Below are 144,179 nucleotides of genomic sequence, written 5' to 3'. Positions count from 1 at the left end.
TCTTTGCCTGTTGCTGTTGTGAGGTAAATATAGAATGAGTAACACTCTTGTATGTAGAATTGTTTTCTCAAGACACCTTAGGAAGGAAAAATATAAAAGTAAAGGAGAAATTAGTTATAAATATGCAAATATTATCATATAAGTGGAAATTAAAGCACACTTCTTTAATAAAATATAATGGCATATAATAATATAATGAAGCAAAAGCTGGGGGTTTCTAACCAAACTGATACCAGGCAACGGGGAGGATGCAGATTTGAGGAGCACGAGCTGCCTGTGTGGTCAGATGGCAGTTGATTTCAAGAGCTTCATTATCCTAAAAGGAATACAAGGTATCCACAGAGAGAGGGAGGAACCTGTAAACATTAAATGCCAGTAGTGTGAAATGTTAAATGCGAGTAGAGTGCTACAGGCAGAGGATCCTTAGGGAAACAAGAACAAACAAAGCAATTTTAAACATTGATATGGACAGCATTGTATCATGGAAAGACCGAGACCAATAGTCAGCATAGCCTGGGGTGTATCTTAGACACTATATGCATTGAAGCCTTACTTCTATGGTCAGAAGGGACTGTCTTGGTGATCTAATCTATTCTCCTTGCCATAAAATGAAGCTCAATATTTGCTGTGGTATACCTATTCCCTCTGATTGAACTACACTGTAATTTTAATTAGAGTTGTTAACTTTGAAAGTATAAATTGATAGTCAATTTGAGAAAAAAAGAAGAAAAATATGATAAAAAAACAATTATTGATTCTAGGCTCCACATCCCTCCCCCCAGAGGTAATCCAATTTTAATATCACAATGACTTATTCGGCATTCTGCACAAATGAGGAACGAAAATCTTTACTGGGAAGGATATGGAAGAAAGGAGAAAAAAAGGAACCTCCAGAAGTGGATCTACCTTGTGGAGAAAGTTCCTATTTTCTACTTTGGGAGTAACTTTCTTTTACTTTGACGTTCGTTATGATTCAATCAATTAAATTGAATGCCAGATCAGATATTTCTGTGGCAACACTGAACTGAGAGTTCAGTGAACGCAGGGGAGGAAAAGAAGAGAGGATTTCTTCAAGCGATAATAAAACTGAATATGTCTAGACCAATTACAATAACTGGTAAGCCATCTTTTATTTTTCAAAGAGAGACGTCTCATCTTGAATTTATTGTCTCATTAAACTTGATAAGCTTCAGTGGTCAATCCCTTTCTGTTGAAAACAAACATCTTGCAATATGAACTTTCCTACTGTCAGCTACCTGCCCTTACCTGGTGTATAAAAGAGTTCTCTAGAGCTCAGTTGTGTCTCTTTCTTTCTTTCTTTTTATCTTCTTTCTTTCTTTTTCTTTTGTTTTTTTTTAAGAAAGAGAGCTTTTATATGATAGCGAGAATGAAAATAACAAACCTGTATCTATTCTATAAATTAATAAATTGTTGTTCGAATACTATTGATAGAGTTCAAGGAAATAAAAGCTTGACAGGAAGAATTAAGTACTGTCCAGAGAGCAAATATTTCTGGGAAAGGATGAAGGAATTTTGACTGAGGTGCACTTGCAGTAGGCAAAAGACTTGCATTTTATTTACAAAATTTTTACTGTATTCTAAATAATCTGGTCATTCTTGCCCTTTGTTATATGCAAAAACCTCACATTTCTGCATTATAAAAAATAAGGCTCTCAAAACCCCAAAATACACAACAATAAATAATGTCAAAACCCAATATGATTTAAAGAAATTAACTCAGTCATTTGATAACTCTAGATGGCTATCATAAAATTGTAAATATAAGTTTGAAGCAATTTAAGCGACTTCAAGATTGTTTGTCCGTTATAAAGGGGGGAATAATGACAAAAATAAAACAAATGCAAAAGTTCTAAAGCAAAACAATCCTTAAATTTTTGCAACTAAATCACAAAGGGTGAAATACAGAATGATAGGATTCCAAAAGCAAGATTTATATACATACACTGAATAGAAAAGAATTTTTATTTTAACGGCATTCATTGTACCTTCCTTATACAGCGTATGCAAGAAAGCAGACAAATGTATATGCAGTTTTTGTGATTGTTTCAAATTTTATTTGTTTAACTGGTATTTCTGTCATAATCACCAGGTAACTATGGTTTTTATATCATGAAAGTGACCCCACCGCCCAACTGAAGTAAATGGAAAGCTTTCCAGATTTGTAAACTTATTTTTCTCATGTGCTCTATGCAAACTTACCTATTCATTACTGTGTGTGCACATACATTTTTACATGGTGCATTCTATATATATAAGATCATGCTCTTTTATAGCTCCTCTTGTGGGGGAAGGGGAATATTCACTGTAGTTTGTGACTTGAACTGCAATGAGTAGGATTTTTCTTCTCTGTTCATTTTGACATTTCTGACTGCGTAAAAAAATTGTGCATTTCAAGACTACCTTGCCGTATGATGGTAATATCAGCTGGGTAACAGCATTAGAGCTTGAGGGAATGAAGGCCAGGCATCACTCTAGTATCTAATGACAGCTGTAAATATGTAAAATTTAATATTGTTTCTTTTTTTGCTTAAAGTGTAAGAGGGTTCATTATAGCCAGCCACCTTTCTAATGCTTACCCTCTTTTTATCTATCACCATCTTCTGATCACCATCAGAGCGTGTGTCCTGAAAAAAAAGAAAAGAAAGAAAGAAAGAAAAAGAAGGAAGGGAGAGAGAGAAAAAGAGAGAGAAAAATTGTCTTCCTGTATTATAGCTTTTCCCAAAGCATTTTTTCTGCTCTCCTATGGAACATTTCTTACCATTTTCCTGATTTTGCCAAAATTAAATCTCATAATTTCTTTGTAATTTAAAGTAGGCCTGATTAAGGAGCATAATGGAAAATTATAAAAATCTTTGATAAAAATTGAGGCAGTTGCTCTTTGATTTTTATTGGGTCTATTTTAGTGTTAAAACTGCCAAAGGCTGAAGTTTAATAGGAAGTGTAAAGGTTTTCCTGTTCTCCATTTGTACATTTCTTTGTTGATTTTGCATCATCTCAAGAGGATATCTGTAGCTTAGAGGAGATACCCAAGGTGTCATGCAAAATGCATGGAGAGAGGTAAGCAGCACAAAAAGGCTTATAACTGAATCTGCATGACTGCTGCTTAGAGCTAATAAATAGGAAATGCTAAATACAGAGATGTAACTACATAAATAGGATTTTCCCCATTCTTCTTAGCTCCTGGCAGCTGCTTCCATCCACTCAACATCCAACATCTTGAATGCTCTCTTTAAAGAAACAAGACTTATTCTTCTATTTTAAATATGACCTGAAAAAAAAAGTAATCTCCCCAAACCAATGAACAATCAAGAAAAAATCCAAACTCCCAAGGTGGTAATCTTATAAAACAACCTAAGGTTTATGGCACTTGTCCTGAAAGCGAGGGCATCAGATTCATAGCAGTGGCTGCTGCATCCTAGGAGAAAGCTCTAAACACTGCTTACAAACCTTACTTCTGTACAAGTTGCTCCAGTGTGTGCATGATGATGAATTATTTGTGGACCAATAGGTAAATAACACAAAAAAAAAAAAAAAAAAAAAAAAAAAAAAAAAAAAAGAAAAAAAAAACAGGGATAGTTCCATTTTCCAGTGAACTGTTATAATTATTTCTGATGCATTTTTCCTTAGAAAAAAACTTTTTTAAAAGTGAAAGTAGATATTTTCAAATAATCCAATGACTCCAGAAGCCAGAATTTTAAGAAAAAAACATCCATCATCAATAGCCATCAAGAAAAAAAATAGAAGCAAGTTGGCAGTACTCACCAGTAATGTTTTTCATCCAAGGACTTAAAAGGATTTGACAAAACTGAATTAAGACTCTCAATACGTATGGGGATCAGATAGTCTATTCTTACCAAATGGAGAACTGAGATTCAGGAAGGTTAAATGTTTCTGCACAGTTACAAAACAAATCAGGTTCAAAGCTGAGAAAAGAAGTCACTAGTTCTCATAGCAGTCTATTTCTCCATGCACAGTGTACGTTCCCGCACTTCTGGTATTTATGTATAACATAAACACAAATAACCTTCGTATGATTTAAACTTCTGAATGTGCTTCTATCTTTATGGCACATTCTCCCACTGGTCTCCTTTTATCTTAGAAATTCAGCACATTCAAATAGTTTCCTGTAAATAAGATTTGTAATTGCATATATCAACCTTCCTTTCTTGTCACAAAGTATATATATATGCAGATCTGGTAAAATATTTCTGTCTAATATTTATTTACTGTTTTCAAAACTAGTCAATAGCAAGAATTGTGTTTATTGGACTTCTCTAAGATACTTTCTTGCACTTAAGCTCTTTTTTTTCAGCTTCAAGATGGTGTTTGCTCCTGAAGAAATCCCTGACAGTCACATGCATTGTGCTGGGCAGTTTGCCTCTGAAGGTGGAATGAATCACCATAATACATCCTACCCTTCTGTATTGAGGTTTGTATCTCTATATATCTTTATATGTTATAACCATCTGTTATAACATATATAACATATATACATATAACAGGAACTGTTATAACCATCAGCAGTCCTTATATTTGTGCTTAGCTTCTCAGTGAGCTATCAAAAATCTTGGGAAATTACTTGAGTTATTTCTCGTCTTATGCTTTTTGTTCTTTCATACCTAAAACATGTTTGGAAATAACTCATTTGTACCCAGGCTTTTGTCAGCAGCTCAGTTAATCCTCCTTTCTAGCCATACTGCAGCCATAAAGATACTATATAAGTCTCTCTTCCTCTCCTGGGATCTTTTCTAGACCTGATCTTCTTGTGAGAGAGAATAACTTTACATTCACAGTAATGTCAAATATCACTAATTTACAACATTTTTATTGACTCTGAGTCTATAACTGTGTTTTGTTCCTGATATTCAAGAAGACATTTCATGGTGTCAGAGAGATGTTTTTAGTTAGTTTATCTTCCTTTAAAAGATTTTAGAACTCTTTTTAGAAGAAGAGGAAGTCAGTAAACAGGAATGAATTTATGCTCTCCAATCCCTGAATTCTTTATGCTACATATTTTCTCAAGAAATGAAAACTTGTCTTCGATTTCTGATTTTAACAAAAGATTTGCAACTAAATTACACACCAATCATTTGAGATAGGCCAGCTAGGAGGTCCAAATAAATATCATCAAACATATGCTATAACATCTATATGTCGTTGTCACCAAGAGAAACACACAGATGGAGAAATTTTGTTCTGGTGCAGCTGGGTAAATTTGCAGCTGTTTGTACTAAGGTTTACCTTGCTAGAGTCTCTTTTACATGGGATTTTAAAATATATATTCAAACTGTTGTAAAGAATATTGCTTGGCATAATAAAATCTAATAGTCTGTGCAGGTTAGATCCCATTCCCAAGGATCATGCAGCCAACCCTTCAGTCTGAGGTGAGATTTATTTTAGCTAACTTAAGATGCCCTAGAGCAGAGACCTAACTGAATCTTGTCACAGATGTTTGCAAATGACAGTCTATCATAAAGGTAAAGAAATAAATAGGAGGAATCATGAACTGTAAGTGTCATCACTCACTCTTTTAGGTTTTGAAAGCTTCCCCCCCCCCTTTTTTCCAATTCAAATTAAATTGATTATTTTCATTTACTTTAACTTTCATTCTTTGGCTGAAGTCTTTCTCCATTTTTCTCAATAGTATTTCCTGTTTTCCTATTATCTGAATTCTTTCTTGAAGAGGAATTCATTTTCCAACTTTTCAATGGTATAAAATAAGTATTATTCACAGTGAGATTATCCTTTTGATGATTTTTACAGTAATGATACTGTTCACAGTATCTATACTTGGTCCTTTGTTCCTCTTGCTGATTTCAATGATAAATACTAAATAATCTAAAGAGCCTTTAAAACCAGATTTTTCTATTATTTCTTTTTTTTGTTTGTTGGTTTAAATCTTTTTCCTTTTATAGTATAATGTATTTCTAAGATTATGTGACAGGTAGTTTTAGTTTTAGGTGCTCAAAAAGGAAATAAGTGCATGATAACATCTTCTAGTTAAGAGTTCTGTTTTCAAAGGATGTTCCACAACTATGACCAAACCAAGAAGTTCATTTGTGAAACTTGGATCCAGCAAAGCATCAAAATTCCTCCCATCCCTCATGTGGCATACAAAGTACATGCCAAGTTTGGGTTCTCCTATTTGTCTCTCCTTTTAGAAGGGAGAAGAGAGTATTGGAAAATCATGAATTTGAAAAGTAGAGATTCAAGGGAGAAGTGATAAACTAGCAACTGGAGGGAGTAACACAGGGGCCTGATGGCCAACAGAGTCATATGGTTGGGAGCCTGGAAAGGAAGGAACCATAATGTGAGAATGATATGTCCAACACAGAAGTCAGAGATGTGGTGCTGAAACAACTGAAGAGCTGCATGAATATCTAGCGGGGCAGGAATTGGTGGTGCCCATGCTCCTGAGGGCAGGAGAAATCTCTGGAAACCAGTGGAAAAGTGCTGGATGAGGCTCTCCTTCATAGCAGCTTACTCCTCCTCCTTCACTTAGTCCTATTGCATAAGGACTTCTGCTTTTTTAAGTAACAAGCACACTAGGCAATGTGAGAAGAGCAAGGGCATTCGCATAACCACTTCCTTAAAATCACAAGAAGGAAATGACCTCTGGCAAGTTTCCATTAAGTTCCCTTCTGTCTCACGGGTATTAATGAGTGAGAGAAGCTGCACAACCCGTACAAAATCTATGTGCTGAGGGAAATGCACTGAAAGCCTGACAGAAGTATCAAGCAGGAAATATCGAGAAAGGGGGCAGAAGTGCACCAGAAAAAGGTAAGAGACCTAATAGTCTGACACACATTAACCTAAGCACATTATTCCAGAAGCATGAGGCAGTTCATGGCAACTACTCAGAGATGTCTAACTCTCCTCTACTAATCACTTAGAATTTCTTAGTACTACTTTTCAAAAGTCCACATAGGAAGAAGGTGAATTAACTGCTAGAGGGGCAAAGAGCAAGTATCACAGAATCACCGAACTGGCAAGGTTGGAAGGGACCTCTGGAGATCATCTAGTCAAAACTCCCTGATCAGCAGGGTCACCTAAAGCATGTTAGACAGGGTTGCATCCAGGCAAGCCTTGAAGATCTCCACAGAAGGAGACTCCACAACCTCTCTAGGCAACCCGTTCCAGTGCTCCGTCACTCTCACAGTGAAGAAATTCCTCCTCATTTTCAGGTGGAACTTCCTCTGGTTCAGTTTTTGCCCATTTCCTCTTGTCCTTTTGCATGGGACAGCTGAAAAGACTTTGTCCCCTTGACACCCTCCCTTCAGGTACTTATAGACATTGATAAGATCCCTCCTCAGTGTTTTCTTCTCAAAGGTGCCTACAGCAGATTCTGAGGCCCGAGTTGCTGGGACAAAGAGGGAGTGTGCTTTATTGCTTCCTGTTTGCAGCACAAGGCATCCTGCTTCTTTCTGCAACAATTTAGATGACTTTTCAGATTTTCCATATCCCTTTCTTAGATACTCAGAATGGTCATGCTCATTAAAGGGAGCTTAAGCTGTACCAAGTTTCTTCAAAGCTAGAAATTACATTAGGAAGTAGGATTTCTAAGTGCATTGTGTTGCTATTTTCATTGTAGAAAACTAAATCCCTTTAAATCTCTGTACGTCTTAGCCTAAAACAGACATGATGATAACATGTGTTTTTGCTGATAGAAGCAAGGTGCAAAATGCATTGGAAATTGAAATTTGCTAGAATCCTTTTTTAGTTATGCAGACAGCTTGGTGCTGTCCAGGTGAATTGAACAATTGATTCTTTGTGGGTGTAGCCAAGAAATTAGCTATATTTTATCATGTACTTGTGGTTTCCATTCTAAAGGTTTCATACAAACTCTCCTTATTTATTGGGACTTTAGTTAGTGAACAATCAAATTTAGGTATATTTGAACACTGTTATGTAGATTTTGAGAAGAGTGTTGCTATATATTCTTTCATATCAAATCATAGTTATAATGCATATACTTTATAAGCATGAAGCTTAAAAATGTAATAAGTAAGTAAGTAAATAATAAAATGAAAGTGTTAGCTGTGCAATGCTGAGATTTAGTTTAGATAATTGGTATTTTTTCTTTTACAAGAATTGCCTAGTCAAGGCATTTGGAGCAGACTATAACCTTCTTCTCTCTATTCTAAGGCTTAAAGGACCCCAGAGCAGACAAAATGCTATTTTAATTAGTGTAGGTGATAGGATCAAAACACCAGTGGGGAACACTAGTGATACCCCATACTTACTACTCCATAAACGCTGCCTGTGCACTGTACCGTCTCTTAAAACAGCTAACGTATCCATGACACAAAGCAGCTTCATTGCCTCTCCCATCCTGAAGAAGTATTCAGATGCTTAGTCAGAATAACTTAACAGTTCCTCTGAGGAACCTGAGTTATTCAAAGAAATGCTATCAGGGGTGAGGATCTCATCTAATATTTTTCCGTCTCTTCATAGATTTTTTTTCCTTCAAGCCAGGCTCATATTCTACCTGATGTGTTGAAGTTCCTTGCTGCAAATCCAATTTCCCTTCAAATATTTGGCATTGCTTCAAGGAAAATGATCAAATGATCAAGTTCACCTTGATCCCTTAATTTTGAAATTGCTTGGCTTGCTCTTTTTCCCATAGTGTTGGGTTGAGATTTTCCTCCCAGGGTGAGTTTCAGTTCTTATTCTCTATTTTCATCAGCTGAGTTGCAGATTTGTAGTATGTCTGTCAATTTGGAATTTCTTTCATATTTCAGGCTGCTTGTCCTTGAATGTTCACTAGTATTAAGAAAAAAGGAAAATATCTAACCTAAAGGCAGCACTAAAGGAAGAAGAGAATTCTACGTGTGTCATAAAAAGATGAATTCAAGAGTAAATGTCCTTTTTTACAGTTTATGGGCTCAACCTTAATCCATAAACTACTTGAATCCACAGCTGTGAAAAATGGCACCTTCAGGAGAAGCCCTTCTGTCACTGACATCTTACCTAGCAGGAATCCAAGGAAAACAGAATGACCTGATGGTTTTCTTTTCCTTGCTCTCATTGTGTGAAATAGCATATGGGGCTTGTAGTGCTAATTAGGAATATAGAAATGTATATAGAAACTGTATCCTCAGCACCATTCTCCACTGTGTACTTTATCCTGAAGTACTGAATGGAAAACTGCACATTTGAGTCTCCTCAATTTGAACCAAAGGGCCAGGATCTGTCAGTAGACAACTTACAATTTATGCTGATCAAGCCTGAAAGAAGATTAAAATTTGGCCAATGGCTATATGTTTATATTAGTAGAGCTAGTGAACTTTACAAGGATAGTCATTTCTCTGTAATACATGTTTTCTCTTTTTTTTTCTTTGTTTTCTGCTGCCATGATGCATTGTGCAAAATCGGTCAGTATTATTTATTCGTAGGAAGACCATCCCTCAGTCACCAATCTCTCCTCTCTTATCATTCCTGATTAACAATCATGCTGTAAACCATCAGCTCAGTAGGACAATATTTCTCCGTAAAATTATTTTCTTTCAGTTAGAGGTGGTCTTTTTCACTAGCTTACAGTAGCTCTAAATTGCTTTCTGGAGGATGTTTGCTTTGTCCATTGAATATAGAGAAATAAATTAAAAAGGAGTCTAGAGAGAATAACTTTGTATTACAGCAGCCTGAATTTAGACAATATGAATATCGTCCAATAATGTTTCTTATATTGTAACAATAATAATTTATTTTTCTTCACTCTTGATCACTACCACACAGAAAATTTTAACAGAGCCTTTTCTTGTCATAGGGAGAGAAAGCAGATCAAATCCACTTGCAGAGGGATTTGCAATAAATGGAACAAGGAACCACCTGATTCCCACTGGAGAGTGTGGACAAGATTGGAGAAGAACAGTGGGCAATTTTGCCCAGCTTGTCTTAGATTCCTCAGGAAGGATGAAGCACTGAGTTGAAAGAATTCAGTTTTAAGATAAGGAAGTTTCATCCAAGATATAACTTCAGCCATCTCTATTTCATGGTAAGACTGAGACCTCTCTAAATGTATTCAGTGTCATGATTCTGCATTTGTTAGCTGACACATCAGAATATAAGCTTGTCTTCATATATAAGCTGATGTGGATCGATAGGATTTGTTTTGTGTTATTTTGTTTTGGTTCTGTTTTGGACTTACTAGAATGGATATTTCCTGCACATAATTTTTGCAATAAATGTGCACTGCTACAGTATGGCTTACAGGAGAGTTCATTTAATCTACTGTGAAAACAATATCAACCATATAAGTGATTTCATCTTTTAAAATATTGAGTACTCATTTTTTATTAGACATTACCTTTTCAAGAAAATAGTGATTTGAAAAATTTGGGATCAAAGCACACGCTAAACTAGAATTAAAATTCATCCCATGCAGTTGCTCTCATAATACTTAAAAAATAATATTATGTTGTGCCTTATTTTTCCTTATTGGCAACTCAGAATTTTTTGCTGATGGTCGGTGCTGCCAGATGAGATACTTCCAAAAGCACTTTGCTGACAGATAATTGACCATTTGACCACTGATCCACGTAGCTGTGAGCTGTAAGTATGACTTTTAGCTTGCTTTTTTTACTATTATTATTCTGCTTACAATTTCTTAGTATTCTGGAATGTCCTTTCCCAGCAGAATGCTTGAGAAAGAACACAGTAATAGGGGTCATCTGTGAACGTAATGAAAAGTCTCATAGGAATCACTCTGGCATACAATGTCAGTAGAGGTGTGAGCTTTGCTATGATTTTATTCCAAGCTTGTACAGCTCTAATGCATAGTATATGACTCTTTTTTATATTCCCAGTTCAAGTCATGTCAATTGTTTTGCCTGAAACTCCCTTACTTCCTTACTCTCTTTGTACCTCCACAGATAACTACCACATTTTAATTCTAAATTGGGAGGGCAAAGCTACGAAGGTCAGTCTACAGTCTCTGGACATTATCGAGTAAAACATTTTTCAGTTAAAAGAGAATGCTGAGGATTTTTTTATATATATATTTGATATAATCTGGTACTTATTGACATAAAATGTTACTTTTTTTTCTCAGAATACTTTTTTACTTTTTAAGAACATTTAAATAGGTTTTGTAGATCAAAATGTCTCTTGATAATGCTGTAATAAAACATTTTGATACTTTCAACATGAACAAAAGACAACTATCCGATATACTAGAGAGGGAATCGGATATTTCCAATATATTAGAGAAATGATATAAAAGTAGCACATTTTGCTAGCCTTATTTGTTTAGATTACAGTCTCTTTGGAGTAGGGACTATTTACCAAAACCCCCAACCATAGCGTAGCTAAACATTCATGGCTGTTATGTCTTTGAAGCATGAAATTACAGTAATAATATTTGCGTCTTTTTTTTTTCATTCATTCAATAGATTTGTCTCAGACCAAATTTCAATTATTCAGAAAGTAACTGTCCTTTTCTTCTGTAGAATGCCTTCATTGAGATACTCTGACATGTTGTATAATGCGTTTTGCTGTCATTATGTAGGAAATTATTTTGTTATGACAAAAATAATAATTTGAGAAAGGAATATTCAATAATTTATTTCTGAGTTTTTCTGATTATTATTAGTGTTGTGAGTTTTTCTGAATTGTAGCTATCAGGAAGCCTTTTCATTTAAACAAGAAATCACATTAAAAGATCCTATGAACACTAACTTCTTTGGACTCCAGTTGTCACATTTATGGTATATTTTCCTCATGGGAGCTCCTTGCTATATTATATCAATTTGCCACTGAGTCATTTTTTTTCAAGTCATTTGAACTTACGATTTTTACTTGGGGATGTATCCACTATCCAGTTAAGATCATTTTATTTTAAATATCTTGGTAAATTTTGTAATGAATAATGATGAGACTGGAGCAACCAAGCAAGTTTGCTGAACTAAGGTTATTCCAAATAGCCACTTGCAAATCTAGGCACAAACAGTGCAATCCACAGACACAGGCTCATATCCTAGACTCTGAATAATCCAGCCTTCCTGAAAGATAAACCTTGTCAATGCAAAGCTATGTTTTGCTTATGCACAGGTTTGATGAGGGCTTAAGCTGGTGAAATACTATGTCTTGCAGCATTCATAGTATTCAAGAAAAATAATGTAATTTTTCCTTTTTGCTTTAGTACCTTACTCTCAGTTTACCAAGTGGGCACATATTCATATTTATATATCAAACAGGTTGATACAATTGCAATTTCTGCTGCAATCAATGTATCAGCACTGATGATCAAAAGTGAAAAGCTTGGGGGAGGAAAATTCTTTTGTATTTCTAAACTCAATTTAAATATTAATTGATATCTATTTCTCTTCTTAAAATATTTTAAATCCCCCACACACACTGTTAACTTTGGCTACATCTTTCTGTTCATGTCTAATATATTATTATTTGAGCTGTCCTGTTAAAATCTATAAGATGTCTCTCTGAGATTTAAACAGACATTAAATATTTATTTATAGGGCTTTTACTTATTTCAGGTATTCATCTCAGTGCACCCGTACAAGAGCGTAGGGACTCCAGGTTCCAAAATTTTTATGTTATTATACTACTTATGTTTTTATTAAGATGTAGATAACTACATCTGTTGTTACAGCACACAATGTAGATTTTATATTGCAAGTTTATGGGAAAACAGATCCTGATAATACAAATGAAAGCTCACAGAAGAAAAGACTTTCCAGATTGATTCTGAAAATTCACGCTGATGAACAGAAGTATGTCTTGTTTCTTCCAGATGTTTGGATTACTTAGGAATTTAACTACATGCTCAATTACTTGTGGCAGAGATTGTGGTATTGCTGCTCCATTGCTTTTCAGCTTCTCCAGTCAGCCTCTATAGAAAGTAAAGGTCAAAGCATCCTTATGAATAAGACTAATGTAAGTCTATTTAATCAAAGCAATTTTGCTTTATATATATTTTTTTGTACGTACATGATTAACAGCAGAAGGCATTAAACTTTGGTGAATTAGATCCTATATCTCTAGCAGTTGTAAAAGCCCATGTGCTCCATGACAAATGTTAATGAAACATGTAACTGTAGCTGTCAATCTTCCAACCCAACCTGCGGCACATTTTCAGAATCCAATCATGGGGTAAGAACGATGTGGAAGTACCCTAAAGCAGGCTTGCAAAGGCAGAAAGGGCAGTTAGGCATGGCGTTAGTGAGATGGAGCAATGCTCCTGGTAGTCCAGAACGGCTGCGTTAATGTCGCCGTGCAGTTCCGAGCGTGTCCAGCAAGACTTGCCTGTTTCAGCGGCCTGCTCAAAGTTGAGCCATTATGCAGTTAATGAAAAGGTCTCATAACTGCTTGACTCTCAGGTTCCTTAAACATAGTATTTCAAATCCACTGCTTCTGTAAATGAGCAGTGCTACACAGAGTCCTCAAAACTTCAGTCTGTTTCTCCAGGCAAATATCTCTGTTCCTCCAGGCATTTTCAGCTTACGGATGATTTTGACCTTAGGTGAAATATTTGCAGGTTTTGTAGTCTAGCTAATAAGTGTTGGGGGGATTTTTTTTTTTTTTTTTTTTTTTTACTTTCTCAAGAGCTGAATGCCATAGCTATGAAATGCATATTGCCATTAACAATGACAGAAGGTCTATTGGACCAAATCTATATACCGACCATAAAAGTTGTCTACTCTGACTTGCTACCCTATATGAGTAGAAAAATTATGGTGCCTTTTTGGTAATAATTGGATCAAAATACAGAGCCTTTTCTTAATGAATGAAGCGTAATTAAATGAGCATGCTGTAGCATGTTCACATGCTGTAGCATGCTCACTTCATTTCAATAAGGTCACTGTTTTTCTTTAGTACTCTCCAGTTTAGCACTCTAAGGACTATGAGTTATCTAAAAAGAAATTTATTCTCAATGAGTTTCATAGCCCCATGTTTTATTATAAGAAGGATGAAATAGAAAATGCTTGTCTGTGGAAGTGATAAAGATCCCCTGACACTGTACTGAGTGAGAACTCCTACCTATTTTGATCTTTCTGATGATTTTCTTCACAAGTTTTCATTTGCTAACTCACCAGTGTCCTTACTTCTCAAGGTCCCCTTCACACAGCATATTTTTCTGCCTTTTCAGTGAGCAACAGCAATCACTATTATTGGAATTTAGTGTTACATGCTGAGTTTTAGAGTAGGAAGTCAGATAGGTTCTGAAACTTTCTCTGTTGGCCCAATTGACAAAAGTTTTATTGCTGAAGCTGACACTAAAGTCAATAATTAGATTTCTACACTACAGCAGTGCAGTTATAAGCTTTGTTCCATTTCATTTTCTTTTTTTCTTTTTTCTTTCAATGTATAAAAATTAATCTCACCCTCGACATGTCTAGTTGGCATAAGAGATCTTGACAACCTTTTTTTCCCTTTTTTTTAATTGCCTAAGTTTAGATAGTCTTATAAACAAACAAACAAACAATAGCAACTGTAACAACGTTTTATAGGCTAACACATTTCTAGCAATTCAGTTTGACATTGCAAAAAACTCCTTCAAAAATAAAATAGCAAGATAGCAAGATAGAGTCATTTTAGAAAATTTTTAGGGGAAAAAGTAATAATGTCTTTTCTTAAGGCTTTTTAACATAGGATTATCACACATAAAGAATACAGTATTTATATTAAAAATATGTACACTGAGGTATCATCTGATCCAAAAGTTCCTCATGGATGCAGTTTATAAAAAGGTCCTTTAATAAATACTCATATTCCAGCTACATTTTTTTACAGTTGTATTCAAGTCAGTTCCCACCCTAGTGCTATGTTTAATTCAATTATATGGGATTTTATTTGCTTGACAGACGTAATAGTCAATTAATGCTAACACATGCTAAACTCTCTAGCATCTCTCTACTCTGATATTCAACCAAAAATACCTTCGATAATGTCAGCAGTTCACATTCTAAATTTAGACAAAATAATTATCTGAAGAATGATAGGTTTTTTATGCATATCAGCACCCATTCATAGAGCAGGATCTGCTATGGTCCATTGTGTTTGTAATCCACGGATTACATCCTAAGTAGGCATTGACATGAACCACAGTAACAGCTCCATTTCGACCTACCGTACCAACTAACCATGAATTTCAAAAACATTTCCCGTGTTATTGTGAGCTTCTAGTGCACGTTCCTTTTTTTTTCAGAAATTTGTAAATGAAAATACAAGTGGAATACAGAAAAAAAGACATTAAAAGGTGCTAAATAAAAGTTTTATAACTAATAAAAGCATTTTAACAAGTAATAAAAGTTTTACAGATGTTTTTAGAGCACAAAATGAAGATGTGAATCCCTGTTCTTAATATACTGTTTAATGTTCCAGTGCTGAAACATCTGCCACTTCATCCTAGTTTGAGGCCAATCAAATGATTTAAAAAAAATAAAATAAATCGATGCTTCAGGAGGCTGAGTACTCGTTTTAGCAAAAAAAAGATAGCAAAAAGTGAATCTTTTTATTAAGGATTCAAATTTTTTATGTATAGGAGTCAGATCATTTTTGTTACTGTAATATACAAAAGCTAGGTTCAGTTACTTAAAACTACGAAGATCTATCTAATCTTACTAGTAGTAAGTTGTAGTTTTCTGTGGTGCAGAACATCTGTTTATTGAAACACCCCCTGATGCTAATGACTGAAAAGATGATTATTAGTCACTAATTATCCTATTGATAGATCTTGTAGTACAGTTATTAATAATAGTGACTTCTTCTTTTCTTTTTCCCCCTTAGGACAAGATGATACCTGATAACTACCAGCAAACAGCTTGAGCAATGACTTTGCCAGGGGCATTGGATTCTGCAATAAGAAATGATGGCAAACCTCACTTTTTTTTAGCTTCTGATCTGATCTATCAATGCAAAACAAGCACAGGATGCCAACAAGTAATAAAACCTGATACCATCTCCAAATCATCTGACCACCGTATTAACCACAAGAAGGACCTGAGAAAAGAGAATTCTCTTTCTGAAAAAAATTAATGTAATATTTTGTTTAGGTACATTTTCCTGACATTCAAGTACATTTTTAGTCAAAAAAATGATTCAGAAAACCACTGACACTCCACATTGTTTATTATGTAAAGACAGTTGATAAAGGGGGTGTGCAAAGATATTCCACCATCGTCTCCTTTTTCTAATGTTCTGGGATTTTACTGCTCTCAATTAAATATCTGTGTTGTGCCTAATCATCAAAATCGTATAGTACTATTGCTGCTTGCTCTTTAGATGATCGCCAAATTTAAGCTGTCAAAATGATTACCTAAATGCTTTCGCATAGTTGAATTTGCATGAATATTGATAATACTTTTTTTTCTTTCAGAAATAAATGTTTTCTGTAATGAATGTATAAAATTGTAATGAACTTAACTGTATATATGTTCAAAGACAGTGTCATCTTTGTTAAAAGAAATAGAACCTTTATTTACCCTTCTGACAGCCTTTTACAATAATCAAAGCAGCTGTGTACTCAGTGCTTATTATTTCATACATTCCATTATTGATGGCTCTGTTTCCATTTATTTTGAATAGATTTGAGATACATACTTTTTTAAAATCAGTCTTACTTTTTTCTAAAATGGAAAAGATTACTATAGAGACCATACCTATGTAGCAATCAAGGTTCATTTTAAATAATCCAAATATTAGAGATTAGTTATAGTCACAGTTCATTTAAGTTGGGGAGGAAAGCATTAGACTATTTGAAATATTAGCCTGGAAGAACTGTTTAGCTGTGTGCTTTTCTCTAGTTATATAGCTTAATTGTATTTGTAATCACTACATTTGGGATGTGTTTCTGGATATGCTAAATTATCTTCCACATTGGAACAAATAGGTGAGCTCCGAAATTCTGAAGCTTTCTCTCTAAAATTCAGAGATTACAGATTTCAAAGCATTCATGTTGTATGCAGTTAGTTTGGAATTGAAAAGCTTTAGTGTTTCATTATATTATTTCTCCTCCTAAAGCTTTTCAGATATAACAGATTCCCCCTATGAATCAGCCTGTGTTTAAAGCTTTTGTCTTTAAATCCTTCAGCAATACCTGTGAACAGCGAGGTACCATTAGCATCCCTTCTGAGTTTTCCTTAATAGCATGCTGTCTTGGAGAATTAGCCTAGAAAACCTGTTCCAGTGCTGATCTTAACTCAGTAATTTACTATGACTTACCCAGCTACGGAATCTAGTAGCACCGAATGTACCAAAGATACTGCCACATAATAATTGATTGCCACATTGAAGACCTTGAGAAAAACTTCCAAATATTTCATGTTATTTGTTCTAAAGTAAAAGTAAGCCTGTAAATCATTCAGAAACTGAAGAGGCATACTCAGAGAGGAGAGAGACATATATTTCTACTACCAGGTTTCAAACAACATTTGCCTTTACCAGTTGCGAATTAACTTTTACCTCTAAATTTTATGCTACATTAGCACTTTAGGGTAGAAATGCTTTTACTACAGTTGCATTCCCTTGTTTGAAAATTTTGTGGAAAATTTTCATCTTTCCATTTAGATGGTCACTGAAAAATATAATTTTTATTTGTAATAAAGATATCCCTTTAACAGGTTTTAGCTGTAACTGCTACGGGGAATTCTTATGGATAGAATAAACTTGTATTCCTTACTAAGGTACCCAATGTGCAATAGAAACCAGCCTCTAGTGTTTCTAAGTGAAATAAAATAAAATTTATCTCTTCACAAAATATAGAAGGGTGAGCAGTAATATAGAGTGTATAACATACACAAGAATAAAATTTTTTATCAAACTACATTCATCATTATACATACATTATTTTAAAATAAATTATTATATTCTGTCAATATTTATTAAAACTATAATCAAATTATATCTTAATTCTGTTTATTGATCTGGAAACTTGAACAGCTGTCTCAAAGTATTTATGTTAGATAAAATGCCTTGACTGATGTATCTGTATCTCTGTCTGCGAAAGACAAACAACATTTACTGCTTTTCTCAGAACTGTAAATTTAAGAATACAGCTTTCAGGGGTAAAGTGTGGGGCTATGCATGTGGCTCTAGACTCTTTCTCGTTTTAGGATTTCAGTTTTGCATTACCAGTTAAAACCTGGAAAGATTAAGATTATCTCTGGTTATGTACAAAGTTTATCTGTGTATTTTTCCAGCATTCATGAACTGTCTTGTGTATGAATATAAATAAAATATTATAGATATACATTATTATATATATTTAAAAACTCCACTCAGTACATATAAATATATGTTTTAGGAACCAAAGAACCAAGGTCAGTCTGAAAGGCAGCAGCCTGTGATTTTGGCTCTTTTCATGCTCTGCTCCTGGAGATAACAATTGTATCTCTTGCAAGCAAATCATGAGGGAAATGTTAGAAAAATATGAGTCCCTGACAAACATGACAAACATGATAAAAGTTTTAAAATCAAATGAAGTAAAGAATAAATAAATACCCCAATGCTGCGTTTGCATAGTTGATAACAAAACAGATTAAAAACACCTCTCAAGACAAGTTCGTTTTAATTAATTCACCTTATATCTCCAAGAAATTGGGCAGATTTTGTTAAGTTAATTTTAAAATGAAACCAATATATCAGTATCCATATAAATACATACAAACTGATGCAGGAACTTTTCAGCTGTTGAAAAAGTTTACTCTTTTTACTCTGCAGAACTGAGAGTCTACATTAGCTTAAAATAACAAATTTGAAATGATTTGCTTGTATGACAATGCAAAAAAAGTCTATGCCTGGCATGTAATTGTGGAATTATCTGTGGTTATGATTGTTAGTGCACTGCAACAGAGAGTAGATTTGAGAGAACAAAACAATTGATACTGGAGACCAAAAGTCAAATTTCATATATGTCAGAGGTTTTCTTTTGTCCTTGTCGTAGCTTGATTTCATGGACTCAATTCCTGTTAACAGTTGCAGAATGTTAGGCACACTCTCCTGGAGTGCATCATCACTCAGTTTCACTTTTTCTGAAATAAATTTATTTCATGTTCTCCAAAAACATTCCATGATGCAAATCAATGAGCATCAAGTGGAAATGATAAGGTGATTTGCTTCAAAAGCACGTTCCTTGTTAGAAATGAAACACTAATGTTGACTCAGGCTGTAGAGAGCTGTTGGCTGGGTAGCATCTTATGACTTTGTTTGGATGCTGAACTCAGCATCTGGTATGAACCAGATACCGACATGGGACCATTTTTTTGTCAGAATCAAATGGAGGCTCTGACCCTGCTGTTCATTCAATTGAGGAACTGTGGATAAACCGTATAATAAATATGAGATTCAATATAGGTACTGTTGGTGTGTGTATGCAGGAGATCATGAATTAGCAAGCCTGAGTAGTTTAGATTTTGCTTCAGCAGGACTTTTTATAAATCTTTCAGGTAATTTGCTCACTTATCATGACATTATCTTTGATATTTAATAATTCAGACTATTCTAGGTCATACCCACCCCATATAACTGTGGAGAATTGACTGAAGAGGTTAAGGGGACAGAAGCTTCCCATACCTACTTTCTATCACCAGAATTTTGGGCAAGATTGCACAATACAGTGCAATCACCGAGGACTCTGAAGGCTGACTACTCAGCTCAGTGTGTGGAGACTAGGTAAAAATATTGGTAGCATAACACATTGGCTCTAAGGACCTTACTGTCTCAGGTCCCTTTCCTGCAAGCAGCTCCACATACAGTGGCCACATCTGGAAGCAGCTGCCCTTGTAGCATCCCTCAACAGTTTTCAGCAAAAAAGCTGGATACTTCTTCTGTTTGTTACTAAGGAGTATCATGAGCAACAGCAATCTAGTGATCATTTTAGCCTGTGTATCAGTTAGTGCAAGGCCTATTGTCCTTTGCCTTTTGAAATATTTCTTTGATTTCCTTCTCTCATTTCCTGTTAAAAGAAGGTAATATGATTCTTCCCTAGTTCTCCAAGAAACATTCAAAATTGTTAGTAATATAGTAATTGTTACTTGATCTTCCTGTATATGTTCCCATAATAAATAAAAGGCATTGATTATAACTGGGCAAATAGACTGCCTTCAGTTTGAAATATTGTGGAATTTCATTTTCTACCTCTGTACCACACAGCTTTTCAAGAATAAAACAGTACAAAATAGGAAACAGGAATACATTTATTGAAGTAGGCAGTCTTTGAATGTACACTGGAAACATGAAACAGAAGACTATCGTTTTTCCAGTTACTTTTCGAAAGAGAATATTTAGACATATTAAGAACAAAATATTTTTTGTAATAGAACACGTATAAACAATACAATTTGTTGCATGAACTAATTAAATGAACTTTAATGATACTGAAATCATTAATAAACAAACAAATAAATAAATATGCTATTTACAAAGTAGAAAATGCAGATATGGCCAAGAATCTGTCTTGTGCTTGAAAAAAAAAAGCACAATGTTATGATCATTCTCACATGAAGATTATCAAATACTTTCAGGAACCCTAAAAATTAAGGAGGATATTAGAAAAAGGAGTAAAATTAGCAAAAATACATACCTATACTTCAGCTAAAAATGTTTTTATGTTAGTCAGATCAGTGAGTTTGTGTCTATTAAATCTGAAGTGATCTGTTCCTTTTTGTGTCAGGTGTGATAGATTGACACAGATAAAACTTTCCCCTGTTATTTCTTCAGTGACTACAAGAGCTGATTTAGGAAGGAATCATTGTGTTTGTATTGGAAAGTAATTCATTTTCTATGCTGCAATCCCAGTATGGGTTCTGAACTGCTTGAATGATGTACGATGGCTCTGTAATATGGACTACTGAGGGGAAAACACAAATCAGAAACTATCAAACACTTTTCCAAAAGCTATGCATCAGTCTTCAGCTAAGAAGCTCATGTAGAGCTTAGTCTAGCACATCAAACTAGTGGAGACATAGGATGTTGGAAACAGAAGACTTTGGCAGAAATCAGTGCCAAATATAAGCTTTTGTTTTGATGTTTAAATTTAAGATGTGCTAAACATCTTGAAAACAATTATTGGTGATTAGTTCAATCTGCTGGTTCCTGAAAGATGCAGATGGTACAGCGTTAATGACAGTAATTACAGTTCAGATACTTAAAATCCACTTGCAATGTACGCACTTTAAAAACTTTTATGAATAAGCAAGATTAAAAGTGTCTGTACAAAAATAAAACCCCTCTGCCCTACATCCTGCTTAACAGAGAACTTAGATGAATATCTTTAGAAATTAGACACATTAAATAAGAAGTAATCTGTTAGAGAGTCATGTTTAGATGTGCACCTATAAAGAGAATGGGCTCTTCAATACAGTTTTATTTTTACATGTTTGTAATGACTATAAATACCACATTTGTGCAAGGGACCAAACACTTCTTATTGTGATTTATATCAACATAAAAATGCCTTCATCTGCTATTCTGGGTGCTGTTCTTGGAAGTAACAATTAAAACAACATGAGCAGCATGAATGTGAGGTGAGTAAGCCTTCTGCAAACCCATCACATTAAAGAGGAATGAATTCTATCCCTCCTTTGGGAAGCTTTCATTCTTAAATAGTCCTCATTCGAACATGAAAAAAAGGAAACACCTGATAATGCCTGAATATCTAGGTTAAAACATTTTAGTGGTAAATTCAAATTTCTGTCCATTGAGACATAGACATATCTTGCTGCAAATACTAACAGAACCCATAACAACCAAGTCAGAAAGAGAAAATACTTACTAAGAACCCTCCCGGAAGAAATATATGCCTATGACTTTGTGCTCATTTACAGGAATGCGTTATAGCATATTTTACATGTTATCATGTGTTTAATATATTATCAGGAATAAAATAGTAATTACACTTAAACAATCCAAATATGATTTAATGTCACTTAATATTTCAAAGGTATTTTCATAAAGCTATGCGTATTTTATGCTTAATGTCCTAATTAAATCAATCTCAAAATGCTCCCTCAAAGTAAGCCATTAAGCCATTTATAAATTATTCTTTAAATGGCAAACTACTGTTCTGTGCTCTATAAGAATTTCTCATGAAGTGCTGTCCCTTATAAATTCTACTGGAAGGTTTTGGATGCCTACAAAAATATAAATAGCAGTTCAGTATGAGCGGAAGAAGCTGTTTCACCTTGAACCTTCTGTTAGTCTCTTCCCAGCTGGGTGCCTCATGGCTGGTTTACCTTAGTAGTAATTTACCCTCAACAGAGATGGCCTATTTTTGCCTGCTACACTTCAAGCTACACCTTATCTCTGACCTCAGACTGACTGGGTAGTTACATTTTTTTCCCCACAACAGGTGGCTTCTAAATTGCTGATCATATACAACCTTAGCCTTCACATACATTTTGTGATAAAGCATAAATGCTTCCGACACTCACAAATATAACATGCTATGTTCACAGCTGTGAAAATACATGCGTAATTTCAAACACAGACAGTGATTCACATTCAGTATTTGTCCATGTGTGCAAGTTATCAAGATTTCTTTGTCCAAATACGTGGTGTACTTTTCACTGATGGAATGAGTTTTCTATCCAATTTACAGATAGATTCACTGAGGTAGGGAGAACATCAGTAATTTGCCTGACGTAATGTAATGATACAAAATTCATTGCTGAAAGTACATCTGCAGGTTGCCATTAATTTTCTAATTAATGATCACTTTTAATAGTCAGAATCTGTCCAAGTTTTTTTCAGAATTTTTAACTATGTACACAATGGTGCGTATGTATATATGTGAATGTTTCTGTGTTTTAAATTTGTATCTTTTTTTCCTATATACAGTTCAGGAATGTTTCGCATTCCAGTTAAATAAAAACTATAGAAATAATGTGATTTGACTTTTAAGAGTTAGGATCATTCTTTCTGTAAGTCAAAAAATAAGCAAACAAAAAAAGCCAATTTCTGCTAAAAGAAACTACTACCACAATAATTCGATTAAGAATGGTAAATAAGGTCTATCTCAAAGTATTTTGTACAGAAAATACTTTAGCATCCCATGTAACCTCATATAAAGTTGGCATTGATAGTTTTTTTTTGTTTTGTTTTCTCTACATAACAGACAGTAACAATATCATATGTGCAAAGTACACAGTTCAAAGAACATAGAACAGAGGCTTTCTGACAAACTATGTGAGCTGGGCTGAAATGGTGGATCAGTGACTCAGTGACAAGGCTACTCTAGTGCTGCATTGACTGGCAAGGGTATCAAAGGAACTGCTTTTTATGTGAACATTGCCAGAATCTAATATACTTTATTAGTCATCTATAGCTACCAAACCTTTTGGCCATAAAATTTAGGTACTTCTTCTGCGTCTAGAGAACAAGGAACAGGCAGCATTGAAATAACAGCTGAAAGAGGACAAAACATAAAAAAGGAATCTAATCCAGATTAAATTCCTAATTCAAATCTGAGATTAATTATGAAAACTGGATAATGTGGGCATACAAATATACATATATGCATATCTATATATGAAGCATACTTTTATATTTCAGAAATAAAATCGATTTTTTTTTTCATTTTATGTAAACTGAAAACTATTTTAATCAGCCAGGATTGGCTTAAGTATTCTTTAGAACTGAAAAAAACTAAAAATTTTAGAAATAAGCTCTTACTGCATTTAACTTTCATTTAAGTCTTGAGATATACGCAACCCAGCAAAAAAATATGCACAATATCTTAAGCTTATCCAAATCACTTGCTGACATGAGAAAGAAGTAGGACATTCACACATTTTTGTTTCACTTTAGAGCACACAGGTGGTAAGCAAGAAGTACAAATACCATATCTGCCATATGACTCCAGTATTCCTATGCATTAGAAATGTGTGAGCACAAGGGAGAAATGAAAAGAAGGGTAGTAAATGAGTTTTTCAGTGTAGACTCATGTTTTCAAAGTCCTTGTTTTCAGAAGAATAAAGGAGATTTAGCAGTAGTGGGCAATAACATTGCTGTTTTCTATACAGAAGTGGAAAAGTAGATTCAGAATCTCTCCTAATACGCTAAATTTAAAAAATAAAATTTGAATACTTCATTTCAATTTTCTCTTGAATATAAATCAAGTATCTCTGTGGGAAAATTGAAGTAAAAGTTCTGTCTACAAGCATATGACTTTTAAAATGGCAAATCTTGTTTTACAAGTATTTACAAAATACTTTGAAGAATAAGAACGTCAAAAAGTTCAGAAAGGTTAGCGATATCAAAATAAACAAGCAACCAAACACATGATCATCAGACTGTTACCGAACCTTTACTGAACTAAATTAAAAGTCAACATGGCAAGTAAGGCTATTTGTATAATAAATAATTTAATTATGATATTTTAGCTTTTATTAAACATAGAGAAAAAGGAAGCCATGTAAATCTTTATTGTTTAATACTTTTCTTCTCCCTTTCCTTATTGTTTTTCCTTTCTCTTCTTCTGCCTATTTACCCATAGTTTCATTTAAGCTTTAAAATATTAACTTTTAAGAAGTCTATTGGGTTTAAAATAGCCTTGAAACTATAAGGTATTCTCTATCTTTTGCATTGCAATTGACTCACATATTTGGACACAGAGCTAGATAGCAGCTTTTTAACATTAAGTTAGAACGTTCTTTTTTTTTTTTTCCCCTCCCTCCCAAACAGTACATTGCCTTGTATACATCTCATTTTGCAGCCTTTCTTATTATTCCATAATATTCTTCCCATTTTCTTTCTCCTGTTCCATCAGCACAATAAAGCCCAACCTCTGGCCTGCTTTGCAGACACCAGAACCACATAAAAAGCACATGTAGAATGAGCTCTTAACACAATACTTTGAATGCTGCCAGTCAGTTCAGAGGCTCGATCGGTTTGAACATCCAAGTGCAGAATAAATTTCCCTCTGGCTTGGTGCAATTGTCAGAAAGCTTTAGGTTCAGGCCTCGCTGTGGGCAGAAGGGAATGCATTCAGGTTTGCAGCAAAGAATCTCATAACGGTATCTAAAACATAAAAGTTATCAGTGTTTCTAACAATGGTGAAAAGGTTCACTGCAGCTCTAATTAAAAAAGCCTTAGGAGGATTTGTTTTGTTTTGTAAGACTGGTGTGACCTTTGTTAGGTATCTGCTCCCTGGTGTAATGTTTTATTTGGCTTTATTTTAGTGTTTCTGCTCCATCTTTCATTATAAATATACAGTTCATGTCTCTAAGGAGAAGAGCTTTATAGAGGATGCTAAAAATAGGCATGAGGTAATTGAGTGGCTTTTTGTCACCCCCCAAATCATGCATTTTTGGTCAGCTCATTCATCATAATTTTGAATACCTTTTCCTCCAATATTCCATTTGCATGAAATTTTAAGTTAGTGAAAAGTAATCAGTGATGACTAAAAAATGCAATCACTTTCACTTCAATTGCTTTTCTCGAGGAACTTGAGAAATATCCAAAAGATGATATGTCTCACTGCCAAGAAGATTTTCATGGTACTAAGCTTAAATTTTCCTTTCAAAACTTCATCTTGCTGTGTCACTTATGGCACTGTTGCATCGCATTATAGTACATACGCAAACTTAAAGCAATAAATACTACTATCTTTCAAATATTTGTATGTAGTTACGCATCCAGTTTAGGTATTTATTCTGAAAACATTTGTGCATGTATGTAACTTTGCCTTTAGTAGTAAAGAACAAGAACCAGACAAAAAAAAATTAGACAGCCTGGGACTGCCCATATGAGTTGTATGTATGGTACAAAACCAGGAATCTCTATCTGCTGCTGACTCGTTATGTGAACTTAAGCAACTTTTTCAACTCTCTGCACCTCCAATTAATTTTTAGCTCAGTAATTCTTTTGTTTAATCCATTTCTAGTGATCTGATTGTCACTTTGTGCATGTGTGTTGAATTTCCAAGACAAATTCTGGCATTATCAGAGGCTTCTATAACTTAGATAACTTCTATAACAACCAATAACTTGAGATTAAGGTATGACAATATAGTTTTTTTTATTCTTTTAACTAGTCTTACTTATGCAAGAGGAATTGTTTAGGCTGCTTAAAAAGCAAATGCCATGAATATGCAGTAAAAAGTGGTAATAACAGGGAGAACAAGGTTCTGCTATTTCTTGAGAAATATTGACATATTATAATATGCTTATATAATTATAAATATTATATATTAATATTAAAATTAATATAATAGTGTATAATTATATTGATATATATTCTAGTTAAAATGCTTTTAAATCATCTACAGCATTTGCCCCTTTCAGTATTTTCTTTTTTTTCAAAAGAGCACTCATTTTGACTTAGTAATTTTATTCATTTTGACTAGCCTTCATGTCCCTTTCTCTTCTTCTTTTTAAATGAGAACATACAAGCACTGCTTCTTTTCCTACTTTTAATAAGAATTAATTTAATTGCTGTTAATTACTTTGATATTTTTAGATGGAATTTACACCGTATAACTACTATTTTAATGCTTCCAGACATCTATTATGACTATTGCCCTCTTGTTTTTCTTTTGTGCCTGGATAAAAGTGCTATAAGTCTGTCCTAAAATGCATTTAAGGCTTCACTGAAAAGACAGAGAGAAAAAGTGTGTATATACTTATTTTGGTTAATCTTTTCTTATTAACATTGCCCCATATCTCAGGTATTAGGGAGCAGAATCCTTACCAGTTTGATGCTATGGGAAGAAGCTTACCAAATAGAGATGCTAGGTTCTCTATAACGTATATACTTTCCTAATAGAAATTATACACTTCACTGTGTATTTCCCCAGTACTTGTAAAGCAGGACTGCTTTGAAGCAGATCGTATGCAACAAATACAACTTTATTCCACTGAATTCAACAGTAAAATTAAATTGTGCCAGGTTTTTCCTCATAAAGTAGTATGCTGTGTCTATATTTCTCCTGTGCACTAGGAGTTCAAGAGGACTTTCTCTATGACTGGATAGATGTGCTGCATTTCCTAGAGCTCTGCAATTCTATACTATGCCTTGGGACGAGCTGTAGGAAACAGGAGCTCTTCTAGTCTACTGCTGGTCTCTGGATTACCTCTGCTTTTTTGACACCTTTCAATGGCTCATGTATTGAGGAATGAATTCTGGAAATTCCTACTAGTTAGAATAGCTTCAGTCAAGCATCATGGGGAAAGAGCTCTTTGGTCTTTGTATCAAGACACCTTTTGTCATTACATAGCTATTATTTTAATATATGCTAAATAATGCAGGAATCTTGGATAAATCTCTGCACGTCCAGCTCAGCTGCATGGATTAACTCTAAGCAACTTTGAATACAATATCTAAATGCCAACAGGAAAAACAAGCCAATGCTATGTAATTTACAGATAGATTTTAAGGTTTAAAGTTTATGGCTGAGCTTCTAACTTTTTTTTAATATCAAAACTACATATCCCATTTCTAATGTGCCTCTGCACCTGTTCTTTTTCCTTGATTTGCATTTTTACTCAGTCAGAATCTTTTATATGAGGTACTCCAATAAGTGTTAATTCCTTTAAATCCTCCATTTAACCCACCCACACACTTAGGGCCCAATTTGCTCTGGTTTCATGCATCAGTTATTCTTAAAATCTGTGGAAGTTATAGAAAAAATGCTTCATGCAGCAAAATCTGTAAAGTATAGAGGAGCCTTACTCATTATAGTACATTCACTCTATACAATAGCTTTATTTTTAATTAAGCACTATCAAATAGGCAAGCTTTCTTTATCCTCCAAAGAAAAGAGATATTTTTATAGCTTAATTAAATAAATAAATATGTCCTAATTAGAAAGCAATCTAATATTTTGGAATAGGAAGATTCCTCTCAGAATTAAAGAAAATATATTCCCCTGAAAATATTTTGAAAAATTTTCACAATTAATCTTTTTAGATGTCTCTGAGTGAAACCCCAGCCCTAGTCCAGCTGACTTAGAGAGCACATATTAAATGCATAGTATCTGATACAGTGTCTCTGAAGGTTGCAAAAATAATAATAATAAAAAAGATTTAGAACTTTAACCAAACAGTAACAGAATTTTCACCAGTGAAACTGATAATACTGAAAGACCTAAGGACTGAAACTCATTAGGGGACCCAGAATTTTTCCTCACTATCATATGTAGCTGTATGAAAAAAGGAAATAAAATTTCTCATTGTAATACATCAGTCTGAATATTGAATTTGGCCATGAGACTTTAACATAGCTCCAGTGGTAGGCCACATTAATTAATATGAATATTTATAAATTAAAGTATAAGGTTTACTTAATATTTAGGTAAATATATTTACTTTTTCAGAAAGAAATTACAGTAGCCGAAAATAGGTGATTTAAACAGCTATTTCAATTTAAGAACCTTCAAGTGTTCTTAAATGTCCATCATTTTGTAGAGAAAAGTGGATCACAGACTGATGAGAGATATGATGAAATACTTACATCTTCCTTTTTCCACCTTTGTACAATTATATTCTGTGGCACTTCCTCACTCTCCTACTCACTCTTCCTCATATTTCAGCCAGGTGCATGCCTTCAGAAAGAACAGAAAAATTTGAATGATTGCATCTCTGAATTTCCTATTACAAAGGCAAAAATTTAATTAAAATTAAAAAAAGGGCTTTCCATCACTAACACCTAATTGAAATGATTCTATGGAGATTTCTTTTAAAGACAATATAGGTCAAGCCTGCATTTGCCAATGTAGTTCATATTTTCTGCTTTATACCATACCAATGCTGAAATTCATATTCTGTGCTCCAACTTCCCATTATTTGAATAAACTGGCCCTTTTTATTTGTACAGTTTAATTTAATGATAGTATGTCCATTACTTATTATCATAGGCTATCTGTCATATTTTAGCAGGACATAATAACAGACTTTTAAGTGGAGGTTATGATAGGCATTCAGACAGTTTCATAGATAGTATAATGATTTTATTTTTCCTTTATGGATATGCTTAGTTTTATGACCTGAAAATGCATTTTAATTCTGTTTTATTTTCTAGGATAGGATAGTAAAGCTGGAGGTGGAGCTGTAGGCAAAGTTATATATATATGTATGTATAAAGTTAAACAGAAGCTTTGGCTTTATACTAGTTTTAATGAGAGAATAGAGAAAAATAATTTCATTTGATGCACTTTGGGGAGTTCTGCCTTAAGTTAAAAGCATTTTTCAGCAGTTAGAATTGATTTTTTTAGGTGCGGAAAGCAAAATGTGTACATTACAGTGGAAGAGGAACTGAAGGTGAAGGGGTAAACCGTTCGATGCAGAACATCTCAAGCTGAAAGTCATCTCTACTATCTGTGGCACAGAAGAGGGAATGGAGAGCAAAGGCAGAGACTGGATTTAGAAGGACACTTCGTGATACTGGCTGCCTAAAACATCATCTAACATTTTTCTTTTATCTGGTACTATTCTCTATGACTGGAAAACACTTAAACTTTAGTTTCTTCATTTAAATGTTCTCTCCCATGCTAGGACACTCAGTGTACACAAATTTTCTTGCTTTTGGATATAAAGGACATAAATCTGACTGGGCTGACAGATCTGCTGCAGAAGGTGTGCTGTTGTTGATGAGTTGTGAGTTGAGGGTGTTCCCAGAGACTATACAGCTCCAGGAGTCCCAACCCCCACAGTTGCTGGAGTTGCTGGAGGGCTCTGTGCCATGTGAAACCTAAACCATAACACTGTAGAAGACTAGAAACCGGTCACTTCTCATAGGAGGAGAAAGGTGCTTACTCCTCCTGAAGACTTGCAATTGAGGAATGGGCTTAGAGTCCTCCAGGCTGAGGAGGAGCTGGACATGGCTTCAAGGGAAGCAATTGTGCTGACAGACCCTGTACCTCACAGGAACATCCCGAAAAAGCAGCAAGAGATTGTTGTGGGTGACTCCCTGCTGCAGGGGACAGTTACCTATCTGCCAACCTGATCTCTTGTTTGGAGAGGTTTCCTGTCTGCCAGGGGCTCGAATTTGAGATGTCATTGAAAGACTGCCAAGGCTTATTCATGCGTTGGATTATTACTCTCTCTTTGCTGCTCTTCCGTGTGGGCACTAATGACATCAAGGACAAATTGGAAACTGTCAAACAGATTTTCTGAGCTCTGGGAAGAGTGGTCAAGGATCTGGTAGCCCAGGTTATTTTCTCCTCAATCCTGCAAGTGAGGGGGAATGCTGGGAGGAGAAGTAGACAGATTTTACAATTAACAACTGGCTGCACCGATGGTGTTGGCAACAGAGTTTTGGTTCCTACAACCATGAGACCATGTCTGAAGACTGACACCTGACAGGGAGAGATGGAATCGATCTCACTGAGTGGGGCACACATGTCTTTGCCAATACTTTGGCCAGCCTGCTAAGGAGGGCTTCAAACTAAGAAAGATGAGGGAAGGGGAGAGTTATAGAGACAGGATAGTCAACAAAATGTGGCTCAAGTCAAGATGTCTCCAGCAGGTGCAGCTGGGAAAGTGCATGTGAGTCATAGTTATGGAGGATCCTCTTGTATCCCTCCTGGGAAACCTGCATGCTCAGTTACCTCTCCAAAATGCCTGTGAATGCACACAGCATGGGGGATAAACAGGAGGAATTAAAGATCTGTGTGCAGTCGCAGGGCCATGATCTCATTGCAACTACAGAGACATGGTGGGATGGCTCACATGACTGGAACGCTGTCATGGATATCTACTTGCTTTTTAGGAAAGACAGGCCAGGAAGGTGAGGTGGGGAAGTTGATCTTTACATGAGAGAGTAACTGGAACATACAGAGCTCTGCCTAGGGGTGGATGAGGAGCAAATCAAGAGCTCACGAGTAAGGACTGAAGGGCAGGCTAACATGGGTGACACTGTGGTGGGTATTTACTACAGGCCACCTGATCAGGAAGAGGAAGTTGATGAGGCCTTCTACAGACAGCTGGGAATAACCTCATGATCACAGGCCCGAATTCTCATGGGAGACTTCAATCACCCTGAAATCTGCTGGAAAGAAGACTGAGTTAGGCAGAAACAGTCCAGGAGGTTCCTGAAGAGCACTGATGATAACTTTTTGACACAAAGTGGTGGAGGAGTCAATGAGGAGAGGTATGCTGCTGGACCTTGTACTAACAAACAAGGATGGGCTGGTTAGAGATGTGAACGTTAGGGGCAGTCTTGGCTGCAGTGATCATGAGATGGTGGAGTTCAGGATCCTGTGTGGAGGAAGAAGGGCAATAAGAACCACAACCCTACACTTCAGGAAAGCAAACTTTGACCTCTTCAGAGACCTACTCAGAGGGATCCCTTGAGTTAGGGCCTTAGAAGAAAGAGGAGGTAAAGAGGAGGTCCAAGAGAGCTGGTTAATATTCAAGGATCACTTCCTCCAAGCTCAAGACTGGTGTATCTCTATGAGTAAGAAGTCCAGGAAAGGGGGCAGGAAACCTGCATGGATGAGCAAGGAGCTCTTGGTAAAACTCAAGCAGAAGAAAGAAGTATACAGAATGTGGAAGATGGGACAGGCCATTTGAGAGGAATATAGTGGTGTTGTTTGAGTATGCAGGGATGTGACAAGGAAGGCTAAGGCCCATTTGGAATTAAAACTGGCAAGGGATGTCAAGGACAACAGGAAGGGCTTCTTCAAATATATCAGTAGGAAAAGGAAGACTGGGGAAAATGTGGGCCCACTGCTGAATGGGGTGAGTGCCCTGGTGATGAAGGATACAGAGAAGGCAGTTACTAAATGCTGTCTTTGCTTCAGTCTTTACTGCTAAGGGCAGCCCTCAGAAATGCCACAGCCTGGAGACAAGAGAGAAAGGCTGGAGGAAGGAAGACTTTTGACTTTGGTCGAGGAGGTTCAGGTTAGATATCACTTAAGCAAGCCTGAAATCCACAAGTCCATGTGCCCTGATGGGATGTAGCCATAGGTACTGAGGGAGCTGGTGGATGTTGTTTCTAGGCCACTTCCCATCATCTTTGAAAGGTTTTGGAGAACTGGAGAGGTGCCTAAGGACTGGAAGAAAGCTGGTGTCACTTCTGTCTTCAAAAAGGGCAAGAAGGAGGACCCAGGAAACTACAGACTAGTGAGCCTCAGTTCCATCCCTGGAAAGGTGATGGAACATCTCATTTTGGACATCATCTCCAGACATATGGAGGAAAAGAAGGTGAATGGGGTAGTCAGCATGGATTCACCAATGGGAAATCATACTTAACCAATCTGATAGCATTCTCTGATGGAATGACTGATTGGGTAGATGAGGTGAGAGCAAACAGATGTTGTCTACCCTGACTTCAGTTAGGCTTTCAACACTGTCTCCCATAATATCCTCAAGTATCTCTCATAGTATCCTGAGGTAAGCTCGGGAAGTGAGGTGGATTGAGAACTAGCTGAAAGGCAGAGCTCAGAGGGATGTGCTTGGTGGTGTGATCACTCTGTTCAGTGATACCCAGCAACAGGATAACAGGCAATGGGCACAAACTGAAACACAGGAAGTTCCACTTGAATATGAGGGGGAATTTCTTCACTGTGAGAGTGACAGAGCACTGGAACAGGTTGCCCAAAGAGGCTGTGGAGTCTCCTTCTCTGGAGCTATTCAAAACCCACCTGGACACGATCCTGTGCAACATGCTCTAGGTGAATCTGCTTGAGCAGAGGTATTGAACTAGATGATCTCCAGAGGTCCCTTCCAACCTCAACCGTTCTGTGACTCTATAATGCTTTCTCAATGGCAAGTGAGAAGCCCTTACAGACATAGTGGATTGCACACAGTAAGTCTTCAAAAGTACGCTTTCTTTGCATAGCAGAGGGACAATAAGAATTATTGTCTGTACTACTGCTTCATCTTGAAGAAATACACTAACATACCTGTGACAAAGGCAGACTGAGTTTTCTGCTTCTAAAACAAGCATACAACAGCAATATTTTTAACAATTTTATTTAAACCATTGTTATATTTTTTCTATTTTGGAGAAAAAAAATTGGAGTATTTACAGGTGAAATATATGAATATCATAGTTGAATGCCACTTAGATGAATGATAATTTCTTTTTGCAGAAGAGAAAAATCATCCAAAGTATTTGTTCTATCTTCCTAAAATTATCTTTAGTATTAGCTTCAAAACTGAATTTACGGAAGGGATCAGGAGCACACAGAGCTTCTTTAAAGATTTTAGTAGGCCAGACACTCATTATAAGCATGATCAAGTACAACTTCATGTTTAACACAGGTCATAGATTTTATCTAGAAATTTCTGAGTCATTTTTTGACTTTTGATATCATACTGAATATAAAACTTTCAAGATAATGAGGTCCAATTTAACCTCCCAAATATACCCATATAAGCTTCAGGTTAAGCTGTAACCTGTGGAAGGAGTATCTCCTCCTCACTACTTGTTGTGATATACGTCTTTGAATGAAATAAATTACTCTGTTGAGAAGGCTATTTATCCCTCATTCGTTAAAGAGCCTACACTGCTTACTTGGACTAGATGTATAATTAGATGCCCAAGTGACATAGAATTCATCATATTTTCAGATCGATTATTCCACTGTTTCTACTGCTATATGTTCATTACATTCTCATTAAAAATGGTTTTCTTCTGACTTTCGAAGTGCGTTTTCAAGCTCCTTGTTACTACTGTGCCTTTGTTGTGAGATTTAAAAACTGTCAAATACACATATAAAAAAAATTATGAAACCATGCTTCATCCCCATAACATCTGTCTAAACAAACAAAATATACTGAACTTCATTAATCTCTCATTATAATGCAATTTTTTTCATTTTCCAAATCATTCTCAGAGGTCTTTGTCTACCCTTTTCGGTTTGTTGCAAACATTTTAAAATATGACTACAAGAAAAAAGCATACCATTCCATTAACAGCCTTCCTCTGTCAACCTGGAAAATTGATATGGACCAACAAAGACAAGTAACATTTCACTTTCCCCTCTGTATTCTCCTCCTGCCTCTCCACCATGTTGCTTGCCCTTTGGACAGCCTTAGAAGGTTGCTTCTTAGCAACCTGACACTGACGACTTGGCAGCAGACCAGTCCTCTTGGTTATTATTGCATGTGCTCCTGAAAACATACCTTGGGCATACTAGAATACTAGAATCAGCACCTACTACAAGATTGTCCTTAGAAGGCAGTGTAGACATGCACACTTATGTTATACTCAGCTGTGCTCCTGAAAATGGTTTTCTGCTATATAGAGACTTTTTTTTTTTTCTTCCTCTCTGTTATGGTCATTCTGATTTCCCCACCCATCTTTAAAATTTCTCTTTGATAAAGAGCATAATAGTGCCCCAAAACCGTGGATATAGCTTGTCTTTAATAGGCTGAAATTATTTTAAGTCTGGGTATTAGTGATTCATTTCCTGCAACCAGCTGTACTATTGATTACCCAAGATTGATATCAATACACCAAAAATCAATGCATCCTGAGCCACTACCAAATAAGTCCCCTCTGAGGCATGAGCTTGAGATACACATCTCATTTTTATATTAGTCCTACAAACAACATGATTGCAATATTATTCCTGTATATATCTGTATAAATTGAATGAGCAATAGAGAAAATAGCAGACAAGACTGTCAGACAATCATATTTTCAATCTACTCTGTATCAGCAACCTTAAGCAACTGTACATTCCTTGTAAGACACATGAGATTTCTTTATGTTACTTTTTTCTTTTCTCTAATGCAGTGAAAACTCTTACAGAATCACAGAACAGTTGAGGCTGGAAGAGACCTCTAGAGATCATCTAGTCCAATCCTCCTACTCAGACTAGGGTCATCTAGAATAGGTTGCCCAGGGCTGCAGGGTCCAGGTGGGTTTGGAATATCTCCAAGGATGGAGATTTTACTTCTCTGGTGTAGCAGTTAGCCTAGCTGACAATAATGTTAGCATATGGGACATCTGTCTCTACACTGTCTTTGGGCCCCAAACCACAACATCTGGGCAACTTGTCTAGTGTCTGACCATCCTCACAGTAAAAAAGTTTTTTTCTTATGTTAAAGTAGAATTTTCTGGGTTTCAGTTTGTTCCCACTGCCTCTCGTTCTGTCACTGACCGCTGCTGAGAGGAGTTTAACTCTGTTCCTTGCTCAATCCCATCAGGTAAGTTTTACATGTATGATAAGAACTATCATTATTTTTCAAAATTGTTTCATTATCTAAATATTAATTTTGCTGTAAAATATGAAATATAAAACAACAGAGAGGCTTCTAAACCCCATGAAAATCCCACTGAAAACAATCCGACCCATTTACGGTTTCAAAGAACGAAATATGAAATATGGATAACAGAGAAGTATGAACTACTGTCATATCCTTCTATAGCTCACCATAGCTTCTAGTATGAACTTGTGACAAAGAGTTTTATGAAAGGCTTTTTAAAAGTAAAATAAATTAAGTGATTTAATTGAGCAATCAGTCCCTCTTTCTGCCACATATATACACATCCTGGTTAAATTATAACAATTTAACATTTGCTCCATTCAGCATCCTGACCTTGACTCTACTTTTCTTCATTACTCAAATAAGAAAGAAACATCATATAGACTTAACTTTTTTCCATCTAGATTAACTCTTTGCACTGAAAGGGCCTTGTGTTTCACAGTAACCTCCAGTATCATGTTGCAACTGCAGATCAACTCCTGCCCCCGGAACTGCCACCGTTACTAGTCCTGCTGCTGACACATACATCACTCCCCAGATGCTGCAGGCCTTCAAGTCCCGACAAACTGCAGCTGCACCTGATACCATTTTGTGCTGCATAACTCATCCATCATGTGAAAAAATGTCTTCTACTGTCCCCGCACTTTTCATTGCTTGAAGCACCTTCCTTAAGGAAGGCCTGTGGGGAGTGGAGAAGGTAATCTTTACAGTCCCCCTTCAAGAGGAATCGATCTCCCTTGCAGTTTTGGAAATCTTGGAAGTACAGTTATTGCTAACCTCAATCTTGTCCTTCCACACTAGTGCTGTCCTCTTCCTCCTCCATTTCTCCATCTTTAAGAGGCAGACACCTATCAGTCTTCTCACACTGGTATGTAAGGACTGCTTCTTGCCATGCGCAATCACTGTTAGCAATTCATTGTCCACATTTTAGCTAGATGATGTGCTTTGGTGGGACTGGAAGGGTTCTTTATTTCCAGCACCAGTCTCTTTATTGATTGCAGTATTACGCTGCAAAGACATGTTACTTTCTCCACCAAACTCAGAGGTATATCTGGAGGGATTACTAGTTGGCCTGTCAGGGACAGTTTCTGCCTCAGTTCAAGAAATGAAGGAGGCCACATTGTAACTGACAAGATGTTACAACCAAATATCTCTTCTTCCATTGATGTGTCACTAACAAGCCCACTCACATATCAGGATAAGTTTCTCTGCTGCACCTAGCTGAGAGGCAGATCTACCAGAGCAACTCCAGAGTGGAAACTGGAGCAGATTTCAGATAACGAAGATCACTTACAACAAAATACTACTTCTGCTTATCTTTCCCTGTCTTTTTTCTCCATAAGCTCATTCTTGCTGGAGGCAGCTCTAAAGAAGGTCAAACCCTAACACTGGGAGACAAACACAGGAAATATACAGACCTAGAACCTCCCTATCTCCCTTACGGGGGGGTAAGACTTTCTCCAATGATTCTGAAGATGCTCCTGAGGATCCTGTTGCTGCATTTTCGAAGAATCCAACTGTCCAGCTTGGCCAGAGTGCAAGCTCTAGAGAGGGCTGTTTCTGCTATTGCTCCCAAGACTGAGCTTGCCACAGTTCCTGAGATTTTTCCCCCCCCCCCCCCTTTTTTCTCAGCTTAGGGACAAGAATCTCTACCTCATCCTTAATTCTCCAGCCCTGATCCTGTAACAGCTATTCTGCACTACAGTGGAACAGCCACTGAGGTCCTCGCTCTCAAGCCAAAGTGCTCACTACCACTATGGTAATCACTCTCCATTTCCCAAGGAGTCACCCTGAGAAGAAGGTGTTTGCATCCCCACCTTATTAATTACCCCTAAAGTATTATACCATTCCCTCTTTCACTTAGTCCTTGCCATGACATGAACCATGTATCTTTTCCTGAACCACTGATATTTCCTTACTTGGAGAGATGCAGAAGTGCCCTAGGTTGAAGACTGTGAAGGTACACAGAGGAAAGTAGAAGATGACATTTTTATTGACCTGCTTAAGTCCACAGACTTTTCAACACTGATGGTGCCCAGGAATAAATAGTGTTGTTCACGGGAGAAAATTCATCACCCTAGAAGGCTGCAGCAGGCCATGCAGATATCATGACTTCTTCCTCTGGTTCACTGAAGCCTTTTTCCAAGAATCTTAAGGTCTGGAACAAATCTTTGTATCAGAAAGACTAGATCTTCTTGTATCTTTCTCATCAGCTTGAAAATGTATGATTTTGCTTTTCAGTATTGCTGGAATGAGTGACAGCACTGCCCCAACAGCATCCACTATGATCCCAAGCATCCCAGTGGAACATCTGATAGTAGCATTGTTGTTTACCAGGAACTTTGGGATGAATCTCTGAGACAACCAGCTCCCCTGGGCAGTAGGAGAACACTTCCCCATGCTCCTGAAAGGAACTTGCACAGACCTGGTGGAACAGTAGTCCTGGTCTACCTGAAAAAATAATGCTTCACTGCTTATCTACAGATCTCATCAGGCCAATACCATCCCCAGTCAAATTCTGCACACCACCTCAGCTAGCTTTACAATATCTTGCTGGTCCATCTCCATTTCTGAAATATGTCTGGAAATACACCCATGTTAAATTTGTTTTTGCTGGAATGCACAACAGTGGGACCTGCTGCAGTCAGAAGAAGACAAGGAAGACCCATAGGCCAGCTCATACTCGGAGCTATCAACCAGCTAAAGACAAACTGGACATTTATTCATGATCTGATGGGAATGGATTTGTTCACACAACATTCATGAACTAAAATGAGAAACTTTTGTGGGGAAGAAGGTTTCTATTTCCAACCCATCTGCTATGAGGAAAAGGCCAAGTGTAGGTGCCTACAGAGCAGTATGACAGCAAGACAAGCTTGCTTTGTACACCTTCCACCCTCCAGTGATCTGTGATTCAAAAACTCCCTAGCCTTTGTGATGAATAGTCCCTAATGGAATTGACAGTGGAAGCTGCAGCTGTGTATTTACTGCATTTTCCCTTAGATTCTACTCCTTTACCAGAATATAGTTCTTACAGTGTACATTTTCAAACTGACTTCTGGTAATCCGCCTGACATGTCACACATATGGTCCAGTATGATGGAGAGAGCATTATCAAAATGTGTAAGGGTATATCAAAATGTCACATTAAAGTATAGCAAGGAAAATGAGAGTTGTTTTGGAGGTGCTTTGCCCTCCTTCAATGATGTTTTGTTCACTATGACAATTTCTATCTTTTGCTTTTTGTGCTTTCTATATTCTATATTTCTATATTCTGCTCTGAAGAGATTTTGTTGCTAAACATAAACTGTAAATGAGTATCTGAAAAAAAGATCCTCAGCATAATTAAAAATTATGTTAAATACTTTTCCTCCCATTCCTATACAATTTAGCTAATTGTTAAATCTGTTCATGAAAGATTTCAAAGAGACAGGATAAAATTAATATTGTTATAATAAAATGATCATTCTCAAGTATATATTAAAAAAATTGAAAATAATAGAGACAAAATAATGTTTGTTCATACCTATCCTGATTATAAATGAACTATGAAATAAGCTTCTATAAAGTGCTTTTTATTTTCCCTCAGTGGTAGTTTTAAATGTTTTAGCATTATAGGTAAGTGACATGTCAAATAATGGAGACAAAATAATGTTTAATCATACCTATGCTGATTTTAATTGAATTGTGAAATAAGCTTCTGTAAAGATATCTTTTTTTCTTGCTAGTTTTAAATATGATTTAGCATTATAGGTAAGTGACAAGTCAATGGGGTTTCCATGGTATCCGAGCATACAGACTACCACCTCAGCTCTTTCTGAACTTTAAATGCATTTTAACCTGTATTCATCCATCCTCTTTAGTATGTTGACAATCTTATTTATATCTCCTCTCTTTTTTTAAGTTCATGTTGTAGCCAGTAACATAAACTATTAGGAAAAAAAATAAAGTATGCCGTATTCTATATTATTTTGTCACACAAAGAATTCAGAATTGTTTGTTTGAATGCTGTTTCTTTCCTACCACTGGCAGAAGGAACATGACTGACAGACAAAAAGTTTGGGAAGCAGAGCCATGATATCTAGGGATTGTGGTTACTGGAGTATCTAGAATAACTGAACTAGCTTTTAATGACTAATTACTGGAATTTGTGCTATAGAATGTAAATCATCTTAAAAAGTGGAAAAAGTAGTGAGGAAAGTAGTGATAAAGTTTGTTGATGTCGATAAGCTTTTCAAGGTAGTATCTTGTGAAGACTTGTGAAGAAAGTCTTAAAAACTGAGTGCGTGGGAAGTAAAAAGCCAGATTAAATTCAGTTCTGATAAATGTAAAGTGATGCACTTTCACATAAGGGGAAAGAAAAAGAATCATAATTTCACATGCAAAATGGTGGGCAGATTATTAATATTTGCCCCAAAGCTTTGAGGAAAGTTCTTTGAAGACATTAGCTTAACACTCACTAGTGGTCAAACATTAAGAACTACTATGAGTTCTAACTAAAGAGAGGACAAGAGCAATCACAGGATTATTCCACTGCATAAATCTGTGGTTCATCTATATCATGGCAACTGTATGCAGTTCTGATTCCCTCATGTCAAAATAAACCCCTCTGGATAGAATTCAGAGAAGGGCATTAGAAATATCAAAAGTATGGAACAACTTCTGTTAGAGGAACAATTAATTAAGCTAGAACTCTTCAGTATACAGAAGAGACAATGAAGAAATGATGTAACAGAAATCCACAAATAAGTGAACGATGGAAAGGTTCAGCAATTTATTGTTCACTGTCTTTTATATCACAAGATCTAGAGAAAATCTAATAGAAATGCAGGACCCAGATTCAAAACAACCACAGGAAGAATGCTCCTCATGCAGTGGTAGCAGAGCCACAGAACTCCTTGCCAAAAGATGTGAGTTTCACTGAATTCAAGAGTTTATGCTCATGCAAGAGAAATCGACAAAAGGCTGCTGAAAACATGAAATTACACTCAGTTTAGGAAATCCCAGTACTCAAAACAGCAGGCTGGTATAATATATCATATATGCTTGCCTTGGTGTTAGATTTCACCTGGCTTTTCTTTAGGGTCACCATTAACCCTATTCATATGGGTTCCTATATGAACCCTGCTCATATATTCCCATATTATCTCTGAAGATATCCATGACTGAAACAAGCCTTTAAATATCAGGAGCAGATGCTGTTGCAAATAGGACTCAAAACTTCATCGAGAAGCAATGCAAGCATGATGTTAAGTGGCCTGGAAGGCTAATATAAAGTCACACTTGAAAGGACTTTTGCTGAGAACTAAACTCTTAATAATATCTCTATGAATGTTCTTTCATCAGGCACTGTTAGGGCCCTGTTGGCCTAAATTAAGATTTGGCCCAACTTCTGATTGCTGTTGAAAGGTAACTTATTTCTATTCCTAAGGAAATGGCATCTTATTGAAGAGCTACTGTAGGATCTGGTCTGATCAAGAGGACTAATTCAATCTAAAACTATTTTTGAATTCATTTTAAGAAATTACGACAATATTCTATTCTTCTAACCTCCTTTTACAGATTTTATATGTTTGCATTTTCCTACAACAAAAACTCTGATCAAAACCAGGAGAACAGTAAATCTTCTTTAATAATCCAGTATCTACTTTTAAAGAAATGAAGAGTGCTATGATTTCTGGTAAATTGAATTAAATATTCTTTACCTGTTGCAGAAGGCTGGTGCATCTTTCCCCGCAATCAAATTATCCATAGCTATATAGCCAGTAGAAGAAAAAAATAATACATCTGAGGTCTTGTAGAAGTTTCTAACTACTCTATGCTACCCAAGATGTAGATAATAAGGTTCACTAAATTATGAGTAATGAGGTAGCACTGGAAAGAGAGATGTTCTTTGTTTATCTCAGTAATCACCTTTTCCTTTGTTTCCTTTTTTTCTCATTAGAAAAAAACATCCATCCAGCACTTGACATTCATTTGGGTAACTGATGGATAAATTTTGTCTAATGTCTAGTACTTGGGCCATATCTTCAGCATTTCACTCTTGCCTCTGTATAAGTCCATCACAGCAAAACTTCAAAGGACTTTCTAGTTAACTCAGAGGAACAACTGGCAGTTCTCAAAAACATTACTTAGTCATACTTTGCCATTTGCAAGAGGTGAATGTACGAGACTTCTACCAAATCATAATGTATAAGGTAAAACTGACCTTGATAGAGTTAACTATGCTCTTCAGCCTCCTTATAAGTGTACCTAGTAGGCAGAAAGATGTATGACTACAGGAAGTTTTATATTTTTCAGCTAAATTAGAGTTCTGAATATAACACTGAGTGTAGAAATGTTGGGGTTTAATGTGACAAGCTTTAGAAAAGACTACTCCATTAGTATAGGTTTTTCACTTAAAATGATATGTAAGTGACACTATTGTTTAACAGATACTCATTTATATGCCATCACACATTTATGCCGGAAAACAGAAAGTTAAAGAACTTCAGCTGGCTCTGGGAGAGAAGACTGGGGTGTTTATGGCAGTATTTAGTTCCCATGAGAACAGATTGTGGCCACAATCTGAGATGAGTGTTTGGGAAAAGTCTGTCTTCTGCAAAATGAAGTTTAAGTGTATTAAACATTAGGTTACATCTCCAGAGAGTACATATGAGCAGAAAATGGTATTTGTTGCCTGAAACTACTGAATAAATTCATCAAGAAAACCTTTTGAAGGAAAATACTTTTTTAATGCAAACCAAAATATTCATCATAAAAAATATGACAAAAAATACTTTTATCATTAATTTGAATTGTATTAGTAATATCACAGTAACTATTCTTCTTCTTATTTTCTTGTTAATCATATCAGATATTTGAAAGCTGATTTCTTTCTGATTAAAACTTGGAAGATTTTTAAGTCAAGACAAATAATTAAAGTATTTATCTACCATTACACAGATTTAAAAAAATACTTTCTTCATTCTGGATTGTTTATTCTTATTTTCTTTAAGAGATTATGTTAGCGTTACTTTCTAGGAAGAAAAAATCTGTCAGGGGCAGGAAATGGAAACAACTCATTTAGAGTCTGTGCAACAGCTATGACATTTCTTGATTATTGGCATTTGGCCTTGGTGCCCACAAGGAGTTTTACTGAGGGATGTTAAATGGAGAATTTATGAAGCTGGAGAGCATTGTGTGTTTTCTTGCTGCTGACTGCTACCTCCTCCTCCCGTGCTGCTGCACACTGATCCTTCCATCCCCAGCTTGGCCTTGAAACTTCAGCCTGACCCCGCATCCTGTCCTCTTTCTTGTGTGGGAGAGCTGCATACGTGCTGAAATGGGATCCTTTCACGCTATGAATATGGAGGGAGATTTGCTTCTTAATTCTGATCATAGTTACTAAAATAGTCCATAAGGCCATGCTCTCTGTTACTCTTGCAAAGACATTCATAGGACACCTGTTCTGGATTAGACTGTCAGACTGAGACACAGTAGTTGCAAAAATGCTTACAGACCATATATAGGCATTTGCAAAGGTTAAATACAGACCATGTCTGGCAAAAATATCGATCCAAAACCTCTGTCCACAGCAAGATCTAAACACAGAGCCCTGTGGGTGAAACAAAGTCTTTTTTTCCCTAGCCATAGGCTGGGCTCAAAGGAGCAGTTCATCTGCTGATACCACGCAAAAAGGCTCAGAAAGGCAGCTTTGGTTTATCAACATATAGTCATATCCCAGTTGCTTTGCCCGTGGTAAAGAGGAGCTTTGCTGGAACATTTTCTTCCTTTCTGACTAGCTGTTGCTCCCTCTTCCTCCCTCTGTGTTTGCAGTGAACCTGGAGTAACTTCTAGATGAAATGTAAATCATAGCAGCAGGGCTAAACATGCCTTTGTGTTGGGACTGTTTTGTGTGGTGACACGCAGCAGCTAGTGATTCCCTGTTTGCCTTTGGCCATTTCCAGTTTCAGGGGCTCACATGAGCACTATGTTTTGTGAAATCTCTTTCATAGCCATGACTGATCAAAAGTTTAAGGAAATTGTAAAGCTGTAAATTCACCTGCATGCTGTGAATAAGGCAGGCAGTTCTAGGAAGGAGAAAACACTTTCATTGAGATATGATCTAGCTTTTCAATTTATACTAAGTAAAACAATATAAAAACATTTCATTTTAATTTGCTCCATGTGCCACTCATGAACAAAATATAGTAGGTTTTCCTACATGAGTTTATAAAAACATCCAGAGGCTCAGATGCTTCATAATATCCAGCTTTTTGAAAATTTATTATAGGTTAGTGGGATTAATTCAAACACTTATCACAGAAACTGACAATAATCTGAATTAACACTGGAGGTAACAAAAACATTCATTTTATAAATCATAAACAATCTACCTAATATTCTCTCTGTCATAAATTCAGGCTAAAATATTTTGGTTTATACCATATGTTACAAAATAATCCAAATCATAGAGGTTTTATATAATACAGTCTCTTACCATTTGTATCACTTTATCACAATCCTAAATCTCCCATTTACCTGTGTTGCTCTTTTTGCGGATTTTTAAAAGTAGGACTTTAACTGTGAAAATGCAAGTTGTAGCAAACAACAGAATATTTTATGTTACTGAACGAGCTGCATTGAAGAAATGATCTGTAGAGCAGCTGGTCTATAATAACACAAACATTAATAATTTTAATGGATAGGTAGACTATTTTATTGTGTGCTGTTTTATTTTAAATCAAGGACAATAAAGCATGTAAGAGGTCAGAGAATTACCCAGCTACTAATCTAAATCTGGAAATGGTTAATAGTTACACAAATTTGATCTCTTTTACTGTAGGATTCTATACTTGTGCCAATCTGTATTATCTTTGAGCATTTTCCATGCAAAACTTGGAGTAGGTGCAGAAAACTAACATGAACACAGAGAGTTTCTGGCACTTTCCCTTCATTGCAATGAAATTGCTTTTTATATATACATATGAATACACTTGTTTAAATGTTACTATTATATCCTTTGATTTTAAGTATTTTACTCTTACTTGACAGAGCAGGTAGAAAGAAGCATTTATAGGGAACAAAGACATTTTTAAAGGGAAAGGAGATTTTTATAAAGATATTCAGACTTTTAATTTATCTGATTTACTTATTACAAAGCCTAAGTGACTGGAAACACAAATATTTGGACACAAAAGAATTCAACAGATGAAGCAGTTGAGTAATGCAAATGTTTATCTTTAAAAATGTCATTGTAGACTCCTACTGTTGTCTCTATTACTCCAGATAAAATGCAGTGGATTACAGCTCCAAGTGACAGTATGCTTATCTAAATTTCTTTAAGTCTGGTGCATTCTCACCAAGAAAGACAAATTTCTGTAGATCAGGTTGTAGCTTTTGTGGTATCTAGGTAATTTCAGTGAGTTATGTTAATGCAGGACAGGATGTGGCAATGTAATTAGAAATTAACAGCTTTTTTGACAACAATGTACAAACAAGATGATGTTCCCTTTTCATACTTGTCTTGATCTTGTGAGGCACAAATGAGAGAGAGAGAAAAAAAAATCCATGCAAATTAATAGAGATCAATTGAAGCAAACAGCTCTATATAACCAGACCTGTCAAATCCAAGTAGAAATGTTGTTCCTAATCAATTATCAGAGTAGGTTTATTTCTAGAGATATGTTTCAACTTGAACTATACATATGCCCATGGAAAAAAACACAGAGCTGCAACATCAGCATCAGCAGCACAGCTTTATCTGGGCTTCTTGAGTACCCTGTATACGCCTACATGAATTAGCAGAAGAGGGGAGGGTGCAAGTGGGTAGGAAGAGTGAACAGAGTGGAAATTTCCAATCCTACTGCTCATTGGCCAGATTCAAGAAAGGTTGTCATCTTTTTTTTGACATATACCAGTAGCTGAGTATTTCCTCTGAGAATGCAAAAGAATCAGAGGAATGTTAACTTAGAGATGTGCCTTTGAGTCAAAGGGTGCATAAACACTGTTTTGGATAATGATATTCAGGTCATAAAATGCAGATTATAATATTTCTAGCACAGTGTCATTAGTATAAGATTTCTTATCTCACAGCTTTTTCATATCCCTCACACATTGCTAGATATTCGCCTGTTTTAGATTGGAAAATATCATCAAGTAAGTAGAGAAATCATAGCATAGGCTTAATAGATGCTAAAGAATATGACTACTTTTTCCCAACACTTATGTCAGATAAATTTGCAAATAAAAAGTAAGAATAACATTAGCAAAAAAATCTATTAAATAAACATTCTGTTACACTTAAAGATTATTGAATATAAAATATTTTTAAATATCATTTGCATTTTTGTCTTTTGTTTTATTAGTGGAATGTATGTTTCTATACACTTTACCCATCTTGGAAAAAGATCTCATCTATATTCCTTTTTATTTAACGATGAAATTAAGACTCCACATTGTGTATTTGGACACAGAATTCTATCATTATTTAGGTTCACAATCAGAGATTTATCCTGGAAATAGAATGAAAAAAAAAAACACATGCAGATACACTCAGGATTACTATTACTGTTGTTGTTGTTGTTTCTGCTTTCAAAAATGTGATTAATATTTTGCCATAAAATGTAATGACTCAGAGTGGTTACAAGGCCTGCGATGATGTCCCTGAGAAAATGAGATTTTAGCACTTTTGAGTGTTTGGGTGCTTCTCTGGTATTTAGAAATTCACATTTGGATCGAAAGATAAGATGCTTTTTTCAGATTTATTTGTTGTTTTTTGCTGTTTTTTTTTTTTTTTTTTTTTTTTTTTTTTTTTCCAGGATTCACATTCTTTCATTATGAGCATCTTTAGATGCAAGTGGACCTTATTAGGCTCAGAAGTAAAAAATTCCAAGTTCAGGCTGGATTTTCCTTGTGACTGCAGCTGGAGATGATGAAGAAAAGACAGCCCTTGAAGTATGAAGCGCCAGACAAGTAACAGCAGCAGCGGTACCTGCTACAACAGTGTTTTCCATGAATGCACTTTGCTCATCTATCATACTGCTTTGACTGCAGAAGATTCATTATTATACTAAATGAAACTAGTGATTTTCTACAGAAAGATGAGTATTTCTCCATTAACGTATCCTTTGATGCATTATATTTTATCCCCCATTATCCACCTTTATTATATATATCACCTCAAAAATCATAAGTTTTCATAAGAAGAAATTGATAATTCACATTAAGTGTTTACAAATATTTCTACTTGACTAAATCATTTCTTTGTAAATGCAGCTGTTAATAGCTAATTAGATTTTCTAATAGCACTAGTTACCATCATGGGGATTATGTATGAGAACTGTTCCATCAGCAAAATTAAAGGATAAATCACTTAATGCGTTTTTTTCAATGTTTTGTGCTTTACTGATTAATTTTTTCTCTTACCTTTAAGAATACAGACACAGTGACTATCTGCCACTGTCTTTAAAGGTGGTATATTGACCCTTTTCACACTGCAAATAAAGCAGGGCAAGTGTCAGCCTGGATGCTTTTACCCATAGTTGAACAAATTTGAATTTGCTGAAAGATCTGAAAGCTGCCTTGTAAGCCTGTGAAAGAATCATATTAATGAAAGGCTTCAGCATAATTGTTAAAATACACTATCACTGATGATGAAGTCTATACGATGGTTCATCATCTTCAGGGAAATGTGATCTCCTTGGTTTGCATGGTGTCATTTTCTACATACTTTAAAAACTCTTTCCCGCTTGGTACTTCAGTTTTTGCGATTGTTAAATACTATTAAACAGGAAGGAGAAAAAGGGAGCAGTAACTTCTCTTCTGACTCACAGTGAAACATGAATCTGGCTTGTACCAAGAATCCATTTATATGAACTGTGTGACATGTATGTGAGGGAGATGTATTTGTCAATAAAAAGTTCCCTTTCCCTTAGTACTTTGAAGTTCCTTCTTCAGGTGCTTTGTTCGTGGAGCAAAATGGGAGACTTCTGCTTATCATACAGAAAAGAGATGTTAAAAATATTCTTTAAAGCAAATGTTAAGATATTGATCTTTAAGTTCGATGGCTATCGTTCTTATCTTATTGGTGGCTATACTTCTAACTAAAAAAAAAAAAAAGCAAGCAAACAAAAAAAGAGACCCAGATAAATTGTTGTGTTCCCAAACTGAATCTAAGAGCTTAAGATTGAGATTTCTTGAAATTTTTATATTGTGCTTTTTTTTTTCCCCATTATTTACTTTAGACTCTTTTCTGGAGTTTGTTTTTGCTAGTTTGTTAAAGTATTTTTAATGTCAAGCATAATTATGCATCAAAAGGTCATTATTCTACATTGCATGGCAGGGGCAGCTTTTATACATTTTATATTTTACTTGATCCTTCTGCTTGTCAGTTCTATGAGCATTTTTGTCAGTATACCTATTTGCTAAAATAACTATTAAGCATAAACACAAATGTCCTGCTCATGAATGAATTTCTGGTTCTATCAGTTACTACAGATGCATTATAAGTATTATAAAGCCATTTGATGTTCACTAAGTTTCCAAAAATACCAGCTCTTAGAATCATCTATTTTAAAATCTCATAGTTATTTTTTTAGGGATACATGTTTCTAAAGCTTAAGAGTGAAAAGAATTACCTAAAAATATAAACTGAGATCATCCTTCAAGTTTAAAAGAACAAGAGATTAAGAAATCATAAGAAGAGAGGGTTTTTTAAGTTTTTTATTTTTTTTTTTTTATGAAAAAATCATGATTTTAGGGGTCTGGCTCATAATTGAATTTGATCCTTTGTAATGTGAAGAACAGATGCTAGGGAAACTTTTTTCGTCTTCACTTCCTCCTCCAATAATTTTTCCTTCTTACCACAATTATCTCACATATTTATTTCCTGTATGAGGCAGATCTACAACACAGTGCAACTCACCACCCACAGTTAAGGATAAGTATATTGCCACATGAAAATAAAGAAATGTATCCTGTATCAACTGCTTTCCTTTGAATTAAAGAAGAAATATGTTTCAAATATTCCAGCTTGACAAGTTATGTATAAACCACAGAGCACATCCCTATTTATTTATTTTTTTCTTTGTCAGCCACTAGGATGATTATGTTTGTATATACAAATTATATAATGAAAAGCAGGAAAAATGGAGAGAAAGGATGGATGTAATTACTTCAATACTCTTTGTAATTGTCTCCAGATAGAATATCATCATCTCATGCCACTTAGACAAAATATAGTGCTTTAGATGTGGAGATATGCTTATTATTTGCCTTTTCTATGATGCACCATGAAACTATGTGTAAACTTTAAGATATATTCTGAGTTCTTTTTGATGATATTTTGCCCCACATTTGCATGAACAATAGGAAAATCAGTCTTCATTTCCTAATTTGTTTTGAATCTCTGAGGTAATAAATTAGCTGAATATAACGGTGGCCATACTGGGTCAGTCCAAAGGTTAGTCTTGTCATATATTTTGCCAGCAGATATGACCAGGAGTGTGCAATAAAGAAAAAAACATAATAAACAAGGGTGTGTAGAACTATTCTCTAACTTTTCTTTGCCCAGAACTCTTTCTTAGTTTCTGGTAATTAGTAACCATGGGACTTTATCGGTCAGTATTTTCAGCTAGTATGTAATAAAGCTTTTCTACAGACTACTTAGGCTTTTCAGTGCACCTGAAAGTCAAAATAAGCCACAGTTAGTTTATGTGTCCCAGTTTCCTTTGCGCAGAAATCAGAGAAAGAAGGTGCAGTGTTAGACTGCATGTAAACATGGAGCCAGGGTGATCCACATCAAAATCCAGACTGGGAAATGTTTCCAGCCCCTACAATATAAACATACTTTATAATGCTTTATTTGTTGTTGAGAGCTTATTTGTTGTGTATTTCTCAATATCTGTACATCTGGCAGATGGAGGGGAGAAAAATGTTAACTGAGATGAGCAAAATAAGCACATCTAAGGGCTAATTCATCTCACATATTGTAGGTACCTGTCTTACGACGAAGTGAATCGCCCACCACAGGGGTGTATTTCTTTCTATGGTCTCTAAAAGGATGTTTGAGTGACTGGCTTAGATGCAACTTTAGATATAACTAGCCAACTTGTAGATACCTATGATATGTTGGGTGAATTCCACTTATTTATGCATTCAGAAAGAATGTCATATAGTCTTATTATAATCTTACTTTTCTTCAGAAGATATAACAATGAAAGAAAAAATAGTAACATATTTTAAGTTGCAATAATAACATATTTAGAAATGCTGAATCTTATTTGGATAACCTTTACTATGAATGTACCTGGTGTTTTAATATAGACATTATACAATAAGTGTACAGGTTATACTGACACACAAACAAAAACAGAGGTGATCCCTTTTGGAAAGTCTACCCAGAAGAACAGTGAGCTGATGTCGTGGTACCAGAAATAGTAGAAACTCAAACTGGTATAGTCTCATACAGCTGGGCCAAACAACATTGTCAGATTTGGTAAAATAATATATCTGCATATCTGTGGATCTAAGCCTTAGCCTGTAATTCAGGGGGATTATTGAGCTGGGCACTGGGCAAACTGTCCTGTTTCTCTGTTTGGATGCCTGCTGCTGAGTAACACCTACTTGCCCCTGCAGCCCCTCCACTGGCCTCGGAGAAGTCTTTCTGGCTTCTCTGAACTTGCAGGGTAAATATGATTATAGGATATGTTATTGATGGCTTACTGAAATCATCATGTGGAATTTTTTAAACTCTTCTATCACTTCCTGAAATGTTTTATTTTATTTTGCAAAGGAATATATCTCCCTGCTTATTTTCATAACTGAATTTAAATAGCTTTTTAAATGAAAGTAACTTGTAAATGAAATCACATTTTGTTTGAAAATACAAAAAAACCCCAAAGCTTTAGCATCTGTCTTTCCTGTTGATGGAAAAAAAACAGATCTGGCAAACATTCCCATAATTTTGATCAGTCTGAAACTATTTTCCAAAATAAACTGTCTGAAAAAATATCATTTGGTCCAGCTAACACCAAATATATTTTATATATTTTCTTGTACTATAATTTTTAGAATCTTTCCTGAGAACACAAGGTTGAAGAGATTCTTGCCCTAATATTGTAACCCTTTCCATTTACTTTATTTGTTCTTTCATTTGATAAAAATATTGTTCATTCTAGAAAATTTATACTTGAAGACCAGACTGTAAATATTTATTTGTGCTCAGTAATGACTTCATCTTTAGACACTATCAATGCAGTCAGTAGGAATACGCAGAGAATAAAAGCAGCAGAACATGAGTTTGAAGTTATTACTACCAAAAAATGTCCTACATTAAATGCTTTTACATTTTTCTGGTTTCTGGAAAACAGTACGAATGATGCCTTTTTGCCATAGCTCTTCAAATTGATTTTTGCCAGCAGTTTACAATTCTCCAGTTTAGAGTTTCCTGATATCATCTAAATCTCCTGTTACGAATGTTTTCTGTCACTTGAACTTGTCAGTGCGAAGTTTATATACATTCTTCTCTGAAAAGATATTTTTATTCAATGTAAAGAGGGAAAGTCTTTAGATAGTTGCACTCTTCTCCCTTAAATTTGCTGTTTTCTTCGTGCCAGGGTCATCTTATGTTCCATAATAGTTCCTAAATAGGTCTATTTTGCAGATCACAGAATCACATAATCAGAGAATAATTCAGACTGCACGGGACCTCTAGAGATCATATAGTCCAACCCGCTTCTCAAAGTAGATCTAATCAGACCAGGTTGTTCAAGGCTGTGTCCACTTGAGTCTTGAACCTCTCCAAGAATGGAAATCCCACAACATCTCTGAGCAGACTATTCCTGTGTTTGATGACCTCCCATGATAAAAAAAAAAAAAAAAAAAGTTTTTTTTCCTTGTATTTAATCAGATTTCCTACATTCCAGCTCGACCTGCTGCCTCTGGTCCTGTTGCTGCACACCTTCAGGGAGAGCCTTCAGGGAGAGCCTGGCTCTATCTGGCAGTTGTGAAGAGTAACTGCATTTCCCCTCAGCCTTCTCTTCTTAAGGCTGAATAAATTCAGCCTTCTCAGTCCCTTCTCTTACACCTTTTTGCACCAGTTCCCTGACTAACCTGATGGCCTATCACTGGACTTGTCCCGGCATGTTGATATCTTTCTTTTTGCTGGTAGCCTAGAACTGAATACAGTAGTCCAGATGAAATTTCCCAAGTACCAAGTAGGATCACTTCCCTAAACGAGTGAATTAGTAGCTAAAACAGTTACTAAGATAGCATGAAATACTGTTGGCCTTCATCAATCTCTCAGGAACCAGGAGGGTGTAAAAGAGTTCAACAGAGTGGTATATTTGGTAGTAAGAAGTTTAGAATCAAATTCTGTCATAACTGTTCTCTGAGCAATCCTAACTGACTTCTGTAATACCATCTACAGATAAAGTCGTTAGTGAGCATAAATAAAAGTGCCTGAAAATACCTGAGAATGTCATATACTACAAAAATAACTTAGAATGAAGTTAACACAACAGTTTGAGAACACAAATAGTGCTACATAATGCAAAGAGTGATCAAAATTCCTGCATCTCATTCTGCACTGCTCCTGATTAAATGCTCTTAATGGTACCCCCTAAAATACAACTGTAAAGCTTAATCATGTATGAGGTGAAAATAAGCTTGGGAGAAGACAAACAGAACATTCAGGAGTGCTGCTGAAAAATGGTAATTTGTACCCCACTCATTATTCATTAATGTCAGAACTGGCAAACTTACAAAAGATGTAACCCTCTAGTGACTCATTTCAACACTACCATAGTGTCCCAAATTCTGCAAAAGATGAACAAATGAGAGAAGTTCAAACCAGGAGCAAAGGAAAAGAGAAAAGTGAGAAAATATCTCTAGCAAATGATTGAGCTTTGATTCTTTATACTTGAAAGTGTGTGCTATCAAAATGGCACAAAACCTTTGAATTGTAGCCTCATTACATCTAAAACAGATATCATTCTGTGAGTGAGTTATATCTACTGCCTCTATTACAGAAAAAGAAGCTGTGATCGTATTTTCAAGGACAACCAAAGAGACAGGGTGGCCATATGTCCTGCTTTCTTTGGACATGCCTGTAATTTCCTTCAGGCTTCGAAAGAGGGGTTCAGTCTTTCCCCCCAACCCAAATTTCCAGATGAATGACTTCTGTGCACGCAGGGTTTACCTGCACATGTGCTACACAGCTCCCTTGGACGTGTTGAGCAGAAGTAATGTGTTCCAGATGCATTAGTTTCACGCTGCATGTACTGCATGGTGTATGCTCCCGTATTTCATTTGGAAATTGTGGGCATGGAAATGCAGGAGCTCTAGGCCTTGTACAAAATTCTGTGCAAAATTATGATGCCTTTATACTTTATGATATTCCTAGAGTTTTTCTCACAGTGCCTCCCTGTATGAATCACAGTTTCTTCAGATGACAGATCGATCATTTTGATCGTTCATCTATCCTAGTTAATATTACCAAGATATCTTGCCACTTAAGTTTGCCTTTCAGATGCAGGCAGGTGACATGGCAGCAGAATGATTCAGAATAAAATGTATATCTCCTTATCTTTATCCTGTTATTAAAGATAATTATTTTCTAAAAAAGCTAAATAACAATACTTAAAATTCCTGTGGGACTTTTATTTAACAAAACATTATGAAAACAGTCTCTGATCTTCTTAAAACATCCAAGAACTAGGTTAAAATAGGGTTATTTCTACAGTTCTATTTGACTGATCTGTTTTGTAAAGTTATAATTTTGTTTTACATAAGCATGAAAAAACTTCTAATTCATCTCATTGAGAGCTCAGGCCTACTGCCTTTTACATGTGAGGTGAAGTACCAAACACCATCTTTGTTAAACCCCACAGCCTCAGCCTCCGAGAGATTTGAGAGCTAATCTCTTAGTAGATTTCCTTTCAGAGCACACCTATTTTGAACAGCAACCAAACAGCATAACATAATCAATAAGTGCTTTACTATGTTCCACCTTAATGGAACTGGGTCTTGGTAGGTCTCTGTCCTCACTCATTTTCAGATATCATGTCTTTTTGCTTCCAGTGGCGTTGTATCATGCTCTTAATTTTATTTTAGTTTTCTTTCTTTTTCTTTTCTTTTTTTTTATTTACTGTATGCATACATGTTTTCCAGGAATAAAATGGAAAGTACATGCAAGTTTTCTGGACAACTGGAGAAATCTCAAAAAGAAAATTGTGAGTGACCCAAAGGACTTCTCTGCAGCAGATGACTCCTAATTCACAAAAGATTATTCTAAGGGAAACCCAGCACACACTGTTTTGGAAATACGGATAACAAGGAGCAGACCCATCTTGCGTTGCCATGGGAATATTTTTGTAATATGTCTGGACAGTGTAAAAGTATTCATGAGTCATTTCTAACCACATTATGAAAAACAGGAAAGAATAGGACTAATATGCATGCTTTCTGAAGAAAATTATTCAACTTCAATACATAGATAATTTTAGAACACCTGACAGAAATTACTCTTGGTTTACCACAAAATAGACAAACACTAAGAAAGTTTTGAATAATTGATGTTTCAAAGCAGGACAGTACCACAAAAGAAAAATTGCCTCCCACGTACTCTACCAAGGTCATTTCTGTAGCGGAGGGTGAAACTCACAACACTGCTACTTCATCAGCTTTCCATTACTGTTGATGTCTGATAGGCCCTGATTTACCTCATTCTATACTCATTTCAATGGGTCACAGGGCTGGCTTGTGTGAAGATGGAAACACTTAAAAGGTATTAACAAAAGCGCTGTCAATAGTAAAGGAGAAAGGGTCTAACCACTCTGCAGGGACACTATAGAAAAAAACACTGAAAAGAATCCTTACTTTAGCACCCAGTGGGAGCTACTAGTCTTCCCTCCAAACATTTAATTTAGTGCTCTATTTTCTTTCATTATTACTCAATATAGAATTGCATATTGCTGTAGTTACTGTTCATTATTAATACCATTTCTTTCTTTCTGCTTTTGTTTGGTTTTAGATTTTTTAGACATTTAAAGTTTTGAGTTCTGCAGTAAGCTTAGATAGCAGACTGTCTCAGCAGCCCCTCCCGTTTTATTTTTTTCTGAAGCTGCTATAAGCACATTCTCTTAAAGAATTTAACACTCATAGTATTTTTGATTTTTTAAATTTGAAATTCTAAATTATCACTAATGCTTAGTTCTAATTTGTATCTTCATTCTATAGTGGCATGTATCATTTTCTTTGTTTTGAGGTTTTTCTATTTTTTTGTGTTTGTAGTACAAAAAGCTTATTGGGTCTTCTATCTACTTCTTATATCTATTAGCTCACCAGAAAGTGCAACATTTGGTGTTTTTCATTCCAGTGGAGCAATATTCTTACTTTCACAGTGCAAGTGCTGCCTCATTTCTGATTTTAGCTCTCAGAATTTGCTTTAAACATGAATGACACATTATTTTTAAAAAGCTTGGGAAGAATAGATTTTTTACCCAACTACAAAGTTTCCATGATTTTCTTGCCAAATAATTCAGCTCAAGCACACTTTTCATTTTCATAAACGTAAGTTCCTAATCATTATCAAACCTCTCAATGAGTCTAGGCAGAATCTTAATTTATGTAATTCATATCTGCTATAAGTCTTGGAATTCCAGATCCCCATAAATCATTGTAATTTTTACAGCTCATTTAAATGTCAATAGATTTTCATTTTTGCTTCATAATACCTGCAAAATTCTTCTAACTGCTATTGGAATTTTTCAGGAAATATATTTCAAAGGTATATACCCATACAAAAAAAGCCCCGTGATTTATCCTGATTTAATGAAGCACTGTCCTCTGACTGCACTGGATTTGACTTTAATGATGCTATACAAAGGCCAAATTTAATTTTCAAGGAAAGAAGAGATCAGTCCTAAAACTTCTGTGTTTCTCCTGAAATGTGAAGACCGTGTCTTCCCCTTCGGTGCTCAGCACAGTTCTTAATAGGATGATGTTTTACCTTAATTATGTAAGACTAGGAATAAATTTGCATTCTTATGTTTACATCTACTTTCAAGTCATCACCAATGTATCTAAGTCAATCTGCTACAAAAATATAGAAGACAAAGTATGTAGACTATCAACAGTATCATTTTTTAAGATGACTGTAGCATACACAAGAATATTGGAGAGACAGAAGGACACAGAAAAGAGCAAGTATTTTCAACTTTAAAGATTGCACATGACATTCATCAATTATCAATATAAATGCTGAGACTGTATAAGCTGATGACAGAAAAATAAACAGCAAAAATTATCGATTGATGATACAACAGCTACTGTATTCATGAAAACAAGTCTGGGGTAGTACTATTTGACCATCCATAGATTCATCCGAGTAATGCAAACTTTTTTCATGTATGAATGTTTGATGAAAGATTCAAAATTACTATTATTCAATATCATTATTCTCAGAACTGATTCAAGCAGTTCTAAATGGAACATAAAGACTGAGATCAATCTTTCAGATCCCAGACAATTTGAGGGAAATATAAACTGATAGCAAGAATATAAGACTTAAAATATTCTCTTTAAGACCTCCATTCTGAACTATTTTGGCATTTGTCCCTCTTCCTAACCTGCTCAACCTTCAAGGTCAAACAAGATCATGACTTAAACATTATTAGGATGGTGAGAAAGAAATGTTGTGGGACTTTGATGGAAGGATTATAGGAGACCAAATTAAGACAAGAAAAATGAAAATATAATTTAGTCCATATTCCTTGTTTATGTATTTGGCACATTTTAACATTCTCTGAGAAATTATAACAGATATGGTATGAGTTGAAAAGGTAAGCCAAGAATTGTCTTAATTATATTAAAGGAAGAGGAAAAATGTGGTCATAGAGAAAAAGTAAAAGTAAATCAAGACAACATCATTCAAAATGAAAAAAAAGTGGATATAGCCTATTTTATGAGAATCTATAACTGTAGTTAGAGCTGCAGATCCAAATAGCATGGCAAAAAGTTACAAGTAGCTGTGACAATATACACAATGCACATCGCTTTGACAGAGAAATCAGCCTTAAAAGAGTGTCTGAGAGAGAGAAGCCTTGAAGTACCTTCTATCTGAACTGTTCTGCCAGATGGTTAATTACTGCTTTTCCTTCCTTACACTTGAAATATTTGGTAATATCCTTTGTTACAACTTGAAATCTTGAGGAACCCTTGACGTTTTTTATTGAGCCTGATTCTTTCCTGCTCACATCCTGATAGTTCCCACTTCCATGGTGTTTATGGTTCTTTCTGAGGTAAACTTAGGGTGAATTTATGCACTTGGGGAAGGGAAGGGTGAAGAGGTACTACAGTTTCAGGTGGCATCCTCCATCTTTCTGATCCTCCCTAGAGGAGCACCATGTACCCCCTCATGTTAACTTTTCCTTTAAACATGGTACCTCAGCCTAAGGGTAGATCTCTGTCTTAAAGCATACTTAACCTCTCTCCTAGAGAAAAGAAGCGCTACCTTGCCTGTTTCATGACTGTCACACTAGATGAAACGTATTTGGAAATAGGAATGGCATCCTGACTTCATTACAGAGTCTTCTGGAACTGTACTTGGTAGTATCACAACTACTGTGGTATCCCTGGGACTGGGAAGATGCCATGGGCTTTCCCTAGTTGCTTGTATCTCTAAGGCTCACATAGTTCATCCAAATGAGTATTTAATTTGGAATAAGATTACAGGACACAAGATGGACTGCTCAAGTCCAGAAAAGCTGCTAATTGATTTTCCTCTCTTTGCAGACTGCCTCTAAAAATCCTGAGAGATTTTTCACTCAGAATAAAATCACTGTAGAATTATATCATTCCCTATGTATAAATTCAACGTAGTTAAGAAACAGCAAAACAAACTTGCCAGAACCTTGTAGCTGGGTGATGCGGGTAGTAATGTCACATGAGTCTAACCCTGCACACCAGTTAAAGGCAGCAGCCTGTCTCCCCACAGTATCGATGGTATCAGGGAGCAAACTCATCAATAAGACAGAATTACATTCCCATAAAACTGATGCTAGAAAGGGGAAAATTAGAGACACTGAGTTGCTTCTGACCACAGTCAATTGCTTGACTTCCTTGATTTATCCCAGAAGGTTAGTTGTAAGTCAATTTACAGCCAAACCACAGTATCTTACATCAGTAGAGTAGCAGTTCTAAATGTTAGTCAAATACAGATAATTTCTGTCTCCTTGACAGACTCTCCAGTTGCTTAGGTGTTCTTGGTAAATTAGTGACTGAAGCAAATAAATGCCTGCAAGGCTTGGCATTTTTGATTCACGTTCACATTACTATCTTTATGGTTATTAATAATAATATTGTCAGAAAGAGTGGAAACAGAGAAAAGTCATCAAGGATAGGAGCCTTATTAGTTAATTAATTTTGATGTCTGTGGCAGAGAAGATTGTTTACCTTCTAACAGCATTGTTTAACAGATAAACAGCATTTTGCTTCCACAGATCACAATGAAATGGCTGTATTCAAGGTCAAAAGATCAAAAAATACATGCTATAATGAGTGGCATTTTCAAAATGAGCAAACAAGATTTACATATGATCCTCAAATGTAACAATTATATTTCAGTGATGCTTACATCCATCTAAGAGTGAGAAAAAAGAAATTACTGTAAGGATGGCTGATATAAATAATCAAAAAGTCATATATAGAACCAAAAGAAAACAAATTATGCTTTGTAAGTAATTCAGTATGATGAATTCTTTTGGCATTCTGGAAGGTTTTTGCTAGTTTTCTTTATTCATTTTTTCATACTGTCAGGAAAAATATCAAAGAATGTTATATCCCAAATATTAAAAAAATCAACCTTTAAAAAATCATAAAGTTGACTTAGAAATAATGAGAGTAAAAAAAAAAAACTTATTATACACATTCTTTTTTCATCCTTTAATTTCTTTACAGGAGATTCCCACTGAATGTCAAATTTTATGCTGTGATCATAGAAATAAGAACTTTATTTTATTTTGTCAGAAAGCCATAAGGCACATAATCACTTCACTCAAGGAGCAGCGGATACAAGAAAAAACATTTAATCTTGTGAGCAAGACCTGTGTGCAAAAATAGGAATGGACACTGTTACACATGTCTTCCTTTATATCTAAATTCAAACTTTAGCCCTATAGGTTTAGACCTAAATATTTGAGGGTCTTATGGTGTCTTGATACTTCCTCTGAAGTGGCCATCATTATGTGAAACTGCTAAAAACATCTCTTAATTATTCTGTTCCTTAGATGAGGTTCTTAATCTACAAGAGGAGAGCCAGATGGCACTGGAAGAATTCTTAAAATATGGTGCATAAAACAAATTTCTGCTCTCGGTTTCTAATTGTTGGTATGCTTAGCTTATGCTTTGCTATAACTTATAGTCTATTAACAACAGCAAAGAAAGCTTTACTAGAGGAGAACATAATGCTTGGCTTTATAAATCACTGGCAGCAACAGTAACATTGAAGGCCTTCAGTTCTGATTAAAGAGTGGAATTATAATTCCCACCAGGACCAGAAATGGGCTCTGTAAGGATAGCGGAAACCACAGAGTTGCAGACAGACTCCTAACAGAAGTCCCCTGTAGTCTTCTAATAATGCTTCAAAAGGAAAAGATGATTTCTTTTTTTTTTAAATATTGACTTTGTGAGATGTTGTGCAAGCTCAGATGATGACAAAAAATGTAATGACAAAAAAGGAGGACTGAAGGAAAAAAAAAAAAAAAAAAAAAAGCCTTGCTCAAATACAGGGATGTAACAGGGTGGAACCTATGTAAAGGAATTTATGTCTTATGAGGTTTATATTTCCATAGAAAAAAATAAAATATAAATGCAAATGAATTTCAGTTTGTCAGTAAAGTATTTTTCAGAGATAATTATTACTCATACTTGATGAATTCATATATTGACCTATTTCAAAACATATTCTGTTTAAAATTATATTTTAACTCACTTGAGATAATTATTAATTAACAGATTCATATAGTAATATTTATTTTACTTTCTTAGTTGCTCCTGATTTGCAAGGCTGAAAGTCAAACCTTATGGAAGGCAGCTTTGGGGATAGGGAGAGCTTTACACATCATTTTCTGCTTGCAGTAGTTCACAGAAAAAGTCTGCCTCACAGAATAAAATACGATGCACTAAACAATAGTATATTCTGAGGCAGATCTCAAGGGTTATTATCATCTGACATATTACTCTTTTTTCAGGACAATCGTTGACTATTTGTTATCATTGTTAAGCTAAGGGTACTGTTCATAATGCCAATATGAATCTCAAGTAACTTTCATTTTAGTTTAAATTAAACAATACACTGGTTTCATGAAAATTTATTCCTCTTACAAGAAAAAGAAAAAAGATATTTGTGAAGTTTCTTCTCTGTTTTAGTTTTAGAAATTTTTGGTTTAGCTTCCAGTCTCTTAGACCAAGTATTACCAAATATTTGTTTATTAAAAAAATCATAGAATTTAACAAGACTATCACAAGCATCAGAGTAAAAGTATCTTAACAAAATTTGGATAAATTTCTTGCAAAAACCCTGTAATTGCAATATTACGATAGTACATAAGCTAAGAAATTTGCCAATGTAGTATTTTATAAATGTTAAAAAATCAGTTGTCATTTTTCAAATTTCAGAGGCCAAATGTCAGAAAATGCTGAACAATCACTCTCTGTAAACTTAGCTTTGCTGTAAATTCTCAAATTAAGCTAATCATTTGTTGAAAACTTAGCTTAAGAATTCTAATTGCATTTTCTGTTGACCTGTGTCTGTGTTAGTCATCTAATTTCTTGTATTTCATTTGGTAGTGGTGCTCCAGTACATCTTCAGCATTATTTGTTTTACCATAAATTCTGAAGAAGTTTTGAAATAACAGAAAAAGTTATTGAAGGGTGATCTTTCAAATGACTGTCTGTATAAACAGGCAGTTTGTATAAAAGCTGTAGGGTGAAAGATAGTCTTCAGGAATAAATTTAGTATCTTAATGCAGGATGTATGATCAATGATTCTCTATCCCTTTTTTCTAGACTAGGAATCTCTTCATTCTCGTAAGGCCTAAGTTTAAGTCATGATCTCTTTATTATTGTAATATATGGAGAAATTCCTGCAAATTTGAATGCATAGTCTAGGCAATTTTAGAAGATTTAAGTCTGAAAATTAGCCACATAACGCATTTTTGGAATAAATGTGTGAGAACTGATCAAGTGATTGTAAATAACAAGTTCTCTTTCATATTTTTCCAACTATTTTACTTCAATACAGAATCTTATGATTTGTAGTTTGAACTTTTTTGTAAAGAATTTATTAGTCATGACTAAGCAAACTATAGAAAATATGTAGCACTCATTACTTATGAGATTTCTAAAGTGTTTCTCATGTTTTGTTCTTTTTATTTTTGTTTTTTTAATATTTTTTGAAATTAGAGTCTCACAAATTATAACTAAAATAAAAGGTTGAAACATTCTGAGCTACAAATGCTAAATAAACACTGGAGAAGCTAGACTTTTTCCACCACTTTAGCTGCTAATTGTGCAGGTCAATAAGCCTGACTTATCATTAGCCATATTTTGAAGAACATGAAGCCTGTTTCCCATGGGATCATTTATCAGTATTAGAGCACTTCAGCTCAGTGCAAAGCCCATACACTGTTCTGACTTGTGCAAGGGAGGATATTCTTTTATCAAACAACGATTAGTATTAAGATCTGAAACCACAGCAGCTGCCTACTATAACCTTAAATTCCCTAAGGAACAGAATGGCATGGTCTGTTCCTAATACTAGCACTGCTATACCCATCTGCAGGCTTTGCTTTATAGCAAATATGCAAGTATATTTTGGCCTTCACTGTAGCAATGCCATTACATGTACATTGGTTTATTATTCTTCTAGTGGGTAGCGTAGGATATTATCCAATCTCGGTTAAAAACAACAAAAACAAAGCAAAACAAAAAAAAAGTCCCTAAAAATTTGAGTCTGGCAGATGATCTTTCTTTCTTGTCCTATTCTGTCCTAGAAAAACATGTAGGATAGAGAATGGGAGCAAGTATTAAAGTCACCTCCTCAAAAAACACAGGGAAGAAAAGGGGGTATATCACTATATTTCTTTTTAATTAGTGGATTATAATAGACATATGGGAGTGGAAAACCGAGCATGAATTAGAAGGCTAGGTCAGGATATGGCCAATGTGCTGTCATTTGGAGTCTGTTGAAAAAGTAGACACAGAAGTCTGGAAGCAAGGGAAAAGGAGGAAACATCTTCCGAGATATTTTTACTCTTTCAACATGAAATAAATAAATATCCTTTCCTTCTAATCTTTCCAAAATTATATATGCATCAACTACAACTAATGCAACACTTCTGTATGCTGACCTGAAAGACCAAACCTTAGGAAGGCAGGTTCACATCTAGTTTTGCAGTTAAGCTATATGAATGTTTATCCTGATCTTGGTCAACTGAAGACATGTGTGCTAGTATTCAAACCTTAGTTCTTCTCTGAAGTTAAATGTAAGTTTACTTTCCTGGCCTTGCCTTACAACTTTTTGTAATTTTATCTCTAATCTTATGACATGCATTATTTCATATTTCACTTTTTATATAGTTTATACAGTACTGTACCTCCTGGAGGCAAATAGTTATATTAAGCATATCTCTTATTCTAGGACGAGTTAGTCTCTATCACTCCTGGATATGGAGAAGGAATAAAAGTATATATAACTTATACCTATTTTGAAGATGTATCAAAAGCCAAATAGTAAAATACCACTACTTGTTTTAATTTTTTTTTCAAGACAATCTCTGTACTTTAGAGAGCTCTAACTAATGACTTACTTTTAAAGATAACACTGATAGTCCTACATTTTGTTACCATAAGAGTTTGTAGTGCACTTATTTTATTCTTTTCACATCCAGATCCTTTTCCAGTTCCTTCCTTCAATAAATTATAATCACCTACTTTAATCCGCTTCTGGGATTAGTAAAGAACCTGTGCCACAGTGACTTTCTCAGTTCTCCTTCCTCAGAGCTGTAAATATATGTATATGTATACATATTTATATTTATATTTAGATTTGTATTTTAACTCATAGTACTAAGCAAAGCAAAGCAAAGAGGTCTGTTGCCGCTTTTCATGGGGTGAGTCTATACAGGCCCTGCAGTGAGGTATCACACATAAGAGTGGTTCCAACAAAATTAAACCATGATTAATGCCAAATAGCTGTTTTCCTAGGCAAAATTTATTCAGACCACAAAGCTAATACACCTATATACTGTAGGCAGGTTTTACTTCCGAGTAGCATCATATGCAACATATTTATGTGCAAGTGTGTGTGTGTGTGTGTGTGTGTGTGTGTGTGTGTGTGTGTAGGCATCAGAAGTATTTATAGTATAAAAATTCTCTAAGTAAAACAACATAATGAGAACATTTGTTTAATAATTTGGCACTCTGAGCACTGAGGCAGACCATACTGGGTTAAAGTAATAAACATGATAAACTTAAATAATGTAGTTGACTCCATATTCTAGATAAATTTATACATTCTCATGCTCCATAAATCAGTTCTATCCATTCTTTTTCAACTTCTAAATCTATTCCTAATTTTAAGTGGCATTTTCTACATTTCCTATTTCATAACCTTTTCCCATAATTTCTTCTTTTTTGTGTGTGTCCATCTCCTGTATTACTTCCCTTTACAATTTTCTTAAATTGGTTTTCTGGTTGAATTGCTATTCACCAAATAATCTCACAAACGTCTTATTTTTACAACATTTAGGAAGAAGTCATCGAGAATAATCAATATCTGAAATTTGAATCTTATCTCTGATTGAATACATGAGGCATGTAGTATATTTTGTTCCAGAACTAAATCTGGACCAATTTATATTTTGGTCCAAATAATTGTGTTTACAAAAGTCTATGAATATACTTCCTTTAAATGAACTCTCTGAGTGAACAATATGCTAGTAGGCCATTTTATGTAACTATTCAGAGACAGAAATACAGAAAGTTATAACTGAAGAGGAATACTTTATTTATAATTTTGAGCAAGGATTCATTACTGTTTCTTTTATCATTTGCTCTACTCAAGTTTCAGCTATCAGAAAGAGAGATGCTTGTGCTATGGAAGTTTTGCTGAAATCGTAGAAACTGCCAAGTATGACAGTTCATTAGGAATATAGCAATTTTTCTGTTGTCACTTGTCAAATCATCTTTCAGGTATCATAATAATAAATATTATTTCCAAATAGTAAATGAAATAATCACCAATATAAAGCTGTATTCCAACCTATTCAAACAGACTCTAAAACCTAAAATATGTAACTATCACATCCTGAGGCAATTCTATATTTAGCATAATAAATGTTAAAAGAATCCAAGGTTATTAGAACGAGTCATTTAAATAACATTAATCCTCAGCTTAAAAGTCATCTCAGATATTTTGAATCTAACTTATTCTCAGCTAGCTTTCAAGTTCTAGTATATTATATTCTGACCTGAGTTGCAGGAAAGAAATGCAGATAGCAGCATAAGTACAGCAATAAGAATATCTGAAAATGCCAGTGAAGCAGAACAAGTCTTCTGCTCTCTGTTGGCACAGAGAAGCTGCTGGAAAGTTTACAGATGTATAAATCTGAAGAACCATGATCTGCAGGAAATTAAGTTAGACAACTTGCATTGACCAAGTGCCTGATCCTAGCAAGTGCAGTACCGGGTCGCTGGGGTAAATGAGAATTATTCACAGTGATCTATTGCTCATTAAATAAAGTTCTTAATGAATAACTTTCTCTTGCCATCATCTGTCACTGAAATGAACACGAAGCTTTGATATAAGTGGCGCTTTAGTGGCCTTGGTCATTTTCAGAATCATGCAGTCAGGGTGTATGAGCACAGCTGATGTGTTTTTTTAAAGGATATGTAACATCACTCTTAATGATTTCTGACTTTGCAGCTACTATGTCATGAGAATCCTTGTCAGAGAAAGAACAAAACAAAACAAAACAAAACAAAACAAAAAAAAAGCCAGTCTCATTTCTTTCTTTCTAAAACCAGTTCAACTGTTCTGTATCGAAAAAGCAGTTGAAGGCAGTTGAAAGCCCAGCTATAAGCATGTAGGCAATACCTTCGCCTGGAGAAGTCACTGATTGTTCAAGGCATCACTTTTCAAGAAAGCTATGGCCAAACTGCAGGAAGTATAGAGTAAGGAACAAGTGAGATCCAAAGTTTCACTTGAGACATCACAGCTATGAGGATGGACTGAGAGAAGTATGGTTGTTTACTCTGAAGAAGAGTATACGGACAGAGTATATGACAACAGTCTTCAAATGTGCAAAATAGTGCTGCAAAGACAAAAAAAGAATGGAAAAATCATTTCTAGATCTCAGTTCATAATAAGGCTAGAAATAAATGAAATAAATTGTAGCTGAAGTTATTTAGTTTAAACATTGTAAAAATGTTTCTAAAATAAGCCCTATAACGGATTGCCTGGGAAAATTATGGAATATCTATTACTAAAAAGTTTCTAAGAAGTTTGGCAAACATCAATCAGGAATAATGAGTGTAGCTGATTCTGCTCTGGGAGTGGACAACTTGCTCTAGTGGGGAATCTGTCCCAGTAACAGAGTTATTTTGGGTCATCTACTGAAGACGGTCTCTCTACTCTTTCTCTCTCTCTCTCTCTCTCCCCACCCTCTGTATCAATTACTCACTTTGCTTTAGATATACAGTGGTTTTAACAAAGTGGTGATGTAAACTTACGCCTGCCTGAACAAATTGAGACCAAAGGGATGTAACTGTTCATTATCATTTAAAAGCAAGTGGTGCTTATTAGAACTTGCACATGCACATTTTTGTGTAGGACTAAAATGGATAGAACCAAACAGAGCATGTAACTGAGGCTGGAACCATCATTTTCCTCAATCTCATTATAATAATCATAGAATCATAGAATCAGTAAGGTTGGAAGGGACCTCTGGAGATCATCTAGTCCAACCTCCCTGCTCAGCAGGGTCACTAGAGCATGTTAGACACGGTTGCATCCAGGCGGGCCTTGAAGATCTCCAGAGAAGGAGACTCCACAACCTCTCTGGGCAACCTGTGCCAGGGCTCCGTCACTCTCACAGGGAAGAAATTCCCCCTCACGGTCAGGCAGAACTTCCTGTGCGTCCATGTCTGCCCATTGCCTCTTGTCCTGTCACATGGGACAACTGAAAAGAGTTTGTCCCCGTCCCCTTGACACCCTCCCTTCAGATACTTGTACACATTGATAAGATCCCCCCTCAGGCTTCTCTTCCCCAGGCTGAAGAGGCCCAGCTCTCGCAGCTGTTCCTCGTAGGGCAGATGCTCCAGCCCTCTGATCATCTTTGCAGCCCTACGCTGGACTCTCTCCAGTAGCTCCATGTCTCTCTTGTCCTGGGGAGCCCAGAACTGGACACGAGATGAGGCTTCCCCAGGGCTGAGTAGAGGGGCAGGATCACCTCCCTTGACCTACTGGCAACACTCTTCCTAATGCACCCCAGGACCCCATTGGCCTCCTTGGCCACAAGGGCACATTGCTGGCTCATGGTCAGCTGGCTCATGCTGTCATCCACCAGCACTCCCAGGTCTTTCTCTGCAGAGCTGCTCTCCAGCAGGCCAGCCCCCAGCCTGTACTGGTGCATGGGGTTATTTTTCCCTAGGTGCAGGACTCTGCACTTGGTATCATCAGCAAACTTGCTGAGGAGGCACTCTGTTCCCTCATCCAGGTCATTGATGAAGAAGTTGAACAGGATGGGACCCAGTACTGAGCCCTGGGAGATGCCACTAGCCACAGGCCTCCAGCTAGACTCCACACCACCGATGACAACCCTCTGAGCTCTGCCTTTCAGCCAGTTCTCAATCCACCTCACTGTTCACTCATCCAACCCGCACTTTCTGAGCTTCTCTAGGAGGATGTTAATGGAGACAGTGTCAAAAGCCTTGCTGAAGTCAATAATAATTTGACTGGTAATTCCTGTCGCCAGTGGTCCAGGACTATATGGACCCCATTTTCTTCAGTTTGGTGCTTGTAAGATGCTGTGGTCTACCTCACAGTTACACTATGGGGCTGAGAACTGAAGAAGAAGTGAGGGTCACTTTCCCATCATCAGTCCTTCCATACCACTTTTCAGGTGAGTTTCTCCATAACTGATATCTATATATTATATGAATAAGCCTGACTAATAATAATTTATAGTTTGTGTTGTGCTGGCAGTTTACTCACTCATGAATCAGGGATTCTATGAGGCCAGACACTGTACAAACTGCAAAGATGGTTCATAAACTGAATCACTTTTTTTCTTCTTTTTAACTATATTCACTGCACAGCACAACTGCGACGAGGCAAATAAAAAGGTGTAGTCAAAAGCTATCATTTTCTATACCTCTTCATTGAGTGGGGTTGCATATAGAGATAGAATTACGCTCTGTATTCTGTCAGAAATAATTTCCAGCATTTCAATGGAAACCTGTGCAATGATGCAGGCATTTCAGGGACTTAAACTTTTATGTCTACTCATAGGCAGTAAAGACTGCCTGGGTAGTTTTTAGACCTCATGTAATTTTAGTGTATGTTGTGTAACCCCACAGTAATCAATTTAAGTTCCTTTCAAATCCATTGGACAGAAATAGTCACTTACAGAAGGTGATCCATCCTGTCCTAAGGAAACTGTCTAAAGTGTCTCAAATAGGTTAAGTCACTGGGCCTTCGGAGGTGAATGCCTCTTTCTTTGACTTCTGGGAATTCCAGGATATCTCTCTTGAATTCAAACAAAAAACTCTTAAGATGGTCTAAGCTGGCTGCTGTCCTCCTCTGCCCCTCTTAACTCTCTCCTCATCTACTCCTCACCCATAAGACTTTCTAGAATCAAGAACATTCCTTACATGGTGAAATGAAAAAAATGTCACAGTTCTTAAAGAAAAAAATGACAGCTAGATTTTTAATCCTTTTTTTTTTTTTTTTTTTTTGGGGGGGGGGAGGGGGTTTTTGCAACAAAGTAATATTTTGGCATTCACAGCATAAATGTCATTGTGGAGGTGTTTGCATGATCCAAATGCCTGGACAACCCCAGATGTTAAGATCACCATGCTCAGTGGGTGCTTTGGGCTTCTGTGAGGTAGTTACGGAGGGGCACTGGGAAATGTCTAGCTGTTTATTGACACTCTGTACGTGTCTAGTAGTATGATTTATTTGTTATATTACCAATATTGATCCTGAATATATAGTTCACTGTGGGTTAATTAAATGTCATTAATAAATTAATAAACTGCTTTGATCCTGATTTTGGTTTAAATTATATGAACTGACTAGTTTTTCCCTATGACTGCCTTTCCCAGGTATGTATGCTTAGCAATCAGTTACAATTAGTGGTGAATTCTCTGTACAGAGCACAAATAATAAACATAAGCATTGTTGATACTTGACATAAATGGTGAGAACTTTTAAATGTTTTAACGTTTATGCTGAAAATGCAATAACTAGAACATTCACAAAGTAGTGTGAAAGGCTTGAGATGCAGAGGATTTTACCTCCACGTTTCTCTCATCTATATTCACAAGACTATTAGACATAATAATTTTTAATTAATATACACCATTAATCCTGACACTAGCATGAAGACATAATATTCACAGAAATAGTATAACTGTAGCTCTGTGTTATTCACTGTATTCTGGTGAAGTTTCTTTTTTATTTCTAGTATTTTTTTCCTTTCCATGTTTTAAGATAATTTATCTGAACAGCTGAATTTTATTTGGTCCTGTATTCATATTATTCATCCAGAGTTAGGACTCTTAAAAAAATATATATATTTTTTGCTTTCTAGAATGAAAACCAGACCTATTCAAAGATTTGACTAGTAGTTTAAGAAGAAACATGCTTTACCACACTCCAGAAAGAGGAATACAATGCTTAATTTGTTGCAAAAATAATTACTTTCATTCAAACAAAAAAAGGAAAAAAAGCAGAACAATTGATGTTTTGCCAAACACTGCCTTCCACAGAATTTTTAAATGATTAAGGAAAGAATTAAGTCTCCCAGTTTATTCAATTTTAGCTGTGATAATATCAGCCACAGGCACATAGGCATAGTGTATGTATATGCATATACTTGCATATACATGCCCATGCATATATACATGCCCTGGAGATGAGGGGAGGAAAGTAGCTAAATTTATAGAAAGGAGGTTTTGTGAAATAAAATATTTTTCCTTAATATTTGCAGAAACAAAAACAGAAAACTATTGTATGTGCAACACTCCCTCTTGTCTCATATTTTTCCAGGACCAGCAAGAGGTGTTAGTTAAGTGGGTGCTGTAGATCATGAAAAGTGAACCTTTAGGAAAACCATAATGAAGTCATATTCTAGACACCTGCTGTACACTAATGCATTCTTTATTCAGTTGGGCATTGTAATGTATCTAGATAATTAGACTATACAGCAGTGCAGTGAAAAAGATTAAAGCAAAACAAACAAGTATAAAACAAAAAAAAATTGAACATGATCTCTAGTATTGCCAGCAATATGCATTCCACACTTGAATCAGGACCCTGAATTATGAGAGGGGCTTAAAGATGATGCATTTTAATAATATAATAAGATGAGTTTTTATTGACCTCTTACCTTCTGAAGCTATAACATTAATACTTATTTATTTAATAGTGTTGTTCAATTATTTAATTGATTATTGATTATTTGATTATTATATCACAAATTTACATTAGCCTTGCTAGAGTAATGCCAGAATGTATTTTCAGGCTTTTGCGTCCGATAATGCAATAAAAAAAAAAAAAAAACAAAAAATAAAAAAAAAAACATGAAAGCTAGAAGCCCATTTTGATCTTGGAACTACACTAAAAGAGGGGACCTGATTTTTGTGGTAAGTAAATAAGTTATACTTTTTATTCTTCAGAAATACACAGACACTCTTCAGAAGAAAACGACAAATCCACAAACCATCTTACTGTGTTTTTGTATGGTCCTAAGCCTAGCAAGATATAGCCCTCCTATGACCATCCAGTTCTTGATCAATACGAATTCAACGATCTTATCAGAGTTCACAGCATATAAGATATACTTGTGAATATCTTCACGTGAATATGTCTGTATTGATTAGATACCACAGAGAAGATGATAACTGTGTCAAATATACACATATATCAGGCATTTACATATGTGTATCTATAAGGAACAGACAACACTTGCATACATGCTGCCATATGACATGATATAAATCACAGCTTCTTAACGGGTAGAGATTTCAAAAGACTGCACTATTATAGTTTTTTTTAGTGTTGTTATTATTGCAAACTTAATAGAAGTTTTCTGAAAGAGGCTTTCTTACACTGTCCTGCTGTTATTCTCAAAAAGCATGTGCTCAGCCTGTGAAAGAGGGAAAGATCCAAATATATATCCAATATAGGTTGTATCTAAGTCCACAAACTACGGCCAGATCCAGAATCTTTTACAAAATCTGGAAAATTAGTCCATAAAACTTCTGAATAGATATTGATATATCCTCTTAGTCTTTGAATCAGGCCTTATTAAAATAGTTCATTTCTCTTAAATTTGTCTTCATCAAAATATCTTGGCTATTAAGAAATTCAAAAATATGTAAAAGGAGTATAATAATAGTCTTACTGGGTCAGAAAATATATAGATTTAATAATATCATGTAAATAAAGCTTGTGTCCCTACAACATTCTTTGACAGTGAATTATGTGGATAATAACATACCATTTAAATTAATACTCCCTTTTCTTTGTTCTGGATCCATCAAATGATATCTTTCATGAAGATCCAGCTACAACCTGAGACAGACTATTTAAACAGATTTAGAACAAGGTTATTACTTCCACCATAATAAACATCATCCAATAAATGCAATTAATTTAATATCATGGGCCTGAAGAAATAATTTATAATAGTTATAAAATAGCTGCTGTTTCTCCCATTATTATTAATGTTTTGTTGCTTACAATAACTGTTTTTCTTTCTAAATATAGATTTTTTTTAATAAATAGAATATTTATTTTTCCCTCCTAGATATGGTGTCCTTCAATGCTTCTTTCTCTGAATGCCTCAATTCATCAGCAGGCTTCCTTATTCTGTAAAATATCTTAGATAACTCAGAGCAGACTTTACATTAAAGGTGACTTTATCAACATATTCCAGCTTTCACTTATTTAGTTATAATCAAAAGCTGTTCTGACACATGAAAGATGTTCTTATTATGCAAAAAATATCTGGACTGGCATAATAATTTGAAAGACATCCAACAACTTTACCTCCCAGCCAACACTGAAATGCTTTCTCTTACTACCTTACTGCCTGCTTCTGTATAACCTGAGATTCAATGCAAATACCCACAATGGATTTTTTTCCTTCTCTGCTTTTGTTACACAGCTGCTATTCATAATTCACCTTATTGATATACATCCTCCTATTGATAAATCTGTAGCAGAGAAGACAACAGATAGTGTGGTGTATTCCCTTTTCTTCTAAAAAGAAAAGGCACATAGTCACACACAAAGGTAAAGAAGTAAAAAGTTATTGTTTTTGAGAATATTAATTTAGACATTTAATTTAACCTATGGGCCCACAACCACTTTCTGAGTAGGCCAAATGAGATTTTTTAAGTGAGATTTTAATACATTATTTTCACCTGTCTAAATAAATATTCTTTTCCAGAGGTCATGTGGTTAAACTCTTGTGAGAGATATAGTTTTCTTTTCATTCCCCCAAACTGACACAGATAACTATTGGTTAAATACTCAAAGGCATTTAGACACCAAATTCCTACAGAATACCCAAGCCAAAATACATATTTTGAGTAGTTTGGTGGCGTTACACTGTTTTCAACAAGACAAAGACCGTATTGGTTATGATTACAGGTCAGGATTTTTTAAGTGTTAGAGTTGTCCCCTTCTGTCTAGGGCTGGCATCAAACATTGCAAACTTTCACCTAGAAATTATTTCTTATTTCACATTATCTCCATAATAATAATAGGTATTTTACTAGATAATATAAAGGAAAAAAAAATCCCATCGAGGACATGGTGACAGTAAATAGTGGCAAGAATTTTTACACTTGGAAGTGCTGCCCTGGAACCTTTCAGTGACTTTAGGAGACTACTCAGCAAGACCAGGATGTAGGAAAGATCAGAAATAGTATCCCTCTCCGTGAGGTTTGTTTGATGTTGTAGAACATAAAGAGATTGTTAGAGTAAGATTTACAGCATTAGCTGAAATAGTTATGTCTCTTTCATCCTTATGTTTCAGCCCTCTTGACTGAGAATTTTCTATGACAGTTTCCTAATTCAGTGAGCTGGGAAGATTAAACCTCACGGAGATATGTCTCCTGAAATTTCATAATATCTGGGGGTCTTATAATCTGTGGAGTGATACTAAAATTAATAGGCTTTCTTGTATGCCAGTATAATTAATTCAAGAATAGTCTAAGTTTGTGCTACCGGGAAAGCAACAAAAAATAAAATTAATTAACCAAAAAAAAGTCAGAATTGACACTGTCTTGTTTTGCATCACTCATTCGAAATTTTTGCAACTTACGCCACTGTGTTGGATATACAATTTTTCAACAGTATACGAGGAATGTAGGATATATGTTACTTCATATACTCAGTTTAAAGAAGCCCAACTTTTTCCATGTTTTCCTTTGAAACGTCTGTTTCTATTGTTATGTTTTTGATTTCCCTATTCTATTCCTCACATATAAACAAACTAATCTGGAGTTCTGGAGTTTTTAACAGGTTAGAATCAATTCTTTGATTTCCAGTGAAGGCATACAAAAAGTCATAAAATGAAAGCTATCAATTTACTATAAACTCCATTACAGCTGATCTCACATTCCTTAGCGCTTTATGTAAAACCTTTTCAGTGATAGGAAGAAACTTCAGGTATATTGCAGATGGATTTCACAATGGTCTTGTAAGCTGTTCTCCTTTTGTACATATGGATTTGCATATTCTCTATAAACATAACATTGATGAAACAAGAAAAGAAAAAAGTCAAGCTTTCACACCAACGAGCTGATATCTTTTGTAGTAAATTATATTTGTCAACCCGAAGTAAGAATTTAGAAGAAATAGGAGTCTCCATAGTATCTGTTTTCACCTATTTGTATAACAGATTACCAGGTTATTCTTTTGCAGTTTGTTGTTGTTGTTGTTTGCTATTAATAAAGTGATTTAAGTATGGCTTTATGTGCACATACATACAACTGCAATTTATAGCCAGAAGGTGTAAAGACTCTTCAACTTGGCGATGATGTTGAAAGTGTAGTTTATCCAGCACTAAAAATTATTCTGGAGTGACACAGAACAGTTTTGTTTATAAGACACATGGTTCCCTACAACAAGTCCCTTAGGAAGTCATTTACCAGAAGATCAGAGCAGGACAATGGAATAAATTAAAAAAAAATAAAAATAAAGAAAAAAAATTAAAAAAAGAAAAAAAATATTTTCTGGAGACTTAAATTGGGCCTTATAGGAATTAAATATATGGGCTGTTGCTTATATCACAACAGCTAGAATCAAAGGGATTAGAATAATTTTGAGCTCAGACCTCTTTACTGGGACATTTGTTATGACAGATCAGCTCCAGTTCCACAAAAAGGGTTTACAGACCATGGAATGCATAACAGAATATTCAATAGAACTGAAGAAATTAAACTTTCTCTGCAGTTTTGTAAATGATGGTGTTATTCAGAACTTTAATTTGATGTGGGGCCTAAAAATGTGAAGCTATATAGAAGCTGTTTGATTATGAGTCTTGGTCATGTATGTACCTTAGTCTCAGACTTAACTGTGTTAATGAAAGCAACTGATAGGCTGTCCAGAAAACAGTATTTAAATTCTGTAAAAAAAAAAATGCATTTTGATATTTTATTTCACTGTACTATGGAATGATTTTTCATTAAAAAGGGCATACAAAACAAGAACTATGAAGGCTCCAGGATATCAAATAAATCAGTAGTCAGAGCACTCACTTGACATAGGACCGATCCATTAGTTTCATTTGAAATTTTCAGTGTAGAGTGTTAGATGTTTCCTATCAGAATTGAAATATTTCCACAAACCACTTCAGTTTCAGTAAAATGGATTTCTTGAGAAGGGGAAAACAGGTTTTGTCTTTTAATTAGCAGCTGCAATTGTACCAAAATACTTAAAAGTAATGGCCGTAGGCAGAATTTCTGTGCACAGTATTATTTTCAGATTCACTCTGTGTTGAAATGAGTAACCTAATTTAAACTTTTCCTTTAAATATACTTACTACTCTGTCACGTTTGTCATTTCAAGGGGGAAGTTGTGCATGAAGTGCTACAAAATAGGCAAGAGTCCTTTCCTAGCACTAACTCTATTTGAATTTTACTGAACTTCCCAGAGCCAAATATACTTTTACAATTGATGCTTTATTTGAATAGTCAGAATTATTTTGTAAGCAAGCCATAATACCTTAACATATCTTTGATGTATTGTTATCAATAATTACTATCCTAGAGCACATTGTCAGCTATAGCAACTTATAGCTTATTTTTAAGGAATTTCAGGAATTTGTGGTGTAGGGTAGAATCACAGATCTATCCACAAGACCTATATATCTATCATTCTGTGGCTTGGCTGAATGGTTTGCTCAAAAACTAAGAAAAGGTTTATGGTCTATGCAGACATAAGGGGGCACTCAGGAAAAAAAGGCCAGCTTCTTTTTGACATGTAGAAACATTAAGCATGTAAGCACTGTCAGCCTCCATTTGTTTTGGGTTTTGGGGGGATGAAATCACTGTTCTTAATGTGTATAAAAGAAGAAAGTAAAAATACTGTCAAAAGACAGCGTAAACTATATAGTTTCAACCAGAAATCTTCTCAGAAATTATTTATTTTGGCAGAAACACTGATGAATCAAAAAAAATAAAAGATTTTTTATTATGATAAAAATGTCTTTGGTAAGAGTTTTTCAGCTCTGAGTTACATGGCACAATCTCATTTTCCTCTTCCGTCTGGTTCAGGTCAGGCAGTTGAACATGGGTCCTTGCCTTCCCCCTGAAAGCTAACCACTAGGCTATGCTGTTGCTCTTCAAATATGTAGTTAGATATTCATTAAATATAAAAGAGTGAGAATGACACTAACATAGTAACGAAGGCTCTCAGCGATGATTCAAATGATCCAGACTCGATGTGCAGTTCCAATGAGCTTATAATATGTTATTGTACAAAGTAGAGCAATTCCAATAGAATAAGCTAGTGCTAAGAGAAAAAGTATCCAATAGCCTGATCAACAGAGCAGATAGCCATTGACATATAGACCAACATGCTCATTTGATGGACATCCACTGAGATTAAAACACACAGTCTAAAACAGATCTTGATACTGTTCAGCTGGAGTCAAGTCCTGTCTGAGATGTGGCAAAGAAATAATTCATTTTGTGTTCATAGCCTGAAAGTAGTTTAAAGATGGACATGATTCATTCCCTGATCTTAAAAAGTGCTGAAAATTCTGGGCTAGCTCAATAAAGCATGTTAAATGAATGTATAATTTTAAAGTAGATCTCCCATATATTTTCCAGGAAAAAAAAAAAAAAAAAAAAAAAAAAAAGAAGATTTTTTTCTAGTTTTCATTTATTGTAAAATAAATTGGATGAAAGTGACATATTGGAAGTAATACACCATTGGCCTTGTATTCTTGAAAAGAAAAATAAAAAAGAATTTTTATTTAGCATACCTAGCTGTCAAGTTCCTGGAAAATTAAATTGCTTCTATCTCAGCATTTGACTGACTAGAGAAAAGCAGATTTCTGAGAAAAAGCTAGAGTTTTCATCTTAAATTTAACTTACTTTATATTTTTGGCACATTTTGGAATGACTTTTTGTGGAAGTCTTTCATGTATAGTAAAATCAATTCTTCTAGTTGACTGCACTTTGAATATGTGACTGTTCTCCAGATTTTTATTAGAAAACACTAGTACTTTTCTGTTTTCCTGGTTTGGGCCAAATATCTCAGCTCTTTGGAGTCTGGATCCCAGATACCCTAATATAAGCGTAGTAAGACTACAAATGATAGGAAAGGATTCAAGCATAAGATAAGAATTTTTTCAACACTCCAGTGTAATTTACTTAAATACTAAGTTGAGTAGGCATTGTATGGCTCGAGACCAGTATATATATTTTTGTCTTGGAGTATATGTATCAGATGAAAGGCATTAGTGAATACCCTCAGAATGCTTCTTTTGTAGGGAGTCACAGAATTGGTAAGACCAATAGTCTTTTGAATTGTCTTTCAGTAAAATGGAAAAAGAAAACAAATGGCTCTTTAAAGAACAAGATAACTGAAGAAAATACCAGATGTAATCCAGGTGTTTTGTGAGGTTTCTCTAGATTTGTTTGTAAATGCAAGGAATTCTTTTGCATGCTATATAGTTATATCTGTAGGGAAAATTTTGGCATGCTATTCATGCCTTAAAGAAAAAAAAAAGGAAAAAGAAAAAAGAAACAGACAGGTGATAAAGCCAGCAGACAGTTAAAAAAAAACAGTTTTGACCTAGTCAGGAGTGGAAGGACAGAGCTTAGTGCAGAACAGAACCATGGGAATATCAAGTTTGACAACTGTAAGCAAGGAAAATGCCTGCTTTTGTTTCTTCATGCTATGTTAAAGTGAAAAAGTTTTTTATAACAAAGAAGCGCCTATCTCATATAATGAATAGACACCAACAACCTAATGAACACCAAGCTCACAAACTAGTTAATGGTTTGAACTAAAGGGCAGGAACATATTCTAACATGCACTCACATTACTGAAGAGACTGATAACACCATCTTTTACTACTTATCCAGCACTTCATAGTATAATATGTGTAATATCTTGTTTTCAATAACCTGCAGCTTCATTGCAGTGTAATTGTTCACAATGAACAAGGACTAGATCTGTAATCTAGAGAGGCAGGAAGGGTAGAAATTAGCTCCTAAATTTAACAGTAAAACTTGGCAGTCTCAATGTCATGCAGAATTGCCTTAGACACCCTTGGTGAATGCCCAGATGAGGTTGTCAGACCAGCCATAAGTTCTATATGAAAAACTAGTAGCTTTCTAGATTGGCAGAAAATCCTAGGAGTCATTACCCCCAAATCTCAAGATGTCTACAAAGACCATCCACCTTTCAGATTGGTGTCTGAACTTCTGCTCTAGTCAATGGAGAAATAGTCAGTAAGGTCAATGGAGAACCAAGAGAAATCCTGTTCATCCCTAGCTTCATCCTGGGGCTCGGTTCAGTTGGCTGCACAGAGATACTTAGATCTTGTCAGTTAGAATCTCTAATAATAATAATGTGTTATATCTGTGGGTCTTCATTGCAGTAAGGTGTCTCAAATAGGACTCTGACTGTGTATAATGAGACAGTTGAAGACCTCCTGGCTGATGAATCCCACCCTACCTGACTAGGCAGAAAGCCTGAGACTGGAAACAGTGGAAAGAAATCAGGGATGAACAGACAGGTTGTGCAAAGAAATAGGGATACTTGTAGTAAGTCTGGCTTACCACCAAGCAGGTGCTTTCACATTGGTAATGGATAAAGGATAAACGGAAAATGAGTTAAGAGCTGAAATGGATGAACAGTTTGACTGTGAGTGAAGAATGGCAACTCGCTAAGGGGGAAAAAAAGTAGGAACAAGGCTTAAAATGAGAAAGGCTGAATAAGAGAGCTGAGGGTGGCACTATAGGTAGGAAATGTAAGTTGCGGCAAGAAGAGCAAAAGTAAAACATAAACAACAATAAACTCCAAAAGTTGTTGCCTGGAAATTTGTAGAAGAGATGAATACTACTTAATCTGGAGCTAGTATGAAGAAGAAATGGAACTGGGACATTGGCAGACTGGTAAAGTGGGAATAGAAAGTGTTAATCTTCCAAAGACATGGCAAGATAATACATTCTCACAGAAGTGCATGCTCATCAAGAGTCTGGAATAATGCCCTCAGCTGAAAATCTTAGCATTGCCCTGTTTTGAGCAAACATCTATGAAATCCATTTGGCAAAGTGTCCCAGACTCCTGCAGTGCTGGCATCCGCATAGGGGACTATTCCCACCTGCTGCTATCACTTACTCCATTTGATGGAGTGTCAGAGGTCCACGCAGTTCCCCCAATGACTGCAGCCAAGTTGTCAGATAATGTTGTGCGACAGGCTTTCTACTTTTCCAGTTTGTCTTTCTGGTGAACGGAAATTGTACAAATAAGTCCTCCTCTTCTCCCAGCCCTTTAAAACACTGTGAAGCTCCCAAACCAACCCAGAGTATATGCACTCTGACTTTGCTACATTATTTTCTCATAGATATAAGCAATTTGTTTAAGCTAAACTTTTCACAGATGGTTACCATTTATCTGGTCCTTATCTCATGCGGATGATTTTTATAAGCACATGTGAACTGCATTTTGAACACTGAAGAACTGTATAATGCCTTGAAATACTCATAATATTCTGGAAAAGGGAAAAGCCATAGGTATCTCATCTGATTTACTAAATTATTGGACACACTATTCCTCTTCTTCTCTTTGCCTCAATTCATGAAGCCTAAAAATAGAGATAATAAAATTACTTTCTCTAGAAGAATATTATAAATATGTATGCATATATTTCTTTGTGATACACGAAGCAGTTCCAAAGTTTGTCACAGGGCAGGAGATGCTTCTGGCACCCAGGAGCATGAGATAGGTACTCCTCGTGTCAGATCATTGGCAGTGGTATTTGGTGAGTATATTATCTACCAGGTTTCTCTAAACTAAGCACAAGACTCTAGAAAGACCCTACCCAACCAACACGCCATGCAGTGACATGACACCTCTGTTACTCTGTCATCCTCCAGGGCTGACTGGCAAAACAGAAATCAGGAATTTGAGGAGAGGAAGGGGGAGAAAAACCAGAATATTGCTTTATGAATACTGGGGGGATGTCAGTGTAAGCTGCAGGGGTTGAAAGATAAGAACAACTGGATGAGTCTGACAGTGTAGGGGACTGGATAGGGCTGCATTCCTTAATGCTTATGGATATTGCAGTGAGGACTGCCATAGGCTGAGAAATGAGTAATTCTCTCTTCAAAACAGGTTTTATAGTAAATATGCAGTGAATCAAATTTGGGTCTGAATATTCAGCATCAAGGAACAAAACAAAATATTGAATGCTTTTTATTAAGTGAGCAATATACACGTACCCATCTGTGCCTTGAATAATGAAGGTTCCTATGTAGAAATAATGTGTGTTCATGTAATTAAAAACTGAACTGAAAATGCATAATAATAGACATGAAGTAAAGTAATTTTACATACACATACACACAACGAACTTTCATTCTCACACATCTATACACACATACATACACACACGAAGTTACATTTTATGTTATGCTCTCCACATGTGTGTTGTGTCTGTTACACTCTTTCCTCTGTTCATAAAATTAATTCAAGATTAGACTCCGGGTGAGACTTATCTGACCAACCATATAATCTATCATGTAGAAATCTAAATGTGAGCTAGCTTCTTAGACACCTCACAATTAATGGAGGGAGAGTTTATGTTATCCACCATTTGACCTAGACATGTATTTTAGGAAGAGCACCCTAAAACTACTTAATTTCATAACATTGATTACAAAACAGTCTGAATGACTACTTCAAATGTAAGCAATGTAGACTTCTAAGATTAGATAACATGAATCCCATGCTAAATGTTACTAATTCTTACCAATAAAACCATACATTGTAAAATAGATCACAAGTAATATTATAGCTAGAAAGAAGTCCACACTGTAACAATTCCTCCTAGGTTAAGTAATGGAAACATTGCTTACTCTACCACAAAATACTCAGAGTACAGTAAATACAATTCAAATACAATTATTACATTTTAAAATGTGTACTATACTTCAGAAAACCGAAGAAACACTCTGGTAAAGTTAGCAAACAGTTGAAATAAATAGCCTCTAGTTACTAAGATGCTGAAAATCACACACAGAAAAGTATGTTTCCAACATGCAATTATCTAGGTAGTTAGAACAATTCATTTTTTTTTTCCAAAATCAATATTACAAATATTCAATATTTTCTTCTGTAGTCTGAAATAGGACATCAGTCAGATTTAAATAGGGAACATAAATGATTTGTAGCTCTAAAAATTATGCTTACTCAAAATCTGACTGTAAAATTGATTGCAAGTGCAGAATTTGACATTTTAGCAATTATATCACATTACTGCATGTACCAGCAGAAGACTTTCTGCCATGCGGTGTTACATAGACAAACTATATATGCAGTGACAACACATGTAAGTTATGTCTGATTTCTTCAAATGTAATTATAATTTACAATCCTAGCCATGGTGATAGAAGGAAAAATTCAAGGATTTTCCATTTTAATTTAAATTGTCCATGAAGGCGTAATAACATGGCTGGGCTACTTTTAATATCCTTAGTCATTATTCAGAAATGTGCGTAGCAAGTATAAAATTGCACAGTAGGATTTACTGAATACATTATTGAATTCATAAATAGTAGGACAAGGTTTGGGGAAATGGAGGGACATTCTGGCCCAATTCAGTCTAAAAAATTCTCCCTTATCCTTTCTCTCTCTCTCTCTTTTTTTTTTAAGAAGAAACATTAATAAAACAAAAATATATTCATAGCACTTGGCAGTGACAATTGTGATTGAAGAGAAAGGCTGCAACTCTACTGGAAAATTAATGAACATAATATGTTCTGTATGAACACATTGAAATTTGACATGGAAAACAGAGCAATTACTTTGTTATGTTTGCCTTACCTGTATAGTAAAGTAGCTGAAGTGCTACCATGACAGACCAACACAGCTCCTATTTTTAACATAAAATGCATCATGCCACATTTAAGCTTAAGCAGACATGTGTATATTGATTATAAAACATTTAAACTTGATATGGATGGTTAAGATGGTTATATGCTCTGAAAATTCTCTAAAAAAAGAAAGAAAGGATAAATTATTCTTTTGGTGGTTATGTATGCACCCCCAGTGAAATTTTAGGGGATTTATACATGTGATAGAAAAAGGTGAACCTTATACTTTCTATTTATATATTTTAAATTAGTAGTTATATACCTTAGTTCCAGAAATCAGACCTATCTTAAAGTTTAGAACATTTCCTTATAAAGCTACTAGTGTCTGTTAACCTGTTATTTTCATGGCATTTTTTGCAGCAGTCAATATCAAATTATTGTCCTATATATTTAATGATCAAATATATACTTGTTTTGGATATATACTATGCTTTGGTATGTATAACTATGCTTATAACATACAACATTATGTCCTTCTGAGAGAACACAGGTGCAGGGGGATTTGGTCACAGAGACAGAGGATGATGTTTAAGCATCAGATTCATCCCACAGCGGAAAACTGTCACAGATGTCAACATTTTGTACCAGGCACATTGGTCTTCATTATAAAACTGACTTTATAGGGACATAACACCGCTGATGTCTCTCATATAATTGACATAGCACCATCATGGTTACCTTTCACAGGCACCTTTATACTAACAATATTAGTGTGAGTGTATAACTATTTGTTATCTTTTTGTTTCTTGTTTTTGTTTCTATTTTCTAAATATAAGGCCAATCTTACCCATACCTAAGGAACTCACAGTGTAGCAGTGGAGTCATTTCAGATGTGTATGGATTAAGAACTGCCTTCAAACTGCATTATACTACATCTTCATGTACTATCACATAATATGCAGAATTTGTGAAGTGTGAAATTTTTAGTGTGTAAACTGTAGAGATTCTTCTCCACTTCTTTGGCGGGTCCCTTTCATCCATTCCCTTTTCCATCATTTCACACAAATAAGTCAACGCACAAAATAAATAAAAAATCAGTTAAAAAAAGAGCCAAAAGCCACAACTGCCGGATTATTTTAAGTGCAGTGGTTCAAGTTTATGATGAGTTAATGTGCTCTGCGCATGAGTCAAAAAGGATAGAAAAAGAGAGATATGAAGGTAATTACTCTTTTAATTTTCTTACCACCTTATAAATGCTTGTTCTTTAAAAAAAATAAATATAACAAATTGGCCCCATCATTGCTCCAAGAATACCTATCTTTCTAATTTCATTCACTGGTTTCTTGGAGGAAAGGTAAGTAAAATCATTAGAATCTGAACCACACTTGATGACAAAAGACCTATGGCTATTCTGAGGCATGTTGGGAATGGATCTCACATTCATGTTTCCTGCTGTCTGAGCTGCACTTTTGGTGCGCTATCCCAGCTGGACGTGGTGTTACAAGTTGGCACTGCTGCTCAGGGAATTGATTTCTCAAGTACATTTATGGTGAAACCCATAAAATTTTTAATGGCCCTTCCCACAGGTCCTCTAGACTATTTTTTTTTATATATAATTACAGAAGGCAAAACTTAACTATAAACTCTGTGGAAATAAACCAAGTATTAGAATAATTTGCAACTACCATTAGCCATGTAAAACTGTATACAGAGGTAAGACCATATGCCAGCTGCGTATTATGCAACTTCTCTATCTGTTTTTAATACCTATCTTTCTTTGCAAATATAATCTAGAATTATAACAAAATCTGTTGGAATAAGACAAGTACAAAACCCCAATTCTATTTCTGAGAAAAACTACATTCACCAGAAGTAGTGAGGAGAAAGTGTTTAGGATCGACTAAACAAAGAAGTAATATCAAAAAATCAAGAACACTGATTACTAATTCTGTAACAGTCAATTCAGAATTTCTCTTAATAATTAGGCTGAAAAAAGAGATTTTACCTAATATTTTAACTGGGTAAAGTAAACTGATTTTTCCTACCTAAAAATGTATATTAAATGTTCCTAGTTTTCATCATTATTTTCCTAGTGACATATGTGAGTACAAAATAATACATTTTAACCTGATTAGAAACAAACAAACAAATAAACAGATAAATGTCACCTTCAAGCACTAGTTGAATAATTTACTAAATGTACTCAATAAACTGTATTTTAAAAACTATCTATATGGTTAACGAATGCAGTAACAAATTATAAACTTATTACGGAAAGGAGAATAATGAAGATACATATAGCACATGTTTGCCAGTGTGTATGTGTATTGGGGAAGTATCTGATTTATTTTTATTCTACTGCTAATCAATACTGAAATGAAAAGAATAAACTATAGTCCAGACTCCTGTCTTTTTATTTTGTTTTGTTAAGAGATTTGTTCATTAGTCTCCTTTTTTTCCTCTTATATATATATATATATATATATTTGAGCAGATACAGCTCTACAATCAGACAAGGCAAGACTCATGCACAGAAAGAAAACAAACAAACCAAAAAAAAAAAAAAAAAAAAAAAAAAAAAAAAAGGAGAGAGAGAGAGGCCTTGCTGGAGACCCTACAACCAGATATTTCCAAGGGAAGACTGTTCTCTGGTAGAGATATTAACTAGAAATAGCATGTTCCTTATTCCCTCTGCCCTGCAGCCTGGGAGAATAACTACCGACAGGGGGCATGGCGGGGAAGAGGAATTCAGTAGAACAAGACAAAAAAATGAGATGCTGAGATATTCAGAATACTTTCCATAGTTTTTATGGGCTTTTCTACTTCAGATATTTCTATTACTTGATCTTTCTTTATTTCAACAGCCATGTTATTCACAAACACTAACACTAGCCCATTTTATATTCTTTTTCCCCTCACTGGTCCTGTCTACATCTCTTTCCACAGCTCTTTAGCTAATCCCTCCTCCACTAAAAATAATCAAGAACTACAGAGCTGCATAGTCTTTGTTATCATCATCTGCTAACATGTCATATACCTTTCACTATGTTTTTGTCTTGTTTATTTAAGTTCTTCAGGAAGAGAACGGGCTATCCATTTTTTTGGTTTGTACAGAAGCACAATATCAGTATTTTTATTAGTATTACTGCTGCAGAATATAATTCAGAGTTCACTGAATGCAGTGGAAAAATTTTTATCCATCCCTCAATATTCAAATTCTTATGTCGTATGATTTGTACCTTTTATATGAGACACCGTTCAATGTTTCTTCACATCTATCCCACACAGCCATACATAAACATACACAAAACCAGTACAAAGTTTAGCAAATAGTTTAATGAAAACCAAGCACAGTTATTCAAGAGAGATTTATTGAATCGAACTTTAAACACTATTGACATCTACATCTGAGCTAATCGGTCTGGGCTACCTTAACCGTCAGGGAAGAGAAATTGAAATACCTTCTGGGGTGTAATTCGTCTCAACCAAAAGTAGACATCTAACATAGGTCATACCAATTGCACCCTGAATGTGCCTATATCTCCACTTTGACTACAAAGGGAGCCTAATGTGACTAACAACCACACTGCACGTGACTGAAGGCAGATGAACTGCTTCTCACTGTTCATTAGGAATTTCCACTTTGACTACAATAGTCACAAATGTTTTCTGAATATTAGTCAATAATCCTATTTCTGTTTTGCCACATTATTTCGTGCATTTCAAGTATGCCATAATTTATTTGAGAGAATTTATGAATACATTCCAAAGGTCTGCACTTCTACAAGTATTTAGGAGAAGGATTTTGTTGCTGCTTGTTTATTCTCTCCCCACTCCCCCCACCCCCCCACTTCCCACCTTTGATATTAGTTTCTAAACTCTAGGATCAAGAAATTGGCCTCTGGGTTAATTTTGGTCCTTCCCTAGTATATCAGTACATACATGGGTTCCCAGGTATTAGCTATTTAAAAACATTCACCCATAGAAACATGAACTCAAGTATTAAACATTTGATCAATATGAGAGTTTCAGAGGAGAAAGTAGTGTTAAAAGTTTATTCATTCTGTGCACTCTTTAGAGATGATTAACTGTCTTTATTATATTAAAGCAAACCCAAAGCCATCTGCCAAAGGCGATTGTGTCCAAGCACTGAAACCATTTCATGTGAAAACTCATTTTCAGGCTCCTAATTATTTTTCATTATAGTGGCAGTGTGGAATAGATTGGAATTGGACAGTAATTGCCAGGTCTGAGCAGTGCGGACCATTGCAATGTATCAGTTTAGATGAAGTGTGACAAGGATACATCTAGCTACTATATAACTTCCATTAAGCAACTTCCCTGTCCCTGATCATGTAACACTTCATAGAATGTGGTCAGCACAAGGTCATAATAATGGCTTTCTGTCTGACTTCAAGTATTTCGTACACGCACAAGCTGTTAACCCCCTCTGTTAGCGTTGCTCTAACAATGTCCAGTTATTACAGTTGTCAAGGATATTTACAGTATTTCTCCAGAGGGGATAGGAGAACTTTCAAAGGTTATAGAGCTTATATATGTACATTTTAATGCTTCGTGATGCTAAAACACCCTGAAATTAAGAAACAAATTAATCAGATGGTAATAAATGCTTTTCTTCAGTACTTCATGTTTTAGGTACTGAAGCATAAATTGAAAAAGAAACGATCTTAGGTTCAAGCTCTTAATCTATAGACATATCTTGCAGCAAAACTCTTTTATCTCATATTTCAGTCTTTGATTCACTTCTCCGTCTTTACTCCCTCCTTCTCTTTCCCTTCCCAGAACAAAGGCTTAGAGCTTGATCTAACCATCTATAAAGTAAATGATAATAATCACACTGACTTTACTAGTCTTTTAGATCAGGTCCTTAATGTCCTCTTCTTTGACATACTTCCCCCAGATAAACTTTTCACTCTAATAGTTTCTTTGCTAATTTTGGCTTATGTGACATGATTTTTTTTTTTTTTCCTGCAGCTCATATTTAGAAAAGCATATATAGAAAAGCATAGTCTGTTTCCAAACACTCTCCTTATTGTCTAAGGAAGAACATCTAACACTCAAGAAGCAGAGGTTAATGATTAGTTTTGAAAATATCTCCCCCACACTTTTTTTTTATTTATTCCTACCATTTGCAATTTAATAGAAGTATCCTTTGGCAGCAGCAGCACTAAGGAGAATGTTGGCTGTCCCTTCCACCTAGGATGCCAAACACTATAATTTTGATTCTGTGGCAGATATTCAATCACATAAAGCTTTTTTTCAAAAGGTGAGCCCAAAGTTCATCTTATCTCTTCTTATGTACCTAATCTGTACTTTCTACTCAATGAAAGCATGTGTATTAATATTTTTCTAACGTGAAGAAATTGTACGATATTCAGAAACATGTCATAACTCTAGCTTAGCTGTTTCTCAGAGGCATAACATACTGTACAAAGATACTCGCCATTAGAATGAATGTGTTCTCATATCCTAAGACTTTACTGTCCAGCATTTGAAAAGCTGTGTGAAATGCCAGTTCAAGTACAGTATGATTAAAAAGCATATTGATCTTATCTTCTGTAAACAGTGATAATCTTCCAAAATTCCAAGGGTAACGATATATCACTTTGTTTTTCAATGCCATCCACAGTAGAGACATTTTTAAAAAATAAAAAGGAGAAGAAAAAGTATCATTAATGAAGTCATCTGTCACCAGTGAACCTGCAAATTGAAAATACTTTAAAATGTTCTGGAAGGATAAGGAATTTATAATAAAACATTCTAAAATTAGTTGTTTGATTTTTTTCCCATCTATCAAAAATACGTTAGCCAGTTAATTTAACTATAGTAGTTTTTTCTGCCTTTCTCTTTGATAAAGGCTAAACTTTGAGGAAAGAAAAAAAATAAATAAACAGAGAGAGTGAGAGAGAGGGGAAAAAAAAGAAAAAAGAAAAAAAGAAGAAAAAGGGAAAAGGAAAATCCTTACCACTACCATGCTAAAAATCAATGATATTTTATGCACAACTCAAAATAATAAGATTTATTTTGAAGAGACAGTCTGTGTCACAACTCACTGGAAGTGAAAGAATTACTACCTAAATAAGTAAAATGAATAATTGGAATGATTTCTTATCTAATATATATATATATAAAGTAGTAGACCATTATTAGCAGAAACTAACTCTATAGTATGTGTTGGAATATTCTCTTTGAAGAACAATGCCATTTCCTATTTCAGGACATGCTAGTTTAAAGGAACTAGCAATTATTTTAAATGTGTAGTATCTCCATTACACACATAAGTCATGTTAACTTTATACCAAGATTGAATTCAAGCCCTGACTTCTCAGATAGCTTCATTTTCAACAAGTCTACATGTAATCATGCACAGCTTTGGGAAATGTTCACTGGCTCTCCAGATGTGAAAGCTCTGGTTTAGGAAACTGGGGGTTTACTCCACTTCTACAGGCAGGATCAAAGTGATCTACAGTCTTGCAAAGATATTTCATTAGATATTGTATCTTCACCCATGCACCTCAGCCTGAACCATGCTGCACTGAGCCCACTGTCTCATTAGATAAATCCACTGTCAGTGAGAGGCCTTCTGAGGTATCTCTTCATGCGATATAACTAGATTCCAGAAGAAACCGGTATAAAGAGCTAAAGAAACTCTCATGAATACTTAGAGAATATACTGCAGTGCAGGGCTTTGGATATGGCAAAATTTCTAAAGAGCAACATGAAGCCATAGTCTCATGTTGCTGCATGAGACATGACTCATGCATCACAACAAAGCAATTATATTAATAAATGAATGATTAATAAAGGAGTTTTAATAAATGAAAGTCTACAGCAATGAAGACTTAAGATCTAATTTTGCTTTCCTGGACATCACATCATACTCGCCCATTCTACAGTGAGTGACATGAGATCCATGGGAGGGAAGTGGCAACTAATTCCCTGATAAATTCTGACCTTTCCTGAACTAGACAAAGCTTTACTGTAGAAGGAGTTAGAAGTTCAGGTATTTGTTTCTGAGGCACATACAAGGCACAGATGAGACAATTCTGAGTTCGAGGCCATTACCAAGTCAGTAAATTAAGACTACAGCTGACCCCTGGGAGCTATTCTGCCAGGTTGCATATCCCCCCACTTCTCCTCCAGTATGATTTTATTTACTCTTACACATCTGTGCTAGTTCACCTAGACCGTAAATAAGTGCATACGTATATTTGGGCTATATGAGAAGGAGCACACATGAGCTAGGGAACACATCCATAGTCTGGTCAAGCAATAGATGAGGGAAGGCCCCCTGTGTTTAGAAAGAAAAGACCAGAAATGTACAGTTCTCCTGAGTAATTTTCTCCTCCCTCATGTGGCCTTATACACTAGGCTTCCTAACACACTCTGTCCATATAGATCTCTAGATGTAGTTCATTCAATCCATATTTGCAAAAGATATTTAGTATTTAATAGTGTATGTTTTCTTTAATAATTTGTACGTTGCAAAAGAAAGTGTAGCTTTTTAATTTTCAAACATCATGATGAGAGAGACAGTAGGCAGGCTGGAGGATGAAATTAGAATTAAAAATTGATAGAATTAAGAGAAAAATAGGATGAAATTCATTAGGGACCATGTCAAGGGGGAGGCAGAGAGGAAAAAAAAAAAAAAAAAAAAAAAAAGTGAAGTTACAGCAAGAAAGGTCCAGACCGATAAGCAAGTCTTCACAAAGGTAAAGATTGTGGTGCAGAAAAAATGAATTATATCAGCTGGTGACGTGGTCACCATCATGGTTTATTTAGGAAGATTTATAAAAAATGACAGAGATGTAATTGATCTGATGACTGAGGACCCTGAAAACCTTTCTGTTCAGTGATATACTTTGTATTGAGGTGGTACAGCTAACCTATTGTTCTAAGAAAGAAATTGGCTGTGCCAGGGCCCTCGCTGCCTGGTCATCACTCGGTTCTGTGCTCATGGCTGAAATCCAGTCGAGGTACATGCATAGTCATTTCTTAGGCATATTGCACTCCTAAAACATCATCCACATAAGATGCATCCCTGCCACTGGCCTCTACAAATTCATTGTTTATCTTTGGACCGCAATGGAGCAGCTCTGGCTTTGTAAAAGCAATATAAACCATTTTGCAAGAGTGGAAACAGGTCTTCCATATACCTCACTCTCCCATTACAGGTTTGGAAACATGTCTTAGGGACATTGAAATTGAAGCAGTAAGCTGAGACTATCTTCTTCCAGTACTGTCATTCTATACGGCACAGAGAGATCAGGGTCAGATGGTCTGTATGAATCAACAGACAACACTCCTGCTAGGATGTGCATGCCAGCCCATGTTAGCACAGGGTAAAAACAGACTCAGGCTGTTGTGGACTCTCCACATCTCCATGGACTGAGTCTCAGTCTGAAAAGAATGGATGGCCTGAGATGGACTTCCCTCACTTTATTTCAGCTCTCATCCATGTTGTCCACAAGTGCCTTAGGTAATGCAGTTCGGTGTGTTCCCTAAGGCATATATCACAGCAGTCTGTCACTTATAAGCAATGTAGCAGTCCATACAGCTTGCCAGGATGTGAATAAGGATGGTATAAACACTTGAGAGTCAAAGGAGATGGAGATCTGATAAAGTGCATGAAATGGCCATAGGATGTAGGAAATACAAACAAATTAGAGGCAGCAGTGTTAGAGAAGTCTCTTGTAGTGGGACTTGGGGACATATGCTGTGCATCTTGGCATGGACTAGTCTCAAAGTGTGAAAAATAATTTGAATACAACTAACATTTTGCTCAGAGAAGTTGTGAAGTCTCCTTCTCTAAAGATATTCAAAACCTGCCTGGATGCAATCCTGTCTAACATGCTGTAGGTGAGCCTGCTTGAGCAGTGGGGGTTGGACTGGATCCCCAGAGGTCCCTTCCAACCCTAATCATTCCGTGATGCTGTGATTCTGTGACATGGTCTATCTATGGTCTGTTGTGTGGAGATTTCTAGTCCAAATAAGATGTTTAGACTAGATGATCTCCAGAGGTCTCTTTCAACCTCGACCTCAACCATTCCATGATTTTGTCTTGACCTCTTAAATACGAATTCAGCCTGACTTCCAAAAGTAGAAAAGATATAAGCAAATATGTCCAGCAAAGTTTAATTATTTTAGTATACGGGATGTCACTGTTAATTATTTTTTGAACTTTTTCCTACATCTAAAACAGTTATAATTCTTAATGGTATTTTAAATGTACATAAATGATTTATATGATATTCTTGCTTTTCTTGAAAATTAAATTAAAATAACAACATTTAACAATTTTTTTTTTAATATGGAATTCCAGAGACAATACAAATTAGGAATTATATTATTCTTTGCTCTGAAAATTGGATTACATTAACATGAGTTAATTCAATTCACAAGTGTACTAACATATTATAATAGTCATAAACCTAATTATTTTATACAGAAATACATTACAGGAACAGTATATTGACTTCACTAGTTGGCTTCAATATGATTAGAATTTTTCCCCTCAAAATGTGTTAAGTATTTGACTTCTCAGTCCAACATGGAAGCTAGTGTTCAACAGAATCCAAATACATATTATTTACAGGATAGTATAATGTAAAATCTACCCTAATCATCTAGCCATTCAGGCCTACAACATACAGATGATTATTCAGTCATAATGTTAACTAGTTAAGTAATGTTCCTTCGAACCATGAAAATTGATGGACCTTGAAACTTTCTTCTCAGTTATATAACAAGGAAGGGTATCCTGCTGGACCTTGTCCTTACCAACAGGGAGGGACTGGTTAGAGATGTGAAGGTTGCGGGGGCAGCCTTGGCTGCAGTGACCATGAGATGGTGGAGTTCAGGATCCAGCAGGAAAGAAGTAAGGCAACAAGCAGGATTGCAACCCTGGACTTCAGGAGAGCGGACTTTGGGCTCTTCAGGGATCTAATTGGTGGAGTCTCATGGGTTAAGACCCTAGAAGGAAGGGGGGTCCAGGAGAGCTGGCTAGTATTCAAACATCACTTCCTCCAAGCTCAAGAGCGGTGCATCCCTATGAGTAAGAAGTGCAGCAAAAGGGGTAGAAGACCTGCATGGGTGAGCAAAGACATCCTGGCCAAATTCAGACAGAAGAAGAAAGTACTCAGAATGTGGAAGAGGGGACAGGCTACTTGGGAGAACTATAGGAATGCAGTCAGAGTATGTAGAGATGCTGCGAGGAAGGCTAAGGCCCTGTTGGACTTGACTCTTGCGAGGGATGTCAAGGACAACAGGAAGGGCTTCTTCAAATAAATCAGCAGCAAGAGGAGGGCTAGGGAAAATGTGGGCCCACTACTGAATGGGTCAGGGGCCCTTGTGACAAGGGGTACAGAGAAGGCAGAATTACTGAACGCCTTCTTTGCTTCAGTCCTCACTGCTAAGGGCAGCCGCCAGGAATCCTGTAGCCTGGACGTGAGGCAGAAAGTCTGGAGAAGGGAAGACTTTCCTGTGGTTGAGGAGGATAGGATTAGAGACCTTCTGGGCAGGCTAGACATCCACAAATCCACGGGTCTGGATGGGATGAACCCACGGGTACTGAGGGAGCTGGTGAATGTTGTTGCCAGGCTGCTCTCCGTCATCTTTGAAGAGAACTGGAGAGGTGCCTGAGGACCGGAAGAAAGCCAGTGTTACTCCAGTCTTCAAAAAGGGCAAGAAAGAAGACCCAGACAACTATAGGCTGGTCAGCCTCACCTCCATCCCTGGAAAGGGGATGGAACAGCTCATTCTGGATGTCATTTCTCAGTAGATGAAGGAAAAGAGGGTGATCAAGAATAGCCAGCCTGTATTCACTAAGGGGAAATCCTGCTGAACCCATCTGATAGCCTTCTCTGATGGAATGACTGGCTGGGTAGATGAGGGCAGAGCAGTGGACATTGTGTACCTTGACTTCAGCAAGGCTTTGAACACTGTCTCCTATAACATCCTCTTAGGTAAGCTCAGGAAGTATTGGTTAGACGAGTGGACATAGAAATGGATTGAGAATTGGCTGAAAGGCAGAGCTCAGAGGGTTGTCATCAGTGGTGTAGAGTCTAGTTGGAGGCCTGTGGCTTGTGGCATCTCCCAGGGCTCAGTACTGGGTCTCATCCTGTTCAACTTTTTTATCAGTGACCTGGATGAGGGGACAGAGTGCCTCCTCAGCAAGTTTGCTGATGATCCCAAGCTGGGAGGAGTGGCTGACACACCTGAGGGCTGTGCTGCCATTCAGAGAGACCTGGCCAGGCTGGAGAGCTGGGCAGAGAGGAACCTCCTGAGGTTCAACAAGGGCAAGTGCAGAGTCCTGCACCTAGGGAAAAATAACCCTAGGCACCAGTACAAGCTTGGGGTTGACCTGCTGGAGAGCAGCTCTGCAGAGCAGGACCTGGGAGTGCTGGTGGATGACAAATTGACCATGAGCCAGCAATGTGTCCTTACAGCCAGGAAGGCCAATGGTATCCTGGGGTGCATTAGGAAGAGTGTTGCCAGCAGGTCAAGGGAAGTGATCCTGCCCCTCTGCTCAGCCCTGGGGAGGCCTCATCTCGAGTCCTGTGTCCAGTTCTGGGCTCCCCAGGACAAGAGAGACATGGAGCTTCTGGAGAGAGTCCAGTATAGGGCTACAAAGATGATCAGAGGGCTGGAGCACCTGCCCTATGAGGAACAGCTGCGAGAGCTGGGCCTCTTCAGCCTGCGGAAAAGAAGACTGAGGGGGGATCTTATCAATGTGTACAAGTACCTGAAGGGAGGGTGTCAAGGGGACGGGGACAAACTCTTTTCAGTTGTCCCATGTGACAGAACAAGAAGCAATGGGCAGAAATTGAAGCACAGGAAGTTCTGCCTGACCGTGAGGGGGAATTTCTTCCCTGTGAGAGTGACGGAGCCCTGGCACAGGTTGCCCAGAGAGGCTGTGAAGTCTCCTTCTCTGGAGATCTTCAAGGCCCTCCTGGATGCAACCCTGTCTAACATGCTCTAAGTGACCCTATTGAACAGGGAGTTTTGAGTAGATGATCTCCAGAGGTCCCTTCCAACCTTATTGATTCTATGATTAACTGTGCTCTTACTGCTAGAATCTCAACCTTCTGGAACTGTGTAAAGCCATAGCATAATTGGAGGATAAACATAAAAAAAAAAAAAGCTATTGGTAGAGTTGAAGTACAACAATGATTATTTTCAATGATTTAAATGACCCTGAGAAATACTTTTTTATTGTAAAGAATTTTTTTAAAAAAGTAACATAGATTTTGTTTGTTTGTTTGTTGTTTTGTTTTTATTCAATGATAGAAGGAAAAAGTCCAAAAGAGTGTTTTCTAAAACAGTTTTTCTGTTCTTAGTTTTTATTGTGCAATTTTTATTATTACGAAATGTTTTCTTAAGTTAAATGCCACGTTCACATATTTATATACTAAAGATACAAAAAAGGCTCCAAACTCCCCCCCACTACACATACACACACACTTTTTTTCACAGAAGGTCCATTAAACTCATGGACAGTTCAGTCTATTAAAGGCATGTAGTATCAGGCCGTTGCTCACTATGGTGCTCAATACCTTTATCTTACCAATTATTCAAAAATTTGAACATAATAAATGCTCACTTGAGCTCATATTGCTTACTACAAAAGAAAGTAGATGTTTTTCAACTTATTTTTCTTGAGTCATATTTCATATTAAATTAAAACAGGTAATAGCTGAAGGACTGAGCTTTTTAGTAAGTCTTTTTCTCACTAATCAAAAATAAATTTTCCACAAGTTCATGAATCTTTCTATTTTCTTTTGTGCATCTCAAATGTAGAAAATGCATTTGCCATGAACATACTAGGATTGTACATTTAATGTAGTCTACTATTTTCTTGGTGTTTCTATACACTTTTTGTTGCCTTGAAATGAATGGAGTGATCAACCCTCTGAAGTTTAAAGAAGAGCACAGAAAAAAAATGAGAGAAGCAACAATGAAGATCAGGTTCACTAGCCTTGTATTATACAATGGCTGTCAAAATGAAACAGAAGTTATCAGAGTGATCATATTAAGTGAGATAGATAGTCCATATAGAAGTCGTATATATCTGTGTCAGTGTCAATGCAATGAAAGTACAAAAGTTAAGCAATGAGTATTTTCTAAGAACGTACTGATCCTTGCAGTGTAGTAGTGTAATCCATATAATTTATATGAACTGTCATCCCAGTATTCTCTGGACCTTAAAACAACTGGATTATTTAGCTATCTTTATTCAAACTCAATCACTACTAGAATCAAACTACTAGGGGGAGTGAAAGAAGAATATATTTTTAATCAAATTTGCAGATGTAACATGACAGTTGAATTTCATAACAGATGGAATTGTGTGCTTTTTTATTTGTTTATCTACAGATCTACAGTATTTGCTGACTTCCTATTGCCAGTCCTGAAAGTCTCAAAATCCTTAATGGAATCTTTTGTGATCTGATCACATAACTACGATAAGATTTCATTTCACAGGTGAGACTTCATGACCAGATTAAAAATACACCAAAAGGAGGTCTTAATATCTGATGCCACAGTTCTAATTGTTATTGTACCCTCAATAATGTACTCCAGATGCCATGTGACTTCTTCCTATTAGTTCAATACCAGTTTATGCCTATACAGTCAAATAACTATTCACTTGACATTTCTTGAATGATTTCTGTAACTGGACTAGAGGAGGAGTATTCAAAATTTCTTTACTAAAAGAGAAGACTTCTGATTTCAACAGAAAAAGTTCTTCATGCATGTATATTGAGCTTCTGTGAGTGCCTATAAATGCCTAACTCTTCAAAGGTCTGAGAAATGTGGGATCCCACCCATCTGGCAATCTACCATTTGAGGGGGCAGGTGTGGAGAAGGCACTGGTTCACTAACCACTTTTCAAGCATGCCTGCTCATTTCGTTTAAGGCTATTTTCTAATTTCCCTTTAAAGTCAGTTGCAGCAGCTACTGGCAGTCCCTTGCTGATTTGAGAGCTGGTGGTTGGGGCACTCACGTGACGACAAGGCTCCGCCGCCTTGTGAAGAACAGCTTTATTCATTATTACTATCTAAAACAGTCTGGAGGTGCCACCATCACTATGCACGTTTTGTACAAGTGCCTAGTACTTACTAGGGCATGGAGATCATGATTATTTCTCTCCTCACCCCAGTGTATTACAAATATTTTTCTCCATGTCTAGCAATTAATGTCCTAATTTTCAGGCTATGGGCTGGAGATCAGGCTGGAGATTATTTAGTGAGGTGGATCTACAAGTTCTCTGTTTTGCAAACAGTCAGTGTACATTGGGTTAGAGCAAGTAAGAATAGAAAGAAGCATCATAGGTTAGCCGCATGGTAGTGGGAAAACAAGAAGGGAAAGAGTGCAGACAAGGAGAGCAGATTTTATTTTGCTAATAGGCATTTTTAAGGCATGATTCTTCTGGTCTCTTTTAGACATATACATTACAGTGCAATAAATTACACACCAGAAGTGCCTATTTCTCTCCCTTGACTATAAAGCTATTTAGGGTGACTAGCTTAAATATAGATATCTGTGCTCTGGTCATCTAAACTTATATAAATATACATATTATATATGTGTGTGTGTGTATTTATTTATTTATACAAGAACCTATCTTCACTTTATCTAGGAGTTAAAGCACTCAGGAAGAAGTCCAGAGACCATTATCCCCCCAAACACCTTATATTAAATAGATGTTGTTATAAACTGAGTCAGCCAGTGAGCATGAATCAAAACAAGATTTGAATTTTTTTCACAGAGCATATCTGTGGAAAGGTAGGGGGGGATCTGAGAATACCTTTTTATGTAAATAAGGAAGAAATAACAAAACAAAACTGCTTGGAGAGCTAAGAGATAACAGGAACCAAGATTAACCTTATTCATGGGCTCAGAGTAGTTGTTAGCTGATGAAGAAATATTTTAAGTTAAATTTTAACATTAATTTTGAGGAAGCTATGAAATGTCCCAGGGAGACACCAGAGATATCAATAGTGATGTGAGCTTGGACAAAAAAGCAAAGACAGATATCTACAGCTTGACATTTTCAATATTTGGCTGCAGGATAGTAATGGATACTTGGGGAAGAGGAAATGAAGGGACAAAAGCTGAAGGACATGCGTTCAGAATTGCCAACAAAGAGCATGCAACAACAGCAGTGTTGTTCTGGTTATTCATGAATAGGCAAAGTGCTATAAGGACCACAAGGTACAAGAGAAAATTATTCCAGGCAATGAATAGAATGAAATTATTATACCGAACTGGTCAAAATATCTTGAATCCTCAAATTATGAATAATTGCAGCATAAAAGACACATTATTTTTCAGCTGCTTCTGAAGACAATGCTAACGGATGAAGCAAGGAAAGGTTCCCGGTTAGTACGGGCATGGTAGGAGTGGATAGGACAGATGTGGGAACTGAGGAAAGAGAAGAAAGGTTTGTTTCAGAGAGCGCTGGTGGAACAGAGATTTTTCTCAATGTTTAATATATCATGCAATGTTTTATGAGCTTTTTGTTCTTTTTTTTTTCTCTCTTTTGAAGCTCTTGCTGCAGACAAGAACTTAATTAAATATCTCAATCTCTATGTTTTTAAAATGATCACCTTTAATCTGTCCTTTCATATCTAACCAGTGGATAGTTTAGATACTGGTCTCATTTTATTTTTGCATTTTTTGTAAGTCTACCAATACATTCTGAATACAGAATAAAGAAATGATAAAATGCTTATTTTGAACACTTCCAGAGACTGGTATAATGCTGTCAGAAATTCAACTGCTGTTCGTTTTATTAAATATAGCCACATTACACCATCATTATTTTAAACACAAGAAGTAGATAGGAACAAAATTGTTTTGATTCCTATATAAATTATGATTTTATGAGAAAAATTTGGTTGTTGTTAGTTCAATATCAATTTGACCCTATGCTGTCAAATAACCTTGCATTACACATTACTTAGAATGATTTTTTATCTGTGCTGGAAGAGCAGGGTTTCAGAGTCCTTTATTAAACAATACCAACTGGGAGTCTGATGTACTCCTGCACATGTGTTATAAACAGATTGTATTTTCATTTTCAAATATGACATTATTACAAGAGTTATACTAACAAGCTGAATAACTAACATCCATACTTCATGTTTATTACTGCCTGCATAAATTTTAATTAGGAGGCTGCGTTAAATGTTCAAGTAACTACAGTATAAGTAGAGTAACAATTAAATACCTGTTAATGTAATTATAACCCAATTATCTTGTTTAATTAAATGAGTTTGTCATTATTAGAAAAACAAGAATCTCTCTGAAACTACAGGAAAGCTCCTCCCAAAATTTCTTGTAAGGAAGTCCTATTCCTCAGTATCCAAAGGTAAATCAAGGCTATTGCCTTCTCACTTAGTCAAACCACTCAGTGAGAGGTAGAAGGCATGTTTCAGAACTGCAGGAGGTGAACTGCCCATAAAGGTTCTAGTCTTCGTTAGCAAGGCTGTTTGATCAGAAGGTAATTAATTGCTAGTACCTAACAAAAACCAGGGAAAAAACACACTATAAAATGAGGAGATACATAATCCATTGCAGGAGGGCTCTTCACAAGCAGAAGCAGAGACGTAAATGAGTTATTTACAGATGCCAAGAGAAAATTGGGATAGCACATTTGAAATATAAGTCAGAATTAAAAAGGAAAAAAGGGGTTCAACTGAAATAGTGGCAAAATTAATAGTGTCAGAATTACTGCCTCGCAAGATTAGATAGATTGTAACTGCAGTGGTAATGCACTAGTATCACCTTCTATCTTTAGAATATTAGAAAAGTGAATTTCAGAGACAGTTATGTTTTACATTTAAATTTTGATCTGTATTTTATTATACTTTATTTCCTATTCTATTAGGTGAATATAACATTTCTGAAGATATTGCTCAATTTATTTCAAATTTGCAAGGTATCTTTATCAACAGTTTACTTGCTTCTCTGTTACTCTTCATTAACATTTCCTTTTATATAACTGGAAAAAAATATTAATTTTACAGCATTACAATATGTGCCTTAACAATGTTATTTATGTTTTACCTCATGTATTTCTAACATTCTTAAAGACAGTAGACTGGCATGATTAGGGCAGAACATGAGACTATTTTCTATTTTCATTTCTACTGTTGGTTTGTTTTCTGGTATCTGGAAATTCACTTCCTCTGCCTTGGGCCCACTTTGTCAGACTCCATCTTTTGCAGTGTGTGCATAAAGCTAAGTTTCTGCTTAAGCATATCACTGAATAATCAAATCATAGAATCATAGACTTGGTAAGGTTGAAAGGGACCTCTGGAGATCATCTACTGCTCAAGCAGGGTCACCTAGAGCATGTTAGACAGGGTGGCATCCAGGCGGGCCTTGAAGATCTCCAGAGAAGGAGACTCCACAGCCTCTCTGGGCAACCTGTGCCAGGGCTCCGTCACTCTCACAGGGAAGAAATCCCCCCTCACGGTCAGGCGGAACTGCCTGTGCTTCAGTTTCTGCCCATTGCTTCTTGTCCTGTCACATGGGACAACTGAAAAGAGTTTGTCCCTATCCCCTTGACACCCTCCCTTCAGGTATTTGTAGACATTGATAAGATGTTTTGACTTGTTCTAATGATAGGAAAGACTTGCATAGGTTTCCTTTTTCAAAATAGAATCTTAGAGGACCTTTCCCAGGCAGAGAGAAACTGTGTCCTCAATGAATATGCACATTTTTTTTTCTTGTTCGGTAGTCCATTGAAGCTTAAAATATTCATCTCATAAATCATGATCAAAACTGTGTACATTTGATTAGAGGAGTCTGAAATTTTTCCGAGTTTAGCACCGGGGTGAATCGTATTTCCTACTGACTTAAGTCTGGTGACATTGAAGTCTAGCCTTATGAAGAAGAATGTTTCATAAAGGCAATGTTCAGAAATACCTCTTCAAATTGGACAGGTCTTATCAAAGCTCATAATATTTTCATAGCTGGTTATTTATACTTTTGTGTAAATGAAAAATAAATATTTGATCGAATTCTACAGGTTTATGAAAAACAGACAAATAGATAAAGAGAAAATGCACTGCAAATTAGATATATGAATCTCCTATTCTTCTTATTGCTTTCCAACCTAAAACCCTTTCTCTAAATAGATTTATTTTATTTCTTTTTTCTCAGAGAGTCACTGTGATGAGGTTAAAACTTTTGGATAATTATTACATACTGATTATGCTACAACAGAAGAAAAATTCATGGAAATTTGTAAGCTTCTGTAAGACATATTTTCAGGTATTTTAGGCCTTTTTAGTATAAGAAATTTGGACTATTTTAGGAACTACTTTGTATTTCCACCTAGGTGCCTCCAGACATAGGTGCCCTTTCAAAAGAGCCTCTTGTGCTCTGGAGGGTTACACAAATCAATTTTCTGCCTCTATGGTGTGAGCACCACACATTGTAATTGTGCTATTTGGCCTCAGAGTAATTGGTGTGATTAAAAAATGCTGATGGATCATCAAACTATTTGCTTTGTAAAGTTCAGGGTTTTAGAGATTAGACTCAAACTCTTGTGTTCTTATTGTTGTAATCAGTCCAATGCAGAAAAGGTAGAGGACATGAAATTTGGCAACACTTCAAAATAAATTATGACACCTTAATAATCCTTTGGGATAATGCAGAATTGCTGAATTACTTTACTAGCCTCATTTTATATTAACAAGGATATAACATTAACTCATAGGAATTTCATTTTGATGTTATCTAAAAGTGGGATTAGACCCACAAGAGAGCAGTGCAGAAGCCTAATTTTCAGTGTCTAAGTTGGCTGGTAGGCCATACAATTTACCTTCTCAAACAAAGCAGAAATATTCTTAATTTTTTCAAGTGATCAGGAAATTTAGAAGATGAAGAATCCTACAAGAACAAGGACGAATTTTAATGTTAAAAATTTCAGTGGTCTCCCTAAAAAGATAAAGTTAAGCTTCACTAATGTTTTGTTTTGGTCTTCTTCACTGTTCAAATAGTAACACTCTTTGAAGAAAGGATTGTTAAATATGGCAAATTATTGAATAATAAAGTACTGGTACCCTTATTGACATTTAAAATTTTTGTTAAGTGTCTTCAGAATGCTTATATTACTTATTTTTTTTTCTCCTTTTCCTAAGCATATAGTAAAAAAGGCTATGCAATTGGCAAAGTTTCCTAGGTCTTTTTGAGGGGAGGGGTCAAAAGAAGAAAATTGTAGTCATGTGTTAATAGTAATTGTAGTCATATGTTAATAGTAATGAGTTTGGATTCATGTTGCATTTTTATCCCTATGCGACAGTGCTGTTTACAGGAAGCGTGTTCAAGCGATCTCCTCATGTCTCAGGAAAGTTCCAACAACTGCTGGTGTGAGATGAGTTTAAGCTACAGCTGTCTGTTGACTCCCAAAGGTTCTGATTTTTACCTCTTTCTAACTGGAAGTACCTTTTACTCTTAAACTCCTTTTGTAGCAGTCATAGACAGAAACTTCACAAAATGTATTCTGAAATTTAATTTTCTCCTACATATATCTATTACCTAAATTGAGGCTTTTTTGCACTGCCCTGAATTGTAGCTTATATCGACTTGTTAGGCTTATCCTAAGTGCATTTATGTTGTTTATGGCCACCTTACATGCAAACAACCATCCTTACATACATATACATACTTTTTTGAAAGGAATTTCAGTCCCCTGATACAACAAATTTTCAAATATCTAGTTTTCAAAGCAGAAAGAGCCAAATTTTATACTTGAAGTAATTGGTGCAGTAATTTAATAACAAATAGAAATATAATCCTGAGATGTTTTGTTAACTATATGCAACTTGTTAACTGCTGATTGTTGTACTTCAGATCTTCAGTACAAAGGCATTGACAGTACTTTAGGCATAAATATTAAATGATGACCGAAAAAGAGACAAAGATGCTTTAGAGGGTTTGGACGCTCTTGTCCAGCCATGCTTCTTAAATGGTTAAAGACATCATTAGTATACATTTCAACACTTATTTCAATATTTACACTTTTATTTTTTGAACAGTCAACCTTCTTTTATACACTTAGCATATCAGTGACTGAGTCTTTAGCAGGGACATTAAAAATAAGGAATTTATACAAAGCGTCTTTCAGGGCAAAATTAGTTCAGACTAGCATTCTTTCTGTCTTTGTATCCTGCATCATAGGTGAAATGAAAACGTATGGTTCCAGCTGAAGGGATATAAATTATACAGAAAGATCTGACCCTGACATTTCTCAAATAAATAACATATATTTTCATTCAGAAATAGAATTCTTATTAATAAACATATTCAGTAAATCAGATTCCAAATTGTGTGACTGAGGCAATGTTAAATGACAATTAATATTAAAACACAGAATAATAAAAGGGTAATAAAACAATAAATTAATGTTTACTACAACAATCCACTGTAACTTCTTTGAAGAATTGGTTCTTATAAAATAGAAATGTAGCAAGAAAATTAGGCTTATTTAGACTTTTTGGCCATTATAAACATACATCATTAGACTTAGTCAATCAGAAAAACAAAATGTATATAATTTGGGTTCAATCATATGAGCACTTTCAATATGAATCTGGTATTGAAATTTGACATATACGAGAAAAAAATACTGCTATTATTTGTGCACAAATAAACTCCTTCAAGTCTGAAATATTATAGTTATTTGAGTATTTATTTATTTATTTAACTGTGACTGAAACTGTTCTCCAATTTTGACTCAATTCCAGGAAACTCTTTCTTCAAAATAAATTTTCCAGCACATAGGTGAGCTTTCTTCTCAGACTGTTATTGTTTAGGACAATCACTTTCACTCTTAAAACTAATGTGTATGCTTTCTCCAGAGTACCTGCTATTCCTCTAATATTCCATAGCTATTTTTGAAATAGAAGCAAAGTCTCTTTAAGCTGTCTCTTTCACCTGTATTCCTTTGAAACTCTCCATTTTTATTGCTTGTTCAGCCTTTAAAGCAAGTTAGTGATACTCAGATTATGAACCTGGGTCTTTTAACATAATGTAAATTCTCCCAGGAGACCTTTTCCTTGCTGCTCTCTGGGGAAAACAACCTTTGTCTTACTGTCAACCTGTGTCTTACTGCAGTGTCTCTGCCAGTGGTTCAGCAGATCAATGGTATGCTTAACAGACAAACTGCTCTCTGTAATGAGATAATCCTGATTCTGATTAAGTCCATTGTATTCCCGTTTTTCTCAAGGTAGTGATGTCTGGTGTTCTGCCTACACCACAAAATCAAGGTGTGCAGTCAGCAGTAGCATGTTTTGCATGACAAGTTCCTTCACTTTCTAGCAATATCCATTTTTTGGTGCAACAACTGATTCAGCCTTGTTTTGTTTCGTTTCCTTTTCCCGTGAAATGCAGTCAAGTTTACCTGTAGTTGCAGACTTTCGGGTAGGCTGATCAGTTACAGTTTCCATCAGTAATTAGATCTGATGGTGATTCTTTTCATATGTTCCTAGATGGGACAGATCAGAATGATCTTTCTCTACATAGTGTTTATCAGGGGAGCACTTGTACCCAGCTTCAAGCAGTTCATCTTAGCTGGCATTGCCCAAGTGTTTTTTGGATTTTTCTTTTGTTTGTTTGTTTGTTTTTTCTCCAGTCAAACTAGCTATTGCATACTGAATAGAAAGTGGGACCTTGCAGAGGTTCCCAGGTGGCCTCTGAAGTAGTCTTGCTTGATTGTGAAAGATGAAGTCTATTGACGGAGAAAAAGAAAGGTTAAAGCAATGGTTTTGCACAGGCAGCACACCTTAAACAAAATTCTGATGCCTAATGCAGCAAAATAGTAAATTACAACATAAAACCACTGAATTCTTATAGAAACTTGGGTGGAGGGAAAAAAGCCAAATTAAGCAGCTGCACAGTTATACCATCCACACAGCCCTCAGGCAGGTGGTAGGAGAAGTACATATCTCTTAGAGATATTATTTCAGGCTCTTTGCAGACTCAGACCAGCATAAGGTTACATTAAAAACTTCACATTCAAAAGTGTGAAGTTATCATTTCTGCTAGGAAAGGAAATAACTTATTATTCTTATAAAACAGTGGAATGACTTAAAATAAAAGCTGAGATTGTAGAATACAGTTTAGAAACAAATTAATTCTCTGGCAATGTTTATGACTGCCTAATTAGACAGTCCATGAGAAAAATACTGATACATCTCCTGTTTCTTCCTCTCTTCTTTCTTTTTTTTTCTTCATATATATACATATATAAATAAATACATGTGTAAGTGCTTGGAAGTGAGAATATTAGTTCTGCGTTGCTGGCTAGAAAGACCTGAAAGATGTAAGAGAAAGAGGTAAAGAATAAATGAATAAAAATAAATTAATAAATAACTCCTCCTATTTCCAGAAAGAGATGCTCCTGGGTTGGTTTCAGGATGAGACAGAGCATTTTTGCAGAAATTAAAGAATTTATACATTCTTACTTTTTCTCTTAATAAATCCTTTTTCCTTTCTTCTCCTTTTCTCTTCTATATTCTCTGTTGGTAATAATGTGTTGCTGTATTTTGTCATAGCACTAATCCCTCCCACTCAAAGTCCTTCATCTTCCCTTTTTTGAATGTAGAAAAGTACACAACAACTTTTTATATTGATATATTACTTTATTTTCTTATTTTTTCCTCTTTGCCAAACAGTTCCATTAGGAGTAGACTTGTTTCAGACTTTAGTCATGTAGCATCAAGGTGAGCACTCAAAAGATGCTGAATAAAATCTTGGCCCCAGTGTCCATGGAACCACTGATGTCACACTCACTATTCTTATAAATATTTTATATGCAGAAGTTCCTCTAGCCCTTGGTGACTGGAATTGCTGCATAAACTGTGGAAAGCATGAACCTGTGTGCTAGAAACTATATCCAGATTGTGCTGAGCTATTTTTCAATTCTAATTCCTCCGCACTTAGAGATTATTATAAATGCAGTGAAGCAGGAATTATTTCATTCCTTAGTTTGGGGATTCTCTAATGAAGCCATATTAAGTGGCTTTAAGTTGCTCTGGGGATAATTTCAGATTCCTTCTCAAAAGGACCTGTTACAGTGCAGTGACTTCTCTCTCTCATGGTAGATGGCCTGAAGAGCAAATGTCAGGAGCAGCTCTTGACATCCCAACCCCAGTTTTCCTTGGTAGTCTGTAGAGGAGCTGCCTTATTGTGCAATCCCTTAGAGCAAGTCTTCCCTTTGACCTGTCCTGATCCCGCCTGAGCTAATCCACATAGTCAAATACGTATGATATTTGCTTTAGTGGGTTTTCCTGTACAAAGTTCATTTACTGTTTTCCTGTATATTGACAATAAGAGCATTTTCATGCAAACTTTGCTGGGTATCTCTGCTTACTGTTTACAGCAGTTCAAGTTGAGTCTGTGCCCTGACTGCCTCTGCATGACAGCTTTAGTCCAAGCTTAAATTAATTAAAAATAATGATACTATTTCACATGAATTACAATAAATTTTACTATACAATCTGTTACTCTGCATAGAGAGAATTAATAGTCATTGCTAATTCAGCAGAATTTCAGATAATAACTTTTGAGGGCTGTAAAATCAGGTATTGATGGGCTAAAATCTAACTGCAGTAGCTTCAGGTTGCTAATACCATTCTTCAGATCAAACTCAACAGAGCCCATTATCCTTGATTTTGCTCTATTCCTGTAGTTGTATTATGGGCTCTACGAGCAGATGATTGAAGGTGAAAAATATCACCATTAAAAAAAGAAAAAAGAAAGAAAAGATTTTGGACCTGAGCACCTGTACATTAATGCCATAAAGTGCTGACAACCAGAACAAACAGTAAGAAATGCAATGTCAAGGCATCACATGAAATAAAATCTCATAACTTCACTATGGTTGATAGATAGGTAACAACGATAAGTGAAAGGATATACCATAGAGACATTACCTGAGACTTTTTCTTAACACGGTGCATTCCTTTTATGACACTTACAGCATGTCACTATGGAGTGTTTGAATAAATATAGAAATGCTTAATCAGATGAATATTCTGTTACTCTTTAAAATGCCTATGAATCTTACTCTTTCTGTGCTGAAGAGCTTTGGCTGGAATTCATTTAGGCAGTGAAAAGGCAGGAGAGAATTCCACAGAATCAAAGGCTCTGAAATCTGACATTAACAACGTTGTAAATCTGACATGAACAATTTATCAATTTAGCAATGACTTCAGAGGAAAACTTTGCTAAAATGCATTCCTCTGGGTGTTATCTCTAACTAGGAAATAATCCTTCAGGTCTCTGCAAAATGTAACCCACCTTACCTTAGATTACATAGCAGATACGAACATCATCTTTAAACCAGTCAGTTGAGAAGGAATTGTGTGACACTAAATTATTTCTTATCCTTTAAAACAGATTGCAGAAACATGAGGGAAAGAACTGATGTTTAGATTTCTAGAAGTGACCAGGAGGGATTCTTTTCATGACCTTTTCCTGCCTTTTTTTTTTTTTTTTAATTTCTTTTCCTTTTTTTTTTAAAGGAAATAAATGCCAGCTTCAGCCTTCACCTTAGGGAACTCAGATCACAGTTTAGTAAAGCTTTTGTAAGAGGCTTAAAGAAGCATTTCCAAGATAGTGTTCAGGAATTAGAAGACCAGTTGCTCTCATGTATACTTTGGTTCCTGCGCAGCATTCTGGAGATGAAGAAAGCTGTGCACAAATAGCTGGGATTTTGTTCACACAAACACATGCATACTGAAAGACCTAACAAGAATATAGTACAGAAATGTTGAGATTAGGTGTGATAATATGCTCTTAAAGCCAGATAAAAATGATACTCATTCATTGCACTCAGGCTTTGTATCAGGCTGCAGATACCTGTTAAAGTCATTCAGCATGTTAAATTAGAGACTCCAATATGCAGCAAGATTTGGTTTTAGTGATACTCCCCCTTCAAAAAGAAAGTAGAGCTAGATCCCCCCCCAGAAGTCCCTTTCAACGAATATTTCTATGATTTTATGCTTGTATGATGAGATTATTCCATCTCTGACTTCCAAATAGCTTCCCAGAACCGTGCAATTTATTTATTATGAGCTATAAAGCATTGACATGGAAATAATATTAGCAAATCACAACACCTTAAAAACTACCTGCTGCACCCCACTCACTCCACAAAAAAATGCAACATGCTAGCTTAAATCTGTTTCATTAAATTTTAAGATAACTCATTTCATCTGGGTCAGGCTAACAATACACGGATGACCAGTGATTTGGCAGTCAGCTGACGGACTGCCACTCTTAGGCTACCATTCTTGCTTCATGACAAATTGTAGAGAGAGCTTAAAGCAGCTCTGGCTTCAAAAAACCAGTGTGCTTGATTTTGAGAGATTGCTAAGACATTGCCATCAGAGCAAAAATGTTATAGTTTGAAAGGAAGTATGATCTTGCATGTTTTTTGTAAATAACCTTCAGATGAAGCTCAGGTTTTTGCTGAAGGTAATTTGTTCATTTTCTAGGATTTGATTGAAAAACAAGTTGGAGGAAGGGAAAGAAAAAGCCTCATATTTGTAAATTATGGGCATATTTGCATATTATTTCCACTTGTAATGTATAAATAAAGCCCTTAAATTTAGTAGAATGCTTAAACATGTAGTCTCTTGCACTCTTGCTAATGATTAATGCGTTTGTTTTGTGTGCAATGTGTGCATGCATATTAGGATCCGGGTCACACCAAACCAAGAATACGACTACTTAGATTTAGGGATGTATAATAGGAATGATTTTATGAGAAAGTTTAGGTCTCAATTCCTGTCCTTTTGAAACACTTGACAAAAAGTCTGTCCATTTAAACTGAAAGCAGAATCAGGCCCTTAAATATATTGTCATAACTCTTCTTAAGACTTCTAATGCTTATGTTAGGATCCCAAATGTTGTCTGTCTACCTCAGGAATGAGAAGTGTATATTTTCATAGTGGTTAAATATATATTTCACTGATTTAAAATGCTGTCCTTGTCACTATGAGACTGACATATTTATACACCCTTTCCCCTTCCAAATTTTGTTTAGATAGCTGCAAGAAAAAAACATGTCTGCACTAACACAGCATATTGTGTATCTAGACACAATTTTACTACTGTCACAACCATAAGAATGTTTTCTCAGAGAGTTATGAAATAATTATTTAACTCAAACATGACATTAAATTATGAAATGATAAAAGAACACCAAATAAAACTGGAAAATCCATTTAAAAAGCACCACCAACAACAAGAATGAAACCAACCTAAAAATGTCTGAAATCTTATTTCAAGTCCATTTTTTATACAGAAGAACCAGTATCCATTTTCTTTTATTTTAAGTCTTATTTAAAAATTAGCATCCTTAACAAGGCCTACTGAACCTAGTAGCTCTCTTATGGTTCAGAATAAACAAATTAAAAAGTATGGTTCATCCAGTATCACAAAATAAATATTATGCCAGATTTTCTGTTAGTTAAAATCACTTTTCTCAGTTATATAATCTCTTACTCTGTCTCAGAGTCTATACCTATTGAAACACTTCTGAATAGGAAAGATACTTTTATTCAACATATTAACAGCCTTGATTCTTCACAACAATCCACATTAGAAAAACAAAAGAGCAATTACTCAACTTCCATATTTTTTTCTTGCAAATATGGCATAACAGAAGTAATATATTAGCTATCCGATTATGCTAAAATATATGTGACACTTTATAATGTTTACTAGTAAACCTGAAGCACTTTTCCACTTTTCCCCTGGAAGCTGAGAAAATATCACACTTCTCTTGGGAATTTGATGCAGACACTAACAACACTTCCAGCAGTTACTCTTGTACCAAGTACCATGTCTCTTCCAGTATGATTCCTTTTATGGACCTATAAATCTCAGCACAAGGAGACCCTGTGTCTATGTTTTGCTTTCCTCACGAATTAATTTGAACTAGTAAGAACCTGTGAAAAGATCATATTGCATCACCAAAGAGATAAGTTTCTTTCGGGAAGAACAACATGTATTACGGAAAATGAGTGTCACCTAGGAAAAAAGGAAGCTGATAGCACGTTTTAACAATGGCCCTCTCCTTTATATATGTCTCCAGACAAAACACCTACTACAGCAGAAATAAACATAGTAACCTGTTAGCTACATCCCAATCTCCTACCATTCATACTATGGACTTTTTCCATCACTGATCTGTGCTGTCTCACCTATTTTCAATTATTCTCCAGTTCCTCTTTGTAGTATTGATAACAACGGAAAAGTTCCTTTTTTGAAAGGTAAGGTAGAATCAGCAATTATAAAAATATCCCTGTCTCCACAATTAAGCTAAAGAGCAGAGGACTGTGGCCCCTGAACTTTTGTCCACAGGTCAGAGTTTTGAGCTACTCATTCCTGTGAGTTTGAGATTGTGCAAAAATACTTCAGTACTACAGTAGTTTCTAAATCAGTGACTGAAAGTTTTCAGAAGTTTTAGAATGACTTTGGTGGAGGGAGGAACACACACAAAAATGAGAATACATTTTACCTACCTTTCTTAGAGATTTTCTCATTAGAAAGGATTGCTAAAGTGATAGAATATCAGACCTCACCTTCTGATTCTGCCTCCTCTGAAGTTTACAAAACCAAACTGGAAACTTAAATTTAATAAACTGAATTTTCTTTCTGCTCTCCATTTCTCGCTCTTATTTTTTTTAAATAATAAACAAAGGTGAAATCTACCCAATGAATCCTGAATATAATAACATAAAAGCATAGATCTTAATCCTTAAGCTTTCTTTTGCCATATGAGGTCAAGTCAGATGTGAGCATTATGACAGTGAGATGAAGCCCATATCTTGCTTCTGAAGTGTTTTTTCAACATGTCTAAAATGGTTTTGCAGTTACTTGTTCAACTGTCAATACATTTTATTCTCCAACTAAACTGAAAAGAAAAGGGAAAAGTCGGATTTAAAAGAAGTAAAATAATTAAAGAATTTCCAGGAATAAAATTATTTCACATTTCTTACATCATTTCAAATTCTGATAGGCACTGTCGGATTTTAAGAAAAGCTGTCCAAAAAGTAGTGCCTAGGAACTACCGTGACTGCTATTCAATATAAATATTTAGAAAAAGCTTACAGCCAGTAACTTTCTCTGCTGCTGAGAAATATGAAATACTTTCTTGTAACTCTTAGAACTGTCAAACAAATAAACCATCTGAGAACACCCCTTGTTGGTCTTCCAAGTCCCCAGTATTACCCCCAGTGGTCTTGGAGGCAATCACAATTTTGAAACATGAGTTTAATTCTAATTTCTCTGTTATTATATTGACAGAAGAGCAATAAAAACAACTCGACTTGGAACCTGCGGTAAACTCATCTGGTAGATTGAAAACACTGTGGCTCAAAGGTGCCCCCATAGAGAAATAAAATATAAACGAGGAAATGTTAGAAGTAACATGCTCATATTTCTTCACATGTACAACAGTTAGGCTGTTTCTCTGGAAACAAGTAGGTATTTATGCACTGGACTATTTGTTAGGCCTAATTCACAGATAAATACAACTATCCACTATGTGCATTGTCATGTAAAACAGCCTACCCTGAAATAAGACCTAGCTAATTCAGCAGGCCAAAGAAAGCTGCTGCTTTTATTTTTGTGCCTGATCCATGTTCTATAAATCTTCTGATATTGTTCAACAACTTTTTTTTTTTTTTTTTTTTTTTTGTAGGTCTTCTTGATTCCAAGTGATTTCTTCAGCAGAGTTAGACATATAATATTCAATGTAAGTGATAGAATCTGGCAATACATCAACAGTATCTTTTAAATATGAGTAAGGTGAATGCACTTCAGAAAATCACAATTCACAAGATTATTCTTCCTAAACTGCCTGGCCAATTATCTCTCTTCTAGGAATTAAATGTCTACCAAATACTTGAGATACCAAGCACATAATACCTACAATTGTAATCAAGCGCTCTCAATTAAATTTCTAATTGTGCTTTGATTTTTGTTAATTTCTGGCTCTGGATAGCTCTCAAATGTATCAACTGTTTAATATTATACCAGAGCACACTGTTTATCCTGGTACAAACCTGACAGAAGATTTACTAAACAGGAACACTTAATATTTTAAAAGAAAAGTTAATTGTACATTTTTAGAAATTCAAAAATTCCATACATTTAATTTTTTTTGGGGGGGAGGGAGGAGGAGAGGCTTGAGTTATTTTTTGACAGTTACCTAAGTAGATAGTGGTTAAGGTTTTTTTATATTTAACACCTAGTTTTCTACTGTGATTGAAATGAGTTCACCAATCCTTTTGTAATGCATCCATTTAACAACTAATCTAAAAATGTCTAGATTTTCAACTGGATCTAAACTGACCTCTCCCTTATTCCTTTCCTGCCCAAAGCCCATCTTGAAATAAAACAAATACATTTCCTCCTGATACTTTTGTGTATCTTGCAGAAGTGCTGGATAACCTTGACTCCATATTCAAGATTCTGAATTTCTATTTCAAAGTACCTGAAGTCAATATTTCCCTGACATGTCAACCTTATTATTTAGATCATGGAAGTTCGAACAAGTTTATAAGCTTTCTGGACACTGACGTGACTTCATTCAAATCTGTTGGTGTGATTTACCTATAGTCTCATAGGCAATACAAGGTGAGGTTCAGATCTAGGAGCCATGCACCAGTTAGAGTGTAGTGACTGTATATTGATAAAAGCACCCAAAGGAAATCAAATCTGCAGAGCCAACGGTATTTGCAGAGTTGAAGCATACAGACACAGATTTCTAGTACTATTTTTAACAGTTCTTGGCTACTTGTCTGTCCTCTTCCTCTTTAGAAATGCATGGGAATCTTGTCAAATCTGCCATCGTCACATGGATGTGTTGGATGCTCTAGAATGTTTCATGTGACACTGAACACGTAAAACTGTGGTTTAGGTAACTGAGTTGCACTCCTAACAGCTGCTGAATCATTCTAGGTTCTCTAAGCTCCTTTACATATAATACCAAATCTTACCAAAAGTGGAAAAAAAAAAAAAAAAAAAAAAAAAAAAGGAATTCCTGATAATGAGCATTTACATGATAGAAGATGATAGTCTCTTTATTGAAGTTCCACCCTTTAGTATGACTTTAGATGACATTATGACTAAGCTCAAAATTCATACAAGATGTCAGGGTATGAACCTCACTCACATCCTTGAATAAGCCTCATATCAAAATGTGCAGAAGATAGCAAATCATAACTTAATCTTAGGAACTCCAGTCAACCAGGTGTTTGGATTTACGTTCATTTTGTTATTTAACAATTTTTGTTTACTACACCGTTTAAATATTGTTTTAATCTTCTTTAATATTATTTAAATATAGATAATACTGACAAATTCGCCCTCAGAGAAGAGACTTCTGAACTACAATAAAAACTTTGTCAAGCCTTTTGTTATGCAAGACAAAAACTAAACAGACAGACAGACAGACACACATACACACACAGAGATTTATCTCTTTATGGTAGGATCTGTAATGAAAGGCTGACGACTTGGCATATTAAATTTATGCCTGCCTGGAGCAGTATTTATGCAGTATTTTCCCTCTAGTAGGTCGTATAGTCTTTCCAATACACTTAATATGATAGTTGATTTTACCCTGATATATTACAGTTTTTGGAACATACAATTTGGAATATATTTCCAACACATTCATTTTTTTCTTTACAGAGGTTATTTTGGGCTCAGCACAATCTTGTTATTCACCTTTAATAGCAAAGGTACTTTTAGCTTACATAAAACATTCTGAGGCAATTTTAGCATTAGATACTTATGATTTTAGTGCATATGCCATTGAAACATATGGCCCCATGTTTATCTTGTCTGTCTTATGCAACATCAGTTTTATATAATGTGTATTTTCCTGAGGCTGTTAATCTTGTGAGACAATGCTTATTTTGTAATTTTCTTGCTCCAGCTTTTGGGGAGTGGGAAACTATTTTAACATCAATCTACATAATGACTGAAGACCTTTACTGCTTTGCTGCTTAGCAAGCCATTAGTATCCTAGCAAGCTTAGAGCATCCAAGATCAACCCAAGGTAGGAGGCTCTCCTTAAGGGTTGTCGTTCACCCTGCGGTGTTCCTTGAAAACACAGCCCATGTTCACTGCCAGGCTCAAACCTGCATAGACTGTGTAATGGGACTGATGGGATTCTTACCTCCCCTGCATCGGTGAATGAGACAAAGTCACAACCTAGCCATTAATGAAGTTATTTTGCAGCTTGAATAATTTTCTGTAATTATAGAACAAATATAATAAAGAATTGGTCATGTATTTATAGACCTGCAGTAGAAACGCATTTCTTATGGCATTTCATTTTGCATTTGAGGTAGAAAGGTTTATAAAAAAAAAATCCTTCATTTTCTAGCCATTGATAATAAGTATTGCTATGAGAAAGCAACTCTTGAAAATATATGAAAAAAATGATGATAGCATCCCAACTTCATATTCAAACTAACAATGGACTGTCATGAACGTGTTTTTGTGGCAACTGTGGGCTTTTTAACTGCTTCAATTCTCTGTATAAAGAGGTCTAATTTTGGAGACTCTTTAATAGGTAAAGTACATAAACATGAGAAAAAATTAAGCTATCAATTAATATGACATTTTTGCCATATTATTATTAAACTGTATGAACAAGTCTAAACCGATAAAGAAATTTTTAATATTAAGTACATTCAAGTAGATATTTAAATAGGAAAATCATGCTATTTTTCAAAAAGCTGAAAAGCATAACCATATCTAGTCTTGGTAATATATACCTTCAGAGTGTGACTATCACTTTTCTAGCAACCTATATTTAGTATGGCACAAAGCAACTGGTTTTTTGTTGATTTAATTGTATTTTTAAAGCTGCTATTATCTACAGATTTTTTTGCCTTTCTGTTTTTTTTTTTTTGTTTCCATGCCTCCCACCCCAGAATTTCATATACTAATTAATATTTGAAGTAGTTCTTTCTGTTGTCCTCATATTTGAATAGTGTACAAATGCCATAGACAGCTTTGCTATTTAAATGTTGATGTTTGTTACTTAATACATTTACAGGCGGTAATAGTTAATCACAATACTGAGTATTTTTCAGGATTCTCAAGGAATCTGAAAACCTTAATTAATAATATTGTCATCTTCTCTATGTATGGGAATTTAAGGCAGAAGGGAAAAGAATGTGTCCAAAGTTCACAGTAAATCAATGACAGACTGAACTAGAACTTCAAGTTCTTAAGTAGAACACAAGTTTCCTCATTCACTCTCTGCTTTAACTAAAAGATGATCCCAATCATGGGAGTATGGAATAGAAACATATACACTTCAAATACATATATATTCTGTAAGAAGAATGCTTTATTTAAAATGAAATTACTGAAAGTTACAAGTACAAGTTACAAATAAAATATTTTGTTTTAATTAATAACTTAACCGAAAAAAAATGGAAGTGGGTGGGAAGGTAGAATAAGAGATATGTTCATTTGAGAGATTTTCCTCTAAGTAATGACAGTTCTAGAAGTGTAAAACAAAAGAGGTCTCCTGTTTTTAACCTCTGACTAATTGCTATGTTAGAATAAATGAGAAGTGAAGTCAAGCGGCTGACTACATATATTGTAAGGTGAATTTATTTGAAGCCAAAGTAATAAATCTGGAAGCATATATTCATAAAGATAATTGTATTATTTTCAAAATATTATATCCACTTACTGTCTCAGACTCCAAACAACAATGAAGGTTTTGCCCCTGTCACAGGAAACCCCCTCATAAGATACATGGCAGCAGACACATCTCTCAATTTTTCTTCAGAATTGGTCTGTCTGATGACAGCAGCCAAGTCCATGAAAGTATATCTTCAGTTTACTTCCAGAATTTCTCATGTCGTTTTTGTCTGGAGACCAGACTCTGACCCAACTTGTAAACTCCATAATTCTTCTGTGATTAACTTTCATTTCTCTTAAAAACATTTTATTCCTCAAATAATTTTATAGTTTTTTGGATCCAGATAAAAATGAAAAATATTCTAAGGAATATAAATTTAGTTGAAAAACTATGAAACAATACTGTAAGGTATCTTTCTGGAATTAATTGATTGTAAAAGTGGGCTATGTTGCAGAGGGAATGTTTCTGTTGATTTTAGTAGTTTTTGAAAAACACATGACTAAGCTATATTAATACATAACATTTTTAGTATTACTCTCATTGTCTTGCCTTGTTCCCTTTTAGTGCTGTGTATTCACATGTTGCAGCTTTTTTGGCCATTTATTTCACAGGAGTAAGTGTAATCTTTTCCTTCTTTTTATCTGATGAAATTAGTCTCTCTTCTTCTTTGGCCTTCCAATATATAACTATTTAAATATAAATATATAACTATTTAAGAAAAATAAAAATTTGTAATTGTGTCTCACTATAAAACTTTAGAAGTGGAAATATACTTATTTGCATTGTCATTTTCAATTAATAAATGTTCTGTCAATGTTGGGGTTGAGTGTTGCTGCAACTAATCTTGTTTTTACACACTTCATATCTCAGTGCTATTGTTTACCTTGTGCCTGGGTTTTTGCAATATAGGAAAACATACCAAGTTATTTCAGATAATCAGAATAGGAAAATGAGAGAAGGAAGGGATCTCTCTCATACATGTAGAGCAGCACTGAACTCTGTGACACCACGTCAAACCTAGCTCATGGCTATGCTTGAACCATAATTAATAGTAAATGAAATCGCTGACATGAGAAAATGTAATTGCAATATCTTCTAATTTATGTAGAAGACATTTTAGCTTCTGGGCTAAATTTAAAAAATGTTGCTAAATAAAATAAGACGTTATAGGTATAACTGGATGTGTTGTTCCAGCTGGAGCTGGTTTAGGTTAAGAGGTGACCACAGCCTACTACCAGCTCCTCATTATCCTCCTATACACACGCCACCTGCTGAAGGTTGCTACCATCCGAAAGCTTAACTAGAGAGGTAGCTGCTTCTCACATCCAGCTTAGCTTTAATAAATTTAGAATTTATTTTCTTTGCATGTTGCTCAGTAAACTATTTTGACAGAACCAAGGGTGACGAAGAACATAGAATGTGTCTCAAGGCTTTGTCCATATTAGGACATTTAGCTGGTTTATTTAAAGGCTTGATTTTTTAAATAAACTTTAATTAAATTAGTGCATAAGACTATATGGATGTGTTTATTTTAGCATTCTGCAATCAGTAATATCAGTTTAAAGCTTTTCTGAAGCTATATCTGGACCATATAAAATGAGCAGGTAAAAAACATCCACTGTCTAGAAGAGAGATCCCAGTACAGAAGTATACTTTCCAGAGAAGCTGAATAATATTGGTACAACTGAAATGATCTGAGCCCTATATGCTTTATTTTGCCCAGAAGTATTGATGTATTTATCCTAATGCAAGTTGTGTGTCTTGCCAGCTTTGCCCCCAGACTTCTCTGTCTGGGCCACCAGCTGGAAAACACTGTTTAGATGGGAAGGCTACAAGATTGTTTCTTCCTGGTACCTAATGGTTTTGCTGATAGAGAGTCAAACATGCCCAATGCACCGACATGTCGATAAGCAGGTCCTGATTACTCAGATAATATGTTGTTAGATGATTGTGTGAAAGCATGAGATAGACAGATGCAATGAAAACACTGTGCTCTGATCAAGCTACATCTACAAGAGATTTTATGTTTCGTGTAAACACAGGATAAAACTATAGCCTTTGCCAGTAGTGTGATATCCTGTTTCTGAGGCAAAAGATCAAAATGGAAAGTATGTGACAATCCAGAATTTCCTCATAATGAAATGTGGTATAATCTCAGAATACACTAATGACCTTTGAAACATTAGATTTATTTGCACTAATTTGGCCAGGATACTTTTATCTATATACTGTACAGCTTTATTTCATTCCACCACTCGTGACTAATGGCACTGGCATACAACTGTGTAAATAAATTGTAGACGTTTAAGGGAAGCCATACTACATTCTCTATACACTATTTCTTTACAGTATACAAACCATAATGATTATCATTCTGCATAGCTGAGCTCAGTACCTGGAGGGGCATTTTAAAATGACCCTCTTGCCTGTTCTCTTGGGTTGACGGCACCTCTTCTGCTGGCCTGGGGCAGTTACTGCTGCTTCATTTTAGTTTTGCTCTCCCCCTGGGTAATGTCTTAGTGAAAGTGTTTGAAAAGCAAGATTCTAGTTTTCGATGTTATGCAAATGACATTGAATTTGAACCTCAGATAACCTCGACTTAAGTGCCAGGTTTCACCTTCTCTGAGTGATTCATGAGTGGGGGTCACCGTAAGGCCCTGAGCTCTTCTCCTCCCCCAAGGGACCACCCAACTTTGTGCATTTGGAAAAGGTCTTTGTGAAACAAGATTTGGATTATACATAGAGCTGTACGGACTTGACGTTGTCCTCTAGCATGCTTGAAAAGAAGAGTTGATATCAAGTAAATATAATTTCTGACTAATTAGGAAGATGAATTTTTATTACGAAGTGTGTCTCAGGCAGCCCTCTTCTTGTTAAGATGTCTGAAATCGTGTCAGTTTTAAAACCTTTTCTCCGGTGACAAGTTTGCAGTGTTTTGTCAAGACACTCAATTTATCCAGATGGAATGACATTTCCCTCACAAAATCCATTACAAGTGCAAATATGAGACTAAATGGGACTGGGGTTGCTAAGCTTGAGCTCATCCAGGAGCTGAAATATTTTGAAGAGAATTGCGTGCTATAATTGGAACATAATGGATGACATTCATTTTGGTGTAACTCCTTCAATATCAGTGGAGTTACACCTGTAATAACATTATGTGCAGAAAGCAGTTTTGTCTTTCCTTTAGACTAGTTGTATATGTTTCCCAAATTGTACCTGAATTGAAATCAGTGAGGCTTCAATGGAGTAAACAAGCAGAGAATTTCATCCAATGTCATCTTGTACAATACTGGCTGAGAAAATTGTGAGCTCTTTATAACTTGTTAAATTCACTGAGAAACAACGTTAAACAATTTCATTTTTGCCTGTGTATTCTTGTACAGAGCAAAGCTTTACTGCATGTATAATTTTTTAGGGATTCATTTGTAGATCCTTCCATTACTCACCGACTTTTTTCCTCATTGCTGAAAGACTTCAAAAATACACAAAATCAGAAATAAGTTACAGCTGAAATATCCTCTAGGGTCATGTTTCATTACAAAAAATCCTGGTAGCAAAGAGTAATCCTTTATTTTGCAGGAACAAGTAATCTTTTCAGTCTCAACAAGAAGCTCAGTTGCTTGCTGAGAAGAATGGTAGCCATGCCACAGTTATTTAAAGCCTTGTCTTCACTCTGCTGCCCAGTAAATCAAGCAGTGGTAAGCAATCTAAAAGGGAAAACAAACAGTTTGTCCCTGCACACTGAAAGTGCGGTGTAAGCACCAAGCTGGTAAATTCTAGCATCATTAATCTTTTTCTACAGGGCTCCCTGTCACCCTCTCTATGCTGGTGACACATACTCAAGTCTGCATTGAGAATGAAGAACCACTTTGCATTGTTTTGAAATCTGTCTAGCTTCACGGTCCTAAGTGTCCTCTTTTTTTTCACCCTGGTAGATCAAAACAACTGGATGATAACAGATCACACTTTTAGTTAGTAGAATGTGTCTTACCCCTCCATCTCCCAGTGTATTGTAGATCACTTTATATCTACCCAAAGTGTATGCACTATTACTTAACAAAAACTTATATTAAACTTTGGCAAATCCTCAGGTAAAGGGCTTCATGGAAACAAGGATACATATGTTTCATTTTCACTTACTATATTCATATCCTAAATTCTTATTGCTGGTTAATATTATCTTAAAATAATAAAAATAGATTCATTGGACCTAGCTTGCAACTCTCCCTTTATTAGCTAAAAGAAATTTAAATAATATGATCAAACAGTTATTATGATATGTAGACTTTTCCACAGACGTGAAACAAGCGGCTCCATTTTCTCTACAGATGGGCCCATTTTATTCACTTCAACAGAGACTATTTTGAAGCATCAGGGTATAAAGTAAATATCACAGAAAAAGAACTAGCATAAAAAATTCTAGAATGATACCAAAGGCTGGATGGATTATCTATGCAGGGTGCTAATTTTCTTGCTTTACAACTGAGCTCACTGCATTCAGAAAAAAAAATAATTGAAGACCATTAGCAAATGAACTATAGGATAAAATTTATAATAATTCTATTGTCAACTTGGGCACCATGGAGACACAAAGAAAAGACCATTATTATTCTTATATACTAAAAAAAACATACCTTAATAGATTTGAAATAAAAGAAGTCAGGTCCTAGAAAACTGAAAATGAATCACACTTTGGCAAACAACCTAAATCCATTCAGTAATTCAAAAAGTTCGAGGGAATCTTTCTTTTCTTACGAGAGAAGCCTTTTTCTTTCTTTTCTTTCACCTGTCACTGTGAAAGATGTCTAATTGTATGAAGATTCAAGAGTATCTTGTAAACAAAAAATACATTGCCCTAAATGCAGAAGTATGCGTTGGTGGTAGGCAAGTAAAAAAAAAAAAAAAAAAAAAAAAAAGAAATTATGGGATCACATGGAGGTAGTATATCTTTTTCCTATCTACCACTAGAGTCATCATTTTAACAGTATAATGAATGAAATTAAGTTAATGAAAGAAATTCTGTGCATGGAGCTGGAGAATATTAGAAGCTGTATTAGATCCTACATCTTCAGAAAAAAAGGAGAGGAAAAAAAAAGTACATGCTTAACAACATGTTTGACAACATTGCCAAAGTAGTGACCTGTGACACAAATTAATCAATGTTAATGCAGATAATTTATGGAAAGACAACATAATCTTAATTCACTAACAAAGTCACAGTGAGTGCAATGATCTAAAACTCCACAGAAGATTCAAAGTTCATCCAAAAAAAACTGGTTTCCAGTTTTCTGGAAAAAATAGTCTTCCTTGTAATTTGAATTTATACCATGAAATTTTTACATATAACTATCTATGAGTTATGAAATCTGGTTTATTTGTGACTAAAATCCTCAGATCTTATTCTTTAAAACTATCATTGATAATCTTGATGGAAGTTAAGTTTTCATCTTTATCTTTAATTGCAATACGTTAAATTAGTATAAATAGAAGAAAGAGAATATAGTTGGAATAATATGCATAGCACTGAATGAAATTAAAAAAAAAGCATTCAAGAAATATCAAATTACACTCAGATTACCTAAATACCCCAAACTATCTAAATATTTCCAATCAAAATAAATATATCAAAACATCTTTTTAAAATTTTTATTTTGCTTAAAAATTACAGAATAGGAGCACTGTTACAGTGAAAATAAACCTATGTAGAAAGAAATAATCCAAAATATCTCCCTGTAATTCAGTTAAGACATATGCCAAATTCCTACATTTTTTTGGCATTCAATACCAGTGTAACTATTAGTAACAAAAAAAAAAAAAAATACTGTTGACACATACAGATTCTAGAAAAAGTTATCTTCAATTTATATAGAAGAACCTTATGAACCTTAAGAGCAACAGGTAACAGAACGTAGATATTTGCTAAAAATACTGACAGAAGATAAATGGTAATAATGAGTGCTGCCCTAATCAACTAACATGGAAAGAAACTAATGGAAATATAGTCCATGGGATCAGGCTAGATCTAGTCTGAAGTAAAACCCCAGACATGGGGAATATGTTATGCAGTCCAGAGCACTGAATGTCAAAGATGTTATCACAGAAACCAAGAATGAGTTTTCATCCTGCTTAAGAACATCCACCAAAGTTCACATGGTTATTCAAAATACGTATGTATTCATTTTATTGAAATATATTGAACAAGGGATTGTTATGCACTATAATCTTCATTGCCTTCATGTGAAAAAAAGAAAGAGAATAAAATTCACTGGGTAGAGTTCATACCATCAAATATATTGTTAGGGAACTAGGACATATATCTATGGTGAGATGCAAAATACTACTTCAAAATGTCATTCTTTAACAATGAAATGTTGAAACAGCTGCAACTAGAAAAAATGCTTCAATGAAGGTAAGTTATAATTGTTCATTGTGCTTTCTGACATCTCTTTGTAAAATGTAATTCCGAAGAAGTTTTTTTTTTTGTTTGTTTGTTTGTTTGTTTGTTTGCTTTATTATTGTGTTCCCTTTTTCCTCAAAATTAGGTCTTATGGTGTAGAAGAACTTGAAATTAATGGATGAATCACCCTGTTGGTGGAACTTGATACCAGAGCCAAAGCAGATGCCTAGAAATAGTGCACCTACACTTCTATTTAGGTGAGTTTTGACTTCATGCTTGACTCATGTCAGTCTACCCACATGTTCATGTGTACTTCAGTTAACTCTAGTCCATGCCATAGTCCATGCTAACAGGTTTATTTGGTGTCTAAGTGAGGAGGGCAGGCTGACTCACCTCTGAGACCCTCTCTGATTGCAATATGTCCACAACCAGAAAGGGACCATCCTGTCATTGATTCAGTATAGCCAGAAACTCTGCAGCCATTCTCAATTATCTGTTTTAGGAGCAGGAGTATTTCTGATGTACAGGAGAATTTCCACTTTAATACTCCACTTAAAGTTCTTGCAATGTCACCATAGAGCTCTAGATGACTTCTATTAGTAACACAGAATCTCAGAATGCTTGAAGTTGGAAGGGACCTCTGGGGATCATCTAGTCCAACCTCCCTGCTCAAGCAGGGTTACCTAGAACATGTTAGACACGGTTGCATCCAGGTGGGTTCTGAATATCTCCAGAGAAAGAGACTCCACCACCTCTCTGGGCAACCTGTGCCAGTGCTCCATCACTATCACAGGGAAGAAATTCCCTCTTCTTGTGGTTCAGTTTGTGCCCGTTGCCTCTTGTTCTGTTGCATGGTACTACTGAAAAGAGTTTGTCCCCATCCCCGTGACACCCTCCCTTCAGGTACTTGTACACATTGATAAGATCCCCCCTCAGGCTTCTCTTCCCCAGGCTGAAGAGGCCCAGCTCTCGCAACCGTTCCTCATAGGGCAGATGCTCCAGCCCTCTGATCATCTTTGTAGCCCTACGCTAGACTCTCTCCAGTAGCTCCATGTCTCTCTTGTACCGTGGAGTTCCGAAAACAGAAACCTAAGTGGTGAAAATCATCACAGAGATGAACTCTGTGGGAACAGAAACCTTACTCAGAAATTTATTTCCCCTCGACACCTGAAAAAAATGTGTCCTGATGAAGCAAGTGTGCTGACACCTTTATCTATAATATATACATATCTGTAAAATATTTTTATTTTATTCTATTTATATTCTACATAATACTGCTGAACTGCTACATTCTATGACTAGTTCAAGCACATGGCTAGAGCTCCTAGTTATACTAGTGATCAAGGCTTTATCTAAATTAGCAAGAAATATGGCCTACTATCCAAAGAGCAAACAGTTGTTGCTGAAGACCTGGTGTGCCCACTATACATATTTTAAGAAGGCTTACTTCAGACCACGTCTAGTCTAGTCCGTAGACTTGACTGGGCCCTATGGTTTTGTTTCCTCCAAAAGAAATCAAGCCTATGCGCTCCATAATGTGGATAGTCGGATTTGCTTCAAAAGTGCAATTCTGATCTGGAATACATTGTGAATTGCTAATATTTCAACACTATTGTATCTTACATTGGGATAATAAATGGGAAATGTCAAAATATTTAATTTAAATTCAACTAAAGTGGTCTGATCAAAACTAACATTTGAATGCAGTCTTGTATTGAAGCATTTCATAAGTAATACAGTTGTGGTTCCAAATTAATCTGTCTTTCTATATGGACCATATTCTCTGAGTAGTCTGTAGTTTTCATGATATAGAAAATAACCTCTTGGGATAAAATCAGTTCATCCAACATGGCAGCTTTCAAAATTCTTAAAGAAATTTATAGTGAAATAAGCTGAACAATGTGTCCTGCTGATACATCAAAACAGAATTTTAAACTCTGGCCAATCCAAAATAAAGTACTACTTTTTGGCTTTTTCTGTGTTCTGATAAAGTCAGTCTTTTTAAATGGGAAATATAAGGTTTGATAAAATACGCTTAAAAGAAAGCACATAGGAAATAGTTATGTTTACATTTTTAATCAGGCTTGATTTATTTCTTACTGATAGTCAACAAGCTTTTGTCATTTGAGGTGATAAACAGCAGTGAAAACTGTTGGCATCTTATTCCTAGAATAGATAATAAATTCAATCAATAAAAGCTGAGTTCTTTATATTAATAAAAGTAAAAAGAGGTTGAGTAAGTAGATTTCCTTGGACATACTAAGGAAACATTGGCGTTATCTTCACCTATGATTGTAAAACAGTCTTCCTGTTAGTTCTTCTGTGCTATGCCTGCCTGAGTCAAATAAATAATAAATAAGTGATAAATGTGTTGCATGCTGTGAGCTAATAAGTGCTGCAGGTTTTATCTATCTTTGTGCAAGCTGAATCTCACACTGAATCCCATCCACAGGGTGGGCAAATCAGTCTTGATCCCCTGGGATGATATGGCCATTCCCTTGGACTTCTCTGAGTCTTCTTGTGAGTAAATATTGTGTGATATTTGTTAAATTATGTGATTAAGAGCTAATGTCCATAAACACAAAGGAATAGAAAGGAATGTGATGATGGTGGGCAACCCCAATAACCTTCTCAAAGAAATGGAGCCCTCTGACCCAGCCCTTCCTGGGGCACCACAGCTGGGTAAAAAACTCCATGGTCCTGGAGTGACATCCATCAGGACAAGCTAACGGGAGAAGATCTCCAGAACACCATATAGACTGTGTGTGCCTATGGGGAATATATATTCAGCCTAAGCACTGTCTGGACCTGCAGTTGTGGAGCTATGGCAACCTCATCTCTGCGGGGCTACCCGGTTCAGCAACTCCTAACAATATTTTGATTAAAATTCTTACAATTAATGCATAAGCTGCATATTGCATTGTAAAAAATTGTCACTCTAAATAGCTCAAAGTAGACTTTGATGATGGGTCATTATAGCACAGCATTGCACTAATGGGATGTTTGCAAATTTCAATTCTGAGCCTGAGGACTATACAGAATTTTATCAATGACAGGTAAAAAGGTATACATTTATTCCTAATTAAAAATTGTCCATATAATAGTAATAAAGTAACATAAATATTGCTAGTTATGATCAACCTATATATACTTTAAAGCAATCAAGTGTCAAGGTATGTGTTTAGGAGCAAAGGACGTAGATCACTAATTGTATGAACAATACCATTGTTTGAAAAGAGGTGGGTTTATCATGGAGTTAGGGATTTTAGAAGAGGAAACAATGAAGTTAAATCTCTGTATAATGCAGAAGTGAAAATAGTAAATGCAGTTCTTAGGCTGCATTGCATGAAAGAGCTAACTGTAAATCAGCAAGAAAGCAGATTAGCAAATGAGTCTCTTACATCTCAAATGAGTTTTCTAACCATGTTATTTTAAAATAAGTCCCCTTGAATCTTTGTTATTGAAATTAAATTATTTCTGAGACAGAGTACAAATGATTGAGGACAGTTTCTAGGCTGTTAGACACTGAATTGAGAGATAGGTTATCTGCATTTCCACACTACTGCAGTGAATGTTTAAATATTAATAAATTGTGGAACTGTTTCAATAGAAAAAATTTTAGGACATCTCTTACACACCCAAGCTGTGTATCTCATAGCTTCTGATAAGTTGAAGTTATAGTTGCATATTCTCTCAGGCAGAAGTCTTGCAGAGACTAGCTAAGGATTTTTATTCCTAATACATAGCTAAAACCATGATGATACATCCTGATGCATTACGAATCTAACACCTGATAAGGATGATTATTATTTTACTAACAATGTTTGATTTCTTCAAATAGAGTAGATGAATTGTTCTGAAACAACAAAACCCATATTTTTCCAGCAAATTCAAAATATTGTTGATTGCCTCTGCTTGGAGGGTGGTATCATCATTTAGTGTGAGACCATTACAGCAAAACTATCTTTCTGTCTGGTGATATTACATGAGAGTTGCAAGAGTTATCATTGTCCTTGGAAGACTGATCTTGTCACAGAAACTAAAAGAAGCTCCACCTACTTATGTAAACAAAGAGAAGATTGTGAGATGACCCAAATAGATTAGTGATTTTTCATAACATGTAGACAGTGAGGAGACCAAGTTCTCTAATCCAGAAAAGGAATAAGAATTTTCAATAGCTGAAAGAGAATTTAAATATATTAAAATGTAAAAGAAGATCATATTTTTGCCATTTAGGGTTGTAGCAGCTTTGAAATGAATTTGACAAATTCTCTGTCACTGAGGACTTTGGTTCAAGATTGTTCTATTTCAATGACAAGTTATTGAACTTGATACGGTCATAGCTTGGTGAAACTTCATGGCAGGTACTATGCAGTAAGTCAGTTTTGATAAATGTAGGTCGCTTGTCCTTAAAAGATGAAATCTAAACTCATTTGAAATTAGCAAGATAGTAATGATCCTGCAAATCCAGATGATTTAATTCAAGTTAGTTGAAAGATCTTCAGCCTTTATGGCTCAGGATAGTATGTTGCCATGCCTTGCTATATATGTTTTCATTTGGAATGATCATAATGCTAATGGTACCTGTGATCAATACCAGAAATGGGTCTTTGTTATGTTAGATGAGATGTAAACATAATAACAGGCTCATTCTCTACCTTGGAAACCTGAGTCTATGTGAGGTTCAGGCTTTCAAATGAGTTGCAATTCATTCAATTTACAGTTAACTCAGTAAATTAAATTTAAGGAAATGCCAATTCACCTGCAAAACAAAAGTATATTTGCATGACTTTAATCCTCAGTCCCTCAGAGACACTTGCTTATTATGTGTTTTGCAATAATTTAAATAACTATAATCAAAAGGCGTTTTATATATCATTCATGTGTTTCATACTGATAAATGTTCTTAGTGGAAATTGAAGATGATAAATCATCTGCTCAGTAGTGAAGAATGAATTGTTTACTGAGCAAAAAAGAAGAAAAAGTCTTTAGTTAAGCATCAGGATAGGCTATATCCCCTTTATTTTACCCACTGGGTAGGCCTGTGCGATACACGCAGCATGTTTTGTGTAAATAGAAAATTGTTTCACCCTCAAAGTAACTGCAGCAAAAAAAATCAAGTCAATGAGTGAAAGAAGTCATTGTCATGTTGATTCTGCATTAACAGTGACATCCTAGATTTTCCAGTGTAATCCTGAGGAATGAGTAAGTGAGACACTATTTTCCTTTTTTAAATCATAGGAACATGAGGCATTTTTGTTTATTTTTAGTAGAAACTGCCTATGTTCAAGAAGCCTTAAATTTCTTTTTCTTCTACTTTCTCTCTCTACTGATATACCTATCCTATGGGACCAAATTAAGTTGCTGCTCTTTTTTCCATTAAAGTCGTGAATATTTTCTGATAACAGCAAATGTTGACTCACAGTTGATGAAATCTCCAGCTCAGCTAACTTGTATCCCATGCTATTTATTTATTAATCTTTCTCTTTAAATTATTAATGTTCTTACAATTGCACTAAGCATAACTATTAAAAAAAGTGATGGAAGCTATGCAACCAAGTGTATGACAAACAGTTGGACCAGCAAAAGGAAATCTCTTAGAGATTATCAGTAGGACAGTGAGATGGCTGATGAGCATCACTTAACATCAAATCAAGCTGTGGCTCTGTCAATGGCTGCCACTGACAAACTAGGGAAGAAGAGAGGAAGCAAATATTGTAGAACTCAGAAGACTATTTTACCCACTGTGAACATACCTAATGAATTTTTAGAATATCTTTTTTTTTAATCTTAACCTCGTTTTGACCTTGTGAGAGCAATCAACACAATTAATTAATTTAAAACATTTAATTAATCTTACTGTTTCAGTTGTATGCTAAATGTATGCAAACTGAACATCTGAAAGATATTCTTTATTGCACAATATACAGTATATCTAAAGTGAGTCAAATGTCCTACAGGATTGAATATGGATAAAATGTAGGGGTTTCTGCATAGATAAATGACTCTTAAAATCTACAAAATTTAATACAATACTTTTGTTGTATAAACGAGAATTTTTATACTTCCTTATGGATGTGAATAAAAGAATAAAACCCTTCCACAGAATTCTTCATTATTATTATCGTTGCTGTTATTATTATTGTTATAAACAGAATATACCTGTCAATGCAACTATATAAGACTTTTTCACAAGGTTATTATATGCCATAGTCCATAGATGTTAAATAAATATTAATTAACTATTAATAACTTAGCATTATCTCTGAATATGAGATGATAATCTCAGTTATTTCTGTATACAAGCCAGAATACAGGAAATACTTTAGTTTAAGCCTTTTTCAAGCCTTAAAAGTTAAAAGCATCAGAGTATTCACTTATTCTCAGGTTAATTGTGCTTTTCTAAATTTGCTTTTTCAAAATATTTGCCCATGCAATGAACAAGAATATAAGGCATTAAACTTTTGGACCTCTGTGGACTGGTTGTGACAGGGTTAATATAATTCAACTACACAAAGAAAGTCAAGAAGAGGGAAATAAATTTCAGTCTAGTCACATAACAGCTTCCAAAAACAGTCTTTTCAAGGCTCTGGGTTCACTCTGGTTGAAAAAATAAATGCTTCAACTAAAAAGAAAAAATAAGCGTAGATCATAGCTGATGTGTGTTAATAGTATGCATGAATGATAGAAGATGATTGGGAGTAGTCTGCATGGATTCAGCAACAATCACTGGCCAAATAGATAAAAAATATTTAGAGAAGATACAACATACCCTCCCCTTGACCCAAGTTCCCTTCTTAAGAAGATCACAATTATTTTAAAACAAACTTGAGCTACTTCAAAAGATAAGCTGAATGTACCTCTCTAATCCTTTCCCAGAACACGAAACACACTCCAGAGGGCTGAAAGTGTATGTTTGCGAAGGAAGTCAAACTCTTAAGTCCTTCGTATCTTTGAAGAGTTCTAAACATGAGGAGTTTTAATATAGCTAAGCAGGTCTTTTTGTCACGTTTTAAAGGCAACTGCTAGTTTCCAAATCGTTATGATAAAAACATATTTTAATAAAGAAGTTCATGGAATATTCTCAAGACTGAGTCTTCTGCAAGCAAGTCAGTGAGATGTTTACATTTTGGGCAGAGTTTAAATGTTAGCTAGTCATAGAACTTTTCAGGCTTATCAGTTGCAGAAAATTAGACACACAGAAATCATTGAATGCAGCAAATCTATGAACATAACAAATTAACGCCCCCTCCCCCGATTTCTAGGGGGCAGATTGATTTCTTAACCTAATCACACTTCAGTGTGAACTTGTGAACTCATTTCATATCTTCTACAATCTCTTCTCAGTGCAATTCCTCTATCTCCTTCCATCTCTTCTATTCATTTTCACAATTTTCCTGTCTCCCATATACATAACTATCTATCTTTGCAATAAAAAAAAAATAACATCATGGTTGACTGATAGAAAGCTATTCACTTGTTGTTTGACTTTACTGGACACTGTACCTTAATTCTGATGAGCTCAATGGACCCATGTTGTCTTTCAGCTGCTGATGAGCTGAGAAATCTGCTTTTGAGACTATACAAGTCTTGATATACTAGGCTGCATTTGTGTATACTGTGCAGGGCTGCCATAGACCTCAACCCTTTAGCCATTGGATTAAAAGATTCAAGAGGCAAGTTGATAGACAAACAGAAGTAGACAGCAGGATTATATAAACTTCATTTCCTTAGGGGAGGAGGGGGAAATCATTTGAGATATTTGTAGAGTTTCGGTTCCTCCAAAGATACATATCAGCTGTCAGGCACATTTTGAGAACTGTAGTCTTACAAAGTCATACTTACTTTAGTCATACAAAGATGTCTAAATTGCATGCAAGTTCCCACAAGGTCTTTGTTTTGGGTCAGAGCCTCAGCTGTTTCTAAGAGTGTGCTCAAAGGCTTTTATGAATGTTATGAAATTCCTCACTGTTGTTAGCGCTGCTTCACCTTCAATCATGTCAGTAACTATGGGAGTGCTAGAGTGGAAAAAACACCAGCCCTTACTAGCATTTGAGCTCCGTAAAGGCAAATTATCAGACTTGCTCCTTGCACTTTATTTCCAGAACTGTCTGTCTTGTTCTTAAAAAAATTGACGGCAATAGCTGCATATTGTTGGCTAGAAAGTCTACTATGGATATTAGTTAATTCTAGAGTGTTAAAGCTTTGTGAGAACGAAATTGATATTGCTGCAACGAGGCTGGGAGAGGTCTAAGACTTTATTTTGCAGTGAGTCATTAATAGGCTTTTTAAACCAACTATAGATGCCTATAAATTACATACATAGAAAAGAATTGTTTGCCATGCTGTTATTCAGATGGTTATGTAGGTGTGTTAGCTGAGTAATGATAATCACTCTTTTGTTACATTTAATTCAAAATAATCTATCAGACTTTTTTTTTTTTTTTCCGCAATCTAGGACAATGACAGGAAAATCATAGACAGAAGCTATTTCCTATATTAAATGGAAAGTGGTTATTTCTGCCTTTAAGAGACTGAGCATGAGTATGTCCACACTTTTTTCTTTTTTTCATCAATTTAAAAGAGTCCTCTAAAGGTTGTGTATTTCCTGATATTCACAAGTTTTATTCTGCAATGTGAGTTTTTTAAACTTTTTTTTAAAGTACCTAGTTAAGAGAAAAAAATAATTGAATGGGAAAAAATGGCAGAAGGAAATCAGCAGAGTGAACTGCTGGAACAGAAGTCTGAGAAACGTGATCATCCAGCCAGGTTTTCACAATTAGTAGAAACAGTTTCATAGTAGCTGTTGTAGCGATAAGGAAACAAACAATGTTCCTGGATACAACCTTAAAACCCATGACAGAATAAACTTACGTAGAAGTGCACAGAATTTAATTAGTATAATTTAACAGTCTTTCCTAAATTATGTTTGATGTTGTCAGAGATTTTGAGATTTTTTTTTTCCAGTTTCTGCTGATATGCCACTAATCAGTTGTAAGGTCATCTAGTTCGACAAAAGAGGCACTCTGCTACACTAGATCAGATTAGCCATATTCACGTTCACCTGAGCCTTGAACAACTCCAAGAATAGAGATTCTAATGTATCTGGACAACCTGTCCAGAACATACCCCGCAACAACAAATTTTTTTTAAATGAAACAACTTTAAAAACCAAAAAATACTTTATCAATGTTCAAACTGAACCTTCTAAGCCATAATTTGTGTCTGTTGCCCTTGTTATTTGCCACTGCTGAGAAGAGTTTTACTTCATTGTCTTTGTTTTTTTTTTTTTTTTTCATAAAGTCAGTTATTAAGGAGGTTCTTTATGTGATTTTGAAAGGTTTTATTTGCATATTTGATTTTTCACTGTAGCCAGTGAAAAACAATATGATCCTTAACCTTCAAACACAAATAAAATGATCAGTAAACAGGAGCTAAATCTGTACTATTATGTTAAATGAGGCTATCCCCTAGCCCTGAAGACAGTAGCATGGTCTGGCTGCTTAGGTAATCTTAAAATTTCTCAGTGCTTAAACCCGGATGGCTCTGTCACCTGTATGTTTCGAGAGATTCATGGCCTGTGATCTGTCTGGGCTATGCTTAAACTGAGCTTGGAGACTGTTTGGGGCACTACTTAGCCTGACTTTCCTAAACTCACTAAGGGTTGTTCTCGGGGGGAGGGGGGGGGGGAGAGAACAAACAAACAAACTCTACAGAAATCCAAAAGTAAAAGAAAACAAAGCACAGCAGAATGAAACAAAACAAACAAAAAAAAACCCCAGAAATTTGAATTTAAGAGCCTAATTTGGCACTAGTTAGTTTATTAAAATATATATAGTCACAGAGATTCTTTTATCTTTGTTGTTTCCGAAAATTGTTTACTTATGGCAGTCAGAAAGAGGGAATGGAGGGTGTTTTGTGTGTGAATTAATGTTATTGACAATGGCTGTCAAGGTCTACTCATAAAACGATACACTTCAGAGGAGGTGGCTAAGCTTCTCAGTTTAGGAATTAAATATTCTTTATTCATTTCTCTGCTTTGTTGTTGATTCTGAAGAAGCCACTTCATGACTCCGTACTTCAGTAAAATGAGGTAAAATACTTCTGTAAAATGAGGTTATTATTTCTGTTTCGTGCTTTTCAATTTCAGACCCTACGTAGGTCCTACTAAACTGAACGATAAAACTCTGACAGATTCCAGTAGGGCCACAGAAGCTGCTGTCCTTGTGAGGTGCCAGCAGCCATCCCCAGAAAGCATTCATTTCTCTAAGGGTTTTATTTTCACCATCACATAACTAAATTAAAACCATAATATTTTCTGCAAGGACTACAGGCAATTTTTCAAAAGCGGTTTTGAATATAATAGCTTCTCAGTTTCTAAGGAATGGAAAAATCTTCCTTTAGAAAAGATAAAATGTGTGCAGCAATGCAGGAACATCATCAGAAAAAAAATGATGTCCTATCAAGAGAGGAGAGCAACAGTAGAAAACTTGCCAGCTTGTACGAAAAGGAGGGAGATGATTCCTTCCAAACAAGTAGAAGAGAGAGATAGTAGGAGAAGATTATCACCTGATATTAGCACCAACAGCAGCTTACCAAAGAATTTTCAATAAGCTGTAGTCTGAAAACTCTCGTCGGACAGTATCCTTCCTCTGTTGGTTGCCACTGCGTAGCGTTAAAAAAAGAAAGAGAACCCTAGGTATTCCTTGCCACTCGTATGAAATGTGCATGAGGGAACATTTCTGACATCGTTTGTTGTTTAAGTGACTTTCATAAAACACGTCTGTAGCTCTCAGGTCTCATGCTTACAACACAAAATATGTGTAGAATAGTGTTTTTCTAAGAAGCATCTATTGGATACTTTTTTTTTACCTTAGTTTCTCATGGTAAACTTCAACAACTGACATTAGCCCATAGTTTATATTTTGAAGAACGCGTCTGAGCTTGCATATTAACTTTTCACCAAATTGTGAAGCTTCCACTTTGTGTCTTGTTCATTTTACTGGTAACTTTTTTACTGGGTAATTTCTCCCACCCCCAAGTCTATAGTAAGTGAAAGAAGTATTTGTGAGGGCTAAGAGCATCAATAGAAGTCCAGGATATCACAGGAACAGCACTGTAAGAAACTGGTCATTTTGGAAGATCAGAAGAGACATATAAAGAATGTTCTTTTAAAGGAAATTAAATCCAGGAAATTTAGAAGAAAAAAATGTGAGGATAAATGAACTAGAAATGTGAATATTCAATTACAAAGAAAATAATTTCCTAAATTAAAACGTACTGGGGCACAGAGTTCAAAAGCGACCCAAAGACAGGCAATAGTAGCGACATAAGATATGGATGAAAAGGATGCCAATGTACTAGAATTAGCTGGTAAATAATGTAAAAATCCCTTAGAATACAAGCTGATAGAAAATAAAAATGTATCTAAAAACTGATTTTAAAAGAAAGAAACATTTTATGTTTTGACATTGGTAAAACTATTTGTTACATTTACTGAGCACAAACCGATATGAAAGAAGATGGCAGAAAATAAGTAGAAAAAACTAGAAGAGTTTCATAAATGGTAACATTAAACTTAGAAGAATTATAGCAAGTGCTACCATGCCACTGGAGAAAATCAAAAGCTGTCATTCTATCCAGTGATAAGTATGGCTGGAAGACAAGTGAGTCTTGTGGTCACTAGTTATTAGAGGGACAATAGACAAACCCAATAAACACATGATTTTTCCTATAAAGCAAAAGATGAGTGGGAAAACAAACATATGGGAAAGCAAACATATCTTCTACATTGTCAATATGGACATTGAAATCACTTAAGATTAATAGTCTCGGGGATTCTAGAGCCAACTGAGAAAAAAAATCCATAAATTCATTAAGGAATCTGTGGTAGCTTGCAGAAGTCTATAAATTGAATCTATTGTAAAGGCTGCAAAAGTAAAATGTGAATAAAAAAAATGGAAGATGCAAAGTTAGTGATATATTCATTCTTCAGAAAGAATGTAAAGATCTGCAATACCACATCTTCTACTTCTCATAAGTTGAATGCATAACCCCAGCATAGCCAGACTATATTTTGGTTTATAAAGCAACTTTTAGATTCTATCAACAATTAAAGCATTAATAATATAAAGAACCTAGTTTTAATTTAGAAAAGCAGTTAAGATATGCTTTAAGGCTTATGATGGAATGTTGTGTAAATACCTGCTTAGGTATTGTTATTTAAACAATACCACTGTAGGATACAAGTGCATTTCTGAATCAGAATTTACCAGAACAGGCAAGTGAAAGAAAATGCTCAGTATTGTGAAAGTCTGTGTGAGAATTTTAGAATATTGTGGTTATAATACTCTGCTTTCAGGTTTGGCTAGTAGGAAGACTTTGCTGTATCAGGTTTGACATTTCCTAGGGGTCTAAGAGAATTGACAGAGGGTACAGATCAGAACATGCGATGCTCTTCTAGTCCTGGCATTGTCAATTAAGACATCCTGGTGAGTGCAACAGTCTCTCTTCTGAGGCTGGAAGTATTTATTTTTAATGATTCATTCTAGAACTGGATTGCTGGGTGCTACTCAAATAAGCACTAACACAATTAGTCAAAGATTTGTTATTTCTTGTCCACAAAATGGAAATCAGCTGCTGTTCTTGACCAATCATTGAACCATGTCCATATTTGCACAATTTCCAGGTATATTTGATGGAAGAGCCTGAGGATGCTATGCACCTAGTGTTGAAAATATATTGACTATTAGAAAATGGTACATAAACTGTTCGAAAGTGAAGATTTCACTTCTAGAGCATAAACATAGCATTACAGGCACATTAAATGTGATAAGAATTAGGTTGTACAATTCCTATTATGATACTTGCATCAGTAAAATAGGTGATTTCTTCCTGAGGTATGATGTTGTCTTCAAAATACACATTCTCTGTCTAAAGAAAAATATCCTGTTTGGGCCCTGACCCTTTACTCTTATACAAAATATTAGGAAATAATAAAGTGTGACAGCAGTTAATATGTAACATGCAAATCCAGGAACATTTTGTCACCTGACAACCACTCAAACGAATAGAAGCATCAAGGGAATAAATGTGAATAAAATCCAGATTGAGGCTGTAACTGATACTGGGACAGAGCATCATCTGTTGTTAAATGGTTATTACTATAAGCTGTTATATGGCAGAGCTTATTCCACAGTTATGTTGGGTGGGCAGGTAGATACTGAGTGGACAGACTTAATTAATCCCACATACTTATATATATCTGATATAGAAAGTACTGCAGAATCAACACAATTAATAAAAGAAGTAAAACTCTTCTCATGTAGTACAAAGTTACCAAAATGAGGGTGCATAGGATAAAACATGTCATACTCTGGATCATTCAACTTCAGTAATACCTCTACTTGACGATGATAAATCAATTAGTTTGAGTGGTCTCAGATTTCAGACTTTTTAAAGAGCTTTGCATTTCCATGCCTAGTAATTTAAAGACATTGCCAATGGCATTTTGAAAGGCAGTGCTTAGGCTATAACCACAATTTCAGTAAGGAAAACAAAACAAAACATAACACTGAGCAGATCAGCTGTAAAGAAAAAAGGGAGGAAAAAAAGGTTATGAAAGATGTAATCAGTTGGTAACTTTCCTATTACACAAAGTTATTGGGGAAATATAAACAATGAATATTCTTACAGTGTCTTTGCAGATTCTTCTGTAATAAATATATACATTCTTCCTCTGGGCTGGGGACAGGGGAATGACGACAGTAATTCAGTCAGCTTACTGGAAGTAAATATTTGACCACTCATTCTCTAGACTTTTGAAAAACTGGAATAATAAAAACGAGAGGAATTTTTCTGTTTGTTTTTTTTTTTTGTTTGTTTGGTTGGTTGGTTTTCTTTTTTATTTTTTTTTTAGCTCTACTAAGTGTCTTATAAAAAGGGAAATCTGAATCTCCTTTTGTTTTCCTTCTTCAATAACATTTTTTTAACAAAATGTTGGGGCTTTTGGGGTCCAGATTTTCCTTGCCCTAATGAAACATTTTCTTTTCATCTCTTATTATCAAAGTCTCTATGTTTCAGGATTAATTGGTGTTAGCCAAGATGACTCAGGGGTTCTGCCTGAATTCATTATATGTCTTGCCTATTGCAAGTTTTGATGAGATAGTATTGTCACAAGCCTATCCTGTGATTTGTGCAGAGGCTCTGGGCATTTATCGCTGTGATGAACAACCTGCTAGTACTGTGAGGGTGCCTTTGGCTGGCAGAGTTTGTAAGTGTTTACAATAATGGTGATTTTCCCTTTACTTCATAAGTTAGAGTGTGGACAGACCTAAAGTCCCAATCTGATCTTGAACTGGATTTGGGTATGGATTTTTTTACTGTTATCTAGGGTGAGAAAGAGCTCCAGAGAGTGAAGCAGAAATCTGAACCTGGCATTACTGAATCCGGTGGCCATGCAGTCAGACTTTTCCCAGCCCCAGTCAGTATTTAAATATTTATGCAGTAGTGGAATACCTCCAATGCAAAAGATCAGAAAAAAAAAAAAAAAAAAGTAGCTTGATAATTTCCTTCATGCATACCATGTTCCCATAAAAAGCTTTGTTTCTCACAGATCAGCGTCTGCTAATGAAAACCCACACTTTTGGAATTTTTTGGCCAGATCTAGTGTTGCTGTACCATGCTATAGCTACTGCTGTTGAGATTGTTGTGTTGCAAAACCCATAAGCACAGACGATATTAGACACAGACGTACCATCAAGGTTTTCATGAGAGTGATCTGGCGTGCTGAGGCAATGAGGCATAAGTGGAAACAGAAACTTCAATTGCCTATATCACATCTCTGGGGTGTTGTGAGGCAAAGCACAGCTAAGCCATGCCTCCGACACCTCAGATCTCAGGAGTGTGTTATCCGATTATCTCATGGCAACCACCCCCTTAGAGCTCTCTCTCTGCTATCAGGAAACACTTTGATGATGGGTGGAAAAAGATATTTTTGGAAGTGGAAGAAGATGTTGTTTAGAAGAGAAAATTACTGTAATCAGTGTGTTGTGTTGCTGAGTTGGAAAAGGATGACAAAACATTGTTCCAACTTTCTTGGCTTCAGTAATTGGTAAGAATAATGTTTTAGCCTAGCAATTTTTCCAACTTTTTCAGCAAAATTCAGATTAAAGTTCCTTATATAAGGCTAAAAATTCTTTAGGCATTGTAAGAAACTGAACAAGCTACTGAAAGGTAGTTCCCAGTGTAAGCTCTGAGGCTGATTTAGAGCTCAATAACTTTTCCTAAAATCTCACCCTTTTATAATTATAATTTAATCTACCTTTCTCAGAGAAAAGTAGGTTTTCTGTACTGTGCAACATTTACTCTCATGGAATGGCTTTATGCTTTACCAGAGTACTTGTGCTTGTTACCCACATGCTAACACCAACAGTTAGGAGTCTTGCTGTGACAGTGTGATAAAATTATGAAAGCCCACATGCACTTAGGGCAAAAGGCATGTACAGGCACACTGGGATGGGACAGGGCAGGGTCTAACTAAAAGAAAAAGACCTTGAAGCTCAGCCTCCTCTTAAATGTGAGGGCAGATGGTGGGAGTTGCTTACTACTGCTGCAAGGCTCCTGGGCTATGCCACTGGGAACTACTCAAGGGGCTGACTTCACCTAGGCATCCATACAGGTGCAGGCCCATTTAAGGCAATGTCCCAGACACTTTATGATGGGACTTTCAGCATAGGGCTAAGAAGATGATCAGAGGGCTGGAGCATCTGCCCTCCAAGGAACGGCTGCGAGAGCTGGGCCTCTTCAGCCTGGGGAAGGGAAGACTGAGGGGGATCTTACCAATGTGTACAAGTACCTGAAGGGAGGGTGTCAAGGGGATGCAAACTCTTTTCAGTTGTCCCGTGTGACAGGACAAGAGGCAATGGGCAGAAATTGAACCACAGGAAGTTCCGCCTGACCGTGATGAGGAATTTCTTCCCTGTGAGAGTGACGGAGCACTGGCACAGGTTGCCCAGAGAGGTGGCGGAGTCTCCTTCTCTGGAGCTCTTCAAGGCCTGCCTGGATGCAACTCTGTCTTACGTGCTCTAGGTGACCTTGCTTGAGCAGGGAGGTTGGACTAGATGATCTCCAGAGGTCCCTTCCAGCCTTACTGATTTTATGATTCTATGACTTTTGGGAAGCAGTTGTCCCTAACTATTTAATCTTACAACCTGAAAAAAGTTGTTCTCCTCCTCCCACCACCCACAGCAGAGTTGCTGGAAGAGAAAGCGTGCCCTGATAGGATGTTGACTTTGTACTGAAGAGAGCTAAGGTACAGATATTCTATTTTTTGGAACAGTTCTGCTTTAGGATGGCAGACAGATGGAAACGACAGTAACTTAAAGAACTTTTAAAGAAGATTCAGCCACATCTCTAAATTCCATAGCTGGGATAACAATGAAAGATTATGGGAATATTATAAATTTTCTTGTTATCCACCCTTTGTTTTCACCTATATTAATTGTAATATAATCTTCCCTAGGAAGTATAGATTTAAATCCAGATGTGGCTCTGTATTTTTACACTCCATCAATTCCCCTCTTCACTGAGATTCAGTAACAATGTGTATGTTCTTAATGAAATTTAGATTATTGTTTTGGGGAAAAACTCTCGAAATACTGTGCCTCTCAATTCAATATTGGCTGGATATCCTGTTGTTGGCATCTTTCTAAAGCAAGCAACATATCATAGATACTGAGCTTTAGAAAAGTTTTAGTCAGCAAAGATTCAGACAGTCCATTTTCACATCTGCTTGAGTATTCCTCCCTCCTTTTAAAAACAAATGAACCTTTGGGATCAAGTGACTATCTGTAAATTACATGCTGATGTAGCACCCTTAGTAACAGCCCAGAAGTGTTTCTGAATCTGAATAGAAATCTAAACTTTCCACACAGCTATCAAATATGCAGCTTCAAATTCCTGCTCAGATTCAACCCCCTGTTAGAGCTCAGGACAGCTACAAGGCAGAATACAGGAGGCCCTCCGTTATCATGGAGTTAGCTATGATACACACTACGTAGAAGCTCTTGACATTCCTTTTTTGTCATTTCCATGCTCAATAATAATACATGACAAGATTTAGACTGGCACAAGTATATTGTCTGTCAAAGGTGCTTCAAGATTTTATTTGGCTCTTAGTCAGCTCACATTACTCTGGGCTGTTTGATACACAGAGCACAAAGCAGCTTACCACTGTTGCTATTAACGTTCAAACCACACTGAAAACACTTCATTAAACAGCCTACTGCAGTGTAATTGTTTAATAATATTTTGATTAGGTTGTTTAGTAGACAATCCTTGCTATAAAACATTTTCTTGTGTCGAGTGACTCATTGGGAAAAGGCAATATCAAAATACTCAAGATAGTTTTATACAAAAAAATTGTTGTTTTTTTCCTCGGGATTTGTAAAACCTATTGAACTTTAGATGGCTTTAGGGAAGATCTACTCCAAGTCATTATGAAAGACATCTAAGGACTGACTTCTTCAAACATAGACAAAAAAATCATCCTATTGACCAATTCTTAATTCACATTTCATAGTCCTCTCAATAATGATGGGTACAGCTTTTGGCAGTCTCTCCATGCCTTGCAATGTCTCATTGGACCTATGGTCTTCTTCACCCTGTTAAAATGGAACAGACTCTTTCTATTTTTTCTCCCCCCTTGAAGAACAGATATTGACATAATAACATCAGAAAGAATGACAGGAGTTGCCATTGCTAGCAATCTCTCAGAAGCCATATAGAAGATAAATTCAACCTAGAACAAAAGGAGCTAGAGGATGAACATGAAAGCTTTATTTTACAAGTAGAAATTGAAAATCTTGATTTCTTCAGTCTAATAAAATGAAGGGTACAAGGGTATCCTGACTGTCTTGTAAATTGCATAAAAGATAACAAAGGATAAACAAGGTTGACATAAGTAAGAACAAAATGGAATATGCTGGGCAGTGATAGGCTGGGAATAAGAAGATTTCTAAATCTCCAGGAAGTGTATATTAGGGTCAGACATCTGATAAGGTCAGTAGGAATAAACAAACAAATCTACTTTGGGGGAGTTATAAACATAAGGAACAGATTATATGATAGGGTGGTTGTGATAGCAGGGAAATGGACATGATAATGTAAAATGCTCTTTTCAAATATGGATTTTAGCAAAAGTAAGACCAAAGAATGGTCGTGAGGTGCTAACTGTTAAATTGCCAAGAATTTGTAGATAAAATATTGGAACTAATTATCAGGAAAACTTAAGTCTCTTACATTTTTAGAAACATTTTATCTAGGTCACAGTTGCAGTATATTTATGGAGTAGAGCTAGGAAGCTCACATTACTGTTATGCTATACCTGTTAACAGGTTAAAGAGAAAACTTCTGACTGACATTTTTCTCCTTTCAAGGAACAATAACTTCACAAAAATTAAAATAAAAAATAAAAGCCTATTCTGTTTTGTAGCTATAAATTTGGATAAACTCTCCCTTTCTAAGCATTATTGTATAGCAAACACTAGCTTGCTTCCTGCAGTATCTGGAGGAGAAATTGAAATTAGTGGGCAGTGAAGTGCCAAGAGACTTCCAGCTGTCTTCTCTCTGGCTCTAGCTGGGCTTTAGCTGCAGACTAGCCAGCTCAAACACCAGGCTGTCAGTAGGTATTTAGTCAATGCTATCTGCTTTTATGTTTTAACTGTCCAGTTATCTAATGTTGTATCTCCTGGACCTGCGTGTTGACTCAGGGATGGTCCCTAACATGATACAACAGGATGGTGGGTAATGTTAAAGGTGACATACTTTTTCACAATTCAAACTACAGTGCATCAACAGCAAATACTATTTATATTTGAGAGATGGGACTTTTAAGATTAAGCTGCATGCTAAACTTATGGAAACAATAAGCACTGAATTTGACTTCTTGGGAAAAAAAAATCACTGCTATGTTTTATCAGCCGGCTCTGCACAGTCATGATAAGACCCAATTTTAATTGTTTCTCCCTGAAGATACTTGCAAAGAGAGTATATTCCTGTTTGTTGTTCCCACCTGTGCCAGTTTTGGCTAGTGGATAAGGAAATTAGTTAGGTTTCTTTTCATGCTGCACCTTTCTCTCTCTTGCGTGCATTCACAGTCAGAGAAGGACTGAGCAGGCCACGTATGTTCCTGCTCTGTAAAACTGACCGTATTGTATCGGTAGAAACTTAAAGTTATCTTAAGTGGCAGCTCTTTGTAAGTTCTCAGATGCCACAGAAATAATTAATGTAGTAAAAATATCTAGCCTAAAAGGCCGCAGTCTCTCAGTCCTGATACTGGGACATTTAATACAAGCAAATTGTCCTAAGGAAAACCCCAATATTGTAACCCTGTAGCTTTATCCACTCTCCATCCCTCTCTGTGTTCCACATTTTTTTACTTTTAACCACTATATTGCTTACAATCTTTATAAAAGTCTGCTTATCTGTGGGGCCTTCCTCAGAAATATTTATAAATATGATAATTATTTTAACCTAAAGGTGCCAACATTTGCTCCATCTATTATACGCACCATAAATGAATAAATTCCTTGAACTATTATAACACAAAAGGTTTCAATATAGTGCAGATTACAGTACTTAGATAAAATGTCCTGGAAAAGTTTAGATTTTCTTAGAGAAAAATTGAAAGACTAGGAAACATATTTAACTGAAATATGATTATATATCTATATACAGTTAAAAATAAACATGATTTCTTATTAATACGATTTAAGTCATTATTTACATATGGATTACAATATTGTAATTATTTACATATGGATATATGAATATAAAATATATAGTGAGTCTAAATGAATATAAATAAATATCAGTATAATGAAAAATAGTCCATTAAATCTATAGCTTTTATCTACTTGCAGAAAATTTGCATGAAAATAGTTAATCATTAAGCTGACCATAGAAGAAAGATATTCTACTTTTGGAGTTCCTTGCTATGGTATAAATTCTTACTTTGTGACTCCTGTCTTGAAAATTAATTTGGAAAGTCTTCTTCAGTCTTCTAAATTCATAAAACTAACTCACAGAGATGTATTTACTCAATGGGTATTTGTTATAGTAATTTGACTTTTTAAATGGTCATATTTCAAAAACATTTGATAAAAGAAATAAAAAATCCTTTTGATACAGAAATGTTTTAGTTTTTATTTATTGGAGAAGGGGATGAGAACCTTTCTCCTTCACTCTTTGTAGAAAGTATAAAATAAGTATCATGTATAAGAGAAGGAAGCACAATTTAAGTACTACTAAAGCATCACTAAAAGCCCAGGCTTAAGCACACTCCACCATATTTGTTCTGGTCCAAAAGGTCAGGAAAATGAGGGATTGAAAAGTGAACAAACTATATTTCTGTAATATGGAAAAGTAGCAGACAGAAATAAGAATCTATTATATTTTGCAAATATGAAAAGTAGTATTGAAAAATAGACTGAAATATCTGATTCTTCAATCTTACACTGGGTAGGAAGTGAGACTAGTATTGGGCTTATACAATGATAACAGCGAATTAGGGCAGATACTTGAAAAATTGCTCCTTATTATATATTGATTTAATCCTTGACAAAGCTTCCAAAGTAAAGCTGTAGAATTTCTGATCCTGGAAGTTTTTTAGGAATAGGTTACTCAAACATTTATTAGGATTTATTTTACAATGGATGGAAAAAAATGATCTCTTGGTATTCCTTCCTATTGAATATTCTATTATTTTCTTCCTCCTCTAACTCTTTCTCTCTTCTCACAACTGATTGATTTTCAACTTAAGTGTATTGTCCCTCAAAACTAGGAAATTTTTGAAGGATGAAAAAGAAACATTAAGCATGTATACCACTGAATGCATGCCATGCATGTACTCATGTACACCACACCGAATAAAATTTTAAATGAATTTTGGAGGAAATTAATATTTATATAGTATGATTCTTTAGCTTTATACTCCTTCATTATATTTTATTTTGTTTGAATGTTGTAAGCATAAAACATGATTTTTTTGACAGGCAATGCAATGAAACCTACTGCACTTAGTCCAATCTAACGTATGCAATAACTTTCTTACACCATATACATCAATTAAGATGTTCTTTGTGTAAGACAACAGTTAAATGGTATTAGCTGAGATATGGATATATAGTTCAAACTCTTAAATTTGTAGTGTTATCTTAAGATCTAAATGATTTTTAAAATAAATACTATAGTGTTTTGCTCACACAGATGTATATTTATAGGTTAACTTACACATGTAAGGCAGGACTTAAGAGGAAGGAAAACATAGTTCTACTTACAGATAAGTGTATTTAACATTTAATCAATTAAAATCCCTTTCTTACCTTCTCATTAGCCTGATTGATAGGTAGCCATTTTTTTGTACACAGTGTCTGTTTGTAGCTTTTCATAAGTGATATATTTTTGCCACTGAGCTTGCTTAGCATCACAGCAACCTCAGATTGTTCAGCTCAATTTTTGACCTGTTCTGAGAAAGATTAAAGAAGAGATTATTGACGAGTCCTCCGATGCAAGTTTCTGGCATGTAGGCTGGAAACAGCCTTGGTCATTCCTTACCTGCTCAGTGTTAAATCCCACTGGTTTGAATAACTCAGCTGGAGTATAGGCAAACTGGATTTCTCCGGGTGATTTACAGAAAGACTTTGACAGTAGATTTCCTTCCTCTCACTATGCTTTAAGGGATTCTGCATTTTCCCCCCTTTCAGACTGCCTTTTTTAAGATTTTCCATTTGTATAAAATACTAAAGTATTCACAGGAGTGGGACTGACAACTTAGCTACTTGCAATGAAAAGAGGAGATACAAAAATTCTGAGGGGAATTAGAATGCTTTTGTGCTTGCTTGTATGCCAATAGAATTAAAATGCTCTTCCAGCTAAGTCCATTTATCTAAGTCCATTTTATGCCATGTCCTTGGAGCAACTAGGGAGGTGTTCGGCTTGCATTTGGATGAACTGAGCTTGTCAGCCTGCTATGTGAACTTCAATCATGAAGATTTTTCAAATGCTGAGCTTTCATACAGACAGAACATTGTAAATTTTAGAAGTAAATTTTAGAGTAACAAGGATGTAGCTGGCACTGTGTTAACAAACAGTGATATGTAGACTATATAGTTTGCATTTCCACAGAAAGTGTTTCTGACTGCAATGTCACTACATAAATAAGGATGTACATTTGTACGACTAGTCGTCCACCTCCTGGGACAAAGTAGATGTTGTATTTCATTAAACTGTCCATTATGAATGATCCTGAAAAATAAGTGAGAAAAACAAAAGATTAGTAGCCACCAATGAATTATTAAACTAGGGAATGTGATCTAATCCTCCTCAGTCACACATTCATAAACATATACACCCATGCTTACCTTCAGATAGGCCCCTCTATCAAAAATAGTCCTGCTGTCTCTGAAATGAGTGGCAAAACTATCACTGAATTTTAGAAAGCTGTGATTTTACTATGCTGCTTACAACTTATGGAGCTCCTCTTAAAAGAGAAATGAAAGGACAATGATGGCAATAATTGTGTCTCTTGTGCAAGCTAATCTTTAAACCAAAACTTTCAGAAATCCACAGATAACAAAAGACTAGGTTTTGAATTTACTTACAAGTTATTAATTTTTGCAATTCTCAAAAATTAATAATGCAGTCTGGGCATGAACATCCCATGGGATTCCTTCCCTTGGCAGCATATATGAAGGCCAGGATTTTAGTATCCCTCACTCTTTTGGGAAGTGGGATGTTCTTAAAGACATAAAGAAGTAAAAGTGTGTCTGGAGGCTACTTGAATGCAGTAAATAGTGGCAGGACAAAAGAAGCAGTGAAGAATGAGTAGAATACATTGAATCATCTCCTGGCTTCAAGGGAAGCAACTGGGCTATCAGACCCTGTGCCTTGCGTGATGAGTTGTTCTTGTGGGTGACTCCACGCTGTAGGGGATGGAGGCACCTATCTGCGATCTGACCTCTTGTCTAGAGAAGTTTGCTGCCTGCCGGGGGTGCAGATATGAAATGTCACTGAAAGGTTGTCAAGGCTTGTGCGCTCATCAGACTACCACCCTCTGCTGCTCTTTCACATGGGTGCTAATGATACAGAGAGCAAACCAGAAGCAATCAAACAAGACTTCAGGGCTTTGGGTATGGTGGTCAAAGGTCTGGGATCTCAGGTGGTCTTCTCCTCAGTCCAGCCAATGAGGGGGATGGATAGGAGGAGGAGTAGACGAATTATCCAAATTAATAACTGGCCGTGCTGCTGGTGCTGGCAACAGGGTTTTCATTTCATGGGACATTGAAAATCAGCAGCTGGTGGAGAGAGATGGGATTCATATCACCAAGTGGGGCACCAAAGTCTTTGCCAACAGGTTGGCCAGCCTGGTAAAGAGGGCTTCAAACTAGGTAGGAAGCAGGAAGGGGAGAGTTATAGAATCATAGAATCAGTAAGGTTGGAAGGGCCCTCTGAAGATCATCTAGTCCAACCTACCTGCTCAGCAGGGTCACCTAGATAGAGATATGTTGGACGATAAAACACAGCTCAGGTTGGGAGGCCTCCAAAGGGTGCATGCAACTGGGGATGTGCGTTCGGGACATGGCTATGGGGGACCAACCTAAACCCTTCCTGTGAAACCTGCACTCCTGACCATGAAATTGCCTCTGGCCGTTGACTCTGAAATGCCTATACACCAATGCACACAGCATGAGGAGCAAACAGGAGGAGCTGGAGATCTGTGTGCAGTCGCAGGGCCATGATCTCATTGCAATCATGGAGACATGGTGGGTTAGCTCACATGACTGGAATGCTGCCATGGATGGCTATGTGCTTTTTAGGAGAGACAGGCCAGGGAGGCGAGGTGGTGGAGTTGCTCTTTATGTGTGTGAGCAACTGGAATGCATCAAGCTCTGCTGGGGTGGAGAAGGACAAGGCAGTCAAGAGCTTATGGGGGAAGATCACAGGACACGCCACCTGACCAGGAAGTTGATGAGGCCTTCTACAGACAACTGGAAGTAGTCTCACGATCACAGGCCCTGGTTCTCATGGGAGACTTCAACCACCCTGACATATGCTGGAGGGACTACACAGCAAGGCACAAGTACTCCAGGAGGCTCCTGCAACACATTGATGATAACTTCTTGTCACAAATGGTGGAGGAGCCTACGAGGAATGGTGTCTTCATCAAGGGCAAGAAGGAAGACCCAGGCAACTATAGGCCGGTCGGTCTCACCTCAATGCCTGGAAATGTGATGGAACAGCTCATCGTGGATGTCATCTCCACACATATGGAGGAAAAGAAGGTGGTCAGGAGTAGCCAGCATGGATTCACCAAGGGGAAATCCTGCTGAACCAATCTGATAGCCTTCTATGATGGAATGACTGGCTGGGTAGATGAGGACAGAGAAGTGGATGTTGTGTACCTTGACTTCACCAAGGCTTTGGTCACTGTCTCCCATAACTTCCTCCTAGAGAAGTTCAGAAAGTGTGGGTTAGATGAGTGGATAGTGAGGTGAATTGAGAAGTGGCTGAAAGGCAGAGCTCAGAGAGTCATCATCAGTGGCGTGGAATCTAGTTGGAGGCCTGTGGCTAGTGGCGTCCCCCAGGGCTCAGTACTGGGTCCCATTCTGTTCAACTTCTTCATCAGTGACCTGGATGAGGGGACAGAGTGCCTCCTCAGCAAGTTCTGATGATCCCAAGCTGGGAGGAGTGGCTGACACACCTGAGGGCTGTGCTGCCATTCAGAGAGACCTGGCCAGGCTGGAGAGTTGGGCAGAGAGGAACCTCCTGAGATTCAACAAGGGCAAGTGCAGGGTCCTGCACCTAGGGAGAAATAACCCCATGCACCAGGACAAGCTGGGGGCTGACCTTCTGGAGAGCAGCTCTGCAGAGCAGGACCTGGGAGTGCTGGTGGATGACAAGGTGACTATGATCCAGCAATGTGCCCTTGTGGCCAAGGAGGCCAATGGTCTCCTGGGGTGCATTATGAAGAGTGTTGCCAGCAGGTCAAGGGAGGTAATCCTGTCCCTCTGCTCAGCCCTGGGGA

This window comes from Rhea pennata, chromosome 3 (genome assembly GCF_028389875.1).
Source record: "Rhea pennata isolate bPtePen1 chromosome 3, bPtePen1.pri, whole genome shotgun sequence".
NCBI lineage: Eukaryota > Metazoa > Chordata > Aves > Rheiformes > Rheidae > Rhea > Rhea pennata.
Note: the sequence above shows the minus strand (reverse complement) of the source record.